We start from the raw sequence: 144,179 nt of genomic DNA on the forward strand, positions 1-144,179 counted from the left end.
ATGTTAAGTGATCTGCAGGTGGTGAGAGATTAATGATGAAAGTTTGTAATAATAATATCGATCGTTTCAGGTAATATGAAATGCTACATCATTAGGATGACAGTCAGTGATGTTTCTTTCAATATAATGATCAAATATTCATGATATATATTGTAATGTGGTTATGTTACTCGGAACTCTCATGATTAAAAACATATATATTATGTTACACTAGTAAAATATTAAAAGCAAACTTTTCCAAGCTTTCGGACGAACGCGTACCCTTCCTCTTATAATAGGTTTTAACTTTAGGCTTAATTATTATTGTATAATTATTAATGTATGCACATTTGTAGACCGTATTTAAGGCTAGAATTTGTTTAATTTGTTAATGTATGCACATTTGTAGACCGTATTTAAGGCTAGAATTTGTTTTACGCCAGTTATTCCCTGATGATGGACGCGTTCGTCCGAAAGCTTGGAAAAGTTTGCTTTTAATATTTTACTAGTGTAACATAATATATATGTTTTTAATCATGATATATATTATTACTTGATTGATATTTTATAATTACACATACTGTATGTTTACTTTTCTTAGTTTAATAAATTGTTGCAATGTATTTAATGAAGTAATAATTATTTGGTGGATAACTGCCTTTCAGCTGACTACTGCAGACGTATACCATGGAGAATCGTCACGCGTGTGCCATGATAGGAAATTATGTGGTTTGATCATCTAATAAATCGCATGCATGGCCATTTATTGATCGAAAAATATACGCTAAAATTGAACAGAACGGGTAAACTAGACTTGGGTTAAAACGTAAGTCATGTGAGTTCAGATTGCCGCCTTTTATAGAAATCTTGAAGAAATATTGAAAAAATATTGCTCAAGACTTTCATGAGTCTTGCTCAGGACTTCCACCTCTGATGCGCCTAGCTAGCTGGGATAACTCGCTCCATGCAAACAGGTCCTGATAAAAAGTAAAGTCTATTAGCAAGGGTATTGTGGTATCTGGCGAATCCTACTTTGAAGTCGTATCGATTAATTTATTAGAATTTATAGGGAATTTATAAGCCTAATCCTTATTAATTTTGCCTAATCCGGTAACCTATTTTTAGATATCAACATTACTATGACGACGCCACTTTGCATGGGAGCATGCGCATATCGATTTGCTTTGAGCGGTAATAAATTCCTCATATTTTCAAGAACAGGATGTACAGCTAGCCGATAAAGAAGCTTCTCAAAACATGGTGAAATAAGAAACGTTTAGGTCAGTAATCGCAAGCCATATATTCATATATACTTATAGGAATAGAAATTTAATATACATGTAGCTATGTTATATATAGGTATATATAAAAATTTACAAATCGGAATGACATGGAATATTGTATATCCAAGTAGCATTAATAACTATTCATATAGCAACCCAAGTTATAGTAATGTGGATTGTTAACGTATCGTAATGATGCTAGTTCTGTTCAGTTTGACAAACGTCTTTATTCGGAAACTTGCGTAAACCTACTGTACGAAAGTATTTTTGTTTTGTTTCGATGTTGTTATAATAGAACCGGCACAGACGTGAACTCGCACAGAAAATTTAATTTGTAAATAGCGACAGAAAATTGTTGCAGGAAAATTCTACGCTTCTAGAAGTCGAGCCATCTGCCATTCATCAAGGACATGACATGAATAGTTTACAGAGAATAAATTGCATTCTTTAACAAGATAGTGGTTTGTGTTTTAATATCTTGACGGGTTGTTTCGGTTTCACTATGAGTCTATGTTTATGCGGACTTTGCATATATTAATATCTTAGCCCTTAATTTCTTTGCGAGCATTCGACATGAGTTTATATCCCCGGTATGACTATACTAGAAGGCAGGTTATATGCATGTATACGAAGTTACCATTTGTCATGAATAGCCCTTATTCGCCGTTTTCTCAAGTGAGTGAAATATGTATGTATTTTTGTAACGCTTGTTGGTTTCAAGGAATTTCAACATGGGGAAAACCCTGATTTGCATCTCAATTGCATATTATGACATCATGGTGCAGTTTTGAAAAGAAGTTGCTATGCACTATCGCTAGGAGACATAAAGATATTCAACAACAATTTAATTTTGGAATTATATCTCAAAGAGAGAATTCTGTGATTCAGTTTTGAAAAGCAGTTGCTAATGCTGTCATAGGAGACATAAACATTTGCAAATTTCAGATTTCAAATTTTTGAAATATCTCAAAATCATTTCATTCGGTTAGGTTTCGGCGAGTGTTTCAAAGTGATCACGTCATCTAAATACGGAAACCATGAATTAAGTATAATTGTTTATTATGTTTGTGTACGTACTGGTTCGTAACTAAGTTAGTGATTCCTAAAACCTACATTGTCACAGAAATTACAAAATAGATGATTAAATATGTTTTCGGAGTCAAGTTCGCCTGCCTGGAGTTCGTTCTTCTATAATGAACAATAGTAATATCATCATTGTTGCTAAGGCCGATCTTCGGTGCGATATTCTTCTCTTGATTGATGTAAACATGCGAATAGTTATGAATGCTTCATGTATATTAAATGTCTAAGGTATTTGTGCCTTTATTTACCTATCAGTTGGGTAATAACTCCGCGTTTAGTAAATCCTTCAATACGCGAGTTTAGGCTTTCAAATTAGGTTAGGATTATAGATTTAGGATCAGCTAGGATTTACCCTAATCAGCAACAAACCTATTTTAAGACTTAATTCTAATCCATATTCTAACTGAATCTCAAGGATTAAATTCGCATACTACATTGGATTAAATAAAAATAGAAATTAAACCTTTTTCACATCCATCAAAAGTAGAACATCTTATTTAAAACTGACGCAGCGAAAATTGCAAGTGTAAATGGGCTTTTACAGATGGAGATATCTTTTACTCGTTTAGGTTTTAGCTGCCATAAGATTATGGCGAGTGGATATAATAGCTATAGGCGCGGATATAGTTCGCGCGGTTGGGGACGAGGAAGAGGCGGCCGAGGCAGAGGCGGTCGGGGACGACCGTTTAACGGAGGAGGCCGATCAGGTGGTAACGTCGTATTTGGATTTAACGCACTTAACAAATTGCGGGAAGAAGATCCGGATAACATTGTTTTAGATTTAGCTTCGGAACGATGTCTCCCAGCGTTTCAAAACCTTTTAAACAACCCTAACATGACGGACGATATGATTGAACTGGTTGTTAATGTGCTCGCCAGAGCTTGCGATAGCAACAGTCCGGAGTATTTTAATAAACTTCTTGTCGAGCTGCATAAATCTTTATTTGTTATGCTCACCTTAAAACGCCACATAACAAAATTGGGTTTCCGAGGAGACCCAAACGCCAATTCTCAGTTGTTCATTGAAAACACAGTCAGGCTATTCACGGAAATTCTCAAACGAATACCAAGCTCGTGTGACTACCTTCCCTTGGCCGACCTAGAGCAAGCCGTTGCTATGCTGACAAGGATGGGTCGAATTAGCGCCGACGTTTTAGAAGGTGTTGAACAGCTCAAAGTTATCAAACAAGAATCTCTTGAGAAAGAAATACGTAAGAGAGAGATTGAAAATCAAAGACAAATGCGAAGTCGTCACCCAGGTTTGTTAATTGATGTGTTTAAGGCCCGTTTTCACTTGCGATGTTTGATAGATGTGAACGAGTAATAAGTCACAAATGGTCTGGTATGTACGAGATCCTATTTTAACTTCCGTAATTAATTCACTCGTTCACATCTATTAAAAGAAGAGAATAGCACACATATAGAATCGCACCAAAATTTGCAAGTTTGAACGGGCCCTTATACAGTAATTTTGCATTCTTGTCACGAATTTTTGTGTGATTGTTATTTCTGTTATTACATTTAAATCACGGGTAATAATAGCATGATACTATAAAAAGTTTTTGTCTTTGAAAAAGTCATTTTGAACAGTTTGTGCAAACTTGTTTGAATTCACCTAAAGGCATCGACGCTGTGGGTCCACCGCCTGAAGATTTCCGAGAAATGACAATAATTCCCCATCATGACGACATCTTCACGGAAAAAGCGCCGTATCTTAGAAAGAATATAATCCAAGGAGCCTATCAGGACCTGAACCATTACCTGGACGTTCAATTTCGGCTGCTGCGAGAAGATTTCCTTCGTCCTTTGCGAGAAGGTATTCTAAATCTTGTCAATCAAGGAATCGACCAGAGACAAGGCTTGTTCAAGGATATACGGATGTACAGAAATGTTAAAATTCTGTATCCCGTATGCTCAAACAAGGGGCTACGTCATCAGATTCAATTTGATAATTCAAGGTTGAAGCGTGTCAAGTGGGAAAACAGCAAGAGGCTGATCTTCGGCTCTCTTCTCTGTCTCTCCAAAGACAATTTCCAAACGCTTATTTTTGCGACAGTCGCCGACAGAGACCTCAGGGAACTTGCATACGTAAGATATTTGAATTATTTCAAAAATGATGAGATAGTAATTGTATTTATCATTAAGAGAACTTTCGAGTGAATTTGGTTGCAAAAAATATAAGAAAGAGTATTGTTTCTGTTGTTCTTCTCAAGCAACAAGCTGTCTTGTATAGGTGAAGCTAACTATATATATCCTAAAGTATGCTTTACGGGTTAACTGGAATTAGTAACTCACATTAAAAATAATTTTAGTGTGTCAGCTTAAAACTGTTAGAATTCAATGCGCAGTGCAATATTATGTTCTCGATGCGTTCAGTAATATAGGCAAAAACAGGACATACGATTAGCCTAAGTAAAGTGTTGTTTAGCTGAAGAAAAAAACATGTCAACATCTAAAGGCCAATTTTATTTTTTTACGAATTTTATCCAAGGTGCATAAGCCATATCCGGCCAAGCGTGCCTCAAATAATGTATATTTCTTGTAATTACAGGGTAAAATTACGGTGCAGTTCATGGACTTGACGATTGATTTACAAGATTTTTCGCGCAAAAATGTGTACCAGATGGTCGAAACAACTGCGTATTTTGAAGCCTATAGCCCCATCTTAGAAGGACTGCAAAAAACAGAGGACAACGATTTGCCATTTCAGGTTAGCAGAAAATGGAATTTGACTTTTTTCAGCGTTAATTGCTTATTACAAAAATTCTATAATCCGTAGAAATGAAAAAATTGAAAAATATTAAAAATGAAAAATTTATAAACTAATTTTATTGGTGACGAGTTTGGGTAGTGAAGGACTATTTTCAAAGACAAATTCACTATGCAAACTTGACCCATCCATTGATCCGACTAAATGTTATGCTCAGACGGATTTAGGAAATGAAGTATAAGATATCAAACGAGGAAAATTGGATGATAATGTATTTCAATCACGATACACAAAACTAACGCAAGCCCTAAACTGCATATAGGATTATGTTGAATGATTGTGATGCATGCAGTACTCAATAATTCGAGCCCTATTTCTTCCTAACAAACTCGGCAAAACGTTTTATATCTTTCACTTAGAGATACCTTGTTGATTGTAACAAAGACATACAAGCTCCACAATACGTCAGACGAAATCGTTTTAGTTTAAATGCGCCAAGCTTTGACTTCTCTTCGATTTTATTGGACAATGCTTCATCGCCTGCAACATCAAGTTTGCACAGGCAACTTGAAGGCCTTCGCTTACATGATTTTTTTGCGTATGGTGAGTTCACTTCTAGCTTTATCGGCAAATTTGTGGTTAAAAATATTTTAATGCTAATAACACGTTTCACCTGTCAGGGTACCGTTCTCACCAGAGAGCTGCGCAGTCTCAAAATGTCCCAGTTCTTGATGTAGACCGCTGGCCAAGTATGGAGCAGTTGGGCCTCGATGAGTCTCAGTACAAAGCACTGAAGATTGCTCTAACAAGAGAAGTTGCCGTCATTCAAGGCCCACCAGGAACGGGGAAGACATTTCTGGGCCTAAAGGTTAGAATTACGTGTAACACATAGAGACAGATCATAGACACACATAGATCCTTCCATGGAAAGATAAATATCTTCTTAAAAATGAGCTGAAGAGAAAGATTTGGTGTGGCAGGCAAATTAATCTATTGCAGCATTCGAATTAAGCTTAAGTCTTCTCGCTTATATAGATAGCGAAACTATTGCTTAACAACACAGAAACATGGATCCACGGGGAGCAGACGATGGTCGGAAGACAGCGGCAAGTTAGTCGGACACCGATACTTGTTATTTGTTTCACGAATCACGCGCTTGATCAGTTCTTGGAAGGTATCTACGACTTCTACGGCAACAACGAAGACAAAATTGTTCGTATCGGTGGACGCAGCAAAAGCGAGAAGCTCAAGGATTGTAATTTGAAAGCTATCAAAGAAAAAAGCAATAAAAGAGGTCCTAGATACGTGGGAAGAGGCATTGCCGAAGTGCATTCAAAACTTGACAATGTCAAAAGTATGTATTACTTCTACTGTATTTAAAGGTGGGGTGAATGACTGTATTTCCTGGCTGTCAGGAACAATCAGGATTTTAAACTCTTTCTTAGTTCGCTAGCTATAGTTGTAAATGAACGTGAACTGGAGTTTTAACTTCAGAACAAAAAGGAAAAATGCTACATTTCAGCAATTTTAAATCGAATAGCCAGCCTAATATTATGAGCAAAACCCGTCTTAAACCTGGCTGTCGATCTTGAGTGTAACTTGTAAATCGGACAGCGCGTGAATATACCTTTCAATAATTGAAAATTACCATGAATATACCTTTCGGTTGAGAACTGTGGATCCTTTTTCATCGCGCAGCAAGTAGCCTTATCTGGGTCCTTTCTACGTAAAGGCTGCGTTTGCACAGGTAAAATCAGGTAAGGTAAGGTAAGGTAAGGTAAGGTAAGGTAAGGTAAGGTAAGGTAAGGTAAGGTAAGGTAAGGTAAGGTAAGGTAAGGTAAGGTAAGGTAAGGTAAGGTAAGGTAAGGTAAGGTAAGGTAAGGTAAGGTAAGGTAACTGTAAGGTCTGGTTTAACGGACCAAAAGCACTGTACATAACAAAGGGGTGTTTCTACAAACTGGTAATTTCTTTCCGATAGCCTGATGTTTTGTATATTAAATTAGAAAAAATGGAGATTTCTTCGAACGTGATAAGAAAATGTTGGCAAAACGTCTTGTACGAGAGGACATTACAAAGAACTGGAGTGGTTAAAGAGCATCATTTCTTATCTCTCATGAGACCATTCATGAGATTTGGCGGTGGACAGCCAGAGCAGGGTTCCGTCGTTTTACAATGGCTTAACCTTGTCGCCGGGGAAGAACTAGTGGAACAAGGTAAGTTCATTAAACAACCTCAACAACAAAGTTTACAGTAGTCAACTTTACAGTAGTATAACTGTGTTTTTACACGCAGTTTTAATATATAGTTTGAATTTTTGTGTCTCGTTAACGCGATTTCTTTTCTATAATATGTTACAGAAGAGTTGGTTGTTGTCAGAAAAGAAGACACATTTAGCTTTAATGGAAGAAAAGTGCTGATATGTGAAAATGTACCACTAGCAAACGTCGATTTTTCATTCTACGTAAATATCAAGACCGCACAAGCTGGGAACATTCTCAGCGTCATGCCAGAAAATCGAAGATGGTTGAACGAAAGTAAAGCTCTCTGTGTTGATGAAACAGGCATTGTGAAGTTTATTTTCGGAGAGAACATCGTATGTGAGAGTTATTCTCGTGTAGATGACGATAAATGGCACGAAATTGGGCTGGTTTACGCGCAGGAGGAAAAAAGGTACTTTCTTCTTCAATTTCAAATTAAAACATGGGCGAATAGTTCATCAAGACATTAAAGACATCCCCAAAATTTTTCTATTGTAAAAAAGCAGAAAGTAAAGATTGGCAGCCTCGGACGTATAGGATAGAAAATTATATAGCTCTATAGAGTTATTTCTGTATTAAAAATGCACTTCAAACATTTTGATTGCCCCAACTCCAAAGGCAAAGCTACAGTCGTTCAGACTGTTCCCAAAAAAATATACGCACGGGCAGATAAAACAGATAATATTATAGGCGGATAAACCAAATATAATATAGAAAGATAATCCAGATAATATTATAGGCAGATAATCCAGATAATATTATAGGCTGATAATCCAGATAATATTACAGGCAGATAATCCAGATAATATTATAGGCAGATAATCCAGATAATATTATAGGCTAATAATCCAGATAATATTATAGGGTAATAATCCAGATAATATTATATAGGCCGATAACCCAGATAATGTTATGGGCAGATAAACCCGATAACATTATAGGCTGATAACCCTGATAATATTATAGGCTGATAATCCAGATAACTTTATTGGCAGATAATCCAGATAATATTATAAGCAGATAATCCCGATAATGTTATAGGCAGATAAAACAAATTAATGCTTTGCACAAATTAACGCACACGATCAAAGAATAATAAAGTTTGTTAAAGTTATATATTGCTCCTCATCTAGCCTTGCTTTGTATGTCGACAAACGAATAGAACGTGTAATAAATCCAATTCAACTCCCAGAAGAGAATCAACAGTACAAGCTGAAGATTGGCTTAGCTCCGTTAATCTCGAACCACGAAATGCAAAATTTTGTCGGTTCGGTGACGAATTTTGTGTATTACTATAGCACGAAATATAACGAAATGGTCAGGGGAGACGGTAAGTGCATATTATTATAGACCGAGCATTAACAATTCACAGCGCGTCGAGAATTTCCCCGAATAGTTTAAAAAATAGCGACCCAGTGGGCTTTACGAAAAATAACCTCCATTTGTTCAGTCAGAAATGATATAAATTAGGATTGAGACTAATTCAATTTTTTTATATCTCCTTCAGCTCTTGATTTTATATCTCCTTCAGCTCTTCAGCCTCTTCTTTTAATAATGAGAGTATCGATTGATTTATCGATTGATTTATCGATTGATTTATTATTTCCGTTGTTCCTATGAACACAAAACTTTAAATCAAAGTCTTTAATCGCCTTTTCTCGGTTGTTTGACAGCCGGTTGACTAAATGAGCTACGACCTTGAGCATGCATGATGCTAAAACATGGTATTTTTGTCATAGAGAATGTGGAATACGAGATTAATTTCATGCAAGACCAAAGAAGAATAGATGACGGAGATGACACACCTAACAAGCAAGATGTTCCCGTACCTGACGATTTCGACGTGGTCGACCCTTCCAAATTGGCCCAGGGATCTGGCGGATGGCAAGTGCAAGATAAAAAGCGAGCAAGAAGTAGAATTGTTTTCCAAATAAAAAAGCAACTTCAGAGCGAGGATGTGATGACAGACGCCGAGGAGATGCGTATTCGCGACGTGTGGGAACTTTCGGTGAATAATCGCTGGCGTCTGTATCGTAAATGGGTGAGAGAAATCAGTCAACAGCACCAAAACACGATAGCAAGCATTCAAGACGAGTATAATCGAGGAATGAAAGAACTACAGGAGTTATATAACGCTCGGGATTACGAGCTTCTCCGAGAGGCACACGTGATAGGAATGACAACAACTGGTAAATACCTCAACTCTATTGATTATTACGCACATGCTCTGCCAAGTGTCATTGTCCAAAAAACCCTTGCCTGATTTATCAGTACGTTATTGACAAATGAACGGCATTTCATGTTGGTAATTTCAATACAGCTTTAAAGCCAAAGCGCCCAAAAGTACCATATGAAATCTAGCCTCAAGTTTCGAAAACAATCTTTTCGCGAATTCTAAGGTTGTTGAGGGCAAAACAAACATCGTTCTTATGGGAAAGAAACTATAAAAGGTTCCGTTTCTTCTTGTTCTGCTTGACTATTACCATTTCAATTTAATCATTACACAATAGGCCTTTAAATCTTTTGCCTTTTGTTATGGACTGATACATGGAAGATATCTTTTTTTGTTTCTCATATTAGGTGCGGCAAAATATCGCAACCTTTTACATCGTATTAAGCCAAAGATAACGATTGTCGAAGAAGCCGCCGAGGTTTTGGAATCTCACATAGTAACGGCGTTAACAGGAGGATGCGAACATCTCATTCTGATTGGAGATCACAAGCAATTGAGACCAAAGCCCACTGTGTTTCAACTGGGATTGGATTATCAACTGGATATCTCTCTTTTCGAAAGAATGGTTGAAAATGGTAAGTGACTTAGCCTCACTAAAGAAGGTCCTGATATGAATTCGATGTTTTATTTTACACGAGCAATCATGCATTGTCCATGCTGTCCGTTCACTCGAAGAATTTCCACCATTCCAGTATTCGCGGATGTCTGATTTCCTCTGATGTCTCATTTCACTAAAAAAAGGTTTCCGAAGAATTAGTGAGCCATAAAATACTCGTTGTTGATAAGAAACTTCTCCCCTCATCTTTTTTACAGCAGGCGTTAAACCTCATCCTTAAAAATATTTGCTATTCACTTATTGAACTCATTCTTCCGCTGAAATGTGCAGAATTACTTGTGCAAATGCGACACAGTGGAACGTGGTTGGTTGGTTGTTTGCTTGGTAACAGTGCTCCAAATGCGTCTGTGTGTCATCATACATACATGAGTTCTGTGAAAAGTTATTCGACTGCTGCGTTTCGTGTAATAACACGTTTAGAATAAAGTATTTAATTTTTTTATATAGGTATGCCTTTTGCATGTTTGCAAGCTCAACACAGAATGCGTCCCGAAATTTCAGTGATGATGGGTCCGATCTACGACAACTTGATCGACCATGAATCCGTTCTGAATTTTGAAACAATTAAAGGGATCAACAAAGATATCTTTTTTGTAGATCATCAATTCAAAGAGGTAGAAGTTTGTTACATTTAGTTGTTACGTTACTGTGTTGTGTCCATGTTTGTAATTGTTTGCTTGCTCCTAGCCAAGAGAATTTTAATTGGCCGAGCGAAAAAGTATGATCTACAACGTCACTTGCAAAAGCTCAAACTCTAAGTAATCTGGAGCTGTAGTGCCCAAGCACTAAACGCGAGATTCGAACATTTCTCACAAATTTTCGCTGTTTGTTTTGAATTGAAATATTACAACAGATCAATAGATACTTCAAGCCAATGTTTGTCCGTAAACCAAACAAGTACAAACGTTAAAAAAAATATCTTTTTTTCCATTTAGGATGCTCTGGACGAAAATCAAAGCCACTCGAACATTCACGAGGCCAAATTTATCGGTGCTTTGTGTCAATACCTACTCCAGCAAGGCTATCCTCCATCCCAAATTACCGTGTTAACGCCCTATAGCGGACAGCTATTTCAATTGAAAAAGTTTGTACCCCAAAAAGAAGGTCTTAGAGTATGCGTTGTTGATAATTTCCAAGGCGAAGAAAATGATATCATCTTGCTTTCACTGGTTCGGAGCCAGGTGATGACGACGAAGGAGAAAAGAGAGATTCGCAGATTGATCGGTTTCCTCGCAATTGACAACCGTATTTGCGTGTCTTTGTCGAGAGCGAAAAAAGGTTTCTTTTGCATTGGGAATCTAACCTTGATGAGAGCAGCAAACGATCTTTGGTCGGAAATTCTTGACGACATGGAAAGAAGAGGTTGCGTAGGAACATCTCTGCCATTGGCGTGTCAGAATCACCCCAAAACCATAACGCATGTCAGTAACGACGTAGATTTCAAGAAAGCTCCAAACGGTGGCTGTAACGTGCTTTGTGGAGCCAGATTGGCTTGTGGGCATAGCTGCGAACAAATGTGTCATCCAACTGATCCTTTCCACGAAGACTACGATTGTAGAAAAGCCTGTGCAAGAAAATGTGCGCTCGGTCATCCATGCAAACGGCGTTGCTATCAAGAATGCAGTAAATGCATGGTTGAAGTCTACAAGAAAGTTCCCCAATGCAATCACATCCTTGTGATGGCGTGTCATCAGGATCCCTCTAGCTTTTTATGTACCAAGCCATGCCCAAAAAAGCTTCCCTGTGCAGGTGCCCATAATTGTCCAAAAAAATGCGGAGAAGCCTGTGCAAGAGAATGCAAAGAATTGGTACCAAAAAAGTGGACTCCATGTGGCCATACGTGCAACACTCCATGTCATACCGACCCCACGAAAATTGGTTGTCCACAACCTTGTGGAGCGTTGTTGAAGTGCGAGCACATCTGCACAGGTATGTACTGAATATATTCTATCAACTTTCTCAAGTGATTTTTTTCACTTGGTTTGGTAAAAGGCGGAAACTCGGATAAATCTATGTTTCTACTTGTTAAGGGCATTGCTTCGGAATTGCAGACGCGAATTTGCAGGGTTCGTCTCAAGCCCGTTGCACACGACAGCTATCTGCTGAGCTAGCGTAAGTAAGTTCCCCCAGCTTTTGTTCACTCGTGCCATGTGCATCGAATATTCAACATGTTCAATAGTTTGGTATACGAGCGCATATAGTTCCCACACGTGTGCGCCGTGCGGGCAAAGACTTTCTGCGGTGAAAAAGCCAACGAACATATGCAAATATGTGTATGCATATTAGCGTGTTATTGCACTATAAAGGTCTGTTCACACTATCCAATTTTGTAGGATCTAAATCACTTCTGATGGATGTTTCAGAGTTATTTTGGAGTTTTAGAGTTCAAATCAAAGTTCTAGAGCAAATTGACTGAAGCAAATGCGCTACTGCTTTATTAATAACCGACTATATTCCATACGTGAGAAGTGAATTGGATCCAACTCAATTGGATCGTGTGAAAAGACCTTAATATTAAAATATCCACCGTGTAAAAATGACTTATTTGAAAGATAAGATTACTACAGTTTTCATGTTGCTTCTAGGCACATGTGGTGAATGCAAACAAGGACGGCTTCACAAACCTTGTTCTTCGAAATGCGACCGCCCGCTTTTTTGCGGTCACAAATGCAAAGTGCCGTGCACAAAGAATTGCCCGCCGTGTCCGGAAAGATGCCAAAACAGATGTTCGCACAGCAAGTGCCAAAACGCATGCGGAGAAGAGTGCAAGGAATGCAATGAACCTTGCCAGTGGATGTGCAAACATTTTGCATGCAAAAAATTATGCGGGGAAATGTGCGACCGGCCTCGCTGTGACAATCGGTGCCACAAAAGATTAAAATGTGGACACAAGTGTGCTGGTCTGTGTGGTGAACCATGCCCAAAGAAATGTCTTGTTTGTGACAAAGACGAGTTGACAGAAATTTTCTATGGCAACGAGGATGAAGAAGGTGCTAGGTTCTTGGAGCTTGCTGATTGTGGTCACGTTTTTGAAGTTGAAGGAATGGACCAATACATCGATACGCAGGAAAAGGAGATGAAGAGCGGTCAATCGACAAGCATACAGATGATCAAGTGTCCGAAATGTCAAACAGCAATACGAACAAGTTTACGATATGGTGTGTGGCCTAAATTATGTCATTAATTAGACGTAATTTGTTATAACGCGCGACTGAAGCTAATTGGGTTTTATAAATTTAAAAATAATTTCTTCATATTTCCTGCTTCGATTGAGGACAATCTTACTGCTCTTTATTTATACAACAATTCAAGAAGATCGCTTTCATCTACACATATTTACACTCATAATCCCACAGAATCAATGTAGGAATAAGTCGGGTTACTTGAAGGTGTTTCCTGTGCGGAATAATAGCAACAAGACAAAAAAATTAAAACTCTTTTGACACAAAGCTATATAGAAGTGCATGCTATCAAATCTTTGCTGTGTTGTCTGTTTGGGGTCCGTTGATAGGAGCCTAGAGTACGTAAGAATAATTACTTTGATGTAGTTCAATTAAAAAGTCGACGTTCAAAGTTATAGTCTGGCCAGGTTAATAATAGCTCGATGATTTTGTTGTCTTTTTAAGGAAACATCGTGAAGAAAATTCTTCGGGACTTTGAAGATGTTAAGATGGCAATATCCCGTCAATCTTCCACTCCCATCTTTTGCGAAAAAATAAAACGAGATATCGCAGCTCACGAATTAGAAACACAGTTTCCAACAGAAGTTTTGAAAATCAAAGAAAAGTTGCGACTTCGAAGATACCCGCCTCAGAACTTAACCAACGAAGAACAAAACATCATTGAAAATCAAGTTCAGTTCCTGAAGTTCATGACCAAGTTGAAGGATGTCATGGTACAAGCGAAATCAATCAAAAGAAAGCCGAGTCCTCTTTCTGCTCGGGGACATTCTCTTTTTCAACTTAACATAGGAACTGAAGCAGATGATCAAGAAATAAAATCGATGAAGTGTGAACTGGCAGAACTTTTGCGATGGGTGATGAAAGATCGTCTTCGATTTAGCGAACAAGAACTGGAAGACTTCAATGAAGAGCTCCAACGCGCTTTGCTGATGTTTTCCTACCTTGCCTTAACATTAGAAATAAGAAAAAGCCAAATCATCTTAACGTCTGACGAGACAAGATATTTAGAATACGTGAAGAAGAACCTAGGAAAATCTGGAAAAAAATTGAGTAAGTTTGAGTAATTTAGTACGGTTACTTCCAATTCCGCCAAACTGAGTTTCAAATCAGTTCGAACCACAGCGTGCTCGAACCCATAGCTGCTGGATACGGGGAAAAAACTAGAGGATTACCTATTTTTGTAACAAAAAAAAATAACAAAAACTTTCCCGCCGTACTAATGCATTATTATTTCAGCGGCCTTTTGGCCGGTCCTATTTACTTCATGTATTTTTACTCTTAATACTCAAAGCTAATTAATGCGTTCAACGGTAAATGTTCTTGTTCCGTAACAAATTGTATATTCTGATTTGAAGTTAATCAACAAATTTAAGTAAAATGACCAAATATACAACAATATTTATTTCTGTATGTACGAAGTTTTGGGACGCACCATGCAGTTACTAACTCATGAAAAAGAGCGGTGTTTTCAGTTTTCATCCAAATATAACACAACTGAAATGTGTTAAAGTCTGTACAATTAATCGTGCGCGTAGATGCCGCGAAAATATAAAAATTATAATCGGGTATGTATATATTTATTAATACAGGTGAAGAGATAAAAGATGGGTGCACAAGGCGTCTTAAGTACCTTACACAGAAGAAAGCACTTGGTGTGAAGTACACCGCCGTTACTGAGGAAGAAAAGTCTATTATTGTCAAAGCTATGGGTCTCGCTCAGGGCCACTGGTTTAAATGTCCAAAAGGTAAATGAACAATATTATATTATCTATTTCATAAACGAGAAGAAAGTAGTACGTTTTGTGTCTACAGACTGAATTTAAAATACACAAATGATTTGAAACTTTGCAAACGGCTAGCCTCGTTCTTGCACTCTTTGAAATAGATTTATCACGTTGTCTTTCATGACAAAAAAAAAACTTTGTTGACTCAATTTAGGGCACATTTACTGTATTGCGGACTGTGGTGGAGCAACCCAAGAATCGCAGTGTCAAGAATGTGGATTACGAATTGGTGGTACAAATCATCGCCTTCGATCTGACAACAGTTTAGCATCAGAAATGGACGGTGCAAGATATGCGGCGTGGTCTGACACAGCCAACAATATGGCCAACTTTGATCTCCGTCTATTGAGATAATGATGATCGCAGCCTACAAACTTTCGCTTTGCGTATACTAGCTAGCATACACTTGCGCACATATTTAACACACTTTTGAACATTAGGCCAGTAATATTTTGAAAACTAATATACCTAAACGTTTATTCCCTTCTGACTCAATGGCTCGATATTGTACTAGGTATTGAAGCACACGTTTCAGGGACGCACTAGCGCAATAATTCGATCGGGACCACATATTCATGCACATAATTATTCAGTTCTGCGCAACGAATATTTTTTGAAAGAGCAATCGCCCGCAAAAGAGGTACAATAAAGCAGAAAGATAGAATACATAAAATCAATCTTAGAAATAAGAGCTTAGAAATAAACAAATAACGTGGTGTAAATCACAAGCAATTAACAACACCATGCAAAACTTCAATGAACAGTTTTTATTCTTACATAGCGAATGTTGATGAAGGGAAGTATCCTGGCGTTGTCACTGGAACACGAGCCTCGACAAGAATTCTTGATTTCTTGGGGTCGATATAACAACATCGCAACTAAGGGTGACAATCTATATAGGTTGATTAAATCCGTTGTATTTTAAAGTCCATGTTACACGGTGTAATTCTTCTTGCAGCTTGCAATGCAATTCTACTTTAAAGAGATGTAAATTAGTGAAGAGCCCTTAAAATGTAAGTGCAAAAAGCGCCATGGAGCGTAATAAAGACAAAAGTTCGGTAGTTTTCAAATTTACATCTCTCAAAAGAAGAATTGCAGCGTGTAACAAGGCCTTCAATTTTTCTCAATCTTGATTTGCGCTTTATGTTAAATGATTTAAAAGGGCCTGGGGATTCCGCATGAGTATTTCAATGTATTTCTAGTTACATAATTGGGACGTAATCCATTAGGAGTAATAGATTAATGAAATAACGGACCATCGGTTTTTGAACATTTGAGACAGACGTAAAAAGTAATTTTCTAGATATGTCAAGAACTGTGTAAAATACAATCATTTGCTGATTTTTATAAAAATTAAACAAGAAACGGAGAAAAAAACTCAGTTTGCAGCTTAAATTTTTGGCTTCAATCAAATATTACGCTGAACTATTGGAGTTAGGTTCCAGGATTTATTACAGATTATTGCGATGACGCCACTTTGTACGTGGGCATGCGCATAATCAGACTCCTGATATTTCGAGAACAGGATGTATTGCTCGCGAACGTTGATGAAGAAACTTCTGATTATGCGGTAGAAAATATCAAACGATTGGTAAGTAATCGTAGTATATTCAAATATTTAAAAATGGAAATGTAATATATACATATGGAATATTATATCTGAGTAACAGTCTAGGTTTAAATATTTAAATCGGTAACTATTCATAGCAACTCAAAATATAAGCAGAGCTTTATTTAACGTGATGATACTGGGTTCTGTACGGCGTAGGCTAGCTTATAATCAAGGGAATAATATAATGGCTTATAATCAAAGGAATATGATCGAAAATCTTTATTCGCACACATCTGGGCAACGTAACGTACCAAGGGATTTTTGTTGATTTCGATATTATTGCTAATATTATATCGATCGGCAGAACTTACGCAGATGTGAACTCGCGTGATGAATTTAGTTATTACGTGTAAACAGAAAATAATTGCCGGAGAAGCAGAGCTATCCCTTAGGTTTTTATTGTTTAACGTTCGTATGGTTTAAAGAGTATAGATCGTATTCTTCGAAGAGATTGAAACTTGCTTTGAAATATGTTGACGCCGGGTGGTTTCGGTTTCAATATGTCATAGACATAGTTTACATATTTTTTTTATATTAATTTTTTACAAGTTCCGTCACGAGAATCCGGTATTAATAGTTATTCCGGGTGTCGGGGTGTGCCCACAAGAGTTGATGTATATGAAGTTATACATAGTCCTTATACATCTTTAATATCGCAGAGTTAGTGCATGTTAGCGATAGGCGATTGTCGTTTGCTGAGCATTGCCATTGTGGCGTGTTTTGCTTCGAGAAATTCAACACGGGGAAAACCCTTATTTGCATATCAATTGAACTATGAGACATCATAGCAGGATTCCGAATAGCAATGAACTATTCATTCATTAAACTAAATGTTCGACTAGGATATTCCCAACTAAATGCATATAAGATCCATTGATTGCAGCTTATGCGCAATTGCCCAAATATATATCTAGGCAACAAGAAGGGATTATATTATCACAGCTACAAAGAGCATACTGAAATGGTATAATTACAAAATCAGTTAGTCCCTAACTTTTTTAAAATGCGGAAAATATAGCCATGCGAAGTTGGCAAATTTTGTATACTTTTGTATTACGTGCGGAGATGTGCAACTAATTAGCTAGACACTCCGATACAAAAGTGTCACAAAATTTGCCAACTTTGCCTTGCACTACAGGGACAAGGAAGGACTTTGTTGTAAACTAATCGGAATATTTCTTTACATTTTTCAGGCAAAACCAATCAAAATCGTTAAATTTTTAATAATGGTAAAATGGTAAATAATGTACCTTTTTATCGGAAGTAGCGAAAATTAACGCATTCTGATTGGGTTACTGAAAATGCAAACAAACTTGCTGATTGGCTAAATCGAATGTTTTTTACTCGTTTAGGATTTAGCTGCCATTACGACCATGGCGAGTGGATACGATAGGCGCGGACATGGTTCGCGCGGACGAAGGAGAGGGGGTAGTGGACGAGGCGGTCGTGGACGAGGCGGTCGGGGACGACCGTTTAACGGAGGAGGCCGATCAGGTGGTAACGTCGTGTTTGGATTTAACGCGTTAAACAAGTTGCGTGAAGCCGATCCGGATGACATCGTTTTAGATTTAGCTTCGGAACGATGTCTCCCGGCGTTTCGAACCCTTGTAAACAACCCGGACATGACAGACGATATGACTGAACTGGTTGTTAATGTGCTCGCCAGAGCTTGCGATAGCAACAGTCCGGAGTATTGTAATAAACTTCTTGTCGAGCTGCATAAATCTTTATTTGTTATGCTCACCTTAAAACGCCACATAACAAAATTAGGTTTACGAGGAGACCCAAACGCCAGTTCTCAGTTGTTCATTGAAAACACAGTCAGACTATTCACGGAAGTTCTCAAACGAATACCAAGCTCGTGTGACTACCTTCCGTTGGCAGACCTGGAGCTAGCCGTTGTTAAGTTGAGCAAGACGGGTCAAATTGGCGCCGATGTCATTCAGAATGTCGAACAATTTAACGCCATCAAACAAGAATCCCTCGAAAAAGAGATACGCAAAAGAGAGCTGGAAGAGCAAAGACAAAAACGAAGTCGGCAGCCAGGTTTGTGACGAATTTGTTATGCGATAATTCTTCGTAAAAATTAATATTCTTTGTGATCTAGCTGTTAGAGTGAGATACCGTGTGCACAGACGTCGTTTGAAAGCCCACAGTAATAGACCTTTCTTTATAATGACGTCAAACGCTGAAAGTCCGTTGTTACACGAAATTTGATTGGCTCCACAAAACTGTCGAGCCAATTAAACTTCGTGTAACATCATACTTTCCTCGTTTGACGTCATTATGGAAAAGGTCTATTGTTTTTCCATGCAATAAAAGTTTTATATAACCGCATTCCTCTGATTGTTAAATCCCCTAAACTATCAACAATGTTTGTATGAAGAGACATGTGCCTGAAGTATGATGATATTATTGCTAGCTAAGTTTAAAGCGCTTATACTATGATTGCGGATTTTGAATAATATCAAACGTTTGTCCGGTCATGCACTTTAAAGAGTAATAAATCTATCAAGACAAGATTTTTCACTAACAAAATGTATTGCAAAGTTTTATAAAAATACCTTAAACTTTTGATACATTCGTGCAAAATCCGCAACCATGGTATAGGCACGTTAAAATGCTGATCTTAAATCTTACGATTTTCCTTTTCATATAACTATGTTCGTTACCAGGACCGACAATTTAACTAACAATTTTCAACCAAAAATCGATATGTAAACGGGATTTCCAACCAATCAGTTTTCATACAGTCCAATAAAAGTTGCTGTTGCTTGCAAGTTGCTGTTGGAAGTTGTTCCCTTAGACCAAGGAGCCTAAAACTTTATGACTTGCCATTTTTTCTCGAGTTCATGCACGAAAAGTGAAATTTGAGATAATCTTGTCATAGTTCACACAACTAGCTTATGACTAATCTATAGCTTGAATTCACTTCAAGGCGTCGAGGCTGTAGGTCCACCGCCTGAGGATTTCCGAGAATTGACAATCATCCCCGAACACGATGACATTTTCACCGAAAGGGCACCGTATCTTAGAAAGAATATAGTCCAAGGAGGCTATCAAGACATGAACCATTATTTGGACGTTCAATTTCGGCTGCTGCGAGAAGATTTCCTTCGTCCTTTGAGGGAAGGCATTCTGAATCTTGTCAATCAAGGAATCGACCAGAGAAAGGGCTTGTTCAAGGATATTCGGATGTACAGAGATATTAAAATTCTATATCCTGTGTGTTCAAACAAAGGGCTACTGCATCAGATTCAATTCGATACTTCAAGGTTGAAACGCGTGAAATGGGAGCACAGCAAAAGATTAATCTTTGGCTCTCTTCTCTGTCTGTCCAAGGACAATTTCCAGACACTCATTTTTGCGACCGTCGCCGATAGGGACCCCAAGGAACTTGTATCCGTAAGATTTTATATATTCTTTCGAAATGCAAAGTTTTGATTAATGTTTTTATCAGCGCTATAAACTACAGAACGTGAAGAGGTTTCAGGAACTGGTAAATTCGTAGTAAATTCATAAACTCTGCTCTATTCTCATGCTAAATTAGAACATAAGGATGTGTGCGGACACAGGTGTAAAGTGATTTTATACTTAGCTACCTACATTCACTGACAGATACTTTTTAGGTCAGTAAAACTACGAGAAAACGTGCAAAAATGTTGTTAGATTAAAATCTTTAAATGAGCTGTCCCATGCATAGCACTGAAATAATTGCTTTCTAAGGAACTTCATCTACGATCCCAAAAAACCAACTGTTTCGGAAATTATCAAATATATAAAAATACCTCTCGTTACAGGGTAGAATTACGGTGCAGTTCATGGACATAACGATTGATTTACAAGATTTTTCGCGCAAAAATGTGTACCAGATGGTCGAAACAACCGCATATTTTGAAGCCTATAGTCCCATCTTAGAAGGATTGAAACAAACAGAGGACAGCGATTTGCCATTTCAGGTATGTCGAAAGAGGAATGCGGATCGAAATTCTTCTACACCGCTGTTGTGTAAAATATAATCGCGCAATTTGTCTAAATATGCTTAAAATATGCACCTTTTTAAGAAACTCAATGAAGTGTTTGTTTAACTTCGTATAGAGATATCTGATTGATTGCAACAAAGAAATAGAAGCTCCACGATACATCAGAAGTAATCGCTTCAGTGGAAATACACCAAGTTATGATTTTTCTTCGATTTTAATGGACGATGCTTCATCTGCTGTTTCAAGATTAGAAAAGCGATTTCAAGCTCTTGGTCTATTCGGTAATTCGACCGCAAAGATAATAGAAACGATAGAAGGATAGACAACTCCATTATTTTTCAGCAAAAAAAGTAATATGTTGAAAGAGAACCTAGCATTATACATATATGGGGGGAAATTCGAAGGAAATGTCCTGATAAAGTGCCGAAAATTTTACGATAAACGCAACTCATTGTTTCAGTCTATAAGTCGCTATTCATGGCTAAATGCTTCCTTAAACAGGAAGTACCATGCCGTAAAAGTGCATAAATGTCCATAAACGTGAACAAAAACCGGAAAGAAAAATGGTTGACTATCCTTTTCCATATATGCAGCTTCTTCGAACCATATTTTTAAGAGTAGCGCTTTTAGCCAATCCGCAGTTCAAAGACACTATTATAATCCTAATATAAATAATTTTTTCTTACAGCAAGCAGTACTCACCAGGGGCAAAGAGATTCCAAATTTCAAGATGTCCCAGTTCTTGATCTACATCGTTGGCCGAGTATGCAGCAGTTGGGCCTCGACGAGTCTCAGTACGAAGCACTGAAAATTGCTTTGACAAAAGAAGTAGCTGTTATTCAAGGACCACCTGGAACAGGGAAAACATATCTCGGTCTAAAGGTTAAAGTAAATCAATTTCTTTAATACACACGTTAAATACAAAGTGTTTATCACACAATGTTTTTTTCTGACATGAGCCATGAAATTCCTATCACTGTATCAGGATTTACTGTACTGTAACTGTAATTCTTAAAGGTAGTGTACAGTGGCTTCTGCGCATCGATTCTATATATAGACTACTTGATTTCAAATTGCTGAAACTTAAAGTGTTTATTACTTTTCTGAGCATAAACTCCAGTTTATACTTATCTAGAACTATAGCGAACCAAAATAGTGACTTAGTCTGACCGTTGTTGATAATGCAACATTACGATTAACTAGAATATTTTCATCTCACATAGATAGCAAAACTGCTGCTTAACAACACTGAAACCTGGATTCACGGCGAACAAACGTTGGTTGGAAGAAAGCGTCAAGTTAGTCGGACACCGATACTTGTCATATGTCTAACGAATCACGCGCTTGATCAGTTCTTGGAAGGTATCTACGACTTCTACGGCAAAAACGAAGACAAAATTGTTCGTATCGGTGGACGCAGCAAAAGCGAGAAGCTCAAAGATTGTATGTTGAAAGCCATCAAAGAAAAAAATCATAAAAAATCTCCGAAATACGTCGGGAGAAGCTTAGCTCAAGTGCATGCCAAACTTGACGTTGTGAAAAGTATGTATTACTCCTACTAAACCTCTGAAACCTCTACTAAAACTCATACTAAATCTGATCTAAATGATCTGATCTAATCTAATGGCCAAATCTGATCTAATCTGATGGCCAAATCTGATCTAATCTGATGGCCAAAGATAATTAGCGGAACTATGGACTGGAATTTTCAGCAAAGATGAAACATGTGAAATGAGAACATAACCAAGGTTCTTTAGTACTCGCAACTGATTGTTTAATCTTTCTATCTACAGTACCATATATGACTAAGTACATTGATATTTTTTTCTTTAGCAGGGTCCGTGACCAAATTCCCCCTTATATGTATTCTAATTGTGCATAGCAGTAAACCTCAACATGTACAATAGTAGATTAGTCAATAGTACAATAGTCAAATTGTATATCGATTTAGGAAAAATGGAAACTTCTGCGAACGTAATAAAAAAATGTTGGCAAAACGTTTTGTACGAGAGTACATTGGAAAAGGCTGGGGTTGTTCAGGAGCATCACCTTGAATCTCTAATGAGTCCATTTACGAGACATGATGGTTGGCAGTCAGAGCAAGGCACCGTCGTTTTACAATGGCTTAATCTTATCGCTGGTGAGGAATTGCTGAACAGAGGTAAGACCAATGAACTACATGCATATATGAATGATCACCTCCATTTTGAAAAGAAATCGACGAAAATTTGATTTTTACGTTCAGAGTACCGAGAGTAGTTTCATTTTGTTTGTAAATAATAAAAAAGTTCTTGATAAAAGTTATAAAGAAGAGATATTTAGCCATAACTGGACACAAAATGAGGAACAAAACCAAATTTAAGAAAAAATAGATTCAGTACATCCAGTGCTGAGGTTAGTAATTCTCTTAATAAATATATATTTATACAGAAGAAGTGGTTCTCCTCAAAAAAGATAATGTGATTGATCTCAATGGAACGAATAATTTCCCTTTTGAAAAGCTACCAATGGCGAACGAAGATTTTTCATTCTACGTCAATATCAAGACCACACAAGCTGGGACCATTTTCAGCAGCATGCCAGGAAATCGAAGATGGTCGAGCGAAAGTAAGGCTCTCTGTGTTGATCGTACTGGCTTTGTGAGGTTTATATCCGGAGAGGACATCGTAGTGGAGAGTTATTCCCGTGTAGATGACGATAGATGGCATGAAATTGGGCTAGTTTATTCAGGCGAGGAAAAAAGGTATTGTGGTTTTTAATTTACCTTCCAAACTGTTTGCAAACAGCGACACTAACGACACTTAATTGTAACGGTTTCCTATTCTAAGATCTAGGATAACATTTTAAACTGATATGTATATAATTATATTTATTTGCTGATTCAGTCAATATTTCTTCTCTCTATTTGTGAGTGGTTAACGAAATAAATTATGTCATAATCTTTTGTGAACTCACTGCAATCAAACGCCAAAACATTACGCCAAATATTGATAAGCAAATATCGAAACACATCCGTATATAAACAAGTCCCACTTTGGGCATCCTTATGCTACCCTGACTATTTAATCCTCAGTGATTTCATTTAATTTTACTCAAACATTTCGCTGTGAGAGATTCTTTTGCATATTACACTGCATGGTCTTTTAAAAAGTTCAAATGCATCAAAATATCCTATTGTTAGAGCTTGAGTGCCCTATCACTTGAGTACCCTATCTTCTGCATGGTGTGCCTGTTACACTAAGCAAAATTGGCAGAAGAGTCGTTTTTAAAAGTCATCGTCTTGATTTTCCACTATAGTTTGGCAATGTACATCGACAAGCGAATAGAACGTGTACTAAATCCCTTTCAACTCCAAGAAGAAAGTGAACCGTACCAGCTAAGAATTGGCTTGGCTCCGACACACTCAAACCATGAGATGGTGAATTTTGTCGGCTCGATAACGAATTTCATATATTACTTCAGCACGAAATATAACGAAATGGTCAGAGGGGACGGTAAGTGTACATAGGAGGATCCTCAGCTATTCGGATTGTCGCATATTCATAGGTTTCCCAAACATAATTTAAGCTGACACGTGAGATATTATAGCTTGAATACCTATACATGACACATGAGATATGCCAAATAACTCATTTTTTTAAAACAGAGCACGTGGAATACGAGATTGACTTCATGCAAGACCAAAGAAAGATTGATGATGGGAATGAAACATATACCAAACGTGACGTTCCAATACCAGACGATTTCGCTGTGGTCGACACCTCCGAGCTAGCTCAGGGATCAGGCGAATGGCAATTAGTGCAGGATAAAAAGCGAGCAAGAGGTAGAATTGCTTTTCAAATAAAAAAAGAGCTTCAGAGCGAGGATGTTATGACAGACGAGGAAGAGATGCTCGTCGTTGACTTGTGGGAGCTTCCGGTGAATAATCGCTGGCGTCTGTATCGTAAATGGGTGAGAGAAATCAGTCAACAGCACCAAAACACGATAGCAAGCATTCAAGACGAGTATGATCGAGGAATGAAAGAACTACAGGAGTTATATAACGCTCGGGATTACGAGCTTCTCCGAGAAGCCCACGTGATAGGAATGACAACAACTGGTGAGTAGATATAAATTGTTTGAATATATAATTTGAATATATAAATTGAATATATAATTTGAATAAATGATTTGAATATATAATTTGAATATGTAATTTGAATTTATAAGAAGTATAATCGCGGGTCTTATCACACAAGAATGTCAATGCTCGCCCGCGCCTTATTAGGGCAGGAACTAACCATCAATATATGGTTTTCAAACGGTATAAATAAAGTTGAAACAAAGGCATGCCAAACGGATGCCTCTTGTATTTACCTTGTTACGTTTGGCTAAATTCAAAGATATTGCAAATATGCTTAAAAAGTAACGCTACCATTTGGCTGAACTTTTATTGTATTTCCTTCGTGATCTAATTTAGAATATTTGTCTTTTTTTCTCCCAATAGGTGCGGCTAAATATCGCAAACTTTTACATCGTATTAAGCCGAAGATAACAATCGTTGAAGAAGCTGCCGAGGTTTTGGAATCTCACATCGTAACAGCGTTAACGGGAGGATGCGAACATCTCATTCTGATAGGAGATCACAAGCAATTGAGACCAAAGCCTACTGTGTTTCAACTGGGATTGGATTATCAACTTGATATTTCGCTTTTCGAAAGAATGGTTGACAATGGTTAGCTATGCCTAAACTTTTTAAATTAAGAGATAGATATCAAAATAAACAAAACGTTTCCTTTGCGCGTAGCAAGTTACTGGGCTGTTTATTTTGGTGAACATCCATCGAGAACCATATCTTTTGACTTTTTATATAGATATGCCCTTTGCTTGTTTGAAAGCTCAACACAGAATGCGTCCAGAAATTTCAGTGATGATGGCTCCGATCTACGACAACTTGATCGACCATGAATCCGTTCTGAATTTTGAAAGAATTAAAGGGATCAACAAGAACATCTTCTTTGTAGATCATCAATTCAAAGAGGTAGAAGTTTGTTTCATATTTTTTTCAGATGAATCTGTCTTTTCACGTGCGGTACAGTGGATAATGTCTAATTACAAAGCTGTTTCCCATTTACGTAAATCAAACGGTTCCAGTTATTCAAAACATCATGCTTTGTTTTTCGACATCTAGGATGCTTTGGATGAAAACCAAAGCCACTCGAACATTCACGAAGCTAAATTTATCGGTGCTTTGTGCCAATACCTACTTCAGCAAGGGTATCCTCCATCCCAAGTCACCGTGTTAACGCCCTATAGCGGACAGTTATTTCAACTGAAGAAGTTTGTACCTCAAAAAGAAGGGCTCAGAGTGTGCGTTGTTGACAACTTCCAAGGCGAAGAAAATGATATCATTTTGCTTTCACTGGTTCGGAGCCAGGTGATGACGACGAAGGAGAAAAGAGAGATTCGCAGATTGATCGGCTTCCTCTCGATTGACAACCGTATTTGCGTGTCTTTGTCGAGAGCGAAAAAAGGTTTCTTTTGCATTGGGAATCTAACCTTGATGAAAGCTGCAAACGATCTTTGGTCGGAAATTCTTGACGACATGGAAAGAAGGGGCTGGATTGGGGCTTCCTTGCCATTAGCGTGTCAGAATCATCCGAAAACCATCACGCTTGTCAAAAGCGATATGGATTTCAAAAAGGCTCCAAACGGTGGCTGCAGCGTTCTTTGCAGGGCAAGACTGGACTGCGGGCATAGCTGTGAGCAAATATGTCATCCAACTGATCCTAACCACGAGGAATACGACTGCAGAAAATCCTGTCCAAAGAAATGTGAGCGCGGTCATCCGTGCGAACGTTATTGTTATCAGGATTGCCAGTGTATGGTTAAGGTCTTCAAGGTAATCCCCAAATGCAATCATTCTCTGGAGATGCCATGTCATCAGGACCCCTCAACTTTTCAGTGTACCAAGCCATGTCCTAGGCAGCTCGACTGTGGCCATGATTGTCCAAAAAAATGTGGACAAGTTTGTCCAAAGAAATGTGTAAAGTTAGTTCCCAAAACGTGGGCTCTCTGCGGCCATACGTGTAATACTGCCTGCTTCACAGACACTACGAAAACTGGTTGTCCCAAGCCTTGTGGAACATTGTTGATGTGTGAACATGTGTGTGGAGGTATGTACGTTTGTGTGTAAAGTTTTCTAAAACCAGCTGGGATCGTATCTTAATTATTTAACAAAATCAGCCGTAAATTTTGATGAAACATCTGAGCCAGAGATATACCCCCCTGTGCTGGTGCAAATCGTCCAATTTGATTTTCTTAAACGCGCAAGAAGAATATTAGAACATATCAAGTATTTTCTATTACACTAAATTAGTCGATTCTTTTAGGGACATGTAGTAAGTGCAAACGAGGCCGACTCCATCAACCCTGTTCTTCAAAATGCGATCGTCTCCTTTTTTGCGGTCACAAATGCAGAGTAACCTGTACGAAGAACTGCCCACCGTGTCGTGAACCGTGCCAAAACACGTGTTCCCACAGCAAGTGCCAAAAAACATGTGGAATGCCATGCGAAAAATGTAACGAGCCTTGCCAGTGGAAATGCGAGCACTTGAAATGTACCAAATTGTGTGGTGAGATGTGTAACAGGTTACGTTGCAATAAGCGTTGCATGAAAAGCTTACAGATGTGTGGTCATCAGTGTGCCGGCCTGTGCGGCGAACCATGTCCAAATAAATGCCTGGTTTGCAACAAAGAAGAGTTGACGGAAATCTTCTTTGGCCACGAAGATGAGAAAGGAGCTCGTTTCTTGCAACTTGTTGATTGTGGTGATATTTTTGAGAGGAAAGGATTGGACCAATATATTGATAAGCAGGACAAAGAGATGAAGAGCGGTCAATCGACAAGCATACAAATGATCAAGTGCCCGAAATGTCAAACCCCAATACGAACAAGTTTGAGATATGGTTTGTACTCTGTATAAGTTCATAAACTAATGTTTCAAAGTATTGGACGATCTTTTTTGTCCGGGGCTTTATCTATCGCTATTTTCCACACTTTTGTCCGATTTAATGACATTCACGGAGCCTGGGGAAATAATTTATTTCTTAGAAATGTTTGCTTTCTTTATCTGTCACTTTGACAAATTTTCAAGGGCAGGTTACTCAAAACGCTTGAATGTGAAAAATACGACACATGGTTCACAATGAATACCTTACCGTCGATTTAGTCGAAGAAAGAAGTTTGCTGTTTGCTTCGTTTCGCCAGTTCAGGCTGCGCATGAGCAGTAAAAGAGTGAGGCTAGTGAATAGAACTCCCGGCATTTGAAAATAAAATTATCAATTCTGTTTGACGGAAGTATTGTGCTTCTGTTTGCTTAGGAAACATCGTGAAGAAAATCCTTCGTGATTTTGAAGGTGTTAAGAGCACCATATCTCGTGAAAGTTATTCTTCAACTCCCATATTTCGTCATAAGATGAAGAAAGATATCGAATGCATCACAGATTTTCCCGATGAAATCTCGAAGATCAGTGAGAAGTTAAAAAGCTCTGTTCTAACTGCCGAAGAACAGAACATCATCGAAAATCAAGTTCATTTCCTGACGTTCATGAGCAAGTTGAAGGATATCATAGAGCAAGCGGAATCAATCAAAAACAGGCTTCCTGCTCGTCGTTACCATCGTAGACGCCTCATCCCCGAGGCTGACACGAATACAGAAGAAGACGATCCAGAAGATCCAGAGGACCCAGAAGTAGAATCAATGAAGTGCGAACTGAAAGAATTGTTGGAATGGGTGATGAAACTCCGATTTCGATTTGGTGAACAAGAACTGGAAGAATTTAACGACGAGCTTGAACGCGCTTTGCTGGTGTTTACGTACCTGACACTGAGCTTAGAAATAAGAAAAAGCGAAATTCGCTTATCTGAGACGGAGACAAGATATTTCGAATATATAAAGGCGACTCTCGAGACTGGCACCAGACTTAGTAAGTTACCAGTTCTGTTGGTTCATTTGATTTAAGTACTATTTAAAATACGAGCGGCCGATCTGTATGGATATTTACAATGGCAAGTACGTAGCACGAGCCATTGTAAATCCCATACAGATTGGCCGTGAGTATTTTAACGTGCTTGTGAAATGAATAAATTAAGCTTAATGCATATTAAAGTTATGAATACTATAATTAAGATTGGTTGCATCAAAGTTGATATATTAATTAACAGTTCATGAGACCTTTATGGAGAATTACAGATGTATACATGTGACCAAAATACTGCGCAATGATTGCAAGTTAGACTCATTAATTATTCTCATGAATAATTTCACAAACACCTTTAAAACTAATCAGAGTCAGGTAACAACTTTGCATTAAATGTGGTTGTCTTGTGGAATAGACAGACGAATTCCTAGAATAGACGAACAAACTTTACGATGTTAGAACTGAGGGCGCCAGGAGAATAGATCAAATGCATAAAGTAACAATTATATTTAAGCAATAATATTCTTGTAAGTTTGCATGGTGATATAAAATAAGTAAATTTGTAGGTACACCTCGTAAGGGTTTAATAATGCAAAGCTTTCGGTCCGTTAACCCGGGCCTTCATCAGTTCAATTGGTGAAGGCCCAGTTTAACGGACAGAAACAGCTTGGCAGTATTAAATACTTACGTGGTGTACCTACAGGCTAATCAACTTATATTTAAGCAATACTATAATCTCATTGATATAGCTGAGAAGACGAAACAGACTTGCACAAGACGTCTCAAGACTATTACAAAAAATAATGCACTTGGCGTAAAGTACACAACCGTTACTGAAGAAGAAAGGAATCTTATTGTGAAAGCTGTAGGTCTAAGTAAAGGTCACTGGTTTAAATGCCCAAAAGGTAAACTTATATAATCATGATTTCTTTGCTATGTTTATAATCTAAAATACGAGAAATAAAGCCCTACAAAACAATTCATGAGACCTTTATGGAGAATTACAGATGAATACATGTGACCAAAATACTGCGCAATGATTGCAAGTTAGACTCATTAATTATTCTCATGAATAATTTCACAAACACATTTAAAACTAATCAGAGTCAGGTAACAACTTTGCATTAAATGTGGCGGTCTTGTGGAACAGACAGGTAGGTCTAAGTAAAGGTCACTGGTTTAAATGCCCAAAAGGTAAACTTATATAATCATGATTTCTTTGCTATGTTTATAATCTAAAATACGCGAAATAAAGCCCTACAAAGTTTTCAAATTACCGGATTTGTTTTTTCAGAATACTACGGTTACACAATACAAAAAAATAAATCACATGCCTCAAATAAGTACTCCGGTTTAATTCAAATAGCTTCTTGTATAATAAGTAAGTTAGCAGAATGAAACCAGTTTCATTAGTTATAGAAACGACTTTATCAGATTTTGAAATGTTTTTGTTGCATTTTTTAAGAAAATTAATAGATATTACATTTCTAAATGGGCATACATTATTTCAGCATGCCTGAAAATATGCAAAATACGTACAAAATCTATTTATCAGTACGTTTTGGGGTTTGCAAAAAGTATTAAATTTCCTTTTTTGATTAATAAAACGGACATGCAGTGAAGGATAGAAAACAGCTCAAGCTTAATTGAGGCACTCTTCTAAGAGAAAAACAATTCCCAAGTGAGAAATTTATGCATTCTGCGTTCAACGTTACAACTTCCATGCCAAATGGTTGGTCACATGATTTTAGAAACAAAATAAAATGCCTCAAAATTACTGGGATTTGCAGCAGAAGGTGACATTTAATAATAAATTTTAGGGCACATTTACTGTATCGGAGAATGTGGTGGGGCAACTGAAGAATCGCAGTGCCCAGAGTGTCGATCACGAATTGGCGGAACTCAGCATCGCCTTCTTCCTGACAACAGTTTAGCCCCAGAGATGGACGGTGCAAGTCATGCGGCATGGTCTGACACAGCCAACAATATGGGCAATTGGAATCTTAATAACTTGTGAAAGCTTTCCTTAAGAAAGTTATTTCTCTTCATAAATGGAACCGACTCTCTTTCACTTCTATATATTAACATAATAAGACAAGTTTAAAACAAAGGCGATAAAATGTCGCTTCCAAACTGATTTTGCCATCTGAATTAAAGCCGGCCGAGGTTTTTTCGATTCCTTCTCGATATAAAATAAATAACTGTCAGCTCCTAGATTTAACTAATCAGTCTAATTTCATTTCTCACAACATATGATTAAAAATATCTTGCTATAATTTTGGCTTAACATATTGTTGACATTATCCTGACTTCAAAATCATATTGCATCGAATATTTACTAATTTAGGCTTGAAATTGTTATTATTTCTGATTTTAAATGTTGAGATCAAAGAATTTGGCGCTTGAACGCGAAGATTGAAATCCTGATGTTAGTTGAATGACTGTTAGTTATGTTCTGAACTTATTAGCTATAAATAAGTAATGATATTTTCTATGATAATTGATAAACGTAAACTTCTAATAACTTACTGTTAGTGCAACCGCATATCGGCATATAATAATAAACACAGTAGTTACCTTATTATATCAGCAAATTACTCTGCTTGCACAACACCGTTGTTTTAAAATGGCACCTATTTGAGCAGGTGTTAAAAATAACACTGGATTGTGGTGTTAAATTCTTAGCTTGGTGTTAAATTCTTAGCTTGGTGTTAAAACAGCACCACAGGTATTGTAGACGCTGCTTGCAATGAAACGGCCTATTTTTAACTGTTAAATTTTTTATCTCTATATCAGCCAAAGAGCAGTAGCAGATAACGCATACTGAGCAACTGCATAAGTATATCACGTGCAAGTTTGGAGTGCCGAAATGTTGGGAGATCGGTAGTAAATATTGCACAAAAAAAAGCAGGCGCGCGCGCCATAAGTCGAAGGAGCATAATTCTAACCGATCACTTTAACAATTATTACGTCATAATAGACAAAAAACACAATCATGAAATTATCACTTGTCAACAAGACAAAAACAGTTATAAAAACTATCAAACCGACGGAAAGGCAGCGAAGTGAAGAGAACATCATCTCATGTAGTGAAAAGGAAGATTTCTTTCGCCATGGTAAAATACCAAAGAGCCGTTCAGAGAAATTGTCCACTGAACCATTCCGAAGAAAAACACACAAAGTCTCCTTGGAATTTTTGACCGAGGCAAAGCGAATACTTGATATTGTAAATGAAAAATACCATAGCGGAGATACTTATTTAGACGAGGTTTTTGGTCCACAAATATCTCAAGATGAAGCAACGAAATATTTGATCCATTATTTACAATCAGAGGGGTTAGTATCATTTGTTTGAAAAACAAAACTAAATGGTTTTTGGTATTGTACATTAGGTAAAAATTGGGATCCCGTACAGTAAAGACTAAAGAAATAAAAATTCCCGGGTGGCTATGGGAATTTATTTTCTTATTCCTTATCTGGACTTAATTTCAGCGGCGTGGATAGAAGCGTAATTCGCGGTGTATTAGCATATATTTATCTTTTGAACAATAAATTAATTTTTTAAACAATAAGTAAAAAAAGTAGCAGACATGAGTATTCGTCCCCCCCCCAAATAGGTGTTGAACTTCACCCCCGAAAAACATATATCAGCTTTAGGAGGAGTGAATAATGTTACATGGCATAGGCTAGCATCTAGTTTATTTAAACTTGAAGCGTTTGGCGCGAATCCCTGCGACGTCCGCGCAGGAACTCTCAGATTCTTTCCAGGTCCCTGCGCAGCAAATCCAATATGGCCACCATATTGTGAATCCTGGAATAACTAGTTAAATTTTTACAACCTTGAACCGTTACATTTTACTAACCATTCGGTGATTTAGTTGAATTTACTAGTGGACTAACCTAACGTATAACTCATTTGTAATTTACCTTGTTTTCTTGAATTCCAAGCAATCTGATTTGGTCTGACTTTAATTTCGATCTGTGCCGAGCCCCAAAATTTTCTAAATTCTTCCTTTATGATCATTTAAAAAGAAAATAAAAGGTCTGAAACGGAAGGCCGCGCAATTTTGCTCAATAAATAGGGCTTTTGAGTTTCTGGCATCGTATATGACCTCTAACTTTCACGATCATTTTTTGAATAAGCATGCTTGAGTATATTTATTTACTTCATCTTGTAGTACTTGATCTAGTAGCAATTTAAAGTTTGGGCTTTCACAACTTATTTGCATTTGACTGTCCTCATATGGGGGCAGATAGCGAAAAAAATAGAGAAATAAAAACTTCAGCAATGAAGCGGAATTTTGCTTTCTCAATTTGTTGACTTTTCACAGTTTTTTAATGCAGCAGCTACTAATTGGCCTCTACGTTTAGACTTGAAGGGGCGTTAAAAATAATTTGGTCAAGCGACATTGACTGCTGTGGACGGATAATTTGGACAGGACCATGTGCGCATCTTAATAAACCCGAAAAACGCAGGTACAGATTATGGTTGAAGAACACTCCTGAGAATGTTTACTTACGACAGCAAGGCATCAAGGGATTGGCTGATCATGAAATTGGCACGCATTACGTATCCTTGAAAGGATTTGACCCGTATGTCAACTTTTGGACTTTGGGTTTTCCATTAGTGCAAGCTATTTACTATATTTATGGGTTAAACAGGAAATGCGTTCTGACAGAATCCTTTCGTCTGCATGTCTAGAGCTAGTTCCAACTAGCTATTTCATTTTCATAGAGTTGTATTTTAATCATTTTATATAAAATTTATGAAGCATGCATGGAAGACTTTTTTTATTACCTAAGACGTTTTCAAACTACAATATCAGTTTATTTTCTAATCATGTTTCTTTTCAATCTTCCTCACTCAAGGATGTATAACACAAGAAGTTTCTAAATATTTATTTTGCTACTTCTCTTTAGGCTCCAAAGAGAAACTAAAATGATTTAAATTAAGATTTAAAAGAGGTTTTAAAAAATTGTAAAGAGCTAGCCTGAAAAAGAGTAATTAAACCAGCCAAAAAGTCTTAAGCGAAATATATATTTTGAAACCTCTCGTGTTATACATCCTCGAATAAATGAGATTAAAAGGAAACATGAACAATTACAGAGGTGAAAGTTTCAGAAAAAGGATTACTTTTTGCTTGTGTGTAAACTTTACTGCAAGTTCCTTGATTTTGAATCAGCTTAGAACGTTAAATGACGGTTTCCAACCATGGTTTTCGAACAGAAGACTGTTTGGTTTACGCAGCCTAAATTCGAAGCATCTCAGAACCACAGAAGAAGGATTGGCTGCAATCAATACATTGTTGCAACTGAAATGCAGACTGCTTTGGTGGCCTGCTTTTCTCTACTGTAAGTAGGTGGGGGAAATTATATTTGGCCAGTGCATTGAAGTTTAATTCTTGAAACCATGCAGAATTAGTCTACTAGATTTCTTTACTAACAGCCTGACCAAATGTGGGAATATTTTTCAATTTTAGTAAAATTTTATCATTCTTGAAAATTATACTCATGATACTTTCTCCCTCCCGAACACCAATCGAAAAATTGCATATCCCCCCTGGATTCTTTCCATACCTTAGACACCGCGTGTATGTCGATCCAAATGTCTTTCAAAGAGTTGTTTGATCATCTGGTACTTTACATTCGTGATCCTGATCAGAGGTGGAAGCATGTGTTGAGGGTGAAACGCGATCTAGAGGACTGTAGTGGATATGGCGGGAGTGGAAAGGATCAGGTGTATTTCACTGGTAAGAAAGAAAACAAAATGAAACATGGTGAAGAATTACTACTTGTAACAAATTAACATAATTTATGCAAATAAAACCACATAAATACATTTGCCGAAATGAGGCAGGAGCCACAGGTATTGGGATAAAACATTTTTCAGTCAAAAAACTGTTGAAAATATTACTTACTTGGGTTCGTCTCTATGGTTTCATCACATTCCGGGCAGATAGAATGTTGAGTTCAACCAATACTTTTCTAACCTATAAAGTTTCTACGTACACACGACATTCATACATTTTTAGGAGCTGTGAAACTACTTCGCGAAGCAAAAGAAACCGACTTTAGGCTTCTCTACTCGGGAAAGCTCTGTATCGACGAACTGAATAGAGTAAAACGGGTCCGGAGACGCTCAATAAAGCTGCCTCATTTCATGCATGAATTTCCCGAATACCGGCATGCATTGCGCGAGATGTGTTTCGTGAATTGTTTGGAGCCACCGACAATTATGCATTATGTTTACGGTGATGTAACACTTCAAGATAGGATGGCAACGGCTCGACGAAATAAACTTAGGACGAGAAAATCACAGCCATCGACAAAGTTAAAACCAAAAGTTTGTGATGACATGAGAAAAGGAAGAAAAGATGGTGCTGAATTTATATGTTGTGAAGTTATTCCCATAAAATCGAGATCTAAAACACTGTGTATTAAATAAGAGGACATGCACACAGAAATAAAGTGAGATTGTGCATGGTAGAAAAATTAAATAATGCAATTGTTTCATAGTTTTCGACGTTTATACCCATATCTGAATGTGGTTAAAATTCAGAACACAAGGAACATGTATTAATCCAACAAACATCTATTGAGCCATTCAAAATCACCAGTTGTGGCGATGTTGAAATAAATTCCACAGCCAGCTCACGATAACTTGTGTTTTTTCCTTTTGGTATTACAGGTTTGATCTGAGGAGTGGAAAGTTGAATTTTCGCAGTCATTCCTACTGAATTGTTAAAAAATATCCCACATAATTTAATAACTCGTTCCTCCTATTTCCATCCCTTCCAATATTTTCATGATTGTTTAATAGATAAGACTTAGATTTATTTAAATTCTTAATATAAAACACCCGTATAAACCATTATATACATGCATATTACCCACCAGTCATTCGCCATTATTATCATGCCGTTCTTAAATTAGTTTGTTGATTAAAAATTTTAATACGACCAGTTTTACCACTCGAAATTGTTACAGAGGTGTCTCATCGGCTGCCAATTGGTCTGCACCCTCGTTTTCCAAACCAGCGATTTCCTCTTTTGTCTCAGGGATCGTTTTGCAAAAATACCAGGACAAGAAGTAGCAAATGGTTGTACACACTACAAGAAAAATAGGAATGGTAAGCCAAAAACTACAATTTGCCTTGTTGAACTATTTAACAATTTAACAATTAATTGAAAGAGCAACGGAAACTTTCAGTTCTCGTTCAGACCTGGTCATACCTGAAATAACCACACCAAATAATGCAATATTTCGACTCAGGGACACGATATCGTAATCAAAGCACCTCCCTTTTCTTCCACATATATTTTGCCATAACCGGCACGATTCATCCACTATGTGACCGAATATAATAGGAGAAGGAAGAAGACCAAATGTTTTGTAAATCACATACGTGACCCCGGAGGCAAATGCACGTTTGTCATCAGGAACACACCTTCGAGAAAATATTGAAAAATATAAATTTAGCAAAGTAAGATGACATTCCAGTTTTCATATTCTAAATTTACGACTTCATATTCTAAATTTACGACTTTGAAGTCGTGATATCCCGTATCCATGATTTCGATTATTTAAGAATATAGTTAACTGACCTTAGGGTAACTGTTCTCGTTGGAACAAGTGCGGTAAAGCGAATTGCCGACGATATGACGGCGAATAACGAGAATATCACGAGATTCTTACAGTCCCGATCACAATAACCAAGGGTTGCTGAACCTCGTTTATTTCTAGCTTTCCCTGGTATGCAGGAGCAATTTGTGAATGTCTAGAACAATTCAGGACCAAAAAAGACAAGACAATCGTTAGCGTGTAATTATTATAATGTGTTCGTTTCATCACAGCATTTATCTCAAGTTTACAGCCCTGAATGCCCGTGAACGATTAAGCCTGACCTCGACACTTTATGCCGAAAAACGCCGACAAGCGTTGTGAAAAAATGTGTTGAAAAAATGCTTCCATGCCAACGATATACGTTAAGGTTTTTTGGCATGCTATATTTACTTCCAAGTTTCAAGTTCCCCCATCTTACTTTTTTATCAAAATGACACCAACCCTTGTTATATTTCTAAATCATTAGTTGTTCATGTAGACATCATTGTTGGTGTAAATTCAATTCTCTGAGAGGGTATACTCCGATACAAGACACTGGAATGATATGTACTAGTTCTAAAAAGTTATTCAGTACCAAAATTTCTTACGATCCTGTCACTGTATAACCAGAATCCTTTATTATTTCAAGAAAGAAAAAAATTTCGTTAACTCTGACCTTGTTACGATGTCGTTGTGTGCAACCAGCATGACACGAATCAAAGTATGTTAAATTATCAGATCCACACACAGGCGAGAACGACTTTAGAGAACAACCACAATTCTTATTACATTGGGATTTCAGTAAGCCGAAATTACTTGACTGATTCATGCTCGGGCTAAAGAAAACAATACATTTGTAAGAATGAATGTTCTTGCATGCGACTTATTACGGTAAAAAGCATGAAATTACTGTGCATAGAAATATTAAAATTCTTCGTGCTAAAGTAAACAATAAATAATCGTTATCTAAAAAATTCTTGTTGAAAAGTAATAGTCTATTTTGGTATTATATTAAAGAAATGATGAATGTTTTCATTCGTGCAATAAAGCATTTCATCTTTTACCTCGTGAAAATATTGTTACCATTGCACTGATAAACATTCATTATTAAGTGCATACTATTTACCTGTGGTATTGCAGAGCAACGCCAGCAATATTGGCGTTTTCACAAGCGGGTATCAAGTATATTAGGGTTCCTCCAATTGCCAGTAAATTACAAATGGCAGTCGCAGCCGCAGCCTTCTTGCACGTCGTCTTCAATGAAAACAGTCGAACAATTATGGAGCCGCTGGCAACCCCAACTAAATAGTAAGATAAGCAAAGAAACTTTTCAAAAACTACTCAAATCAACTTTGTTACATTTGATAATGATAAGTTAATTTTATTGCTTTTAATGATGACAAGTCAATCTTGTTACATTTAATAATGACAAGTCATATAATTTTGTAACATTCAATCATGGTAATAAGGTCAATTTTTTACATTTAATAATAATAAGTCAATTTGGTTACATTTAGTAACAATAGGTAAAGTTTTGTCACATTCAAAACTGATAAGCCAATTTTGTTACATTTAATATTGGTTAGTCAGTTTTGCTAAATTTTCGCAATTTAATTGGGATACGGCTTCAGCTGGCAGCCTGACACAACTCTTTTCGACTTATGTCATATATTGTTTGAACAGTGTTGTCTCGCGATTTGATATACTGATTTCTGCTATACTTACTCACAACTCCCGTGAAACTTATGGTCGCTAAAACGTATCCTACACTCACACCATCCAGGCCAAACTTCACGCGCAAAATTTTAGAAAAGAATGTCCCAATAGTTGCGGCATAGAAGAGCAAACACGTCAAACCCAACGTATTGAAGACATAGGTAGAGTTCTTCAAAAGAGCTTTCAATTCGGATGGAATTTTTCTTAAGCTTGGTTGTTTTGAATCGTTGCTGGGTTTGATATTCCCCTCGCGTATGTGATTTTGTCGTCTCTCTCTCGCCCCAGGCATCTCACGAGGGAATCCAGATAAGATAACAGAAAACAGGATTATCAGCGATCCGAATAAAAGGAATCCTATCCACCACGCTCCAATCCATCGCGGATCCCTAGGAGTTAGACTGAAACCAACCGGCTAAGGAAAACAGAAATAAATGTTTCAACCGCAGAAAGACTGCTCATCGGTCGAATATTTGTATAGGAGGTTATCATAGGATTTTGCCATAAAAATTTGGGATTAATATGAAACATCGCGTGATTATTTGTACAGGGTGTCTCAAAAAAAACCGAATCCATCTTTGGCACGTTATTGTGCATAAATTAATAGGTAAACGAGCGTAATTTTTTTATATTACGAAAGAACAGGCTTTTAGCTGTCAAATGACACATTTTTCGTTCCAAATAAAGGAAAAATGAGGGAATACAAGTTCAACGAAAAATATTGGTCAAAATCGCGTTCTTTCACCTCCGCGCGTGATTAATGCATTGAGAAACAAAAGAAGAACCAATTAGTCACAGATGTGTCAAAACTGATTAATTGATGATTAACTTACAATTCAAACTTAAGAACATTAATTAGGCTCCTACACCTTCGACATGACCACCGTCTCTTTCGATGCACAGTTGACATCGTTTTAACATTGCCTGGACAGCTCTTCTGATAATCGGTGGGTTATTTTGCAAAGCGTTAACTTCGTCACGAATGCGGTTCCGCAAATCGTTGAGATCAAGCGGCGGTGTTGTGTAGACCTTGTTCTTCAGGTATCCCCAAAGGAAAAAGTCGCAAGGAGTAAGGTCAGGGGATCGCGGTGGCCATTCCACGTCATGGTAGAGGGCAATGATACGGTGACCAAACAATTCTCTCAAACGATCACGGACGGCAATTAAACGGTGTGCCGGAGCTCCATCTTGCACCCACCAGAGATTTCGGAATGCTCCTCTCCTTTGCATCTGGAAATTTTGCTGAAGTTGTGGTACCACGTCGTTGTTCAACATTTGCAGATAGTTTAATCCATTTACATTTCCATCAAAGAAGAATGGCCCAATTATCTGGCCGTTGCCACAAAGTCCGATCCAAACTGTCAGTTTTTGTTGACTAGAATTGATTTCAAAGTTAAATGCGGGCGGTTGTCCTGCAGCAGCATACTCCCTAACGTTGTGGGTGTTAACTTGGCCGTTCATGGCAAAACCGGCTTCGTCTCCAACAACGAATGATCGCAGGAATTCTTCGTTTCGTCTGCAACGGTCAACCAGCCATCGCGCAAACTGCAAACGCCGAGCATAGTCTCGAGGAAGGAGTTGATGTCGGATGTGCATGCGGTAAGGGTACATGTTCAGATCTAACCTCGTTATGCGGTTGAACGTGGCATGTGGTAGGCCAACACCATTCCGTCTTGCGCTTGTGTCTGTAGGATGATCAGCTAGCCGCTGTCTGACCACCTCAATGTTAGCTTCTGATCTCCCCGTGCGCCTTCTGCCAGAATTCCCCTTGTTTCGATTTAATGTTGTGCCATGTTCAGAAAACTTTCTTACATTTGACCAAATTGTTGAGAGTGCAGGCGGTTGCCGCTCAGGAAAACGTTGCCTGAAACTCTCCCGAGTTCTTTGCAAACTTCCTGTTTCATGAAACGTTTTCACAATAAATATTCGTTGTTCTGTTGTAAGTTGAACCATGTTTGCAATAACAAAATTATGCGTATGCAACTGCATATGCAAAGTTAATTCACTAACCTAATTCCCAAGAGACTTACGTTTACAGTCAATTCTCTGAGGTGAAAGAATGCGATTTTGACCAATATTTTTCGTTGAACTCGTATTCGCTCATTTTTTCTTCATTTGGTACGAAAAGTCTGTCATTCGACAGCTAAAAGCCTGGTCTTTCTTAATATAAAAAAATTACGCTCGTTTACCTATTAATTTATGCACAATAACGTGCCAAAGATGGATTCGGTTTTTTTTGAGACACCCTGTATAAAAAAAAGCATGAAGCATGAGAGTTTTCTTTCAGAAAGACAGATTTCACTGCCATCTTTTTATCTAATATTTTGTTTACCTTTTGACTTTCTTTACAGTGGCGTAGCCAGCATCTATATAATTGGGGGGCCATATTCATATATTCATGTTAACAGACTGTAAAAACACTGATTGATTTGAAAAGAAATTATGCCCCCCGCCCCGATTATCTCGCTGGCTACGCCACTGGTTTTTTAGTTCCTCTGGGATGTTAGTTTGCATGCAAATATCTTTCCGCCATTTTGCTTAATTATCAAAATCGTTGAACGATCGGCGTTGTTAATTTTAACATCAGATCACCCCTAATGAAGGCACTAAACCAGAGTGTCGTCGAATCGTTGGGTCGTGAATGCAATCTTTGTACGATGGTTACCTTCATCAATTAAACCAGGTAGCAATAATTGCGATGAATCATGTCGTTCTTATTATAGTCTTCCTTTCGAGTGTAATTTCTCTATGACCCAGCTTTATCTAGGTTTGCAAGCTTGGTCTAGTTTTAGTTTTACACTATAATAGCTGTACTGGAGAAGGAGTTTGTACGCAATAATACCTGTTCTATATCCACGTAGATGCTCAAAAACTTCCCACCAATTATAAATCCTAGGCCTGGGGATAAGAATTGTATAATGTTACAAATTCCTAAAAATAATGGGAAGGATTTCGGCTCGACATTTTCATCCAGGTATGCATTGAACAGCGAAAAATAAGGTGCGCTACCAGCACCCATGGTTAACATCGCTATAATAAACACTGCCAGGTAGTACCAATCCCCTCCACTGTTTTCACTGACGCATGGCGCCATCGTTCCGTTTCCATGACTACATAAACCTTGCAGATGTGAACTCCCCGGATGATACCGACCAATCATAAAGTGAGGTAAAGCGAAGATAATTACGCCAAGACCTATAAAATCAACAAGCAAAGCAATTAAGTCATTTGTTTGATATGCGAAGTTCTCATCTGTGCTGCTTGATGAGTCATAAAAAACATCTTTTTTGTATTTATATCCTATTTAATATTTATATTTATATTTGGCTTCCGCCCATAGCAAAGAAGTCAAAACCACGCCAATCGTGATTATGCCGCCTCAATGTTACTAAATTAATTTGATTTAAATTAGACCGCCGCTTCATTTCTTTCAAGAAAGCTAGACTAGGGACAAGTACATTTTTTGGATAATACAACCTAATACTGGTAGAGGTAAAAAAAAACATGAATTGGCTCGGCACGTACGTGATGCATTTTTAAAGCCTCTTGAAGTTCACTCGTCATGTATCATCGTCCACTTATCATGCTACCCACTACAGGCTGATTACTAACATCTATCCTACGTATTATGGAAAATTTGAAACCATGATGCAGCTTTTAGATAGTTGAAAGCGTCAACCCCCAAGGTTAAGACAATAAAAAACCAGATATGAGCTCATGAAGAGCGTTTATTGCCTGGTTTCCATTTAGTCGTGAGTGTCGTGAACGTGTCAAGCTGGCTGATGTGACCAAAATACGACGTTTAACCTAGGCCTTTAAGCCTGGTTTCCATTTAGTGGTAATTGTCGTGAGCATGTCATTTTCGCCGATGAGAAATTGTCGGGATGTAAATTCGCTTTCATTCCTGTATTCAAATCTGTCATTGTTGACTGCACACGTATAGAAATATTCTATCGGGTCGAATGCAATTCAAACAATAGATAATTAGATGATAATTGAATTACATTCGACGTGACCAAAAAGCGACGTATAACCTAGGCCTAAGAATATTTCAGAGGGTAACGCCATAGTGTAGTGTCGACCAGCTGTGCATGTGTATAAAAAACGCAAGGTCAACCTTAATAAGTCCCCGGAAGCCTGCATTCTTTTGCCAGTTGAATAAAAGCGAACATATATGAATATTACGTTTAATTTTGATACACCCTGTATACCAGCTAGGCCTAAATTTTAACCACAGACGCACTGGTAACACCTCATAACATCTGCAACCATCCCCATCCTTAAATTCTGTAGATGTTATCCTCATCGAGTGAAGTGTCGGAAAATCACAACTGATTGACCCTTACATACTCAACACTAACATTTTTTAAATGAACAAACCAAGTGTACTTTAACTCTGCGAGGAATTCATCGACGGACTTAAAAAGACGATATACCATACTGTATGTACCTGTCACTAAAGCCCCTCCACTCATCCATTTTATTTTATTACCATAATCCCCATAGTAACTGATAAACACCACAATCAACAATGCCGAGATGTCGTTTGCTGCCGCGATCACCCCCAACTCTTTGGCAGAGAAGGCAAATCTGCGTTCAATACTTGGCAAAACCAGATTTGGAAATCCCCACGAAGCTATGCCTATAAAGATAATGGCGCATATATTATAGAGCCCGGTTCACTGTACAGATGACAAAATATATAGACATGCTTGGAATAGTTAACGTTGTAAAATTGATTTTTTGAATATGGAAAAGATGAACTATATCTCCTTTTAAGTTTGAGCGATGTGGGTTTTGCTGGATTTAAAAAAAAAAATTTGATTCAATCAATTTCAAGGTTTGCCAACACAAATTGACTGCGCACGTCGAATTTGACCTTAATCTCCTTAAAAAGGGCATAAAGTCATGCACTTGTTTAAGTGCTAATGAAAAATGTATTAATTGATGTAGCATGCATTGCACATTTGATCGTATATTTCATGAGCTGATATCACAGCTTCGCTGCTGTTTGAAAGACTTAACTTAATTGGTATAAAACTACAAATCTTATGGAATTTTTGCCGTTGATGAAGCGAATCACTATAAATTTCCGAAAACGTCTGATTTGACTGAGTGTATAATTTTGGTGCGCTAGTCGATATCAGAGGCTTCCAATATAAAATGGGTAGCAGCTCCAAACTCATCTGTGCTCGGCCTTTGTTTTGGTAGTAATAAAATTGTGTATGGGTTCCGATTTTGAGCGTGCCGTATAGGCGTATACCAATGAATTGAATATAGTGTAAACGGCGCTAAAGCCCGTCCGCGCACTTGAACGAAGCTACCGCAAGCGCTCTTTAGGCAATGATTTGATCTTTAATTCTTGTCTTTCAATCGAATGTTTCTAGAATTTTGTTCGTCTTACCAAATACAATGTGGAAGAGATATCACTGAATTTATCAGTCTTTAACCTAATACTTAGGAAGGTCAAGGGAAGATGAATGTGCGTGTGCCGCATTTTATTCATTATTGATAAATCATAAATCATAATCACAAGTTGTTTACAACACTCGCGGCTGTGTTGTATCACAGACAATTTAGAAGACGGAAGATGTTTTCTGGATTGTCTATGGTTGTGTTAAATATACAGTCATGAGCGCGCATTCAATACAACGCGGCCGCGAGTGTTGTAAACATTATACGGCGTTCATGCATTCTTTTATTTTGCTTATTTTTATAGTAATGCTGACGATTTTGTCCCAGTTTTCCTCAAGAAGTAGGCCAATATTTTGAGCTACATATATTATACATCTTCTTTTCCTGGCGTTTATACTTCGAACAAATTTTGGGAGGCTCTGTTCCATCTTTCGCAATAGTAAGAAAAAAGCTGGCCCACATACCGTGCTTTACGCAGAGCGATCTTACCGGACAATAACTAACCCTAGCGACCTAATCTTTGTTGTCTGAAAACACGCTGCGTGAAATTAAACACTTTGCAACAGCTTGTATTAATATGTCTTCAGATGACAGTAAACACTTCCGCTCTAATATTTGTGTTAAGCACTCTTAGAACACTTAACTTTCAACTACCACTGAAGGCATAACCGGTATCGTTACAGCTTCCTGCTCAGGTTAGTTTTTTTTGGAAAGATGCATTGTAAGCGTTAGTTTTTTTGGAAAGATGCATTGTAGGCGATGTTTGTTTACAAAAATATGTCGACAAGTCTCGTCACCTGAAAAATGTACTTCAGCGGTGTCATATTGTGTTATAGCGGGTGAGAATACAAGCCTAAACGACCAAAATTATTGTATACATAACATTGAATCTTATGTAGTAAATTCAAAAATCTTCACTAATATAAAAAAAAACTTTTGTTAAACAGCGAAAAAACAGAATAAAAAGCAAAATGCTGGAGTTATCCGCCTTGCCTGTTGTGGCTAGAATAATAGAATAATGATCTTGCTATTTTTCGCACTTGCTATATTTCTTAATTTTAATATTTTATTCGCCAACTGAATCATTCAAAACACGCATATATTGTCATGGGTTGCCTAAGCGATGTCACCATTACCGATTTATCGTTAAATTTATATATTACATATTATATGATATATATCAATTTATATAAGTTTATATATTCATTGCGTTCATATATAGTCCATATATTCGTCTCGTAATGTAGCTACTACACTGAATAATCGCTTGTCACGAAAAATTCAAGTGGTCTTAATTCTTAAAGAGGCAATGATTAGTGTCTACCAAATGCTTATGCTTCATTCATTTGGGATACCTTTACAGGCTTCAGTACGGGCTATACCGACGCCGTCACCGGGGGAATTGGTAAGACGCAATTCCTAATACTTAGCTTCAAACTTGGTGAGAAATAAGATTTATAAATACTCAACAAAATATGTCTTGCGCAAAAGATTTGAAGCTTGCACACGGCAAAAACGAATTGTCTGAATTAATAACCTTGGTGTACTTCAGGCCTGAAGTGGCCATTTCACAGCCTTCAGATGCATGTGTATGATGAGCTGTCAAAAGATTGCAGAATGCTTATTCAGAAGAAAAATAGAACTCTCTAAAGTTATTCAATAGTTTTCTCTTTGATAGCGATATACAGAAATGCGTTGTGAATCAGTGATGAGATTTTAGCAAGCCGGTATTGCATAAACGGGTCCCGACAGGTTCTGTGTTACAGGGCAAATTAAAAACAGCTTATAATCCAATCATTCAGTGATATAAACACACTCAATTGCTATGTAGTGCCGCCTGGCCCAGCTGAATCCAATTAGAACAACAATTCATCGAACAAGCACAAGTAAGGGCATTGCATATTTTCCTAATTTCAAAGCACGGATTTTACACCTCTGCTCAGGAACGCAATCTATGCAAAAACACTAACCTTGAAATAGGCTAAAGACACTGAAAACTGCGACGAACCAAACGGGTGAACTTAAAAACTTGAGATATTTTGGTCGAATCTTCCCCCATCCATAGCTGGTGCATTCGTCCTTGTTGTTTGAAATATCCTCTGTTTTCTCCAATGGTGGCGCTGTTTTATTCGTAATCACATTACTGTTTTTGTCCTCCATGATAAGATCTAGGACTCCTAAAGTTAAGAAGTAGCATTACCCTGTAAAAAGTTCAGTTGAAGGAGCTGTAATACACTGTCTCACCCACGAAGGACTGACATATAATGAGAGCGGAATTTTGTTCACCCCCTGTAAATTGCCCCTTGTAACAAACACGGTTGGGGCAAAATTGAGAAACAAATACTTGAATGCATCATTCCAAGTGATTGAATTACAATTATTGCGATATTTTCATTATATTGCTGACGTAAAAAGCGCGATTATTAGTGTGTATTATAAGGCGTCGAATTGGTCAGAATTGGTCAACAGAGTTACAGAGGTAGGCTTACTTTGGCTTATAAACAAATAATATTGTTTACACGGGGAAAATTGCGTGACCCGCTGCTTTGTCAGGTTTTCACACAAAAAACTTCATCCGTACCTGTCATCCTTAATAATTACTCAGTAATCACTGTTAACTAGAGTTACTAGAAATACATTTATCTAGAATTTCCAACGACATTTCAAAGTAAGGAAATAATTTTGTAATGAAGCCAAACCTAAAATGAGTCAAGGTACCATACAGCTAGTACTGCCATTACTCGACATAAAATTAGTCAAAATAGTCAGTGAAATAAGCATTGCTTGCACGTCACCATTTTGTTTAATTTTAAAATACTTGTCTTTGATTGTATAGAAGAGTTGCGCAATTCTTTATCGAATTCTACCGAAATTGGGCTGTTTTTGCTAAAATCATGTGATAATTTGGGCAATTTAATTGTACGTATACTCTTAAGTCGGGCAACTTTTATTGAAATGATCCCCGAAATTGTTAAGGACTGCTATTCTGTAGATTTAGATATATTTTTTATCTTTCATGCTTGCTTTGTTGCGTGTAAAGTCGCTCTAAATAGATTCCTGATCGCCTTTTTCTTTATCTGATTGGCTTTACTCGTTTGAATTTCGCGCATGTCAGGATAACGATGATCATCGAACGTCCATGACATAGAATTTGAACTTCGCTTTGAACGACTTTGGTTTCCGCATTGTTCTTTCAGAATGCCCAGTAATAAAAGACACAAGTTATTCGTTTCAAGTTATTCAAACTATTCGTTTTATTTTGATTTTGGTCCAAGAACATGCAGGATTTGTCCGGACACGAATCCTAGCTTGTTCATTCTTATTCATTGTAAAACTATAGCACTAATATATTTATTGTGTCAAATCTGTTCACAGGATCTAATTTTGCCGGATCCAACTCAGTCCCTATGTTATTGATAAGGCAGCACTGCATCCGCTTTTGTAGATTTCCTGCCCATATACATATACATTACTTGCAAGGCCACTGACTGTAAAACATCCGTCAGAAGTAAACTGGGTCGTGTGAAGATACTGAAGCAGATCGTTTTATGCAAGTTAAGGAATATTGTAGTTTAAAATGTAACCAAATCGTTTGTTTACATCATTGACAGACCATCACCTTTAAAATTCTTATAGAAAACTAAAATCAATAAAAAATGCATAGTTCAATAGAAAATTTCGAGCCAGTGGGATTATAGTCATTTATACAGCCTTCCGTCGTTGTTTACATAACAATCGAAAACCTCAGCTATAACTTTGGAGTAACTATTCAGGTGATCTGAGATAATGACGTCATAAAGCGTCTCGACAAAACTGAGTTATCATGCACTTGGTGATATTTGCCCCTATTCTTCTAACTAACTAATAATACAAAGGGTGAAAAATTTACATTATAATTTGCAGTTGAGAAAAAATAAGCGTGTTTTCACATAAATATGATAAAATTACTTGATATTTTCGAGTGTCGAAGTCAAATGCAATGAAGGAAATGATAATTCAGTTTTGTCGAAGATCTGGCTTCTGATTGGTTGATTTTTATACCCAAATCAGCTGGATAAACCCAAATTTTCCCACTGTTTACCAATAAAATGTACATCCTCTTAACCTTCGCCGTGGGCATGACCAAAGCCGAGTTTGAGAATCTCGTGAAGGTACGAATTTTGAGTACCGTACAAGATGGCGACTATAATCAAGTATTACACACTTAACTGAATTATTCACAATCACTGGCTAAAGCTATAAGAATATCAAGATGGCGACAATCGTCTCTAAATTTTACATTCGGATGACTGCGGGGCAAAAACCAGGTTTATTCATATTGATAACTTGTACTCATTTCCCTGGCAATCTCACTGTATTGCTCGGCCGTAGTTTCGATTTTTGTCTGAGGAATGCGAGTTCTATATATAATTATTTAGCGGCCGTTCCTTTAATTCAAGTACTAAAATTATTGTACTTTCTCTAGTATTTGCTTTAAAATGCAATCTTCATTTAAATCTCTCTATTCAATTTTATATAGCGTGCAAACTATTATTTACATGTACAGTAGGAGGCAAAAGTTTGAGTCCAGTCTTTGTAGAATTCCAGTATTAAATCCTAGCAGCGTATTCGAGTTAGGACATGCGTGCTAATGTTTCAGTACTGTAAGCAATATTAATTGCTCACTATTTTGGTCTTAATGATCTACATTATAACAAAATAAAGTTCTTATTCCTTTAAACTGCCAAAGATGGGTGGGAAAAAGGGCAAAGTGATGGTGCACAAAGGAGAACTAGTTGCATTAAGTATTGAAGGATTCTTTCCCCGTATGATCGCAGAAAAAGTGAGAATTTTAAAAGGTGGTATGCAACTAACCTTGGAGAGGTTCGAAGAAACTAAATCCTACTCAAGCAAACATTATTTAGCTGCTTCAGTCATGCTGGGTTTGGCAATATTGAAAGATATAATAGGATCCTAATTAAAGAAAAGTATCATCCAATTCTTCAAGGACATGGAATTTCATCTGGTACAAAGATGATTGCGCGTTTAACTATACATGATAATCACCCTAAGCACATGCACATCTTCTATGTGCAAGATATCTTTTAGAAGCAAACTCGTTCCGGTGATCTCGTTCTCATGGCTTTCCACCTCAAATTCCAGATCTAAAACTTATGGAGCACTTGTAGGACCGTTTTAACCGGGAAAGGACGAGGCACAGACCCACCAGCCAGGATGACTTGAGGCAAGTGGTCAACGAATGCTGGCAAGGTATTGAACGTGCGACATTAAAAAACTTATGGAATCTATGCCAGCAAGAATAAAGGCTACTTCAAGAGCAAAAAAGAGGGATACTCAGCAATGACATGTAATGCATGTTTGCACATTAACATACGTTAAATGAATATCATAACATCTCATAGTTGTTGTACAGCATGTATTTTTCAGTTTACTTATTTACTTTTTTCTAGTTCACTTGTCGGTAAGGTTTTCGGTAGAAAATTAATATATGCTGCTAAAACAATGAAATACAGTCGCTGGACTCAAACTTTTGCCTCCTACTGTACATTACCTTTAAAGATGATGTAAATCCGTTCTTCACAAATTTTCTGCTCATAACAATTGAAATAAACAAAACTCCAAAAGTTTTAACTCTAACATTGGATGTTGAAGTCCCAGAATATTAATGCCTTGTTTCCATTAAATCGTTAGTGTCGTGAACATGTCAAGGTGGGTGATGTGAAAGAATATTGCAATATGTGTGCAGTCAACAGTGACTGATTTGAATACGGAAATAAAGACAAATTTATACAACAGAACTATTTCTAATCGGTGAAAATTACTTTCACGACAATTACGATTAAATGGAAACCAGGTTTAATATTCCAACAGTCATGTCGCGACACATAGAGTAGAAAGCTTTAGCAGTGACTACGAGTATGACTACGAGTCATTTTCGCACCAAGTTGGTGCTTTTGCTTACGCCATCTGACGAAACTCGTGGTCGTTGGGCTGTGGAGTACGAAATTTGCCAACAAACTCGTACTCAATAACTCGGCGACTAAAGCTCTTTACTGCTAAAGCTACCTAATGTTGCTTTCAGATTGATGTAAGCAGAAGATATGCGGAGAGCGGGCTTCATATCATCTTTATATCATCCGCCATTTTCATCATTCTTCCTATCTGTGCTCAATTTCTTGATTAGATTAACACGACGAGTGAAAACACATATTTACAAAACTTTTCAAAGCATTACAGAGGTGTCTCATCGGGTGGCACTGGATCAGCACCTTCGTTTTCGAAACCAGCGATTTCCGCTTTCGTTTGGTTCGGTTTGCAGAAATACCAGGACAAGAAGTAGAAAATGGTTGTTAACACTGAAAGAAAAAATAGCAAATATAAGCACAAAGCAACAATGTTTGATTTGTTGAACTTATCTGCTGTCTTAACTGATTTCCACCACGCTTACGGAAAATTGGAAAGAAAGTAAAGAATTCTGCAACAAAATGCGCAGCCTGATTTACACACATTAGCCGGTATCATGCAAATGTGGGTTTAAAAAGCCAAGTTATATCCTAGCATGCACTTTTTAGAGAGAGTTGATACAAAAAATAGCAAATGATACAAAAATAAAAAAATATTATTCACCAAAAACAGAACAAGTTTGTGAACAGAACAAGTTTACGGAACAGGCTCACTAGTGTCGAATATTACCTCAAAGTTATTTTTACCGCAAAAGAGACTGCTTTAAATTGAATGTCTTCTGTAAGGGCTCAAATGTTGGGTTCACGAGATGTTACCAGATATAATTCGACTGCGTTTCTTAGCTTTCGCAAAATGGAAAAATTGAAAGCGCGCATCGGCCACTCCTTTTTCAAACAAAATTGGTCATACCTGCAACAACCACACCAAACAATGTAATATTTCGACTCAGTGACACGATATCGTAATCAAAGCATCTTCCTTTTCTTCCACATATATTTTGCCATAACCGGCAGGATTCATCCACTATGTGACCGAATACAATGGGAGAAGGAAGAAGACCGATTGTTTTGTAAATCACATACGTGACCCCGGAAGCAAATGCACGTTTGTCATCAGGAACACACCTTCGGGAAAATATTGAATGATAAAACTTGGCAAAGTTGAGCATTCCAGCTTTTACTACAGTACAGCAACACGCCTACGCCTTGTGGCCTCGTGAAATATTTGGCACTCTTTCATCGAGTTTAAAAGCAGCATTTCCTCATTAAAATTCATTAGAATATTATTTTTCTATGACACTTGTGGCTTGAGCTATTATGTGGCTATAAAATGCCTATACTTTAATTTAAACCACTACAAGCAGTTTATGTTTTCTGACGGTTGTCAGAGAGTTCCTCTTGTTCAAATTATCGCAATACACGCGTTCGCTTCATTCATTTTAAATCTAAATATTTCAGCTCAATAAATAGATCATTTTGTTAATATCCACAGTTTAAGCTATCATAAGTTTCAGTTTTAACAAAAGCATATAAACGTGAAAGAGTGGGGGAAAGTTAAAAACAAAGTACGCATACATAAGGTTAAAAACAAAGTAAGTACAGAAAAATAGTCATCTAACCTTAGGGTAACTGTTCTTGTTGGGACAAGCGCTGTAAAGCGAATTACCGACGATATGACGACGACCACCGAAAATATCACGATGTTCTTACAATTCCGATCACAGTAACCAAGTCTAGCTGAACCTCCCTCTTTTCTAGTCTTGCCTGGTATGCAGGAGCAATTTGAGAATGTCTAGAACAGAAAGTTAATTGGAACTTTTCAAAATAGGGCTTTGGAATAGTGTGTTCGTTTCATCACCGCACTGTTATGAAGTTTATATTCTTGAATGCTCAGCTTGTCAGTGATGAAGCCTAATCTCTCCACTTTGTATAAATAAACATGCGAAACACGTTGGGAATGTGTTGAAAGACCTTGCATGCCTCTCAGGCCAGGTATTTAAATAAACACCTTTTCATTTACCAGGCTTATGTAATCTCGCGCGCTTATATGTGTTTTAGCCAATCAGCGCTCAGAAAGTTTGTCAAAATAGAAATCCATTCTGGAATCCGTCACCAAAAAAGAAAGAAAAGAAAATTCCTGGAATTGAACTAGTCCCGTTTAAGTTTTCTTTGCATAAGAACAAAATTTCGTTAATTCTGACCTTGTTACGATGTCGTTGTGTGCAACCAGCATGACACGAATCAAAGTATGTCAAATTATCAGATCCACACACAGGCGAGAACGACTTTAGAGAACAACCACAATTCTTATTACATCGGGATTTCAGTAAGCCGAAATTGCTTGACTGATTACGGTTCGGGCTAAAGAAAACAATACAATAGTAAGAATGAATGGTCTTGCATTCAACTTTTTAAGGTAAAGCAACATGAAATTGCTGTGCATAGAAAAATTAAAATCCAGCAACAATTCCAACTGTTTGGATCACGCTGTTGAAACACGGAAACCTGTTGGCATAAAATCATGAAACCTCATAAATTCCATACTGGATTCATTTAAAAATTTTGAGCGAAATGCGCTTGCTTTTTGCGAAAACTTGCTGTATTCGGATAATAATGTTATCCATGAAACAGCGCAATCATTAAACAGCGCATGTGTACAATAAATGTCGTTTTTCTCTATAGTTATATAAGTCTAACTCAGAACGATCTTGGAACTCAAATCTTGACATTAAACTTTAATTGTTTTACGTTAAAGCATCAGTGGCCATAAAGATTTGTAATTAGCTTAGCCTGCTTAGGTACTTTAGAAATCTTCAGACCGTATAAGGTTTCAAATTATTCAGAACGGAATGCCATCCAGCACAAAGAGCTGTCTTCTGGCAGAAAATAACAGGCATTACTTTTACCTGCGGTATTGTACAGCAACGCCAGCAATATTTGCATTTTCGCAAGCTGGTATCAAGTATATTAGGGTTCCTCCAATTACCAGTAAATTACAAATGGCGGTCGCGGCTGCAGCCTTCTTGCATGTCGTCTTCAATGAAAACAATCGAACAATTATAGACCCGCTGATAATTCCAACTAAATGACAAGAAGAGCAAAGAATGTCCTTAAAATCAACTAAACTTTAGTAGGTACATTTTAAATTAGAGCTGTATAGTAGTTTATTCAGCTTTACCCTGGATCTCCCGGCACTCCAATTAACTCGTGCATGGTGAAAGCACTGTTATATTTAAACAGTGTACAGCACTGTTCAGAAATTTAATAACCTAACTGAACATATATATAGTTGCGTGTTTCGTTAAATAGACTTCTATAAAAGTCTACTCTTGGCCATATTAAGTTACAATCTCATTGGGAAACGGCTTCAGCTTTATTTATGTTAAAATGATGTAAAAAATTCATATTTATATATTTTGACAGGAATTAATTGTTACGTGATTTGATAAAATGATATATATTATACTCACTCACTGCTCCCGTAAAATTTATGATCGCTAAAACGTATCCAGCCCGGACAGCATCCAGGCCAAACTTCATGCGTAATATTTTGGAGAAGAATATGGCTATCGCTGTAGAATAGAAGAGCAAACACGTCAAACCCAACGTATTGAAGACATAGGTGAGGTTCTTCAAAAGGTCTTTCAATTCCGATGGAACTCTTCTCAGACTTGGCTGTTTTGAATCGTTGCTCGGTTTAATATTCCCCTCGCGAATGTGATTTAGCCGTCTCTCCCTCGCCCCAGGCATCATGCGAGGAAATCCAGATATGACGAAAGAACAGAGAATGATAAGCACTCCGAATATAAGAAATCCCATCCACCACGCTCCGATCCACCGCGGATCCTTCGGCGTTAACCTGAAACCATTAGGCTGAAAAGTAGAAGATCACGAAACTATAATTTATTTCAATAGCTGAATATAATACCATCAGGTAGAAATGAAAATAAATATGGAGCTGTTTTGATTGGCCGAAATATTCCTCATCGGCTAGTTTTTTTTAACACTGTAGATTTCAGTTAATATATATCTTAGTATGCCAATAAATCAATATTTCCCTGTAATTCCAAGTCTGTATCTTTGGTGACCAGCTTGACTTATAGGGCTGCTTTTCACTGTCGCGTTTTTGTGCACGTAAACCCACCTGAAAGCTTAAAACCTTGTTCTGCAACCAATATCTTTAGCCAGAAAAACACACCAAATCGTCCACAGAATCGAGCCTTATGCATCTATTCAATCGTTGATTTCGTTGAAGTATCATTTAAAACACTTTGACCTTTTACGTGCGTGTACGTACAAAAAACGCGACGGTTGAAAACAACTCTTACTATGATTTTTTGCACATGTTTCATTCAAACTAGAAGGCGACTGAAGATTAACATTATTTTCATTTGAATTTATTTTACACGAAAACAAATTGAGCTTAAATGACGACAGCAGTTTTTTTTTGGAAATAGTGAAACGTGAGACCGTGTCGTCCGTGTTGTTATATAGACGCATCACGTCATTTATTCGCCATTTTCACATTGTCTTTGACGTTCACGTCCTCATGCTAAATCTCTTTATAATATAAGTATGATATAACGAGCAATTTGATTGGCTACCGCGCGTGCATTGTGAGGCCATAATGCACGCTTCTGGCTTTTGAAGTTTTTGTTGCTAAGCAACATCTTAAATAACATGTAAGGAGAATTTCATTATTGATCAAATAAATAAATGTTGTTGTTGCCCTATGATTTCTTCTTATATTATAAAAGAATTAAAAAAGCTCGTCGCGTGCCTTTAATGCATGGGAAATGTTGGAAGAATACTCGAGAAGCTTGTAAAACACTCGGCTACGCCTCGTGTTTTACAAGCTTCTCTCGTATTCTCCCAACATTTCCCCATCGTGCATTATTACACCATAAAGGCACGCGACTCGTTTTTTAATTCTTAATTAATGTTCGTCAACCAAGTCAACAAGATTTTGATTGTATAAAAAAAGTATTTGTACGCAATAATACCTGCTCTATATCAACGTAGATGCTTAAAAACTTCCCACCAATTATGAAGCCGATGCCGGGGGATATAAATTGGATAACGTTACAAATTCCCAAATACAATGGGAAGGATTTGGGTTTGACATTTTCATCCAGGTATGCATTGAACAGGGAAAAATAAGGTGCGCTACCAGCACCCATGGTTAACATAGCTATGATAAACACTGCCAGGTAGTACCAATCCCCTCCGCTGTTTTCACTGACGCATTGCGCCATCGTTCCGTTCCCATGACTACATAAACCTTGGTGACGTGAACTCCCCGGATAATACCGACCAATCATAAAGTGAGGTATAGCGAAGATAATTACGCCAAGACCTGTAACCCCAGCCAAATATGAGTAATACTTTAATATACTAGAGGTGGATGCGAAGGAGACTAAAGATGGTCATCGGTCTGACTACGGGTTGAATAGACTGAAAAGCTTTTGAAGCTTTCGAATCATCTCACAACATTTTCGACATATTTTTCAACACTTTTTGTAAACGTTTTAATAAGATTTTGCAATTTTTCTAGATTTAAATATTCTTAGGGGGACAATGTAGTCCACCTGGAATGCCTATTGGAACCGACCGCCTAGTTTGCCTACGTGAAAAAGGTATTGTTAGAAAGCATAGATAAAAGTTGTTAGATATATGCACATCATATTATGCCCCTCGGGATTGAATCGAGCCTACGATTAAAGGTTGAAAACCTCGCTGGCTCGCCTCGATGGCAGAAATTGTTGACACGAACCTTGTCATTCTAAAAAAGCTGGTCTAAAGACTCGTCAAATGAATTTTCCAGAAAAGACGTTGTGTTACCTAATAGAGCCAGTTAGAGGCGATGAAAAGACGCGAAGTGTTTTTCACAAGATGCCTATTTTTTTTTTTAAATCGCCTAAAGTAGATCATGCGTCATCGCTTCAGAACTGAAAACAGGCCACTTAGTAGAATGATTATGGACACCTAACCTACAGTTATTTTGGAAATATGTTGAAGAACCTAGTTGAAATTTATAATAGTTCCAACTAGTTCGTCTCTGGTTCGACAGAATGCCCTATAAATTAAGACCACGCCCTAATCCTTAAGGCTTTATCCACCCAAGGGGTACGCTCTTGTGAGAAACTTATTTACGGATTTTACTAAACAGCAGACGTGTCATGTATATATACCTGTCACTAAAGCGCCTCCACTCATTAATCTTATTTTATTGCCATAATCTCCATAGTAACTGATAAACACAACAATCAACAATCCCGAGATGTCGTTCGACGCCGCAATCACCCCCAACTCTTTGGCAGAGAAAGAAAATCTTCGCTCAATACTTGGCAAAACCAAATTCGGCAAACCCCACGAAGCTATGCCTGAATAAAAGAAAGTGATGTATAAAATATTATATAAAGCCTGGAGCAGTGGGACAATAGCGCACAAGGACTGACGGAGCCCTCACGTACACATTTTTAATATTTATTTTTAATCAGTCCTTAACCTGGCCGGATTTGAAGGTATTAAAGTCCATACGGCTTAAGCATAATGAGGAACAAATACCATGAAGTTTTAGGGTAGGCCAAGGGTAGACTATTTCGTACTTCTCTTATTTCTGGCATGGATTATATTCTTTGGGTTAGGTTTTATTATGCTGCATGGGGACTTATTTGCGTTGCTTTTAATGATTAGGCCCCTACATTTAATCTAACTGCAGATATTTTGTATTCTATCGTTCATAGTGCATGTGGCCTTTCAGTCTGAAAGAGCCACCATTACACACACACATTGAGAAAATCAACCAATTTTTAGCACTCAAATCAACCAATTGATCTAACTACACTTTATACAACCTGCCCAGATAAAAAGAAATAAAGTTTAGCCCCCCCCCCCCCACCTTCTTTGTATTCAACAAAACAAACATATGTAAATTAAGACTGGTTTCCATAATTCCATTTAGTCATAATCGAACATGCCAAGGTGCATGGTTGATGTATTAGAATATTGCTATGTATACGTGCAGTGGACCCAATTTACATAAAGAGAATAAAGATAAATTGACAATTGCACTATTTCACATCGTTGAAGAAGACGTGTTTACGACAATCACGACTTGATTAATTGTAACCAGCACTTAATGCCAATATCTCATTTTCGGCTATAAATCATCAACCTATAAATCATCAACCTATAAATCATCAACCTATAAATCATCAACCTATACATATACAATTGTGAATTGTCACTACCACTATAATGACAAGCTTCTGTTTCTAGATCATAAATTTGTTGATGTACATCTTCAAGGACATTTTGCTGCCGCAAAGCAAAATAACTATTAATAACATCCCAAATCTATAATAATTTTTTTTTATATTTCGTCAATCATTGAACCAATATATTGTCATGGGAAGCCATTCGTTATACGATTAGAATCCTCACACGTAAATATGGTAAGAGTTCATTCGCATTATAAAACACCGAAGGTAAAAGTCAAAACCTTCCCATTTTATTAAAAAAATTAGTAGACATCTCAAACAAATTCTTCACATTCATCAAGTTAGGTATAACCCTATCTTTTCCGAATATTCACTCACAACCTTCCTGACTAACAAAAAAGACTTTCGCTGAAGACTTCTGTAAACTCTCGTGCACGATAAATTCGCTTCGTTTCGTGCGCAAAAATGAGAATATCACTGAGAGAATTTTGAAATAGAAGAATAAAAAAACTTGCGAATTTTGGCCGAAGAATGCTGTTAGCCAGTAGTATATAAAATAACCGCATTATGCACGAAACTACCTGCTGTTTCTAAAAAGCGAACAAAAACACTGATCTATACGAGCCTTAATTTAACAGCAGGTTCGTGTTCACCAAGAGACAACGGTTATTTGCAAAGGGTAATGCATTTAGTATATTTATCATTTTGGGTCCATATGATACTATATCTCCACTGTCTTTCAAAGTCACAAAACCGATAGCAATCCGGTATGGATAGGACCAGAAACGAAATGCTGAAATGTATGGATAGGACCAGAGACGAAATGCTGAAATGTATGGATCAGGACCAGAGATGAAATGCTGGAATGTATGGATAGGACCAGAGACGAAATGCTGAAATGTGTGGATAGGACCAGAGACGAAATGCTGAAATGTATGGATAGGACCAGAGATGAAATGCTGAAATGTATGGATAGGACCAGAGACGAAATGCTGGAATGTATGGGTAGGACCAGAGACGAAATGCTGGAATGTATGGATAGGACCGGAGATGAAATGCTGAAATGTATGGATAGGACCAGAGACGAAATGCTGGAATGTATGGATAGGACCAGAGACGAAATGCTGAAATGTATGGATAGGACCAGAGACGAAATGCTGAAATGTATGGATAGGACCAGAGACGAAATGCTGAAATGTATGGATAGGACCAGAGACGAAATGCTGAAATGTATGGATAGGACCAGAGACGAAATGCTGGAATGTATGGATAGGACCAGAGACGAAATACGAATCTCGTTAACACTAATTTTGGAGCATGTATTTAGCGCAACAATAAATCAGTTAATCCTCTCAGTCGATGATTGTATGAGCTAACTCGATCAATCACTGCATCGATTTGTTAGTCCCAACTAGATTTAATGAATCAGTAGTATAAGCCAATTATACTATAGTTTCTTAATCTACAAAAGAGGGATTTCAACGTCCCTTATTTAGAAACGCCGTCATTGCATAAATACCAACCTTGAAAGACGTTATAAACGCTGAAAACTGCGACGAACCATATTGGTGAACTTAGGAACTTGAGGGATTTCGGTCGAATCTTTCCCCATCCGAAGACGGTACATTCTTCCTTGTTTTCCGAATTACCCTCCGATTTTCCCAATGGCGCTCTTTTATTCGCAATCCCATTACTGTTTTGATCCTCCATGATAACAACTTGGACTCCTGAAGTGAAGAAGTGGCATTACCCTGTTATATAAGAGCTGACCGAGCTGTAAGCCCCCGTCTTGACACACGAAGGGCAGACATATCATTATAGCGGAACCTGTTTACCCCCTGTAAACATCTCCTTAGCAACAAGTTGCCAGGTCAAAATCGGGAAAGAACATTCTTGCTCATGTATCAAGCGATTAAATTACAACATGATTTGCCAAAGACTAAACCAAATGACAGATAATATCTTTGCCTTATTGCAAACAAAAAAAGCAAAATTCTTGCGGCGCATTAGATGACTACTTTGTTGGACTCAAAAATAAATCGCTTTTACTAAGCGTTAACAAAGATAACAATGAGAAACTAAACATAGACGGTGTGATAATTATACTTCACAAAGACAAAACCCTTATCAAAACTCGTCACGAATTAATCAGATTATCAATAGCATGCGGCTGGACATGAACAATGAAGGATCGCGTGTGTTGTTGTCGGTAACCATGGCAACTTTATCAAATTGAACCATTGCCATTTTGGTAGGATTAATAATCATCGATTTGCGCGATGTTTTACGTTTGTCAGTGCAGCTTTGTAACATGCAGAAAGCTATTAAAATTTTTTTAAAAAAAATGAAATATAGATGAATCTCAAATTCAAAATATTAATGATGTGATTAGCCCTCCTGCAATTTTATCTTTCATATTTTTGCTCAAATGAAGGCAATTTTTCAACTAGTAGTGGCCCTAGTCTAATACCAAGCCTGGTAGTCATTGATACTGATACTACTCTTGGTTTATCAATCCGCTTTGCAGCTTATTAAATTCAGATTGCAGCTTTATTAAATGCATCAGGATATGAATGAATTTCCTCAGTATAAATATTACTGTAAATAAAATTTAAAAAGTGGCCACCCTGTACAGGTGATAAGTCTTTTGAATGATAAGTCTTTTCTCTCAATGATAAAATTATTGATAATAATAGCGATTTTTAAAAAATGTAAATGTAATAATGGCGATATAGTTTCTGTTCCACCTTTTCACTTGATACATCGCCAACAAATACATTTGTAACAAAGCGAAAAGGTCACCGATGTTATTGAGGTGCCAGATCCAATTAGTTGTATTCAGTGTTAATAAGATCTGCACGTAATTTACCAGCGAAGAGCCATCGCCAACGAAGTATTAACATTGAACTGATCAAAGACCCGAATGGGAAGAGTTAGAATTTAAACACAACGTTGAAACAGCCATTTGAAATCAACGGATTTAAGAACATACATATAAACGCATTACACAAATTCATGCCTGGCGTACATTTACTCGTAATTGTCGCGAACAAGTTATTTTTACCGAAGAGAAATTGTCAGGATCTAAATATGTCTTTATTTCTGTATCAAATCGGTCATTATTGACTGCGCACAAATAGAAATATTCTATCACTTCAGCCACTTTGACACGTTCAGTCGTTCACAACAATTACGATTAAATGGAAAGCAGAGACCCATACGTCACATCTAACATCCTCATTTGTTGAAGAATTTGTTGTCGAAATCACCTTGTTTTTATTCCGTTATCAGTGCTATTCAGTGTTGCTTCAACTGAATCTTAGTAAAATGGTTTTCCGTGTGTCAACCATGTTTGTGAATGTTTGTGAATAATTGTGTAATTTGTGTTGTTATTGAACGTCAACACATACGTACGTGTAACTGATCACAAGTTAGCGCTGGTCAAGGGTCGGGAATGGCAAGTCGAGAATAATGCCGACGGTCGATATTTACTGGTCGCGTTTTTACAGGACGATGTTAAGTGTCTTATCACATTACATTTTTTGAATTTCACAAATTAGCCGAAAATGTCCCCAACATATTTTTTCAAACGAGCCTACAAAATTAACTATTGCATGTATTACATTAAGTTTGACCTTGTGCATTCATAAGTGCAAGACTCACAGCAAGACAGTTGATATTTCGAAAGGCATGTGAATGTGATATTAAATTAAGATAACTTAAAGCCACCTCCAGTCGACATATGGAGCGCAGCTGTATGCGTGTTTCGACCTTCTTTAACACTAGGGTATATATTGCTGCAATAGGAAAACTACAAACTCATGCACGAAACATAAACGCAGCATCATTTACAATGCGTATAATAATGCGTATATAATGTTAAAACGCATTAAGCTTCATTATCATCTCATTATCCGTTATTCGAATTCCATTCGACGCAAATGTTTGGTGACAATAAGCCACTGTAGTTTAGCGGACTATGAAATGAGCTTGTTACAGAATTCAGTTTTTATAAAGTTTGCAGTATCTATGTATATATTTACATGTGATCGAGTTTTGTAAATTGCCATTTTGTAACAATAACCACCAGTTTTTTTATGATTCGTTCTTTTTTCTGAAATCAATTTCATAGTTGATTGTGTTATATTGTTATCATCCATAACACTATACTTTGTATTATATTGTTATCAACTATAACAAAACTAGTTCGAATAGGTAAGACCCGGCCAAAGTTTTTGTCAGCGCACAGGCTCACATTTTTTCTGCTTTTTTACTTACTCGTGATTTCCGTGACCGTTCTTACATTGACAGAATCAAATTTATTGGGAGAGCCGATCATAATTATGTGCCTAAAAATATGGTTTATTCTGTTTTCAGGGCTCTCGAAGACACAGTATAAATTGACAAAAATTCTAAAAATGCATTTGCACAAACAAAAGTCTTAAAATTCATTTTCTCCCAAAACTTCAACACGCAATGATTGGTATGACACGAGAGCTTGGATGACGCGGGCAACGGCCAGGTGAGGACACATTGTGGCCCCGAGCGCAAGGATTAAGCAAACCTTCCGGACGAAGAGAAGGGTGTTAATCGCAGAAAGATTTATTGTTGGTTTAATTGAACGTCATTGTTGAAATAAGCCTGAAGTGTGATAATGTTTACCCAGGGTGGTCCCTTGATGAAAAATAATTTTCCGGGAAACAATCCTAAGATTCCGAGATAAAGTGTTTTTCACTATGGCATCACTAGACACCGCAGAAATTGGTGTTTAAGACGTTTCAACCCGAAAATCTAATCGCTGGTTCACAATTGTGCATTTCTGTATCGCCCTATCAAAGAGAAACCTTTTGAATATCTTAAAAAAGTTCAATTTTTCTTCTGAATACGCATTCTGCAATCTTTTGACAGCTCATCATACACATCTGACCGCTGTGGAATGGCCATTTTGAGGCTTAAAGTATACACAAGGTTATTAATTCAGACGATTCGTTTTTACCATGAGCAAGCTTCAAATCTTTTGTGCAAGACATATTTTCTTGAATATTTATAAATCTTTTTCCTCACCAAGTTTGAAGTCTAAGTATCGAGAATTGCGGCTAAGCCTATACCAATTTCCGCGGTGTCGCATCACTATGGCCTAATGATGAACATAACTTCTATATAGTATTTTTTCGACTTGAAGTGATTAATCTTACAACGAAATGAGATTAAAGTATTAGAATTCTGGTTCAGTTTTATGAGAATTGAGAATATGCATTCTAAAGGTTTTTGAGAAAGCAAAACTGATTCAGTTTGCTTTCGCTTCTATACCTTTGGCTTACCGCGGCTTTGTTCTACAACATTAATTTAAAAACCAGGCCATAGCTTTATGTGAACATGAATATATAAATATTACACCCCAAAATGAAGCCTTTCTGCAATTTCACTGCGTGTTTCTGCATGACGATTTTCTCAATTTCAACACTATATATATATATAATACTATATATATATATATATATAATATTATATATATATATATAATATATATTATAATATTATATATATATATATATAAATATATATATATATATATATAAAAGGATGACTTATTTTTGCTACCGTGCCCTCAGTATGGCAGTAGCACTGAAACAAATACAGATTATTTACATCAGCAGTTAAAAGTTGCAATATACTTCTTAGCCACAAAATGGTCTAAAAAACACCTAAATATACTTAAAATCATCATCAATCATTACGCTGCGAAACTATGGTGAACCAAATAAATCACTTGACCGCTGCCAAAATAATGTAAAACTTAAAGTACTGCTTACGTATGTAATTCAGTAAAGAAAACAATAATACTATAGCTACACGCGCCTGCATACATGCATGCGTTTCCTCAAATAAAAACAAATGTTTGTTATTTTGAATGATTATAATCCTTAATAAGCTGATTGTTTTGTGTACTTAGACAATTTAATCGGATTTTTAGACTGGTCCTGTGCTTCCTGATAAAAACACAATTTTTGGATACACGCAAGAAACTATAGAACGTCAAAGAAAAAAAAGATCTAGAACTGCTATCGTTTGTTGCAAAACTGCTATCCTCAGTGCGAAGCCTTGAATATTTTGTACGATTTATGTTTTCGTAATAGTTGAACGATACCGCAAAAGTATCTTTTCAGTAGGGTGTTAAGAGCAACGCAAATCAATTTAAGAGAGTTGATAATCAAAACATTAGCGTATTTGCGGTTGACTAATCGTGTACCGGAATTTACAAATTCATATAATTATAATACTATAACAGATTTCTACGCACATGTGAGTGGAATGTTTACGGTTGGTAAGAGATTAAACTAAGTATATATATATAAATCAAGTTTTATCTAAATAGTTTTTGTTCAATTCGTAGAAGTGAATATATGATGGATTTAACATATTTCGTATATCAGGCTCATTACCTTACGAAATTCGTGTCGCTCAACAACTGCAACTGATCAGCTTTGATTCCTAAAAACTACGTTGACCTTGAAAACTATGTACACATGCAATAGTATATTCAAGTTAGATTCACCGTTTTTTAACAATCACACTGTACGCTGTGTTAACTTTCGGATTTGTATTTTGAGCCTTCTCGCGAAACGTGACCCTTCCTAGCTCACAGGCATGTGAAAGACCTGAATTATTTTGGCAGGTTTTCATATCACATATTTCGTCGTAATTCACATGACGCAATTTGTGGGGGAGCAATTATAGAATACCAACCAATGACCAACCCAAATCCTAACAAGTGAATGCCATACTGCATGGACAACCATCTTTTATGCTACGTAATGTAAGAATTGGTAAAGAACGGAGGGGGGTTCTATCCACTAAAATTGATCCCTTTAACAGATCTTTAGAATAAAGCACTATTAACCAAGGTATTCTATTATTGTACGGCAATGAAATGCCTATTAATTTTATAGATATAGTATAACTATTCAAGTCTCGGACATTAAAATTCTTCACTGTAAAATTTGACCTGTTTCGATAGCGATCCGGAACCGTGTAAACTGGGCTATGATGAAACGTTCGGCACAAGCATCGATATAATCGCTGCCGTTTCACGCAAGAATTCAAGTATAAGACAAGAGAATAGAAATTTCTCCATTTTGTCATTTTTGCATACTTTTTAATCGCAATGTTTGATCTGTCCTGCTTATGACTTTATGCTAAACATTATAATGAAATTAAATCAGGCTTTGTTACAGGTCTAAATTCCCTTGTGTCCGACAGTTAATTTCATCAAAGGCAATACATTATTTTATGCTGTAAATTAGTTAATAATTTAGGCCCATTTTACGCGATACTGGGCCAGATTTATTGAGATTTTATACGTTTGAAAGCTAGACGTCGCGAGAATGGAATTCGGCAACATGTAAACAAAGCCTTACTTTGAGCGACTTCTTTCAAAGTACAGCGGCTACACGAGCCGTCTGCACATGAAGGACCTTATAGTTCTTTTGGCAATATATATATAGCATTTTTACGCTTAATTAACACACCCAGCTTGGCGCAGACCCTAATTCTCTATTACTTAAAGAATTTAGCTACTTCATCTCACGTGCACTTACCCGATAAATGCAAAACGTGTTTCTAGATGGTCGATTATGCTTCGATATACCTCATATGTTTCAATTCTCAGGAGGTGACAATGATACGTTCACGCGCGCCTCGTGCCAAACAACTGATTTACAGTGGAACGATACACAGCCTTTATTACCCATTTCCCTAGACCCTTGTTGGGCTCTGAGTGTATCTTGTTTGTTTAGTCAGATTACAATTCTTGCGTCTTAACATTTTTTGTTTTGTTTAAGTTGTTTGATCTCATTATCGATGTCAAGACAGAGCAAATCATTACTCATGCTTGATGAGTTCAAACTTATTAAAATTTTGATAGGCTCTGTGAAGAGTAAACTCATTTTAGATTGTAACTATTACTGTGGCTAGTTTGGCCGCCATCTTTGAAGCCAAAGTCCAGTGCCAGTCTCTCTTTATTGTTTCCACCGGCGCGATCGACACCGTGCTGACGTGAACAACAGAAATGGACAAGCCAGTGCACTTGAAATTCGGTTCAAATTGTCTTAAAACTTAGCGGCGAGGTTATCTTTTTTGCCGGATTCTTGTCAGTTTTTCAATTTAGTTCACGTGTTGTATAATTGTCTGCCATAACCAGTACGTCATGTATTAGTGAAGGCAATAGCAGCCATGTTTTTTAATCTCAGTCGAAGAGAACTAGACTCTAGAGGAGTATGATTTGCTATTATTGGCGGGAAGAAACCATTCCTAAATATTTATCGATATTTTTCATCAATATAGTACCATTCTTCATACATTTGCCGGTGAATAACTCGTTTATAGGTCTATCATATACCCATCCATCCAATTTTAAAATGAGGTGAAATCTATAACATCACTAAATACTGACAAAATGACATTTCACAAAGTATGCATGCCAGGGAAGTACAATTGCTTCATTATTCATAGCCTATGTATATTTTAAAACTAAGAGATATATTTTTTAATCCAAGCACACTAGAGATATTTTTAGTAGGATTAGTTAAAAGAATTGACATTTTGTGTTATATATCAATAGCTATTGACTACTTAACGTATTGTCTAATTGGCAAATGACGTACGAACTCTTGAAGGTCATAAACACTTGAATTCTAGGGTTGAAGAATATTACGACATAAGCTATCACTGTATAAATTTGTTTTATTCTATTACGCCAAACCTAAAACGCGTTCGAATGAGACAAACACTGTGTGTCAACTCAGCTTTAGATCTTTTAGAACTCAGCGAGTCAGGGTTGAATGCCTTGGACCGCGGGTAACGTAAACATTAGTAGAGCATGTAAAGCTGAGAAACGTAGTCTCGTATTTAAAGGAAATAGCAGTTTAAAATGTCAAGGACCAAAAAAGCGAACGATTTACCGTCTATCTTGAACTGGATTATCTCTATAATTAGATTTTATGACATTCTCCACCTTGCGATTCGAGATAGGTCAGAGTGCCGAAGTGCGAGTTAATTTAGGAAAATAATGAGAGAAAAGTGTAGCTATCATGTCGACATGAGTGTAGGAATCGGTGGAAACACCTTCCCAACTTTCTAAGTGATGAGAAAAAAGTTCCTTTTCAAAGAAAAGTACCTTTTCCGCACCAACAGCATTGGTATGCCCTTCTGAAATATATGGGCTTTATCTGAATTGATATTGTTGGATAATTGTGGGATTCGTGCATTTTGCAGTAGAGTGGCATTAAAACGATTTTTTAAGAAAACCTGGCTTGCCGCCAGCGATATTTGGGTAATAAGACCGGCGCATATACTGATAATATCGCATTATTTTGTAATAGTTTACATAATAATTACAAGGTAAGGTAGCTATTGTAGTGTTGCATGTAAATGCTTCAAATGTTTCACTGAGGATTACCTATAAGGGGATACCTTCAATTTTAAATTCTCAAAGACTCTTTAGCCATTGGAAAATAAACTTTCTTGTGGGTGCTCTTTTTGTACGAAAGAGTTCCTTTGAAACAGTGAGCCCCCTCCCCAGTCCCCAAAATTCTAATTTCGCACACGATGCAGAGAGCTGAAGGAGATGGAGAAACCTCGTCAGGGATAGGGGGTGGGGTTGGGGTATAAAAAGCATAGAATATTCGAATTAATATCATTGTTCCCAGCAGTGTTGTTTATAGAGTGTCTTATATTAGATTGTTTGTTTTACTAATTGTCTTCATAATATATGTCCTCACTCCTCATTATCTCATCATGCTGTAAATGGTCGACAGAAAGCATTATTCACAACAACTGCTGTAGAATGACATCTTATTTCTGATAGCGAGGGCAAACTTGTCCAAGAATTCGGTAAAAAGTTGAAACAATCTGTTTTGCCTTTAACTTCATCCTGGACCGCACCATCTACTACCACAAGCGTGTCTTCCACTAAAACAGCCAAGCAGGAAGCTCGCTCGTCTTCCATGACCAATAGAATCTCACTCCAGCCGGTTTTAGATTCATACCCGATAATCTCATTGCTCACTTCTCCGTTCTTGTCAATTCCCCCGATTAACAACATTGATTCATCACGACGAACAGTTGCCATTTGGTAAACAGGCGAAGGTAATGGTGGCATTTCAAAACACTGATTTGATGTTATGTCGTAGATTTCCACGTCCGTTTCCGCTCCCATTCCACCAGCAATTAAAAGTTTGTCATCGAATAGTTCCACTCCATGCAACGCGCGCTTTTTCTTCATGCGACAAAGTAACCTGGATGAATAAGGTGGAACAAGACGTAACTCGTAGATTGTATCGAAAAACTCTTTTCCGTCAGCACCACCGACAATCAATAAACGATCTTCATACACTACGCACTTGTGAGCTGCAACTTTTATAGGAAGATTGACAGCAAACCTCTTCCATTCCTGAGGGTCGTTATCTAAATCAAATACTTCAATGCTATCTGTGGGATCGTCGTACGAGGACGTGGTGAGGCCGCCACAGACGAGTATTTTGTTGTTAAATATAACACTTGCATGGCAATATCTTGCTGTTTTCAGCGCAGGTAGGTGGTTCCAGATTTGGCTGAATAAATCGAATCCCTCAACGGAAGAAACGGGTTCCCGTGACGTGGGATCTTGACCGGCGATAACCAAAATAACACATCTCGGGGTGTGCAGATTTTGACGAGACTGGTCAATAGCCGTCGTTCGTTCATTGCTTTCCCTAATCTCATTCCTCATTTCGCTTTGTCCGGCCTTCATTTCTTCCTTTATCTTGCCGTCCACATCGACGTGTGCCTCCTCTCTCGATAACGTCGAAAAAGCGGTTAAAAGCCTCTCTCTTCCTGGTAACAACCGATCGTATAATTATACGCGACAAACAATTTTCGATAATTCTTGGTGCTTTTCTCAGCGTCTCTACGGTCAGTTCTTTTTTACAGACTGGCCGACAAGCGTGCGAGATCTTCTCTAGATGTTCCTTGATGCACCCAGAACAAACTGAAATCGATTGTTTTCTTCTCGTATCGGGTCTTTTAAAACAGGAAGAGGAATCGAGCAAACAAAGGCCTCGTCAAAGAACGACTTCAAACAAACTGTCTCGTAACCCGAAGACTAATTCGCTTTGCCGTAAGTGACATCTTCTTGTTCAGGTTACGATTTCATTTCTTTCATTCTGTTCAAGAGTTTAAAGCATAATAAAGCGGTAGTTGTGATGAATGTAAGAATGTTCGTCCTGTTATATCGAGAATATGTCTTCTAGAAATGCTCATTCGAAAAACTGTCTTGTCATCAAGATTAAATTTGAAAACTATACGTATATAATTAGTTTCTGATAAGAAATCGTGATCATAGCAGAGCAGGTTAAAACAATCGAAGGGACTCGTCATGGTGCCGTTATCACGCTGTGCTAATAAGCACCCTCGCAACATATTTCTAAGGGTCTTGAAAATTTCCACGCAAGGTAGAAACAGTTGCTATGGCGGCGCTGGAGATTATTCAAAACAGCTGAAATAAGCATATTTTATGATGACTGCGCGTGATTTAAGTCAGGAAGTTGTATGTTTTCTGTTGCGAGTCTTTGGAATTTGTGCCGGGAAAAGCTAAATATTACGTTGAAGTGCAAAATTATGAAAAATCTATCATCTCCTGCGCGCTCAGAGCCTTGCAGCTACGGGTATAGCCGTATTATATTCAATGAGACATTTAAATGCAAATTATGTTTACATCGAGAGGCTGAAGTCTGCTAGGAAAGGATTTTCGAAATAACGTCAGAAATTTTCTGAAATATGGTTGAATAAGAGTTATTATAAAACTCAGCCTTAAATAATTACGGTTAGCGGTGCAACAAATGAAATCAGTTATAAGAATGTGACTGAATTTGTCACTATTCAAAACACTTACATAGTTAATACACCGTAAGCATTTAGGTAACGGAAATTATAAAATGAATGTAACGTGTGTACAGATTGATCAGCCCGTGTTTGGATCAGGCATCCTGACAAAATCTTCTCACAACTGGTTCATCCGTGCATGTTACGTAGGTTCTGATCGTAACAATTGAATTGGGGTTTCCAAACAATATATGATTGTCTACATTTTACATGTTTCTAATTTTTCTGAGCGACAAAAATCTCGATCTCATAATTTGAAAGCTTATATACCAAATATTTTTAGAAATATAGCACGGTTAACTAGATGAAGCCATATAACCTGATTTAATGCCATGAATATCAATGGTCCACTTTTACAATACGGAAACGTTTGATTCAGGCGACGAAAAGGGGATTTCCGAAAAGGTCATACTAAACTTAGTAAAATTGCCTGGTTTGGCTGCGAGGTATTGTAAAGTGCCAAAGATATAGCCATGTCATATTACAAATAGCCATGGCAAATTTTGTATACTTTTGCGTCATGGCCGGAAGAGTATAACCGCTATATATAAATTAGTTACACACTTTCGCCCGTAATACTAAAGTATACAAAAATTGCCTACTTCGCATGCCTATATAACTACCGTACTAACCTACATTTTGCAGCCAAACTTGGCAATTATACCATTTCAGTATGCTGTGGTGATTTATTTCCTTCTTGTTACCTAGATCACAAAAGTTGGTCTATTATTCAAATGGTCCATTGTCCTGCATTAAGGACACTTGTAACCAAAGTTGCAATGAAAAATCTTGTCGAAAAGAGTCGCTGCATCCCTATATAGACTTATCTTGGCAACTCTCTTTGCCTAAGCCCATCCTCTTATGGGGTATAAGGTGGTGGTGGATCTTGAAATACATCGGTAATATTAGTTCTTGTTGTGTGGGTTGTCTTGGGGGATATTGCCACTGTTCTGTTTGATGTTGTCGTAATAAATGCTGCTCCCGAAGTTTCAATAGGCTGTGGCTGTGCCCCTAAATTACTTCCGTAAAGTGGCTGTCCTAAAATACACCGACAGCAAACGACCAAAACGGGTGGAAGGATAAAACAGATGCCAACTATATAAAAATAAATACAATTATAGGAGTCCAAGCGGAACAAAATATCCCACATTTGTTATTAGAACCACAACATTCGTCCGGCGCACAGTCGCTATCAACGTTACAAGACCTGCCAACGCATTTTGGACGACAAATTGTCGAATTTACTCCACAGCAGTACCCGCCGCTTGAACAGTTGGCATTGTAGCAAACGTCTGCTTTCAAGAAACCGCTAACGGAAAGTGCGAACGAAGTAAGAAAATGATCGTTCTCTTCTTCATAAACGACATTATAGGTTGAATAGCTTCGGGTGTTTTGTTTTGCTACGCCATGGTTCGTCACTTCATTGTCATTGATATTTTCTTTAGGGTTGTCTGACTGTTTTGGCTCGTTTGAGGATTGGTTAGCAGAAGATCGAGCATTCATATGGTTGTTTAAAAACAGCTAAACCCGCCAGCTGGATACCGCTGCATGTGTGTTTCTAAAATTATTGTAATGACACAAATTTCCATTGCTTCGTTTATATAATATCATTATTATTTTATTATTATTACATATATTAGGACATATATTATGACATACATAATATTATTATATTGTTACTGTTATTATAGAATTATTAATTATTAGCATTATTATTATTTTTATTATTATTATTAATAGTAGTAATTGTTTGTAGTCGGATTGACATCATATTTTCATGGCTTCCATTTGATCACATGCATGGTTAATTATATATATAGAAAATCAAAATGTCAATGGAGCAGCATTTTGCTGTATTATTAGTCACCCTAGGTTACTTCAGTCATAAGATTAAATATTATGTCTAATGATGTACATCTGTACACAATTAAGCAGCGGTGTTTACACGACAAATCTCCTGGGGCCGGTTGTATGAAAGCCGGATAGCGCTATCCACCGGATAGTGTTTTTTCAATCGCTTCAAAATCGCCCGTTATTTGCTAAAACTTTGATTAAATCTTAGTATTCCTAAATCGAAGATCCTCTTAAATAATTGTTGCTTCCAAGCTGAAATTTTATCGCTTTTCAAGCATTTTTAAAACGGTTAAAAAAATCACTATCCGGTGGATAGCGCTATCCGGCTTTGATACAACCGGCCCCTGTTCGGTAAACATGTCTTACAGCAGCGTAGCCAGCCTGACAATTTGTCCGCTATGCCAATATTTTGATGTTCATTGACTGTGAAAACAACAAATTTCTATGATTATCCCCGAGCCGGTATGGAGCACCGTGCGAGGATACTAAAGCCCGTTTTCCACCAGGTGAAGTTTATTCGCGCGAACAGATAAAAAGTAGGAAGCGATTCTACTTTTTCGCGGCGAATTTTTTCGCCAACCAATCACATCACTGGATTTCAGATATCGCGTCACGCGGATAAATTCGCCTTCTGGAAAAAGGGTTTAATTCCGCTCGGATATTTACACCCACGATGTGCAAATGCGAAATCAAAGTCGTCCGCCATTATGCAATGGACCTCGCACCATGGATGGTCTTCTACGTTGTGCGCATGCGCCAGTGTGAAGTATTGATTGGTCGATACAAAAATTTGTACTTTTAAACGTGAATGCATAACTGTCATTTCGCAAAATTTTGATGAAATTGACAAATTTATATGGAATATATATATTTTTTAATTACATAAGAGGGAAACTGAAATGTGGTCAGGACGTTTTACGGTTTAAGGAATAACAAGACCAAATTTTCGACCGAATTCACCGTTAATAATAATTCGCCCGGCACAGCTTTAAAAGTCATTCTTTTGTGGTAAACACAACTCTAATATTCTCAAATGTATTTCACTTTTAATCTGAATGTATCAAAATATTTGCGTTAAAAACCAGTCAGGCGTAACATAAAACTTCGGAAGTTGTATGAGACGTCTGATGTGATATTTCATGGAAAAGGCCATGTTACACGGTGTAATTTTTTTTGCATCTTGCAATGCAATCCTACTTACTTTTAAATAAATTAGTAGAGAGTATTCAAAAGTTTTGTAGTGGCAAAATTTACATCTCTCAAAAGTAGAATTACATTGCAAGTTGCAAGAAAAATTGCAATGTTAATTAATAATTGCCTTAATTAATAATTAAGATAATTTACCCAGAAAAATATAAGAATCTTTTCGTATTTTTGCCACTTTTTCACAAAAATATGAGGATAAACTTTGATTCTTTGAAAATATACGGTAGTTGGGAGTTGCTATGACAACAGTGCTTCCACGCCCAGAAAAATATTTCCATACTTCTTTTCTCACATACCACGTTCCCTCCAAACCCATCAACCAACATATATTTTCTAACTTCATGTTACCATCGCTATCCTTAACTAATTTCGTTTAAGCGAAGCGAGGGGTTCCTGCATGCATGTATTTCTAATAATAACTCGAAGTTTACATAGTGGCACAAAATCGTCTGGCTAGGCCGCTGATGTCGTACAAGATTCATGTATATGTTGACAATTTACTTGACGCTCGTTGACATTTGCGTCAGGGTTTGCAGCCATCTCTCTCCGTTTTTGCAAATGACGTGCTATTAGAGAAATAAAACCAGAGAGAGTGCCAACTCCAAACAGTGACCACGCGATTTGCATCAAAATATCCATAAGAGGGAAAGGTTCACTTTTGGCTATGACTAACAACAATACATTCTGCGATGACTTTGCGACAAACAGGAACATCTTTATCCAAAGCGCACTAAAACCGAGTGCCTCAAGACCGGTTTCAGATACGTAAAATGTGATCGGAAAGGTGAGCAAAAACCTTTTGCAATTTTTTTTTGTAAAATCGTCGCAACATTTTCTCTCACGGCAGCACGAGAAAATCATGTAGCCACAGAAAATGAATGACAATATTGTACTCAGAGTAAGCCAGAGCAATATAAGCACGTAAAACATGAACCAATCTACCACGTACGCACAGATTACTATTGGAATGAGTCGAGCCAACAGAACGGCCAGTTGTGAAGTGAAATATAAAATTGTTGATTTCAGGTTGAAATCGTGGCCATACTTACTTGCTCTTGCTTTCTCAAGAGCTGTACTACTCCACGCTAGAGATAACAGAGCAATTACCGTCGATAGCACGGAGTACCACGGGAAAGACCACTGTCTCAACATGACGTAAACTTGAAGACACCATTGCGGAATCGACTCGAAAAGTGTCTCTATATAACGTATCCAAGCAAGTCTGTACGCTGACACATTAGATTCGCTTACAACTTCGCAATATTTTTTGCATTTCTCGCAGCTGCATCTTTCATAGTTTTCGCAACAGGGGGGGCAATCGATATATTTTCGTTTCCAAAGTACCAGTTCGTAAATATAACGATCAAGCATGGAGATCACTGAGTATTGTGCCATTAACATTATTAAGTTTAGCCACAACGGGTGATCCGGACCAGGAAAACAACTTTGCATGATTCGAGTTCTTCTGCCGTATCTGTGCGTTTGATGTTCGGCCATTAAATTTACGATGTACAAAGGAATAACGATGAATGTTATTGTCATACCAAACCATGCGTTTTCCCCTTGAAGCCTAAACTGGTGAGCGACGTAGCAATCTGTGCCCACGTCGAACAGGAACAATAACAATCCGGCTATCAAAAGGACTAACTCTTTTTTTCCTTCCATTTTACCTGTGAAATAAACAAGTGTTTGTACTTCATAATTCTCGAAAGTCTCGTTAAACTATTAAATGTGTTAGCAGCCGGATCAGCTAGCGAGACAGATTCCAAACTTGATTAATGATTGTCAAACTAATGATTAGCATATCCCCCAACTCATAAATTAATCAGTAGCGCACCAGGATTTCACATTTTTGATTTGTTACAATTATCAACAAAACATTAGCTTAACGTCCCTACTAAACTAACTATCCTGCGCAGCGGCTTATACGAATGGTCTCTAATAGAATATTAATGCTACAATGATATGCCGAGGAAACTTTTTGAAGTAAGACCGCTAATTTAACCCCTAAAGGCTAGTTTCCACTCAGGAAAATTCTCCTTTGGATCAGACAGGACAGGAAAGTTTCTTTTGTATAAACGCCGCCTGAGAACTCCCCGACAAAGGAAATTTTCCTGTCCGTTCCGATCCAAAGGAGATTTTTCCTGAGTGGAAACTAATTATAACACAACATGGCCCCTGAATATACGTTGCAAGAGAAGTTGCTTGAGAGGCTGAAGTGTGTAACAGCGGCGTTTGACTACAGAACAGTATTGAAATACGTGTGAACTAAAATATACGAAAGACAAAGAGTATATACCAACCTTTTTTAAAGATCAAACAAACAAAGACTTCGTCAAAGAATGACTCAGATTCTTTTTACGATAAGAGAAAGTCACAGCTGCTGTTCAACCAACGATGTGCTTTGTAATGAGTTTATATTTCACTCTTTTAGTTCGGGAAGAGTTTAAAGTGTAATACTGCAGCAACAGTTGTGAAAGTGCGCTCTGTTAAACCAAGAACTGGACTTCTAGGAATGCCAAACGAAAGCGTCTTGTTATAAAAAATTAATCAGTTCGAAACTAGGAATAATTTGATATTAATGACGAATCGCGATCATCGTAGAGGCCAACAATCATAAGCAATCAGTAGCGAAACATGATTTTACATTTTTTGATTTGTCAGTATAACTCAGCCAAACATTAGCTTAACGTCTCTATTAAAAGAACTATCCTGCGTAGCGGCTTATACGAACGGACCCCTGAATAAGGCCCTGTCCACGCCATGCTGGAAGAAAACGCAAGAATATTTTTGCGGTTACGCGTACCGTTAACACGTATCCGGCGTTTTCGCCCACTGAAACCGGAAGAACCTGAAAACGCTCTCCAGAGTGGAAGAATTTGAAAACGACGGCTGAGCGGATACTTGTGGACGACTTCGTCACGGATCAAATCGTTTTTATACACTGGCGGTCAAAAAGAACTGCTCAAATGCTGCTATTAAGGCGGATTTCCACTTACAGCGAAATCGTTCGCTGGCGAAATATTTGCATATTTTCTTTTGAATTGAGAACACTCAAGTCGCACTAATTTATTTATGCTGTTTAAATTCAAAAGAAAATATGCTAATATTTCGCTAGCGAACGATTTCGCTGTAAGTGGAAATCCGCCTTTATCGTGTGTATCAGGAATCGTGACAATCTATCTTTTATTGTACACTAGCGGTCAAAAAGAACTGTTTAGATACAAATTAATAAAAAAGAAGCGAATATAGGAGAGAGCTTCATAGGCATTTTGTATAATTCTCTTATTCCAAACGATATTTCAATAATGTAATGCAACCTGCCACACTTCTAAGATATAGTCAAACAATGGTTTCAGGAAGAGGGAGTGACAGAAATGGATTGGCCTGCACAGTCAAAAGACCTTAACCCTATTGAAAATCTGTGGGACAATGTCAAGGGGATAGTGCAAGAAAGGAATTCATTCATAAAGCGTCCATGATTTATGCGTTGCTGTAAAGACTGTCTATATGATGAATTTCTTTTGACCTTGAAGATTACCACCTTAACAGAAAGTATGCCACGCCGGTGTAAGGGCATCATCAATTATAAGGCCAAAGGAGGGTCAACAAAATATTAATATTTCATATAGCTTAGCATGTAATCTAGTCTATATTTACTCGTATATATTGTTAGAGGGACAGTTACGTTTATTTGAGAGCATTTTATCTTATCTATATTCTTTTTGACCGCCAGTGTATTGAATGAGGCTTGTTTCAAGCCTTGTGGCTTGGCTTAACTTTATATTGCTATATCAGCGTCAAATGAGTCTTATTTAGGTTTACTTATTTTCCGGCATGTTGAGTGAAATCTTCACCAATCCTTTTAGTATTTGCGGAAGTATTTTACGCGAGAAACGTATCCAAAATGCGGATGACTACATTTTTTTATACACAACATGCATTTAATAGATACTCAACAACATCATTTAGGATTTCGCCCTTGTCGTCTGTCGAAACAAAGTCCTCATTCTTGTTTTTGTTTGGATTTAGTAGATTTTTCGTTTTGAAATCGACATCACAAGTGTGTCACGCGAAAACATGAAAGTGTATTGCGGGATCAAATAACTTCGGATCGTTTTTGTGTTTACCTGTGGACGCGCATAAATATTTGAACGGAGAAATGTTTTTGCGTTTTCAAATTCTTCCGGCATCGTGTGAACGGAGCCGAAAATATTTAATGTTGCAATAATATTCCGTGCATGCTAACTTTTTGAAGAAAGACCGCTAATTTTACCCCTAACATATATAACATGCTCCTGAATATACTTTGCCAAAGAAGTTACTTGTAAACTCAAGTAAAAAAACTAAAGGCAAAGCATATATTTACCAACCTTTTCTAAAGATCAAACAAACAAAGACTTCGTCAAAGAATGATTTCGAATCTTTTTACGATAAGAGAAACTCACAGCAGTGTTCAACTAACAATCTGCTTTTTAATAAGTTTATATTCCACTCTTTCAGTTCGGAAAAGGTTTAAAGTATAATGCTGCAGCAACAGATGTGAAAGTGCGCTGTGTTATACCGAGAACTGGTTCGGACTTCTAGGAATGCTCAACGAAAGCCTCGTGTTATCAAAAATTAATCAGTTTACAACTATGTATAATTTGATATTAATGACGAATCGTGATCATGGCAGAGGAACTTGCAACAATGGCAAAAACTCGCCATATCGTAATTATCACGCCATGATAATTATGCCCTTGCAACAAATTTGTAAATATCTAAATGCCTTGAAACTTCAGCTCACGTACAAGAAAAAAAATGGTGTCAAATCACATCATTCAAAAAAGCGTTTGAATTATGATTGAGTTATATTTATCTTTACACAATTAAGAAGAGTTGCTTTACACGACAAATGCCCCGTTTGTTACAGATGTCGTACCAGATTCATTTACGTGTCGTCGAATCACCTGAAGCTCGTTGCCATTTGCATCAGGGTTTGTAGGCACGTCTCTCCGTTTTTGCAAATGACGTGCTATTAGAGAAATAAAACCAGAGACAGTGCCCACTCCAAACAGTGACCACGCGATTGGCATCCAAATATCCAAATGAGGCAAAGAATACAAATTGGCTAGGACTAACATGAATAGGTTCTCCAATGACTTTGCGACAAACAGGAACATCTTTATCCAAAGCGCAGTAAAGCCGAGAGACTCAAGAGCGGTTTCAGATACGAAAAATGTGAGAAGAAAGCTGAGCAAATACCTTTTGCAAGTCATTTTCACCGGACATTTGCAACTTTCTATGCTACCACAACAACACGAAAAAATCTGGTAGCAGCAGAAAATGAATGTCAATAAAATATTCACCGTAAGCCAGAGAAATAAAAGTACGTAAAATATGCAGGTTTTTATCGCGTACGCACAGGTTACTATGGAAATGAGTCGAGCCACCAGAACAGCCAGTTGTGAAATTAAATATAAAATTGTTGACTTCAGGTTGAAATCTTGGCCATGCTTATTTGCTCTTGCTTTCTCAAGAGCTGTATAACTCCACCCTAGAGATAACAGAGCAATTACCGTCGAGAACACAGTGTACCACGGGAAAGACCACTGGCTCAACATGACGTAGACTTGAAGGCACCATTGCGGAATCGATTCCAAGAGTGTCTCTATATAACGTATCCAAGCAAGTTTGTACGCTGAATCATTAGATTCGCTTACAGCTTCGCAATATTTTCTGCATTTCTCGCAGTTGCATTCCTTATAGTTTTCACAACAGGGAGAGTTATTGAAATATTGTCGTTTCCAAAGTATCAGTTCGTGTAAGTAACGATCGAGCATGAGAATTATTGGGAATTGTACACACCAAATAAACGTCAGGCAGCCGAATTGTGGGTCTCGCGGGTAAGTGCAAATGCCCATCATCGTAAAATTCCCTCTCTTATAGATTTGATAGAAGGCCATTAAATTTACGACGAATAAAGGAATAATGATGAATGTTATTGTCATATGAAACCATCCGTCTTCTCCTTGCATCAGGTACTGGTGAGCGACGTAGCAATCCGTGAACAAGTCGAGCAAGAACAATAACAATCCTACTATCAAAAGGACCAACTCTTTTATTCCTCTCATTTTAGCTGTGAGATAAAAACAAAAAATGTTTGAACTTTATAATCCTTGAGAGTTTCTTTAAAATATTCCGGAAAGTTAAAACGTCCCCCCGCAGTTTAACTATATTATTGTGTAACTTATAATTTGGCGCCAACATGCGCCAAAGACGTGTAAGATGTTATCAATAACAAATATTTTTACAAACTTTCCATACAAACCTTCCGAAACTACGTCAGAGAACAGTCGTTAGGATTAAAGGTTAGAATTGCGGTTCCAGTATTAGGTTTAGGACTATAATCTAATCAATTCAGATTTATAATATGGAAACATATAGTTGCTAGTATATTCAGTGTATTAGCTGATCAGCGGGGGAGACAGATTCCATGAGTCGAACCAATGATTAGCATATTCCCAACTAGTCGAGTATTGCAGAATGATTTGACATTTTTTACTTTTTGCAATTTAACAGCGAAACATATTTAGTGTAAAGTCCCTACTAAACTGACTACCCTGCATAGCGGCTTATATACGAAAGGACCCTAATAAAATATTCTCACTTGACCCAAAACATGTTACTATATGCCGTAAAAATTAATGTTTCAAACAAGACCGCTAATTACTCTCCGAACATACCATGCTTTTAATTATCTTTGCGAGGAAAGTTGCTTGAGAAACTCAAGTGTGTATCAGCGGAAGTTGACTACAGAACAGTGTAAAAATACGTTTAAACACAAGTGTAAAATATACCACAGAATATTTACCCACCTTTTCTAAAGATCAAACAAACAAACAAAGACTTCGTCAAGGAATGTCTCCGATTCTTTTAACCGCAAGAGAAAGTCACACACGCTGTTCAACCAACAATGTGCTTTTTAATGAGTTTATATTCCACTCTTTCAGTTCAGGAAAAGTTTAAAGTATAATACTGCAGCAACAGATTTGAAAGTGCGCTATGTTACACCGAGAACTGGTCTTCTAGGAATGCTAAACGAAAGCGTCTTGTTATCATAAGCATCACAGAGACTCGCCATGGAGCAATTATCATGCTGTGGTAATAATGCCCTAACAAATTCCTAAAGATCTGAACATCTTGAAACTTCAGCTCACGAAAGGGCATGAACAGTTGCTGTCATAACGCTGCAAGTTGGTCTAAAAGGCTGAGTTGAAAAAAATTTAAGGTGCATAAAAAGTATTCCTTATTTTGCAGGAAATTGAACGTATGGTTAATGCAAGTTAAGGTTTCGGTTTCAATTTTACGCGTCGGTGAGGTTGACATGATAAGCAGGCATTTAAATTTGACAAAAGATTGATTTCAACAGGAGGTACGTTTTTGAAACGTACGCCTTGTAAAATATTTGCATTTGGTTGAAGTTAGAAAATTGCACGTTTTCTGTTATTCTTGTAATCATGCTATTCTCGCTAAACGACTGACCAACGCAAACTTAACTACAAGCTTTGCCCTTTACAGCAATACAAGCTCCAATTTGGGCTAAAACGCTGTAAAATGCGACTGTGATGAAAATAACGGTACTCAAATTTACAGACGACATTGATGTGATGCATGTATTCTTGTTGTTTTGTAATGTCTGCTAGTGGTTCGTTGCTGCATTGCCGTTAAATATTTTACTAGAGTTTGTGTTCGGAGTAATTCAAAATTTGGGTAATTTTCATACGAGCTAGTAGTCCGCGCAGAACCGATGCAAACATAACGGACTCGACTTCCACTTTAAGGATTAAGGAATGTTTAACTGTTTTTGCTGGTTTGGTGATTGGTTAGTGTGTAGAAGATGTGATTTGCAATCATTCGCAACAAAACTCGCCAGATGGATGACGATATGTGTAAGCAAAATGATTGTAACGACACAAAGAAATCTAAACTATGTATTACCATAATAATAACCGCCCGTAATACAAAAGTCATACAAGATTAGACAGCTTAGTATGATTATGTATACTATGTACTTTGCATATTTTGAAGCCAAACTAGGCAAGCTAGGTGAGCACAAACCTTTCGCAAGTTTTTTTTGTCGAACCGTCGCAACATTTTCTATCACGGTAACATGCAGGAAAAGATCATGTAGCCACAAAAATTGAATGTCATTATTGAACTCACAATAAGCCAGAATAATAAAAGAATATAAAATACGAGCCATTTTACTTGTGGAAGGCTTTGCCAGATAAATTTGAAAACGATGCCGTCACGGATCAAATCGTTTCAATATTAATGAGCCTTGATTCAAGCCTTGTGGCTTGGCTCAACTTTATATTGCTATATTAGCCTCAAATGAGTGAAATTTTCACCCGCAATCTTTTTAGTATTTGCCGAAGTATTTTACGCCAGAAACGTATCAAAAATGCGGATGACAACAAATTTTTCATACACAACATCATTTAGGATTTCGGCCTTATCGTTCGTCCGAAAACATGAAAATGTATTGCGGGATCAAATAACTTCGGGTCGTTTTAGTGTTTACGTGTGGACGGGGATAAATATTTTAACGCGAAGAAATGTTTTTGCGTTTTCAAAATTTTCCGCCATCGTGTGAACGGGCCTAAAATATTTAATGTTGCAATAATATTCCGTGCATGCTAACTTTTTGAAGAAAGACCGCTAATTTAACCCCTAACATAACATGCTGCTGAATACACTTTGCCACAGAAGTTACTTGTAAACTAAAGTAAAAAAAAACAAAGGCAGAGGTCAAGTAAAAAAAACCAAAGGCAGAGGGTATTTTCCTACCTTTTTTAAAGATCAAACAAACAAAGACTTTGTCAAAGAATGATTTCGATTCTTTTTACCGCAAGAGAAAGTCACAGCTGCTGTTCAACCAACAATCTGCTTTTTAATGAGTTTATATTCAACTCTTTCAGTTCGGAAAAGGTTTAAAGTATAATGCTGCAGCAACAGATGTGAAAGTGCGCTGTATTATACCGAGAACTAGATCGTACTTCTAGGAATGCTCAACGAAAGCCTCGTGTTATAAAAAATTAATCACTTTGCAACTATGTATAATTTGATATTAATGACGAATCGTGATCATGGCAGAGCAACTTGCAACAATGGCAAAGACTCGCCATATCGCAATTATCATGCCATAATAATTATGCCCTTGCAACAGATTTCTAAAGATCTAAATGCTTTGAAACTTCCGCTCACGCAAGCCATGAACAATTGCGATTATAACGCTGCAAGTTGGTCTAAAAGCATAGTGCTTGTTAAAATTAACCACACTGGGTTACTTAAGTCATAAGAATACAAATAACGTCCAATTACATCATTCAATAAAGCGTTAGAACTATGATTGACACAAAATTACGAATATGTTATTTACACGACAAATGCCCTGTTTGTTACGGATGTCGTACCAGACTCATGTACGTAGCGACGATTCACTTGTGGGTCGTTGCCACTTGCACCAGGGTTTGCAGGCACCTCTCTGCGTTTTGGGGAATGGCGTAATATCAGAGAAGCGAAACCAGAGACGGTGCCAACTCCAAACAGTGCCCAAGCGATTGGCATCAAAATATCCATATGAGGCAAAGAATGGTTATTGGCTATGCCTAACATCAATAGGTTCTCCAGTGACTTTGCAACAAACAGGAACAACTTTATCCATAGCCCAGTAAAACCGAGTGACTCAAGAGCGGTTTCAGATACGTAAAATGTAAGCGGTAAGGTGAGCAAAAACCTTTTGCATGTTTTTTTTGCCGAACCGTCGCCACAATTTCTATCACGGCAACACGAGAAAATCATGTAGCCACAGAAAGTAAATGTCAGTATTAAACTCACAGTAAGCCAGAGGAATAGAAGCATAAAAAATATTAAAGTTTTTATCGCGTACGCACACGTTACTATTGAAAAGAGTCGAGCAACGAGAACAGCCAGTTGTGAAGTGAAATATAAAATTGTTGATTTCACGTTGAAATCGTGGCCATCCTTATTTGCTCTTGCTTTCTCAAGAGCTGTATTACTCCACGCTAGAGATAACAGAGCAATTACGGTCGAGAGCACGGAGTACCACGGGAAAGACCACTGACTCACCATGATGTAAACTTGAAGGCACCATTGCGGAATTGACTCGAAAAGTGTCTCTACATAAGGTATCCATGCAAGTCGGTACGCTGACCGATTAGATTCGCTTACAACTTCGGAAAAAATTCTGCATTTCTCGCAGTTGCATCTTTTATAGTCTTTGCAACAAGGGGGGCAATCGATATATTTTCGTTTCCAAAGTACCAGTTCTTGGATATAACGATCAAACATGGAGAACACTGAGAATTGTACAAAAAACATCAATAGGAAGCAATAGGGTGATTCATCCGGATCAGGAAGACAAGTTCCCAAGATTATAAGATTACTTGTGCGATACTTATGCGTTTGATAGCACGCCACCAAATTTACGATGAATAAGGGAATAATGATGAATGTTATTGTCACATCAAACCATCCTTCCTCCCCTTGAAGCTTATACTGGTGAGCGACGTAGCAATCTGTGCCCACGTCCGACATGAACAATAACCATCCTACTATCAAAAAGACTAACTCTATTCTTCTATCCATTTTACCTGTGAGATAAAAAATGTTTGTGCTTCATAATTCTCAAGAGTTTTGTTAAACTGCATGAATGATTGACGAACTAATGATTAGCATATTCCCCACTTATAAACAATCAGTAGCGCATCGTGATTTTATATTTTTAACTTGTTACAATTTAACAGCAAAACATTAGCTTAACGTCCCTACTAAACTAACTATCCGTGGTACGAATGGTCTCTGATTAAATATTGATGTTAAAATGATACGTGCAAAATTTGTGTAAACTCAAGTGTAAAATATACCAAAGAATATTTACCCACCTTTTTTAAAGATCGAGCAAACAAACAGAGACTTCGTCAAATGATTTCGATTCTTTTTACTGTAAGTTGAGGTCACACCCGCGGTTCAACCAACAATGTACTTTGTAATGAGTTTATATTTCACTCTTTCAATTTTATAGGAAGAGTTTAAAGTATAATACTGCAGGAACAGATGTGAAAGTGCGCTCTGTGATACCGAGAACTGGTCTTCCTGGAATGCTAAACGAAAGCGTCTTGCTATCTTGAATTGATCAGTTTTCAATTAAGTTTAATTTGATATTAATAACAAATCGTGATCATGGCAGAGCAACTTGCAACAATGGAGCATATCGCAATTATCATGCCGTGATAATTATGCGCTTGCAACAAATTTCTAAAGATCTAAATGTCTTAAAACTTCCGCTCACGCAAGCCATGAAAAGTTGCTATTATAACGCTGCAAGTTGGTCTAAAAGGCTGAAATAAAGAAAAGTTATACCGCGTGTATCAAAAAGTACCCCTTATTTTGCAGGAATTTGAACGTATGGTTAATGCAAGTTAAGGTTTCGCTTTCGATTTTAGGCATCCGTGGGTTTGACATGAAAATAGCATTTAAATTTAACAAAAGCTTGACCTCAACAGGGGGTAAGTTTTTGATACGTAAATTATTTGCATTTGGTTGAAGTAACATAACTATGTTTTGCTATATCTCGAAGCCAAAATTTTACTAAATGTAATACGCTCTTTTCACAAATGCTCTTGTTGTAGCCGAAATCAAAAGTTAGTCTCTACTGCAAAAAGTCCATTGGGCGAAGCCAGAACTAATGAAATCACAGCTCTGGCAGCAGCAGACGTGAATTTCCCTGCTGTAGTTGTTGTACCCGACTCAGCCACGTGAAGCACTTTGCACTAGAGTTTAAAGGCACTTCTATCTACTCTTTTCTTGCAAATGATGTGCTATTATAGAGCAATAAACCAGGGGAAGTGCTTACTCCAAAGAGTGACCACGCGATAATTAGCGATTATGACCACCATAGATACGTTGTCGAACGACTTTGCGACAAACAGCCCAATGCCAAATTGATTTCTTTAGAACACTTTTTTTCTACGGCGTATGACTCCCAAAAACCGCCGCCCTCCCAAGCCTTCCCAATCAAGATGTCAAGCCTCAGTTGAATGGAATACCTTACCAGGGGGGGACATAAGACATGCCATTGTCATTTTATTAATTAACTATAGATTTGACATATTTTTGTAACAAGGCCCCATTGAAAATCGCTTTGGCGAGTGGGTTCCCTGAATGAATATTGTTACTGATAATAATAATAATAATAATAATAAATTAATAATAATAATAATAATAATAATAATAATAATAATAATAATAATAATAATAATAATATAATAGTATATAATAATAATAATAATATAATAATAATAATAATATAATAATAATAATAATAATAATAATAATAATAATAATAATAATAATAATAATAATAATAATAATATATATAATAATAATAATATATAATAATATAATAAAATATAATAATAATAATAATAATAATAATAATAATAATGGAAACTTTATTAAAGGTTTTCTTATTTACATATACTCATGCAATTATAAATCTCGCTTAATTAGGTAATTTATAATTGGCTACTTGAATCACAACTAAATAATATGTTTATATATATAATAACGACTATTAAATGACTATAACCTAAGTAAAGCATGCGAATTTTTGTACAAATGTTTCAAAAAGCTAACATTTCTGGGCTTCCCCATTCCTTATTTCGACAACAAAATATATAATAAGTACTTCTGATAGCTATTGTTGCCATTTTATTTATGCAATATGTTTGATATTTCTTGTCGAGCCCAATCTTATCTAACATATCCAAGAAACTAGAGCACTCACTTGCAAAAACACCTAATGAGCTTATTGAAAGATTAATAAATTTAACGTCACAGAAATGCTGTCTTTGTTCTTGTATCAGTTCTCTATATTTGTGTTCTTTCCGCTTAACGTTGTTGTGAAGGTTTGTTTCATGGCCAACGGTCAGTTCAACCACATAGAGGGTGCCATCCGGATGTGATATTAATAGATCAGGACGATACGATTCACCAGTTAGGATGGATGGATTTTTGAAGCCCTGTAGATCAACAAATAGATTAGAGTGATGGACTGTAGTTTGTACAGTATTGGCAAGAAAATTGAGGATCGAGTCGTGCCTCCACGTAAAACGTTCCAGGTAGGATTGACAACCAGCGACCACATGTAATAATGATTCTGGGTTGAGACAAAAAGAACATTCTGGACTTGAAGATATTCCCCATCTATGAAGATTTTTTCGCGTGGGAAGAGAGTTGTTTATATAGCGTATGGTAAAGTTGTAAATGTTTTTAGGAAGTTTTGATTGAGCTGATGACCAGACCTTGTTGAGATGTGGTAAGGCGAACTTGGTAATACTCGAGAAAAAGGATCCTTGATTAGTCAGGCGGTTTTGAAGTCTATCTTCATGACCAGAGCGAAACTCTTTTAAAACGTCTTTGGTAGAGTGGTATATGTCATATTGGATATTTGTATGGTTGTTGGTGGATTTCCACAATTCTTTAATTGCTTCGTTAGGAGAGTGCTTTAGGGCATTTCGAAGGACGGCTTGGCACTGGGTAAATTTGACAGAAGGAGGATAGATGTTTTGACCAAATTTATTGCAGGTTAAGTAAACAGTACTTAGCGTTCCTGATATTGGGATTTCAAGCCATTTACGAATGTATTGGTTAGCTACAGAGTCAATATTTTCAGAGACCCAAGTTCTTGACAGTGTCGCAACGGTGAAATGCCAAGATAGTTTGGATAGAACGTAGCGGCTATAGAGGAGGAGCTTATTTTTAGGGTGAAGTGGTTTTGAGTCAATGTCAGATATCAGTTCATCCATAAGCGTAGTTAACTCAGTCTTGTGATTTTCATTAGACATGTCAAAATTGAAATAGCGTCCTAAATATTTGAAAGAGTCTTCAAGGTTGATGGCAGGTATAAGGTTTTGGTTGATAAGGAGTTTCGGGAGGTATTGTATGGATTTTGTAATAGATTTTTTATGCCAAATGTACTACATTTTTCAACTCGGATTAACATACTCGACCATTGGCACCAGATAGCAAAACGATTTAGCAGATGCTGGTTTTCTGATTCTTGTCCAGTAATCACAGCAGCATCATCAGCGAACTGAAACCAGTGAATGGGATTTAAAAGTTTAAACGAAAAACCAAATTGGCGATACTTTTCAGCTTTAATATGTTGTATGAACGTATTAAAACACATATTGAAGAGCAGTGGACTGAGGCAATCACCTTGTAATACACCACGACCGACGGTAATAAAAGGAGTTTGGAATCTAGATGTAATTATTGAGGTCTTGAAATCAGTGTAGAGGCTTTTAATGACGAATTTAATGTGATCAGGAATATGGTGGTATTCTAGTACTGATTGGATTAGGTTATGATGTACTTCACCAAAAGCATTTTTAAGGTCAAGCAATGTGATGACAAGGGATCGTTGATTGATGCGGGCTTTATTGATGATGTGGGCCATTTGCGCAGTGTGTTCTAGCGTGCCAGACAGATTTGGTGTGAAACCTTTCTGTATGTTATGTTCGATAAAATTATTTGACGCGAGGAAGGAGTAAATTGCGTTGCGAAGACAAGATGTGAACACCTTTAAAGGAATAGTCTCAAGTGTTATTGGGCGGAAATTCGACGGCAGATTTGTGTTGTCTTTTTTATGAATTAGGATGGTACATGCTCGTTTCCATTCAGATGGGATCGTTCCAGAAGACCAGATGTTGTGTATCAGTTCGGTGAGGTATGTTCTCAAGAATGGGCATCGTTTAAAACATATTACAGAGAGTTGGTCGAGGGGGCAGGGGGAACCAGAGGCTTTCATTTTGCGTATAACATTAGTGATTTGTTGATACGTGGGGGGGTCAAGGTCAAACTGAACAAGAGGATCTGGTAGCTTTGGAATCCAGCTGGGAATTTGAAACAGTTTATTGGGGTTGATTTTAGCCAGAGACTGGGAGAAATAATTTAAACAGTCTGTCACGTTAAAGGATGGCAGGACAGATTCTTTTCTATTTATAACGTTTTTAACATAGCCCCAAAAGTTTCGACCGATGTATTTGTCGTGATTGAGTGGCTCACTTGTGTTGTTTGACATAGTCCCGTCGTTTTTGTTATGATTGCGCAACTTGTCACGCAACGTACGCGAAACATATCTGTTTTCACTAAGGTCACCTTTGTTGTACTTTAAATTCTGTAAGGCTCTCTTTAACTCTTTAACTGTATGTAATTTGTATTTATTTATCATATTTTCGTCAGGAATTGTTTCGTTATGTCCAAATTTCTCTGCAAAGTAATCATAAATAACAGCGTTTAGGTGTTTGATTTTTGAATTCGCGTCTTGAGATCTGATTGGCTCGTCTAGCTGGAGCGCAGATTTAAAATATTCATTAGCCGTTAGCCATTCCGAATCATTTTTGGGAAGAATTACCCCCTTTTTTAGTTCAGGAGGAGCTTCGTTGTTATCTACGTTTTCGCTGTTTGTGTCGATGTCTGCCGTGGCGTCGTCTGTGTTATTGCACATTTGCTCTTCAAGATCCGCACTCAGTTCGTTATTTAGCCCATGTATTATCCGACAGCTACGCTGATGCATCTTAAGGCCACGCGCCCCTTTACATATCTTGCCACAACAACATTTGACAACGGTTCGAATTGGAGACTGCATAACAGGCTCTTGGCTTCTTGAGTTGCCAGACTGATCATGTTCCGCGTGATTTGAACGTTGTTTACAACGCCAAGTGTGGCGACCAAGCGAGACGAAATCTTGACCACAGAAAGAACAAACGATACAGACCAGTAACATAGCGATAAAACTTGAGCGAATCATTATGTGAGTCTTTTTGCTTTTATTAAATTTAAGAATTTATAGAATATATTGTGATTCAAGCACAAAACTTACTATAAAACTATGGACATGTACAGAGCACGTCTAAGCGGCTTTGCTCGATGTCATAATGACAATAATAATAATAATAATAATAATAATAATAATATAAATAATAATAATAATAATAATAATAATAATATAATAATAATAATAATATATATAATAATAATAATAATAATAATATATATAATAATATAATAATAATAATAATAATAATAATAATAATAATAATAATAATAATAATAATAATATATAAATAATAATATAATAATATATAATAATAATAATAATATAATAATAATAATAATAATATATAATAATAATATATAATAATAATAATATATAAATAATAATAATAATAATAATAATAATAATAATAATAATAATAATAAATAATAATAATATAATAATAATAATATAATAATAATAATATATAATAATAATATAATAATATAATAATAATAATAATATAATAATAATAATAATAAATAATAATATAATAATAATAATAATAATAATAATAATAATAATAATATATAATAATAATAATAATATAATAATAATATAATAATAATATATATAATAATAATAATAATAATAATAATAATAATAATAATAATAATATAATAAATAAAAATAATAATAATAATAATAATAATAATAGTAAAGCGATTGGCGTGACAACACACGTGTTTTATGCGACAAAACCCCTGTTCGTTGTATATGTCGTGGGCAATTCATGTACGTGTCGACAATTCACTCGAGGCTCGTCGCCATTTGCATCAGAGCTTCCATGGACCTCTCTCGGTGTAAAACAACAACGTATAATTTGAGAAAAAAACCCACCAGAGTGCCCACACCATTCAGTGGCCAGGCAATTCGCATCCAAATATCCAAATAAGGCAAAGAATAATTGCGTGTTACGGCTAACATAATTAAGTTCTCCGATGACTTTGCGATAAAAAGAGACATCTTTATCCAAAAGGCAGTAAAACCGAGTGATTCAAGAGCTGCTTCAGATACGTAAAATGTAAGAGGAAAGGTGAGCAAAAAGTTTTCGCAAGTTCTTTTTGTTGAATTTTCGCAACCATTTCTATCACCACGGCAATATGACACAATCATGTAGCCAAAGAAAATTAATGTCAAAAAAAGATTTACAACGAACCAAGAAAAAAACAGTGCAAAAATAATCATGCCTTTAATTGCGTACGCACAGGTTACTATAGAAATCAGTCGAGCCACCAGAACAGCCAGTTGGGAAGTGAAATATAAAATTGTTGATTTCAGATTGAAATTTTCACCATACGTATTAGCTCTTGCTTTCTCAAGAGTTGTATTACTCCATGCTATAGATAATAGAGCAATTACAGCTGATAGCACGGTGTACCATGGGAAAGACCACTGACTCAACATGACGTAGACTTGAAAACACCATTGCGGAATGGACTCCAGGAGTGTTTCTGTATAACGTATCCAGGCAAGTCTGTGCGCTGATCTATTAGATTCCCTTACTGCTTCGCAATGATTTTTGCATTCCTCGCAGGTGCATTCCTTATAGTCTTCACAACAGGGAGAGTTATCGCGATATTTTCGTTTCCAAAGTACCAGTTCTTGCGTGTAGCGATCAATCATGGGCAGCAGTAGGAACTGTATTAAAAGAACCATTTGAGGCCAGATGTTTAGGCAACATTTCATAACGGTTAGATCTTTCCTTCCATGGATATCCGTTTGATGGTAGGCTATTAAATGTACGACGACGAGAGGAATAATAATAAACGCTAATGTCATACCAAACCACGTTTTTTCCCCTTGAAGATTATATTGGTAAGCAACATAGCAATCTGTGACCACATCAAGCAAGAACAATACCAATCCTATTATCAAAAGGACTAGATCTTTCATTCCTCTCATAGCCATCTGTTGAATGGATTAAAAGCTTAATATCAGAAAATTAGTTTATAGGTACACCTGCTTAGTGATATTGTGACATCACCATGCAAAATTACAAGAATATATAGAACATATATTAAAAATTCAAACATTTGGACACTAGGAATCATCAGCTTGTGGAAAAACCCGATTATCTTAGCTATATATTTTTTATTGGTATAATAAAATTACTAGATGCTGTTTGGCTGAAGGGCATTTTATTTTTTAACTTGTTAAGCTGAAGTTGAAAAATATTTACATACAAATTAGACAGTCGATGAGGATCTTAAGGTATACAGGTTACCAAGGGGGTGACTTTCCACATTAATTTACTGAGATAACGTCGGAGGACTGTCTTACGTTAGTTTTTAAGAGCTACAGTTGGGGTTATGATTAATATTAGAGTAGGGAATTAGGTTGATGTCTGGATCAGTGGTGTTTTAGATTAAGATAAACTAAGAAATCCTGATTGATATTAATATGGAAGTTGAACTGAAAATTGGAAGCCATTATCAAGCATCAAGGAAGATTATATTCTAATAGAACACATTTTGTTAATAGTTACTAATACTATACCAGACTGAACAATTGATCTTAAAGTTCCACTTCAACCGTATCGTAGCGAAACGTAGCGTATCTCATTGTTTTAAAGTCATTAGTTCTAATCGAATACTTCGGAAACAAAGAAATACGCTACGTTACGTTACGATACGGTTGAAGTGGAAAACAGGCCTTATACCGTGTATACTCGAATTTACCCTCGAAACAACAACATTAAATTTAAAAGGCCTATTAAAACTCTTTGTCATCTGATCAGATGACCTTTAAAAGTGGTTGGCTCACTTTAACTTGCATCTTCTGTGCGAATACTTAGCCAATTTCAATAAAAATTAAACCATTTAAAACAGGACATTGTCGTCAGTAGATAGATGTTTTTTTAGCCGTACATGTTTCAAATGTGCTATGATATTTACGTTAAAATGCATGCGATTTAGCTATTATTCTCTATTATACCTCTATTAGCTCTATAAGCGGCCTAATCGTTAGAATGTTGCCCAAAACGCAAACAAAAACTGGTTACAGTGATTTAGTTCACATTTCTAGGATCATTTTGATATGTTTAGCTTCAAAATCGCACCTTTAGACGATTTTTGCCGATTTTTTACATAAAAATTCATAATCTGCATCATGGTATGTATTATCGCATCGCTCACGGCAAGCATTTCACAATAATAAAAAGATTCAACAAAAAGTTCGCGCAAAAAAAACCGAAAAACTGACCCCTTGGTCCAATTTTACGTCAGAAATCGATTTTTGAGGTCAAAATGACCATAGGCGGTGGGCATCACAGACTTTTGTCACATTTTTAAACCGCGTGACAACCGATTCTGAGCAAGCACTAAGCACGCGCTTAGCAACGCTCATCAAGGCTCATCGCTTAGACCTTAAAATGGCTATTTCTGCGATGGCTATTTCTTCGATTCGGATAGTTGATGAATTGAGTCAAGAACATATTAAAAATATTGCCTTTTGTATTCCTCATATAAATTTTTCCGTACGGTCCGGATTTTCTCCAATCTCTTTAAAAAAATTCACACTCATCATGTCGCAAATTTCTGGTAATGTGCATTTATTTAGCATTGGCAGTGAGATTATTCCAAATTTCTATGCCTCTACTAGCAAGAATATGTTTTGCGTAATTGGTTCTACTGAACTTTTTGTGTAGTAATCTCGAGTTTCGTGTGCGGTCATTATGAATTTCCTTATTAGTAAAGAAATAATTTCTGTTAATATACTTGTTAAGTAATCATTTATTTTGAATAAATTGCGTATTTGTAATTCTTTAAAAATTGGTTCGGAATGATCAAAACTAGATTTGAAAGTCATTAATCTCACAATTTTTTTTTTCAATATTCACTAACTTTTTAATACGGGATTTGTAAATGTTACCCCATATTAGGTTGCCATACGTTAGATATGGATAGATCATAGACCAAGACATAACATATTAGTTTCAAAGTGTTTAAGGGGCTGTTTACATGAGCCCGGTTACCAGAGATTCAACGAAGCGTGAGAGGACTTTGAGGTATTGAAATAAGTCTTTATGACAATAAACAAGCACATGCTATTGTTCTGGTGATTATACGACTGCCAAGATCATGTTATCTGCTCATTTCAATAACTCAAAATCATCTCACGCTTCGTTGAATCTCGGGTAACCGGGCTCATGTAAACAGCCCTTAAGTTTGTGAAATGCCTTTTTCCTTGAAATAACTGCTGCACATTTAATTTTCCTTTTGCAATCAAATTGTATTTTTTTGTTCTAAAAAGAATAAATTTGGTTTTTTCTGTATTTATAAACAATTTATTTGCATTAGGCAAATCTGAAATTTTGTTAATTTCGACTTGAATGATTTCATTCAATTTTTTAAGACATTCATGACTATATAGAATGTTTCTGTCATCTGAAAATAATACAACAGAAATCAGTTCACTGCAGTATTAATTGTAAATTATTTATATATGAAAGAAACAATAAAGGACCCAAGACTGATCCCTGTGGTACACCGCTTTTAATAATCATTTGCTCGCATTGTTATCCGTTATGTTTCAATATTTGTTTTATATTATTTAAATGATTTTCAAACCATTTTTTGGCCACTCCCCTAATACCATAATGTTCCAATTTCTTTATTAGAATCTTGTGATCAATTGTATCAAATGCCATAGATAAATCAAAGAAAATACCAACAGAATATTTACCTTCATCAATTGCATTAGTAATTTTATCAATAGAGTCAATTAAAGCGTGTTCAGTTGATCTCTGTTTCCTAAATCCATATTGATGTTTTGATAAAATTCTATTAGTATCAATAAATTTTGATAGTCTATTTTTTAATGCTTTTCTAACAATTTTGCAAAACAAACAAAAACTGATTTTGGTCGGTAATTTTCAAACTTCGTTTCGTCATTAGCCTTGAAAATTGATGTAATAAATGCGATTTTTAGATTTTCTGGAATGATTCCAGTCGTAAATGTTAGATTGAAAATGTGTGTTAATGGTTTAGAGATTTCTCTAGCTACTACTTTTGTAATGCTTGTGCTAATACCATCACATCCACATCTTTTTTTTCTTCATGTTTTTCAGTTCAACTTCTAATTCATTTTCTGTGATGGGATTAGGAAAAAAAATAGACCTAAAGTTACCTTTGAGATATTTATTAAAATTATTATTGTCATTTTGTTTTATTTTATTTGCCAAATTGGGTCAAACATTAGTAAAGTAGTCGTTGAAGTGATTAGCTATTTCTTGGGGGTCATCTAAAATATTTGATGAGCTTGTTTCAACAAAGCTTTCTGATATTTTCGTGCTCTTCTTGGGGTTATTGAGTAACTCATTAAGTGTTTTCCACACCATTCTTGAAATCTGTTTGTATTTGATCAATTGATTTTCATAATATGTTTTTTTGGCTATTTTTAGGTAAAAAAGGTAATCGAACTTTGGTGCGCTATTCTACGTCAACTACTAATTCTATTAACGAATTTTTTTCACATTCGGAATGACATGTTTTTGATACCAAATGGTTAAAAAATGAGGAAATAAGTGGCTGATCAAAAGTGTTAGTCAAAATCGCATATTTTCACTTCCGAGAGTTGGGACTTAATTGAAGAATTTTGCTTCTGAATAAACTACCCGCATATGCATATTAGTAGGAAAAAATCACATCAGGAGAGCATTTCAAGCAATGCGGCGTCAAAGAGCAGTGCAAGCTCTGACATGTTCGTGATTAATTTTTTTATTTTGTTATGCACTGCTTTAATTAGGCTCAAAGGTGAAAATATGCGATTGCGACTAACATTTTTTATCAGCCGCGTATGTGCTCAATTTTTCACCATTTGGTTCTGAAAACATGTTATCCGATAGTTAAAAGCCTGATCTTTCCAAATGTGAAAAAAAAATGTTCATAGACGGAGTAGTTCACGTACAATAGCGTGTTGAAGTTGGATTACCTTTTTTTATACATCCTGTATGATTTAATATTTTTTTATACTTTTTGTACCGTTGTTCATTTTTGCTATTACGATTCATAAGGAAGGATTTGTAAAGTTTGTTTTTTTTCCTGATCGACTTTAATATATGCAGTTTGTCATCCATGAACTTTTGATTTTGTCTATCTTTTTATAGTTAATTCCTCCAAGAGGAACAGATAAATCGCTCTTTTGATGCTGTTCGATTAAGTTTAGATTAAACTGGGATAAGAATATATTTAATACATGTAGATTCTGGTCCTATTTTAATAATATCGCTGCTATAATATTGCTGCTTCACCGTTCAACAAGATGTGGCCGTGTATGGGCGCGTTGACATGTCGCAGTTTGCACATGCAGGATTGAAAATTTAATATAAATATATAAGCACGAATTCCAAAGGCAAAGTGTAAGACAAAGCGAATGTATCATGCGGTTTATTTACATTTTTGAACAATTGAACTTCTATACTTTTTAAAGTACGATGTGCTTCTGAATTTCGCGATCGAACAACATTTAGGTTCGCAAGAGATCTAAATGAATATGAACTGTATTGTTTATGTTCAGAAGCTTTATATTGAAGACTGGCACGTGCGCCGGAGTTAACGCCAGAACAGGCGTCTTGTTTGAATCTAAAACATGTATCTAATCTTCTGTGCCAAATTTTCGATACAAGCCACCAAATTCTTCCCTAACATAACATGCTTTCAAATACAAATATAATCTGCAAGGCAAGCTGTTTGAAGCGTGTAACAGTAAAATTTGACTACAATGAGTACAATGCGTACTCGTGCAAGTGCGAAAAATATAGCAAAAAAACATTTACCAACCTTTGTGAAAACCTGTGCAGTTGCTTTGTGCATGGTTAGCTTATATTTTCCTCTTTTAGTTCAGAAAGAGTTTAAAGGTCACAGTCGGTAATGTAAACTGATAAAGGCTTTGTTTAATTGTTTACACAGACATGTCGCAGTGCTCGGAAGATTTCGTCTAATTATGCTTTTCTATGCTTTCTAAATGCTCTTTCTTTTGATGGATGTTTTATAGTCTGTTGCCTTGTAATGTATATGGTTAGCAAAACCACTGAAGCCAATGCACTATTGGTTCATCAATAACAGACTATATTTCATACGTCAGAAGTGAATTTGACCCAACAAAATTGGATCTGGTCTTCTAGAATGCTAAATCGAAAACGACTCTTAATCATGGCAGAGGAACTTAAAAGAATGCCGCGTCGTGGCGACGTTATCATGCTGTGCTGATAAATCAAAAATCGAATAATTTGCAGCTGCTATCAGCAGCAAACTGGTTATAAGAATGGTTGAAATGAACATATTTTATTTATACAGGATGTGTCAAAAAAGTATCCCGTATTTGGCTGGAAATTGAATGCATGATTATTGTAAGTCATGGTTTCGATCCCAATTTTTCTCATCTTTGGGTTTGACATAATAATGTATTATTACATTTAATGAAATTCTATCAAAATGAGACAGTTGAAACACGAAGTACCTTTTTATACGTACAACTTGTATAATGATTGCATTTGCCTTAATCGGTTTGGTTCAAGTTACAAAATTTCATATTTTTGTTGCGTCTTTCGCATATTCATTCATACGAAGCCACCGATTTAGCCACGTTTTCGCTGAACGAGTCTAACCCCTTGTGTACGCTCATAATTTAAAGTTTCATTGCATATTTTAAAAGGATAGTCTCAATTAGATTATAGTTGTATAAATAACAAATGAAATCAGAATGATGTTAAAATGATATTTTGCAAAATGAAATTGATTTTGTCAATATGTAAATTTAGTTATATACCAGGTGATCTCGCACACATATTTCAGCCAATCAGCGCTCAGAAAGTTTGTGAAAATAGAAATCCATTCTGCAGTGTTTAATCGATTATTTCTTTAGTTATTCTTCATGGAACCATTCGAAATTTTGTGATTATGTTTAGTTATAAGAACTATAGCTCTGATATAAATTTGAAACCGAAATAAAGTATACTCACGAGATATTAAGTTGTTTCAACCGAGAAATGGATTTTTATATGACAACTAGCCTAGTCCTTTCCCGCCATTTCAGATCACCTGGATATACATATACATATATTGTTTATATATTATAACGTGCATAATTATATGTACAAGGGTTTTCTATTGTCGAATATGTGTTTACAATCACATAGGTGTCTTTAAAACAAAATTGAAGACGTCTTTAATCCAAAATTTTTATACTTGATAACTGTTACTAGTTTTTAGGAGTCTTAATTATCGTGTCGTAAAGTTTAGTAACTACTTTTAAGTAGTCTTAATTACCTAGCCTTATTATTAATTAGTATTTCTTTTAATTTAATTTACATAGTTGTGATAATATATTATACTAAATTTTAAAAAAAGATTGTTGTAAATATATGAAATTATTAATATGCTAAAACTAATAATTGTAAAGCGCGGTTGAGCTATGGGAGATGGCGCTATAGAAATATTATTGAGTGCTCGATATACCGAAGTATAGTGCTAATAAGACAAAGATTATATATTAAAAGTTAAATTTATGACGCATAATTATCGGTGGTGCTTTACGCGACAAATACCCTGTCAATTGTCACAGAGGTCGTGCCTGATTCATGTACGTCAGTCAGTTGAGGCCAGACCCTATTTGCATTAGGGCTTGCATGGCCCTCTGCCCGCTTATGCAAATGACGTGCGTATAAAGAAATGAAACCAGAGACGGTGCCCACTCCAAACACTGACCACGCGATTATCATCCAAATACACATATGAGGCAAAGAAAAAAGAGTGTCAGTGGCTATGACTAACATCAATAGGTTCTCCAATGACTTTTCGACAAACAGGAACATCTTTATCCAAAGCGCTGTAAAACCGAGTGACTCGAGAGCAGTCTCAGATACAAAAAATGTAAGCGGTAAGGTGAGCAAGAACCTTTTGCAAGTTCCTTTTGCCGAAGTGTCGCAACATTTTCTTTCACCCCAACACGAGAAAATCATGTAGCAACAGAAAATGAATGACAATATTAAACTCACAGTAAGCCAGAGGAATATAAGCATAAAAAATATTAAGGTTTTTATCGCGTACGCACACGTTACTATTGAAATGAGTCGAGCCACAATAACAGCGAGTTGTGAAATGAAATATAAAATTTGTGATTTCACGTTGAGATCGTGGCCATACTTACTTGCTCTTGCTTTCTCAAGAGCTGTATTACACCACGCTAGAGATAACATAGCAGCTACCGTCGAGAGCACGGTGTTCCTCGGGAAAGACCACTGACTTAACATGACGTAAACTTGTAGGCACCATTGCGGAATCGATTCCAAGAGGGTCTCTGTATAACTTATCCATGCAAGTCGGTACGCTGACCGATTAGATTCGCTTACAACTTCGGAAAAAATTCTGCATTTCTCGCAGTTGCATCTTTTATAGTCTTTGCAACAAGGGGGGCAATCGATATATTTTCGTTTCCAAAGTACCAGTTCTTGGATATAACGATCAAACATGGAGAACACTGTGAATTGTACAAAAAACATCATTAGGAAGCAATAGGGTGATTCATCCGGATCAGGAAGACAAGTTCCCAAGATTATAAGATTACTTGTGCGATACTTATGCGTTTGATAGCACGCCACCAAATTTACGATGAATAAGGGAATAATGATGAATGTTATTGTCACATCAAACCATCCTTCCTCCCCTTGAAGCCTATACTGGTGAGCGACGTAGCAATCTGTGCCAACGTCGAGCATGAACAATAACCATCCTATTATCAAAAGGACTAACTCCTTTATTCCTTTCATGATCATTTTACCTGCAAAATGAAAACAAAACATGTTTGTACTTAATTTTCATAAGAGATTCGTTAAACTCCTCTGGAAATTTACAACGTCATCCCGACGTTTTACTATGATATTTTACCAAACGCAAACTGCGAATTTAAATCATATTTTGAGGCCAACTGTTGGCTGTTGGAAGTTTGGGCAATTGGTCTATGAAAATGAATTAGCTACTTGGCAGGCAAAAACTGGTGAAGTTTGCCCAAAAATGATTTGAAATTTGCCCTTTGCTGTTAGCTATGTGCCGTAAACGTCAATCTTAAGGTCCATATTGTGTGAAAATCTGAGTCACTGGTAATTCGCAACGATACGCATGAATATGAATAAAAATATTTTCAAAAACTTTCTTTGGCGTTACACACGAGATGTCTAGCTATTTCTAGTTCATGTCATGCCATTAGGAACCTTAATACTTTTTCTACACGCCGGAAGCATGCTCTAAACACGTGTTTGGCATCAACAATAACAAACAAAGAAATATATGAGGTAAAGAAAAATCACTGGTTATGGCTAGAATACCTAGGTATAGGTATGATAAATTTACATCTATTTAAAATATCGTCCCGGATATAAATTTTCGTGTAAAGTTCGGCTTTTTTCTTCATGCAATCACTTTAAAGTACTATCAGTCTCATCGGCAGTTCAACCATAAGAAGCCTACACACTCCTTTGAACACAACAAATTGGGCCGGTGAACGTAGAAACACCAAATTAAGGTAAGTAATTCGATCGATAATCAAAACGTTGCAAAACGGTGTTCTATTGCTCCAGAGTCCGGCAAACAGTGGGCAAGGTCCAGGGTAACGGCAATTTTGAGTTTTTTATTTTACTGTATGGTGAAAGTAGAAAACCACTGTGTTGAAAGTTAAATGCAAATTGCTATTCATGCTGTTGGAAATTGTGCAGATATATGATAATTAACATAATGCATGCAAATGTCATAGGTATAATTAACACTGCATGAGAAACAATAATAAGTAAGGAATTCGGATGATTAAAGACAAATTGGAAGTGACACTCAACTTGAGAGTATCAATTAGGGATTGCGATAGTGAATGTGAATTAGCGTTTTTACTTTACTCTTTATTATTAAAAGTTAAACTATAATTGTGATTGTGTTGGTTCAACATAGCCTCTAACGGCATTCCTAACAATGCGACATTCATCGTATTTCATACCGCAAATTTCTGGTAACAACGCGGCTTATAGGAACGGACCCTATAATGAAATATTCTTTCTTATTTTTTGCTTTGGATTTGGCGGATTTTTGATTTGAAGGTGTATTGCGGGATCAAATAACGTTAGCATTTTCAGCTCGTTTTGTGTTTACGTGTGGACGCGGATTAATATTTTAATGGAGAAATATTTTTGCGTTTTCAAATTCTTCCGGCGTCGTCAGAAATAGTCGTCGCCAACCAACGATGAGGAAACTCGCTAGTTGTCGACAACTAAATATCGACTGTTTAATTGTCGACAACTAAAAGCTTACAGACGTCAATTTTTAGACGTCAATAGTCTTCCACAACAAAACCGCTCGTCTGCGGAGGCTCTAAAACATATAACAAAATAATCCCGCTGCATCAAATTTTAAATAGAAGACTGCTAATTTTCCCGCTAACATAGAATGCTTCTAAAATAATATACTTTGTGGCGAAAGCGTGTAACAGCAGTGTCTCACAAACATGTGAAAGACACTACTAAGGTAAAAAATATAGCAAAAAGCATTCACCAACCTTTGTGAACACCTGTGTGGTTTCAACGATTTTGAACACTAAAAAGTGTGCAAGATCTTCTTCAGTTGTTCCCAGATTTGCTTTGTGGTGAGCTTATGTTTCCCTCTTTCAGTTCAGAAAGAGCGAAAGAGAGGTGGGTCACAGAAGTAATGTAAACTAAGAAACGCTTCGTTTACATCTATATATATGTATAATGGGATTTTAATGACGAACGTCAATCATGGCAGAGAAACTTACAAGAATGGCGCGTCATGGCGACGTTATCATGCTGTGCTGATAAAACAAAATTTTAAGGATTTGCATATCTTGAAATTTCTGCTCACGCAAGGCGGGAACAGTTGCTATCAGCAGCAAATTGGTCAAGAATGGTTGAAATGAGCATATTTTATTTTATACACGAGGGTGAATTAAAAATCTATCCCTTATTCTGCTGGAATTTGAATGCATGATTAGTGTAAGTCAAGTCGTTGCTTTCAATTTTACACATCCGTGCGTTTGACATTAAAATTTATTAAGACATTTAATTCATTGCATGTTTTGACATGAAAATCTCAATTAGATAATTATATCTCTATATAACAAATAAAATCAGCGGCTAAAATTATGTTAAGGAACAGTGACGTATCCAGCCTGCAATAATTGATGTCTTTAAAAATTTATTGTCTTCGCGGGTGAATGAACACAAAAATATTAACATATATAACAGCACAAATTATCAGGCTGGGACCGGTTGTATAAAACTCTTTAGCTACACGTTGCATAAATTCTAGAGGTTCAAAGGGTCTTAATTTCGAGTGGAACTGTGCACTCTTCAAATTGAAGCCAGGAATTAATAGAATTTTTGCCTCTATCGAGAGAAGTGCCAGAAATCACGTTGCATATAGTTAAACGTTGCATACACGTTGCATATAGTTAAATCCTAGTTAACTCAGAAATACGCGACTCTGATCGGCCACTTATGCCTTAACTACAGTTAAAAGTTAACTAGTCTTTTTATACAACTAGGGCCGGTTGTTCGAAAGGTGGATAAAGTTATCCACTAAATAGTGGGTTTTTCAACCGTCGTAAAATAGCTTTGAAAAACGATAAAGCTACTTATATTATCGTTAGAAACTAGTTTAAACTTCGAAGTTTAATCTCGGCCATGCCAAGGGGTGAGGATAATTTTAACTTTTAAAAGATTCACTATCCGATGGATAACCTAAACCACATTTCGAACAACCGGCTTCTGGCTCCTGGTCTCGCTGCTGTTAAGGAAAATGAGATTGATTTCGTCAATATGTACAAACATAACCATGTATCTTGATTTAACGTTTAACGTCCATTTTATTTTCTTAATTATGTCACCAATCGTAATTATTTTGTCATTTTTCATTTAACTGGTTAACCAAATCTCAAAATCCAAAACTCTTATTCACAACAACTGCCGAAGCTTCAAAACGCGCCCCAGCGAGCGAGGGCAACTTCCTCCAAGAATTTGATAAAAAGTTGAAACAGTCCACTGCCTTTGTATCTCTCTTTACACCACCAATCACAACGAGCGTATTTTCAAGTAAGACAACCGAAGAAAACACTCGCTCTTTTTCCATGATCAATAAAACCTTGCTCCGGCCAGAATCGGGATCATACTGGATAATCTCATTGCTGCATTGCCAATCCTTGCCGATTCCTCCAATCAACAGCATTGTCTCATCACGACGAACTGTCTCCATGCAATAGACAGGAGATGGTAATGGCGGCATTTCAGTACATTGACTTCTTGCTATGTCGAATATTTCCACGCCAGTTCCCGCTCTCTGTCCACCAGCAATGAGAACTTTATCGTCAAATAGCTCCACCCCATGGTTAGCCCGAAACTTCTTCATGTGACAAAGCAGCTTGGATGAATAAGGTGGAACAAGAAGCAACTCGTAGATCGTATCCAAAATCACCTCTCGATTACCACCGCCAATAATCAACAAACGATTCCCTTGAGCCACGCACTTGTGACCAGCAACTTTAATAGGAAGATTGACAGCAAACTTTTTCCATTCTGGAGGATTACCATTCAATTCTAATACTTCTATGCTATCTGTGGGATCTTTAAGATTTCCAGCGGTAAAACCGCCACAAACAAGCAGTTGGCTCCCAAACATAACAGCTGCATGGAGATATCGTGCTATTCTCAACTCGGGTAGTGGGGTCCAGGTTTCGTTGAACAGATTGAATCGCTCGACGGAAGAAAGGGGCTTGTTTGTTTTGGGTTCTCGACCAGCGATGACAACAATATCACAAGCCATGGAATGAACTGCACTGTTCAGCTTTTTAATCACGGTCGTCATTCGTTTCATGCTTTCTCTCATCTCATTCATCATTTCATTTTGCGTAGCTTTAACTTCCGCCAGATCTTTCTTCATTTCATCGACATCTCGTCGTAATACACAGCCGTGTCCGCCATACTTGTGATGAGCCATTCTTTCTCCACAGTCAACACAGTTTGTCGTCCTGTAACGACATAACTTGGTCTGGTGTTGTTCCACATCTTGATTGTTGACGACATCCTCACAACCATCGTTTGAACAAGAGACAGGCGTGAAGCCGCAGTCCCGGATGTGTGCTTGTAGAGCTCCGATCTCGAGAACTGCAGCACAGCCTCTTCCTTCGTGGTCGCAAGTAATCTTATAACGAGACACACAATCTTCGACAATTCTCGGCGCTTTTCTCAGCGTCTCTACGGTCAGTTTATCTTGACACACCGGACAAGTGTGCGAGGTCTTCTCTAGATGTTCCTTGATGCATCCCGAACAAAAATAATGTTCGTTGCTTTCACATTGCATCGGATCTTTTAAAACACCAAGACATATCGCGCAGACAAAACCTTCGTCGAAGACTGATTTTAAACGAGCTGTGTCGTAACCTGAAGCCATACGTTTCCTCGCCAATTCTAAGTCACATTTTGTGAATCAACCTGAACAAACTTTTTCGCAGTTGGCTTTCTTTAAGAACACAGATAAGAATATATACCAACACAAAGTTGTTCTAGTCCAGTTTACGCTTTGGCAATCAATGTTTACTTGGAATCGAAACTGTATATCCAGGAAAATGTAAATTGCGAAACAAGTCTTGTGATTTGAGGTCGTGACCTTTTGCTAATAATTATAGTCTTAAACACCTCATTATACCACAGGCAGCCCGGTCACTGCTGTTACGTCATGCTATTATATATGTATACAATTACAATAAGGCTGGCAACTCTCTCGCTAAAAATATAATACATACATTAATACCATCGCTTAAAACAAAAATACTACGATAGTTTCTTAAAAAAAAACTACATACAAAACACCTTGGATATATTGACTATATTTATCTGTCGTTTTTAGACTTGAAAAAAACTCTAAAATGCTCAAATTTTGCGAATTAAAAGTGTATTTTCGTTGAGATTTTGCGAAACAGAGGCGGGATATAGTTTACTCGACAAACGTCATCATCGGAGAATTCGTCGGCAAATTTCTGATTGGCTGTGGCAAGTTCGGAAAATTACGAAGGTCAACTCAATCAAGAAAAAAGATCTTCGTAATTTTCCGAACTTGCCACAGCCAATCAGAAATTTGCCGACGAATTCTCCGATGATGACGTTTGTCGAGTAAACTATATCCCGCCTCTGTTTCGCAAAATCTCAACGAAAATACACTTTTAATTCGCAAAATTTGAGCATTTTAGAGTTTTTTTCAAGTCTAAAAACGACAGATAAATATAGTCAATATATCCAAGGTGTTTTGTATGTAGTTTTTTTTTAAGAAACTAGCGTAGTATTTTTGTTTTAAGCGATGGTATTAATGTATGTATTATATTTTTTGCGAGAGAGTTGCCAGCCTTATTATTATACACGAGGAAGTTATTATAAACGATAGGATGGGCTTACATCCCGTGGCTATTTTCAGCGTTTCTAAGGGTGGTTTATCTTGACAGACGGGAAAATGTGCGAGGTCTAGACCCCCTTGTTTAAGGTCCGTGGCTGCAAGTCCTACTTAGAGTGGTGCATATTCATGTACTCGTCCAACTGATTTCTTTTGTACCAATTGTACGCTATAGTCCCATTTACAATACAGTGAATCCACTCAATTTCGGTTTGCACGGGCTGCACGGCATCGGCCCTGTCGATGAAGCATCCCAAACAAAATGTTTGTTGTTTTCACATCAACATTTGTTGCATCGCATTTCTTGAAACACCATTCAGACAGATTGAGCAAACAAAACCCTCAAAGAAGAGCTGTGTAATAGCGCGAAGCCATTCGTCCGCTTTATACACATGGAAACGTTCCTGTCTTTTAAAGAAAATTTACAGTGAAATATACAGCAGTAGATTAGAAATTACACCATGTTGTTTGAGAACTGCTTCGTTCTAAAATCATTGTTATATTACGACTAAACTGATTATGTGGATTTTATTAATTTATCATTTTCAACAAAGAGAATTTTAATCAAAAGCTATAGGTAGTATAAAAAGTTAAACATTTATCGATAATTTCACTAAATCTTCAACACAATAATTCACACTAAAGGTACTGTTATACTTGCAATGCGTGCAATTATAATTTGAGGGATGTTAATTTGTAAAGAGTGTTTAAAATGCTAAGAAAACGTTAGCAGATCGTACGAAATGTTCGTGTTTGCAAACTTTAGATGCCTCCGAAGTTTACACATTTCCACGAACATAGAAAAAAATAATAATACATACCTAATATAATACAATACATTAATATAATACATTAAAAAGTATTATATGATTTAAGAGATTTCCGTGACGATGTCTCAACAACTTCTACTCAGCAGTCTGGAAGCTCAACGACGACTGACTAGAATCTGGAGAACAAATGGATCCCTGGATACCACTAATAGAAGAAGCAAAACAAACAAGTAACACAGCAGATGGAAGGCGAAGAAATGAAAGAGCGCCTCATAAACAGAAGTTTCGATGAGCAATCTGCTAAAGAGAAAGCTTACTTGAATATTATGCCTAGACTCCAGAAAGAATTAGAAAATATCTATTTAGAGCGCCTTTTGTGGATAAGACAACTAAAGAAAGATCCAGTACATATGAAAATACTGCACACAAAAGATGCGTTTATTCAAAATGATGATTTTGACCCAGACGAAGCAATAGAAGCTGCAGTTGATAAGAGAAAGTTTCTTATTAAAAGGCTTATAAGCGACCACGAGATTGAAGATGACGAGGAAAAAAAAAACAGTGAAGATTATGACGATGACGATCATTAGACTGTAAATTTAATCCAAATGCAAAGGTTTACCGAACCTTTCTTAAGGAAACCATGGCAAACGAGCATAAAAAAATAAAACGTTTTAGGGGAAATTATTATTTATTGCTGTAACTAATTGCAAGACAAATGAATGTTAAAATCGTTAACCCATGCCTTAAATTTTCTTTTTTCCGGCCGCTAGTTCATAGCTATATTTTCATTTTATCAACAAAATTTTCAAGTGGGTATGAAATATCTCATTGAGCAAATGAGCATCTGCCCATGCATGAGCAGTTACGAGCATCTGCTCATCCCACAAAATTTATAGCCGATATTCCACCTCATATTCCATGCAAGTTAGTACACTTTGACTCTTTGAGTAACTCGATAATATGAAAATTGATGTATGAAAATGATTCGTGTGTCAATGACATGTTGACATGATATGAGGACGATACAATCATGCAAGGTAACGTATGACCTGAACTGTATCACAAAAGAAAGCATACACAGAAAACGAATCTTTATATAGAATGAACAAGATTCTAATGATACTTAAAATCTACGTACAAATATGTAACCCTATAGTAAAATAAAATACATTCTTCGCAAATTCTTAAGGCGGATTTCCAATTACAGCGAAATCGTTCGCTAGCGAAATATTTGCATATTTTCTTTTGAATTCGGAACAGTCAATTCGAACGAATTTATTTATGCTGTTAAAATTCAAAAGAAAATATGCGAATATTTCGCTAGCGAACGATTGCGCTGTAAGTGGAAATCCGCCTTTACTGTGTGATAAATAAACCGGCATTTGTGTAATTTGAGTAAACTGCTGTCAAACAAACATATCGTGCGTATTTACGCTATTATACGTATTTTACGCTTCATTGTTTACCCCATTCCTCGCGCCCGCGCATTATTCTACTCGCGCGTGGAGACCACGCAAATCTTTAGAAAAATCCGACAGTTTCCGACGTCCCGCGTGGGGTCCACGCGTTGCGTGTTTTCCTCGCTATATGGGGGGGCGGGTAATCTACTGTGCTATTCTTATTCAAAATGTTACACTGCCGTACGCCCATCAAAGTTATGATGTAATTAGAAGTAATAAACAATAATGCTCCTAGGTCGATTATTCATCCCCCTCTTATCATGGTTGAAGAATAACAAGGCAAAATGAACCTGACGAACGAACGCGAGGTTTTTGAAACACAATGCAACATACCTGGAACTACGTTTTCCGAAATAACATATCTTGCGTCCGATCGAGTGACAGTCAATTACATTCTCGTCATAGTGGTTGACATTATTTTGATTATTCTTGCGATAATTCTCAACGTTGTTCCAATCATAACGATTTGGAGATCGTCTCAACTGAGAAGCAAGCCTTGCTATTTCATCGTTTTGATGCAATCAGTGATTGACTTGGCAGTTGGTGTGTTGGGAATACCTCTTTTTGTCACCTTTATGATAGTAAATGTGCTGAATGGGGGGTCGACATGCTTACTCGCAACAGCGGCATTGAAAGCAACAATGGTTTTAGTTGGATTGTCAATATTAACGAGTTTTGCGATGACGACGGAGAGATACATTGCTATCTTGCATCCCTACGCTTACCCTACTCTCGTGACGAAGAAGAGGCTGCTGATATTTATGTGTTCCACTTCTGCAATGCATTTCACTATCACTTCTTTGCCTCCTAAGTTTAGCAACGGTTTTGTGAGAATATACCCAGCAGTGATAGCATCATCTGTTCTCACATTCATCGCATTTGCTTACACGAGAATATATCTGGTCGTCAGAAGGTTGGCTCATTCGGTACACAGACCACATGATGCTACCTCAGGAAGAAACATGAAAAATATTCCTTCAGGAAATCAAGCAAGCTAAATCGTGCTTCATTGTAGTCATTTCTTTTTTTACTTTGGGGTTTTTGCCATCGCTTGCTTCTCAGGTCTTTCAAAGCTTGAATCAATTTAACAGCCTGACAACCTTCACTTGGCTTATCACACTTGCCTTTAGTATGTCTAGTGTCGACTCTGTGATATTCTTTTGGATGAAAAAAATGTTACGAAAGGAAGCTGCAAAGATGCTAAGCGCAATGTGTTCAACGCAAAACACTTAACAGCCAAATTGTTCACTAGAGCAGTTTATCACTGTTGCATAGGAAAATAACATCAAACGATTTTCAAATATATGAATGATTATTCTAATAAATTAAAAGTTGCACGGTGCATGGGATTGTCGCGCTAGCAGCGGCCCTGATAGTTGCTAAATTTTCTTCGGTTAGGTGGTCGTCCTTCTTAAAGTATATGCATAGTAGATTACAACTAACGGTAGAAACGTTCTGCCCTCGATTTCTATCAAAGTCGAAAGTGAATTCCCTTCAGTCCGCACTCACCGCACAAAACGAAAGACGGAAAGCGACGGGACAGCAAAACGTACGCACAAAGCCTGCAATGTGTTTGAACATTAAACAACGTTGTGAAACTCGTAGGTTGAGACAGAATCTACAAGTTATAATGTGTAGTTAGTGCATGTATATGTCATGTGTATAATTCATGTCTTTTAGAGTTCGAACCTTATAAACAAATTTTTGGTTTAAAAATATTACGGAAAACTTTAGGTAAAGTTTTTATTCACATAAGTTATAACAGATGATGTTAATAAATCAGTCATCTCACCCGAACAAAATCTCATAATGTTGTTATCAGCTATAAATTATATTTATCATATTAAATAGAATTATTCATTTCCAGATGTTTTTTGTCGAGAAAATAATTTTTGATTCGGAATTTTCATTTGATCTATTCTGCCTGACTTGATTTATCTGTTTAATTATGATGAAAAATACAATGAAGACATACGAATAACTCAATGTACATGTTTAGCTGCAATTTGTGGGTCACAAACAATAAGTCAGAACCGTAAAAACCCGTGCCGGTGGGCTTGGCAATAAAATTGTTCAATCAATCCCTCGACGTTGCTCTTGATCTTAAAATTCAAAGTATATAGTTTTTTTAGTATTTATAGCTAAAATTAACTATTGTGAGTTTGTAATGCAACACTATCATTCATAGAATCCATGCAAAAGCTTTATTTGATATTTTTATTTCCTACTTTAAACATTCGCTGATATTCGTAAATCTACTGTTAAAAGGGCAAAAACACCTGCCATCAGTGTAACGAATCATTGTAGCTCACGCGCGCCCTAGATTTTTTATTTTCAATATAGAAATCTCTTTAATATATATATTTGTAAACTATTTCATGAATGAATCAAAATTGATGTTCAAAAACGCAAAAGCATTCTCCCAGAAGAAATTACGGTAAATTTTGAAATGTTCTAAAGCGATAAAAAAATCGATAAAAAGCGTCAAAAACAACATGAAAAACAATAACTAATTGCCCACTAGCAAATTTTCACATGCACAATATGGACGAGATTTTCGGATACATTAAAATTGATTTTAACATCAATTAAAATGTGCATGGAAGATATATATTTTTTTTTTCACTGCTCATGCATATCATAAATTAATTTTTACATTAAAGAGATATTAATCCTACCACTGTTAAAAATTTTTGTTAAAATAACCAATTTTTTTCTTAGCTACCAATTAAAATTGGTTAATCGAACCTAAAATTTATTGGTCAAGTGCAATTGGTTGATTCAACCATTTGTTTTTTGATTACTACAAAGGATTATTTATTGGTTAACAATTTATAACTATTTAATAAATAGTTATAAATTTGACGGCACAAATGTGACCAATTAACAATTGGTTAGTTGAAAATTCAAAATGGCGGATTCGCGTAGGAGTGCAGTTATCAGTTAACTCATGATTAAATGAATTTAACTTTCCAAACTTCTGTGATATTTTTAATATCACAAGACACACCTCCAGCAACCTCTGCCGATCCAAATTATTAATCAATGTTCACAAAAATCCGCAATGGTTTATTTTTGTCGACGAAAAGTTATATAAAGGTGAAATATGAAATACACAAGACATACGGAGAAAAGTCATTGACTCATATCGTCATGTTTTGACATTGTCATCGGGTAAAAACTAAAACGTAAGTGGTTTTGAATTTGTTATTCTTTTATAGTAAGCTGTTTAATACTTTATTGTATACTCGCTTAAACTATAAATATGGTTGAAGGACATATGTTAAATGTGTGTCAATGACATTTCAAAACGTGTGCGTGTAGATTCAATAATTACTAAATTAGCAAATGTTTATTCCATGAAGTGTTCTATACAGAACCAAATATTTGTCATGAGTCTAATTGAGTACTGTAGAAACATTGTTGCCGCAGACACGCATTTCCCTATTTGACTGAGTGTATTCGAACGAGGATATTATATAATCAAGACATGCACCATAATGCATTCCTGGTAAATAATGGTTTTGATGGTATCAAATTTATAACTATGTCCTAAAAGTATATAATGAGAAACAGCATTGGATCAGAAATTTGGAATGTGTACCTGTCTGAACACTGAACAGACCTTCATGACTGTATGTTTTGACATAACTTTAAGACATATAACTTCATGCACAACTATTATAACTAGTATATATATATATATATATATATATATATATATATATATATATATATATATATATATATATATATATATAATACCATTACTATATAGCAGGAGAATATTTTGTAACAGTCCAGCTTGCAACACAGAAATCCTTTTGGCATGTTCTTGCTAACACCATTTAATAACCATTTAATCTACATGGTTATATATACATAGATATATACATATATATAATATGTATCAGTTATGTGTGAATGGACATGCTGTAAGGTATCACAACATAAAAAGCAGCATTTCTTCCCTCTGCACTGATAGGATGAACTAGATGCATTGGGGTGTGAATAAAAAGATCTTCACTGGTGACTAAGGTTGGAGGCTCCTCACCAGCAATTACTTCAAAGGCATGGAAATGATAACTGAACTGTACAGCAACATACTTCTTCAACTGAAAATAGGATTTGTTTGGCAGAGATATAATCTTGGTAATAAGACCAAATTCTGGTGCCTCCTGCTCACGTAAGTAACCAGTGACTACAATTGCTCCAACCATGTAATCAGTACCATTGATAGTAACTTTTTGAGACCTATAAAACATGTGGTAAATGAAATATTATTCAATCATTATCGCGGTATTGTATGTATATAAAAGCTGGGTGTTAAAAAGTAATATTCATTATGTATTTTTCTCCCAGTACTGTGAAAAAATTAATACTATGTATGTGTGCAAAATATTATGCCAAGGGTTAGATCTTTCATTATTTAGTATAATAATACAGTTTACTTACTCATAAAAAGTATCAACAGTCAATATGTTTCCCTCTTTAGCTTGCAAATCAGCATAGTAATCAGTTCTCTGAGCTACAACTGTTTGTCCACTTCCTATAAAAGTGCAAAAATTTATGTAAGTGAATTAACCATTTTCTATACACCTATATGAATTGGATTGTATAATTACCTATTGAAGTTGGTCGCTGGAGGAATGATGAACTTCCTTCTTTATTAACATTTGAATAGTAGCACTGCTGCCCTTGATGACGGGTTGCCATTGTGTACGCCACATTCTTATAATTTCCAATAAAGGAAGCCAACCGTTTAAAATACCGATGTTTAGCTTCGAATCGCATGCACCATGTTCTTTTCATTGGTCCAAATCTACAGCAATGTGACATGTATTTTGATGATGTATTTTTGAATATATATATACATATATATATATATATATATATATATATATATATATATATATATATATATATATATATATGTATATTTTTTTTTTTTGAATTTATTAGTTACAGTGTATAGAAGTGCTGAATTATAATAATTAGAATTTTTGTAATAAAGGCCAATTTCATTTTCTAACATGTGAAAGATAACAGACTATATAAATTGTTAGTATTACAACTATAAACTTATGTGTAAATTTGCTGGACTTGATTATTAAATTCCTATCGAGGGTGGCAGAAGAGCATAATTGATTGGGGATGATTATAATGCTAAATCCATTTTCTGTCTTTTTAATTGCCTTAGAAATAGATTGTTTTTACACTCCTGCCTATCATTGAATGTATGAATATGAGACCCTCCCTCTAGTTTGTGTCTTCTGCTGCCATGTGTAGTTTGATTGAGTATTCATGAAATTAATTATTAATCTTTGTTTTCAGGTTTAAACTGCAGCATATAACAAAAGTACATATACCTCATCATATGGGATGGATAGTGAACCATGTAGTGCATCTTAGGGATGATTGATCTTCCTGGATAAATTCGAAGAAATGTAGAATGATGCTCTTCAATTAGCCCCTCCAATACACCAATGGCGTTCACAGAAGTGATATTTGCAAAAACAATATCAACGATATCTAGGAGCAGGCAGAAAAGCTTCCAGTGCTCATTATCATCAGGGACAAGTGCACCAACCATCAATGGTAAGAATTTGGACAAGCAATACATTTGGCTCGCTAAACATAAATATGGACAAAAATTAGCACTCAAATTAAATCTCGATCAAAGCAATCAGAAAATTAATAGGCAAATTATTTGGTTTAATCAATACAAACTTAGCAGAAATAACAGTTCTCTGCACTCATTTATTAATTATTTCAAGTAGTTAAAAGTTACAGTAGATGTCTGCCTCAATCAATTACTGTACACATTAATGAATCTTTTTATTGATTGGCAATGTTTTGCCTTAAGCACTTAATACTATTGATATCATTTATTTTGTCATGTTGTATAGAATATAAACTGTTTTTAAAGATTGAGCAATACCTTTTTGTTTGAGGCTATTGTTGTCACTGGCAAGGGTGCGTGGCTGTATCGGTGAGGGCTTGTCACGGTCATACATGTAACCATAGTCGAACAGCTGTATTCGACTATTCAACTGCTCTAATGTGAAACATTTTTCACCATTTATCAGGTGCTTTAACATCTCCTTGCACTATACTGCAATACCCCTTCCAATATGTCGTGCATAGCATCACCAGGCAGGCCACAAATGACATGGTAGTATTTCGAGTCACACAACTTGGACTTTCGCTTGACGCCATATGTGACAGAGAGGTCGGGATTAAGCTCTATTTGATCGCACTGATGGTTGTGACCTTCCTTAGAACGTAACTCAAAGTACTTCTCTAGGAACTGAATAATCAGAAAATATTAACCCTAAGACGTTATTACAAACAGAACCATGGCGTACAATTGGTATACAGCGAGTAATTTTTTAGGATGATCCAGATGGCATAGACACTTTTTAGTTAATTTTACAAGTACAAGCATCCAAAATTAATGTAATGAAATAATTCTTATTATAAATATAAGAGCCAAACATATAACATTGATAATTTGGCATTCACCATCGGGCTCTCATATTTATAATAAGAATTCGTTTTCCGCGTGGCTAATCTCTGGCTACAGTAATTAAAGAAATGGTTTGTTTTTTCGTACCTGTGAAGTTATTAACTCGAGGGTTCCCATGCACTCTCTGCACTTTCGATATGAGCCAGGCCCTTCTTTAAACCCACCTAGAAGTTGTGAGCCAAGATTATCGCCACAGCAGTAAACGATTGTCCCTTGTAGTCGTTGTATTCTGCCATCAATTTTAAATCCATGCCCCTCATCCTACGGGAGATTTTTCAGCTTGAGGTCTAATTGTATTTTGTATTCAATTTATCTGCTGGAACGCATGTTACCTTCTCAAGTTCCTTCAGATCATTCATAAACGGCTCCAATATGGCATCTATTCCATACTTTTTAACAAGGGGCACAGTAACAAGTGCAACCAGTTGGATTGCCTGAAGCTGGGACCTGTGTTCAGGGTGTATGTTGGCCAATGTGTAGTAGAAAGCACCTACAAGTAACGCAAATTGAGCAGTCGGCACTAAGTGCGGGGAAAGATACAGCTAATGCTCGCAAAATATTCTTATACAGTATGCTAATGTGTAGAATGTTTACTGGAAATTGAAAATATTGTATGAGTGTAATTACCAAGTTTGTGCTTTCCAGTCTTACTTCCGAGTGGATTAACAATTTCTAATTCATCATAATATAAAATTATTTGAATTGCTTGTGGATTTCTTAATAGTAAGGGGTGGCATCTATATAACTGGCCATCGCAGAAATCTCTCATGTAGCCATCGGTGCTTGCATGTCCGTTTAAAACCTAGTAGTGAAAATTCATGGAAAAATAGATTATTTAATTAGTATTAGGAACAGAGGCTCCTGAAGCAGTTTAGGGCGGCGGAGGCGGAGTTTTAGAAAAGGGCACATTCATGTCACTATAGCAACCGCACGAAGATGAATAATATCATCGGTTAGTTTCAATGCGAAAGTAGGCATCATGATTAAATGGTGATTAAGCAAAAGGCTCAAGGCTTGCCCCTCTCTCCCTGGTAGGCAAATTGAAGGGCAGTGGGGGTGACTGCCCCCGTTGTTCCGGCGCCCCGGATTAGGGGTAATTTTTATGAACTATAGACTATGAAAATATAGTATTACATATACAGTATGGACTGTGGTTAAGGACTTACCTGTATAAGAACAGATGGTTGGTTTAGCAACTGTTCTAAAGATTCCAATAAGGGGACATAAGCAAATTCCTCATTAGCCAAAACTTCATTGTACCCCGTTCCAACTCTCCTTCTCTTTGAAACATGACCAAGTAATATTCGAGTTGGTTCCTTAGGTGAGAAAATGAATACGTACAAAAGCATGTTTTATCTACTTTGCCTCTGGGGCCGACACTCAGGGGAGGACAGCTCCGTTTTCTATCAAAGGGAGGGAATGCACCCGCCTTTCCCACAAAACCTTTCACTCACCACTAATGAAAAATTAGTTTTGTGAAATGCTGTTTGCTGATGTTTCGTTTCGACGTGGGCCATAGGGTTCGAAAAAGGATGATCTTCGTCAAATAGGTCACTTAATCCTTCGATTTCAGCAACATCTACTCCGCCTGCTTCAAGTTTCTTTTCCACTTCCTTTTTTAACATTTGGACTGTCCTTTTTACGATCCCAGTTGTTCCTTGCACAACGGTATCTAGCGATGTTTGTGTGAGAAAGTTGGTTTCCTTGAGTTTTAATAGGTAGAGGGCGTTAATACGTTTCGTTTCCGCTGATTCATCTGCAACTCCATTTTGAGGGTTTACCCCAACATTTCCCTCAAAATTGTCAAATCCTTCTGCATCGTCATGAGCATCTACCAGTTGTGTTATCGGCTTCTTGAGATCAATGGTGTTATGACTACGACGAAGATGACTTTTATAGGAAAAAACACGGCCAAATGTAGATTGACATCCAGGTACTTCACAGGTAATGTGAATACCTGGGTCATTCTGGTGGACCAAAACTAAATGACTAACCATATCAGATATAGCTGCAGTGAAAAAATCTCCACACACTTGGCATTGAATACGATTCATTGCTTTCCCGAATATTCTGTTTGATAAAACTATGCGGTTATTAGTGATTTTTCCGCTACATTTTTTTCGAAAAATATTCAAAAAAACTATAACTTGCTTCTCTTTCAAATTGTCCAGCCAATACTCCTTGTAAAATTGCGCGGACTCCTTATATGGTTTTACGCGGGTCATCATGGGATATTCGCGCTAAAAGTGAAGTCTTGCTTTCTCTGTTTCTCGGCGCTTCGCGACAGCTGTTTCATGCTTGATTCTTCGTAGCTTTTTACTTGAAAAAAACATGTCTTTGTCGTTAGAAAAGACTTCTAGTGCGGAAGACGTTGTTTTGTTTTTAGAACGGAATGGTTTTTCAGATTTGGTGGACGAATTTGTTGGTAAATATATTGCATTTTGCATTTTTTTGAATTGAATTTTGTTTGCTGTTTTACAATTTATATACTCGTCTCCATTGAGAGTTGCAGTGTCTACTGCCTATGGTTTGCTATGCGCCGTTGCAAATTGATGTATATGTACAGTATATACGTCTTTCACTAATTTTATCATTTTATTCAGATAACAAAATTGACGGCGAAGACTTTTTTGCTCTCGAACTGAGAGACATAAAACAGTTCATTCCAACTTTTAAAACGCGAAAAAAGTTCATAGCCTTGTGGACGTCGATTACCGGCATGGTAAGTGATACTGATTATAAAAAACCTAAAAACATTTTTAACCTAAAAACAATTTTTATATTCTTGCTCGATCGGGTCTGTTTGAATGGCTTGAAATGAGATGAATTATTTTTTACATTGTGATTGACAGTTGTCACATGACCACCCCAAGCTCGTCTGTTTTTAAAAATGTATTTGTTGTTGTACATATACATATAATATTTAATTTTTTGTGCAACTGATATTACAAGAGTAAAGACTAGTACAAACTGGGAGCTGGACCTCAATGATGCTGGAATATTTCTATATTATTTTTTTACTATATATCTGTCTTTAATACTATCTATTGTTTATTATTATGTTTGCTATATAGTAAATAATTACTGAAAGAGGTTGAGCGTGATATTGAGAATTATTATGGCGTTATCTCCCGAAGCCGTATGCAGTGAATGATAATATATTATGTACAACACACACATGTCTCTTTTAACAAATAATTCTTTTTTAATTCTAGGAATTTGACTCCAATGGTGCAAAAGTTGATAGGAGCACAGCTTTTCCAGGGTATTCCAGTGAGTCTAATGTACGTACGCTATAGATACATTCTTTTAATGTCGTATTATTTTATTTGTGTTAAAATGAACATGAATCGGGCAAAACAACAACATCACCTAGCTAAGACGATAAATTGCCACAACATCACCTAAAACGCTAAATTCTAAAACCTAGTGAGTAGTGAGGACTATACTTTTATATATGTTTATTTCTGGAGCTAAGGTTGCTGAGCAACAAGTGTGGTACCTTTTTACCACAATGGTATGAGTTGGTTTTAACATTTAAAATTATAGAAATCTATGTGATTCTGGGTGGTATTTTTGTGCCTGCTTTTTAACTGAGACTCTGACTCATTTTCATGCTACACATACATGAATATGCTGCATTTTGTAACTAATGATCAGTGATATGCTGCATGATTTTATTGCCATAACTGCATAAATTTTGAACATTTACATTATAAGGCTACACCTGCGAAAGAAACTGGGTCTATCTTCGACTCAGTTCATTGTGACAAGCCAGTTGAGGTTAGTAATTTGATAAAACTAAAGTATAATTAATATACATGCACCACCATCACAGAAACTATGGGTCTATTGCTGGGGACCTGATAATGTTTCTGAAGTATTATGATGTTTTCCAGCCTGCAACGCTAATACAAGCGAGTAAAGAGGTCACTGAAACCAGTCCATGCAATAAGGTGATTTTCCAATGTGTGTTTCTAATATACAATTAAGAGATAATCTGTGTTAATAAATGCTTTTGAATGCACCTTTAGTGCATTTTACAGATCAATGATCATCAATTAATTCAGTGGCTGCATTGAAATTTGTGTAAATGCTTAATTGTAATTAATAGGTTATTTGTGTTTTATTTTTGACTGCATGCATGATGCAATACTGATAACTGATAAGCATTAATTCAACTCTGATTGTAGACCACTTCAAATTCCTCAAAAAGTTTGCTTTCCCCTCATTCATGGATCAAGAATTTCAAAATTCCTTCCAGGGTAATTGTGCATGTGGCTAAATTATATGTTTTTAATATGACATCAGGATAATATTTTTTTCCATATAAAGCACACTAAAATGTTGATCAGTCAGTTAGATTAATTGTGAGCACTAAAATTTGTTATTAGCTAGGCCAATTAATTATTGATCATTTAGTGACTGATCATATTTTGCATGTATATTTGCTCAAAATATGTTGTAGTAAACTTGAAATGTGTGCATGGCATGAAATATGTTATCATATAATTAGTTTTTTCAAGGCCTATAATAGTTATACCTGCTAATTAATGCAATCAAGGCCTATAATAGTTATACCTGCTAATTAATGCAATCATTGTATGCAGTATTGTATGTGTACACACGGGTCTTATATGGATGAGGTGCATGCATGTATATTGTATATAGACAGATGAGCCATATTTTAAATTAGTTATTAGGCTAATCATCCAACTAAATTGTAGGCTAATGAAATGAATTTTTTTGAAATACTGCAGTGGGAACCAAATGTGGAAAATGCACTGAAAGCTGGCCAGCTTACACCTGAACAGAAAAGTGCACTGAATCGACAATTGTGTATGTCTATTATGGCACAGCATTCAGGTCAATTAACTGCAGCTGAGAGGAACCAAGTTGCTATAATGCTTATTCAAAAATACCCTTGTTTGAGTGGATCCTTTGGAACTGGTCATGTAAGTATAACATAATACATGGTTTTGATAATATGAATATGGATGAATTTTGCCCGGGCAATATGACTGGTATATCAATTTGTGGAAAATGTGCAATGATGGTAAACAACCTTGCTTTTTGATTCTATGTTATTGCCATGAATTGCTATATTTTGCTAGGTATAGTTGGTTCACATTATAGCCCCATCTGTTAATATGTACTGCACATATCTAGATAAACCTGAACAAATGCAATGTGGTTTAGAAATGTTCTTGCATGCATTCAAAGTGCAGTCAGTTGAATGTTTATAGTTTGCAGGCTTGGTACGTAGCATATTAATTAGAACCATACCATCCATAATAACTCATTATTGAAAAAGTGGAGTTTATTATGTTGCACTTGCTTTTTAAAAAAATGAATTATGGGACTTGTGCAATTAATATCTATAGTATACAAATCTAGAATACTATAATTCAAAAATGCATGCAATGAATCCTAGATTCCATACATACTAAGGTTGGATACAGACAAAAAAGTTCAATTTTGAACCCTTTTAGGCATAAATTTATTATTAAGTGTCATATCTATATATATATAGTGCTACAATACTTGTTCTATTACTGTGTCTAATTTATGTTTGTAGCAATTCTGGGCAAAGAAAATAAGGGATAGACTTTTAAATGTGGGGCGAAGGGATGCTCGAGAGGTAAAAAACTACTGTATAAGGTCTGATAATTTCCCATGGTTCCATTTCTCTACTCCTGCTATAATATACTGGACATATAAAAATAATCTGCATGCAAAGAAATACAAGTATATTCATAGAACGGAAGAACATGCCCACTAACTCCATCAAAGGAAATCCCTTGCACGATCCTTCTGGTCACCAGATAATGTACACGTATTAACTTTTGGTACAGCATAAAAGAAACGTTGAAGCTTCTGGGAAAGTTTATGAGAAGAGAAAGCCAGGTCGAAAACGAAAGCTTTTGGAATCGTCCGAGATTCCACTGATCCCAGCAGGTGAAACAGAGGAAACTGTCAATGAGCAGCATTCGCAGCTCAAAGCCTTTTGCAAGACTAACAAACAGGATGTGATGCTTGTTCGACAACTGATGGATGGCACGTTTCCTAAAAGGAGAAAAACTATTCTGGAGGACAACGAGAGGGTCTGGAAAACTCTGAAGAATTATCCACCCTTGACCAGGGGAAATGGCAGTGAGGTAGGAAAACAGCAATATAACAACAAATCACGTACGCATAGGTATACTCGAAATATAAGTGGCAAAATGACAGGAAGTGTAGTGTCGTAGTTGCTTTAATTGTTATTAGCTATATTTTTTTTTAACTTTCTTTAGATAAAAGCAGAATTGGGAAGAATTTTAAAGCGTGAACGCGTGGCCCAGGAAATGAAGGAGGCTTTTTCAATGATTCGCCCTCGGTTGTTGGCTGCTTTAAAGCATAATAAGAAGAAAGACATGCAGTCTCTTTTCATGGAATTAGACGAATGTGATTCAACTAACGTAGAAGGTACATATAAAATAATTAACAATTATTTTTCGTTGTACTTCTTGTTGTAGGAACACTTGCTCCGACCGTAATCGCCTGAGCCTGTACAATCATTGCAGCGGACATAAAATGAGTGAATAATTTCATAGCGACACTTTTAAACATTAATAATTATAATCACCTTCTCGGCAACATTCGACGTCAAACTTGTGACTACAAAGTCACACTTTGCGGTCGTTTTATAATCATGCAGGTGTATAATTTCAGACCATTTAGCGATTCTCACGATGACGAATATCCGCCATTTTTGGGGAAATTTCGATTTTCAGCATATTCGTAATCATGAGGAAGGCTAATTTACCATCCCCTTGGTCAGTTCAATCACAAAATTGGAAAGAGGTTTTCAGTCGCATTCATATTAACAGTTCCTAAATCATATTTTAGAGATGGAAAACCGTTGTATATTCGCGTCCCTACCGCATGTATTGGGCGAGAAAAAGTCGAAGTCCATAGCTATAGGTGAATTGTTTTGGAAAATTGTTGACGTAAGTTTGTGTCTTATTTGGTTGTTTAACAACACACCCCAGTAACATGTAAAGGAATTCATTAAAGACTGAGGCATACTCTCTAGGCAAGGTTTTGCTTTCAAGTAATTATATTCAATACACTCTTTATACATATATGACATTTATTATTAAATACATTTTATAGATAACAGAAGGCGCAACAAATATTACGAAAGTTATCGAGCAAAGCTCTACACCCAGGTTGGTGTCCGCTGGAACAGTTTTAAATGTGGAGTCGCTGTGTTTAGCTGCTGAAGGCATGGTCGTGTGCAAATTTGGTCCGGTGAATGCAATTCTGAACGCGGTTGTTACGTTACTTGCAAGTTTCTATGTTTTTAATGCCAGCTATCCAGGTGGATTACCCAAGAATATTTTCACATTCCTGGAGCATGTGCTAGAACTAAATACAACACATAGCTCATTGCCTATTGCGGTTGACAATTTTATGTCAGAAATTAATTAAGACATTTTGTGACATTTGTTATGGCCTACTGCTGCATGTGTTTAAAATTCTTTTTAAAAGTCTGTTTTGCGTTTAAAATTCTTTTTAAAAGTCTGTTTTGAGAATAAAGTTGATGCGAATTAAATAAATTGCATATATCTTATAGGAATCTTTCCCTGATTCCTTCGTTTCCCTGATATCCTCCGGGGTCTGTCTTGGAAAAAACAATGTCCAATCCTGGAATGCGCTTTCTACAAATGCAAAGCCATCAGCTACTCTAAGTTCTTTTAAAGGGCATCTTGAATGCCTTTTATTCAAAGTAAATATCGCTTTGCCCAAATTCTGGGCAAAAAATCGCTATCCGTATAATATATTGGTCATTTTGACCAATACGTTATTTTAAACAATTTAGAAAAGGTTAAAATTGGCCATTTTAACAAAAAGAAATACGTTACCTCAGATCCATCCAAGGTACAATTTATAATTGGTTGAATTAGCATTGTAATTTATTGGTAGAAACAACCAATTAACACATAAACTATTTTCATTTGGTTAAAATGACATATTAAATTCGTTAAAATAACGTATTATTAATAGGTGAAAATTGCAATATATTATTGGTTGGAATGAACATTAGCAAAATTGGTAGTTTCTACCAATAAATTTTAACCAAATACAATTGGTACTCTTAACCAAAAAAAAATTATTTACCTCAGATCCACTTTTAACCAATTTTTTTTTGTTACTTTAACAACAAATTTTTAACAGTGACCGCATGCGATCGTAATTGTTGACTTCATTAGGGCAATTTAAACGATATTGCTTCGTTTTTCTTCAAAACGTATCGGCAACCTTTCCATTAAGCAAGGGCAAAAGCAATAGGAATGTGTTGGCGGAAAAGGAAATTTATAAAATCGTCGAATCTCGGATAACTGGGCTCACGCGTGAACATGTAGCCAGTAAATCGTGATGAAAAATGCAAAAAATTGTTTAAAACCTGCGATATTTTTCACATTCTTCAATATTTAACAGCCAAACTTTTTAATTTTACTAACTTTTGGATTCCCTAATTCCTATTTTCAACCCATCCATGCAGTCCGACAAATTGTTCTGCCTCAACGTTTAGTTTGAAACGCAAAACAACGGATAATCACACGATTACATTAGACATGCTTTCATTGATGATTTTTAACGTTTTAAATATATCACAAGCAACACAAACACCCGTCTCAAACATGGGAAAACTAATGATTAATGATCGTTCTTGAAGGTCCATGCTAGATCTGTCATTTAAAAACCTAGAAGTGAAAATGAGCAAATTGAAAAAGGTGTTAATATATATAGAAATCTATTATCCAGCGACATATCACAACCGCGATGTGGCTTCTCTTTCTTTATAAAAACTATAGCTCTATAAGTGCATTATTTAAAATTGTGACCTTCAAAGAATCTTCAACGTACAAATAATATTTGTTTTTATAATTGACAATATTCGACTAGAATTTATATGCGTTCAAAGTTCGTATATACTTCGGGGCATGTGAGAAGACCGTACTGTATTTCCGATGTTTTTGAAAATAATATTGATATATAGGCCAGGTGCATGTATAACTGCATGCCTATTTGCATGTCAGATTTGCCCTACAATTTAATTCCCGCCAGCTCCTATCTTTCTTGCCGGCAAAAGCGATCTAATTGCAGTGAACAATTACCGAAGAGTTATTCAGTCAAAAACAAGGCGCTTAATTTTTTTGCATTGATACAAGTTAACTTCGAAGCGGCAGACATTCGGCATTAACTTTATTCATTGGTGTAACACCTATATTTGTGCCTTTGTGGCAGCTTTAAAACTTTAGCAGAAATTGACATAGTGAAATTCAGCGCAAAAGGCATAGTTTATACGTCGCATCTCATTGGGCATTGTTTTTATGTCATTATCTATTGTTTGAATCGCGACCAAAAAGTGTACGAAGATTTTTATATGAAATAGAATTTTCACGAACTTACACATCTTTCTCACAGACCAGTGTATGCACATGAAAGTCGTTCTGAATAAAGAATTTAGAAACGGGTAAATTAACAATTAACGCTGTCACCTTTTAATTAAGCTTGATTATAAGATTATACCGGTATGCAGGGTCTAAAAATTTATCTTTCTAAAGATTAAAAGAACGTTAACATTCAGCTACAATTAACGAATGTTGCCTGACCACATTCAAAATACGACATTAATATCACTATTGAACGATTCATGTCGGCTAAAATTTCACGGTAGTCAGAATCCAATCTGAAATTCACGTCAACATGCAATTAATAATATACAACAACAAGCAAAATACAACAACGTGCAAAACAACCTCAACATGCAATTATAGGTATCATTGACTTAATAAGCGCAGATGCCTTTAGCTTCATTGCTCACTTTCATCTTCGTCTTCGCCAAGCCAGTTCAAAAGAAAAAACCATGAACCTGTCGGGAAAACCAGATAGTTTTGAAACCAAATGCTTTCTTCTTGGGACCACGTCATCCGAATTTCAAAATCTTCCGTCTGATGAAATCCCAGAAAATTATAATGCCGTCATAGTTATTAACATCATTTTCATTATTCCTGCGATAATATTCAACGCTGTTCCAATCATCACGATTTGGAAGTCGTCTCAACTGAGAAGCAAGCCTTGCTATTTCATCGTTTTGATCCTGTCCGTGATTGACTTGGCAGTTGGTGTGTTGGGAATTCCTCTTTTCGTCGCCGTTTTGATAGTAAGTGTACTAAATGGTGGATCGAACTGCTTTCTTTCATCCTTAGCGTTTAAAATAGCATCATCACTATTTGGATTATCAAGATTCACGTTTATTGCAATGACGGCGGAAAGATACATTGCCATCTTACATCCCTACAAATACACTACTCTAGTGACGAAGAAGAGGCTGCTGATATTCGTGTGTTCCACTTCTGCAATTCATATTATCTTCACTGCTTTTTCTGCCACTTTCGACGACATTCTTGTGATAATATACTCGGCCTTAGAAAGGTTACTCACCATCGGCTCCATCACGTTTGCATACACGAGAATATGCTTGGTTGTCAGAAAGCTGGCTCGGTCGGTGAACCGACCACAAGATCTTGCTTCAGTAGAAAACAGGACAAGAAGAAAAGCGTTTCTGCAAGAAATCAAGCGAGCAAAATCGTGTTTCAAAGTTGTTATGTGCTCTTTCACCATAGTGTTATTTCCGTCAATTGCTTTTCGGCTTTATTATCAGAGCAAATTGAAGGATGTAACAATCTTTATTTGGATTGTAACGCTTGGATACAGCGTCTCCATTGTCGACTCTGTGATATTTTTTTGGACCAAGACCATGTTGAGAAAGGAGGCAGTGAAGAAGCTGAAAACAATGCGATAAAGTTTAACATTGTGCGTGTAATATTTATGCATGATCTACGGTTTAGATTTTACTGTAACAATAGTAATTGTTTAGCGTGCATAATATGCTTATATATGAACATTATATATATCAACTGTGCTAAAGTATTCACCGTTAAGGACAAAATTCCCAAAGCTTTAAGACGTTGTGTTGCACATTCCTTCAAATTTTGTTGCTGTTCTGCATCGTATTAGGGCAAAGAGTCATAAACGAGCATCTGAACACCAGGGACCGATTGTTCAAAAACCGGTTAGCTAAACCCAGGGTTAATTAAACAAAGCAAATCTTTACATCAATTTTTAATATTTTGTTTACAGAGTTGAATATATTTTTCCATAAAAACTTTCTTGACAGACAAAAAGCCATATTTTGTTAAGGTATTAAAATAAACAACGGTCCAGAAGCATTTACACCGAAACAGTGGATGAAAATTTAACCCAGGGTTAGCGCTAACCTAGCTTTGAGCAACTGGCTGCAGGACGTTTTTCCCCTTTAGCCAAAAAAGCAGTATTCCTGCTTTGAGATTGACAATAATCTTTACTCCATTGACTTCGTCCACACTCCTATATGTATATATATAGAGAGAGTTAGAATATGTGGTAGTAAGTATAGTTGTAATTATTCATATATAGCTACCATTGTTTATCGATTGCTGTAAAGTTATACAAAAGAGACGTTAGCTTATATTATATTAAATGTTTTAAATGTAATTTTGCAATGTCTCATTTGCTCACCTGGCTTGGATATTTATTTTAAGTTAACGATTCCTGCCTGATTCCTGCGTGAAATTTGATCCATCCGATGCGATCTGAGTCACACCTTTCTAAATTGCCAGGAGTTTACTTATATGCATGACAAGTATCGATTTAAAGGTTTTACATATTTCATAATTTGGTTGAACTCGAGTGAGGCAAAATATTAGCAAGCAAAATATTATAGCAGTATTACTGACTATTACTACCATATCAATTGTCTACATATCATTCACAATAACATCTCATACAAACACTAATTATTCTTCTTGCATAAATTTTGGATTTTTTGCCTGCATTCAGGATATTATACCAGTGTTATAATCCAAATAGGCTGTATTCTAGACGTGCAGTGAAGAATCGGTAATTGTTGGGATCCATATATATATTTTCCATTTGAGATGCTCGATATAATTTGCGATGTACAAACTACAAACTACAAACTACAAACTACAAACTCATTTTAACACCTATCTGGGGCCAGTTGTACGCAGGCGGGATAGGGCTATCCACCGAATAGTGGTTTTTCAACCGTTCTAAAAATGCTTGATCTCAGCTTTGGAAAGTTATCAGCTTCAGAAGTTATTGCAGAGCACCTTTAGTGATACTAAGATTTAATCAAAGTTATACCCAACAAAGATTGAAAAAAACACTATCCGGTAGATAGCACTATCCGATTTTCATATAACCTCCCCCCGGGGCCGGTTGTTCGAAAGGCGTTTTATTTACGGTGGATAAGTTCAAAATGGAAAACAAAATTATATATTTATTGAAAAACTGAGGTGAAATATTTTGGTGTAAATAGTTTAATTTTCAAAGAAAGTGCATATTAAATGAATAAGGTGTAGGTTCAGTCATTCACAAGATGTATTAGAGTATTTTTAAACTCTGGCTTATCCACCGTTTAAGCTAAACGCCTTTCGAACAACCGGCCCCAGAAGTTTAATAAATACAGCTATAGTGTGTGTGAAAAATATCATTGACATGCATCATTATAATAATTATGCAAACATGCCGCACAGCTGTTGCAACTGTTTCGGCAAAAGCTGCCTAAAATGAATAACCAGTTATTCCAATTTGAATCGTTCTATATAGAGATATTAAAACTGAAATCAACTGCTTCCTTCTTGGACAGAAGGAAATCGCAAGGAAAAGTTTAGTTCAATGTCTAATTTGTATGTGAATATATTCAATTTCATCATGTAGCTCGTTTGTATTCGGCATGTACTCTATTATCTCATCTGCATGAGCAACATCGATTTTATTGTTTGAAAGTGAATCGATTAATAATTTTCATTCATTTTCATGCAAATGCCTTTTCAATTTGATCGATCGACTATTTTTTTCCTCGATGAATTTGAGCTAATGACCAGCCGTCATTTGAGCAAGAGTGATTGATATATACTGATATCTGCACGAAGTATTTTTGTCAAGACTGAATAAGCTTGTCACACAGACGACACATGCAGTCGCTGATAATTTATCCATCCATTCAGTTATATATTATATTAGACTAATTTTTGATCGAAGTAACTAGAAGGAAATAAATCATCACAGCTAGAACGATCTTCCTTAAATTAGTGCAAATGCAAAGTTTGGCTGCGAAATTTTGTAAAATACGAAAAATATAGCTATGCGAAGTTGGCAAATTTTGTATACTTTTACATGCGGAAATGTCTGTTTCTGGCTTGAATTTGAGGTGTATATAATTCCATTCGAAATTAAGACCCTTTGAACCTCTATAATTTAGTTACACGCTTCTGGCCGTAATACAAAAGCACCTGCACAGAATTCGTGAACTTCGCATGAGTATATTTTCCGTATCTTCCGACAATTCACAGCACACTTGGCAGTTTTACTAATTTTAGTAAGCTCTTTTAGAAAATGTCCTTTTTATCGCCGAGGTAAGAAATTAGTCTAAAGCGCAAATCTTAATTATTGTAATGTCAGTCGTGGCTTATTCGTTGATTAATATATATATTCGTTGAGGTATAACGTTTGAGTGCATCTGCAACTCCTAAAAGCCATTCAATTTGGCAATTTCGTTGAACTATTTCAATATTGAATTCAAGTCCATTCAAAAAAAAAATATATCGGACTGATATTCGGGAACATAAGAAGTAATTGAAGTGGCATGCATACATATATAAACCGTGTTGCTTTCATGAGAATATGAAAGCAAGAGCGAACAGCGCGCAACAGTATGAATTTGTCAGTAGAACAGGATGTCTTTGGAACATCGTGTAAGATTTTTGGAACCACGCATTTTGTGGTAACAAAACTTCCGTCTGATGAGATACGAGTTAATCATGCTGCCGTAATTGTTCTTAACGTCGTTTTGATAATCCCTACGATAATGCTCAACGCAGTTGCAATAATTACCATTTGGAATTCATCCCAAATGAACAGCAAGCCTTGTTACTTTGTCGTCGTGGTTCAGTCCGCGATTGACCTGGCAGTTGGTGTGTTTGGAATTCCTCTATTTGTGGTCTTTTTGCTGAGCGCAATGGGGAACATGTCGAACTGTTTCGTTGCGACTTTGGCGTACAGATTGACAATCGTGCCAATTGGACTGTCCACAATCGCGTTGATTGCAATGACCGTCGAACGATACATTGCAATCCTACATCCCTATTCCTACATCAGCCTAATGACAAAAAGAAAGGTTATGATCATTGTTCTTTGCGGTGGCGCGTTAGAGTTCCCAGTTCATGTTCTATCCTTGTCTGTTCACGGACTCCTTCATAGCTATTCGTCAATTAAAGTAGTACTTTCCTTTTTCTTCATTGCGATTGTCTACACCAGAATATACCTGGTCGTTAGAAAGCTGTCTCGTTCGAAAAACAGAATGCATGATTCCTTCTCACAGGAAAACCTAACAAAACGGAAGTCGTTTCTCCAAGAAATAAAGCAAGCAAAATCTTGTTTCATTGTGGTCATTTGTTTTTTTGTTCTTGGCGTTATACCGACCCCGATTACACGTGCAGTCCTTCAAACCCCTGATCAATTCGAGGAACTGGAAATTTCAGTATGGGCTGTCACCCTTTCGCTGTGTATTTCCAGTGTGGATTCGGTGATCTTCTTTTGGATGAAGGCTATGCTGAGAAAGGAAGCCGTCAAAATGATGAACAAAATATGCTTAATATAAGTTGAACATCATATACACACATGCATATAGTATATATAGCATCGTATTGTACAACACAAGGAAACTGTTGAAACTTAAAGGTGGGGTACAGTCCGTAATGTAAACAAATGTTTTGCTTACATTTTGAATCTATGTACTTCCCAAAATAATAAACTCATAAACTTTATTACATATCAGGAGTTTTTCAGTGATACAATACAACATGCAAGTTATTTAAATAAAACATATATGTTTTATAGATATTCTTGAAATATATTTACAATCTATAAAATCAAGAAAATGTAATTTAAGAAGTCAAGAGGTGTTTGTAAAGTTTATGTTTAAAAGACTTTAATGACCGTTCGGATTTGATCTCCGGCGGCAACGAATCCCATAATTTAGCCCCTCTATAAAGCTGAACGATCGCTGTCTCTTTACAAGGGACAAGTTAAAGTCACAAATCATTAATGTTCCTCGTAACTGTAGAATGAACCTCGGAGTTTCTTTTGAATTTTTCTGAAATATAGTGTGGAGTCAGTTTTTGTAATGATTTAAAAACACACACTGCATCTCGAAAATAGAATTGGTCTGTAATATATTCAGCCAATTAAGTCCTTTTAGGACAGGGGAAACTTGATCATATTTCCGTAAACCAACAACTATACCGTCATTACGAGCAGCAAAGTTTTGTACAATTTGTAACTTATTTACATTCTCTTTAGAAGTATTGCTCCATATAGAGGAACAGTAAAATAATCTACTAAAAACTAAAGCGTGTATGACAATTAAATAAAAGGGTCTTTCGATCTAAAAGGAGTTTGACACGATTTATTTGAAATAATGAATACATGCTTGAAAATATCAAGAACTTTCAGAATATTTGACGCGCATATAGTTTTAAATAAATATGAGAGAGAGAGAGAGTTTGTGTTCAGAGATATACGAAACATGCAAAATTTGAGCAATTTTGAAAAAGTGGACTGCCCATCATTATGAGCAGAACTGATGCGCAGAAGCGACTGTTACCCCCTTTTAAATAATTGGCTAGTAGGAGAATTCTTAGCCTGTAAAATCTAACTGATTGGCCGAATGTTCTGTATGTTTTTGGAAAGCCATGAGGTTGTGTGTATATTGTAATTTATGACAGAAATAAATGTTCTTGATATCTCAAAACTGCACATGCGATGTGAAATGAATAGACCTTTTCAGCTTGCATGCAAATTAACCATTTCAGATGTTCAGAGGTTCTTATAATTAAGCAAATGTACCTTTGCGCAGGAATGGCCTGAAGACAAACCTTTTAGAAAAATTCATTCAAGGCTGCTACTTCCTTAAAACTGCAGAGCATTATAAAGCATTTACCTACCCAGTGAAGAGAACTGTTTTCTTTTTAACATCGTGCACGGGAATGAAGATGTAGAAAATTTCAACACTAGAGTAAACTTCATGTAAAGTTCTTCTTAATAAAGTTGACTTGGAAGTAATGTACAAGTTTCCTGGCAAGTCGTACTTGAAGTGAATGCATGGTCATAAATGCAAGAATGACCTTGTTTTCAACGTCAGTGATATTTACGTATTTATATAAATACGTAAATATCCTGCTCTAATTAATAAGCAATGTTTTATCTTAATGGCAAAAGAGTGTCTAGTTTATTTGATACATGCACAAAAAGTTTAAATGTCGATGCGTGATTACGTTTGCAAATGCATTGCAGCCCGGTATAATCTCAACTGCAAATAGATATAAATCCTTGTACGCTTTGTGTAACATTTATTCTCTCACCATTTCGGCTGTTTTCGCGCTGCGCGAGTCATTAAAACTTCCATTTCCATTGCATTATTTGCACGAAATGTCGATGTCTTTACGCAATCTATAGTTGAGTACAAGTTTACTCAAATTGATTGCACAAAACGTATACATTCTAAGCTCGCGTAAAAGGCACCTTTTACGCGTACTTTTGAAATCACTGTTAAAGCATCGCGTTTTACTTTTAAACGCCATTCAACCACATCGGTTGCGTTAGGCGGTTTTCCACTAGCCGGAGTTTTTCGTCTAATATTTTTTTCAATTATGAGAATTCGACCGTAGCGGATTCCCTTCATCTGTCACAATTGAAAAGAAAATCGCGAGAATTTTTGTTGTAAACACTCGTGGAAAATCGTCCTTCTGGCGTCGTGTTTCCACGCACATCATTTTTTTGTATTTTGAAGTCTTTCAACTTTCACTTGTGTTGATATAACTTTATATCAACGCGTAAAATGTTTAAATGTTCACAAATAACAGACTCTGCTGTAAAATATATGTATACCTGCTCCTTCGGTTTTGTAAACTTTAGAAAGTTTGCTGCTTTCTGTCCTGAACCATCATCTGTCTCAATCTCCACAGTATAGGTTGTGAACGGAAAATTCTCTGCAGAACCTATAGCATGCAGCCGTCCTTTCGCTTAGAAAACGAACTACACTGGCAATTCATTTGAAGAATTCGCATGGCATGTAAACTTACCTTGTCCACACGGTTCTATCCCCAGGCGAAAATATTTTTTTCCAGACCATTGTGTTTTAGAATGATGTTTCCAGTTATCTGAGAATGAATAGAAAATCGTTATAGAAAAATACATAAAAATTTCAAAAGTATGAAAGATTTGAGATTCACTACAAATTCTGTATTACGACTACAAATACCTGTCTTTTATGATTATAACTGTCATCGTGAGACGTGACTGAATGCATGTCATTCTACATCGTTCAATCCACTTTGCCTGATTTTTGTCACCCATTGTCATTACTTGTGTGATGCGATGCTCTCTTTGAAGATCAATCAAAATATATTTGCTTTTTGATGCCTTGGTACACCAACCAGCTTTGGTAAATCACATATTGTTGTAACCAGAAGAACCATTTCCAGAAAAGACGGAGTCTGGGAAAGCAGTTTCGTTTTGTAGTAATAAAGGCTTTTCGCAAATTTTACCTAGAGTGAAGGTAACACGGAACAAAATGTAAACAAAAGCTGCAGTCAAAACGGGTTCAAGAGTTCGATTGATCAAGAGGACACTATACTATCAAAATCAAGGTATTTTATCCAAACTTTGTCACATTTTATCGAACTTTTTAACGAAATCAATCCTTGAATGTACCGGAAGTTCGAGGTATATACTTACACTTAGCATATGGTATGTTAACGTTTGAAGTAGAAGGTAGATACAGCAGAATATTTCATTTGAACCTGTGTTATAACACACCAGATCACCAGTTGCAAGTTACTCCTATTTCTATAGATCTGGTACCATAGGTGCTCGTTTCGTTAAATCCCAAGTGTTTACACAGCTTTCTTTGACTTTGACGGTCTTCATCCCAATATTCCTCGTGAGCCTTTCTTCATGCCATTCTGTACTTCAATGAAACCTTCTCCAGGTGACTTTGATAGTCTTATTTGTAGACTGAAACAGAAAGATTGATGAAATCTCAAATGCACTGATAATTTAAAGTACCAGAGTTTGAAGCGAGCATCAGTGATTTCAACCATATTTACAGGGGAAATCCTGAGAATGGGGTTATGTTTTTAAAATGTTATACAATAATATCACAATAGTTGACAGCGATAACTAGTATCTACAGAGTTCGCAAAACGAACGAGAGATCGAGAGTAGCGAACGAGTGAGTTTGCCGTGACTCTCCACAGGCACAACGAGTGCATAATGAAAATCGTACAAACGAGCCAACAAAGAGCAGCAAAAATCGAAATTTTATGCCTAAAACATATTTATTACCGTTCAGTTTCTTTGTAATTTTGTTCAATACCAGTTAGATATTCTTTCCGAAAGATTTTATAACGTGCTGAATGTGAAAATGTCTTGAATTTGAGAATTAGCTATGAATGTCACTCCCGTATTTCGACGCCATCTTGAAAAAAATGTAAACAAATTGCCGCCAAAATAACATACGTCATACGACAATTTTCACGCGTGAAGAATATCGTACGTCCAATCAAAAGCCCTGTCAAGCCCTGTAAGGCATTTTTTCACACGTGAAAAACATCGTTCGTCCAATCAAATTGCATGAAATTAATTTACCCAGTGAAATACGATTTTCATTTCATCACTCTACAGGGTGAGTAAAAAAAACTGATACCTTTGAAATTCAAATTAGCTGCAATGCGTCTGTAATCGGCTGTAATGTGACAGAAGTTGCCTAAAATACAGGGTGTCTCAAAAAAAACGCAACCACTTAAAAAAAAACGCAACCACTTAAATATGCAAGCATATTAATATTGTTCGGGTTTGCACCATAGTTCAGCTAAAATGCTTTTAGCATTTTAAATAAAGCATTAAAATCCATTTTCAATTCCCAGAGGTGCTTATCTATTGCGCTTCAGAGCTGTATTAATGTTCTTGCATATTTAAGTGGTTGCTTTTTTTTGGGACACCCTGTATCTCACGGGTATACGAAGCATATCAAATAATTAATTAACCTTGAACATAAAGTCTGTACCCTTTGGGAGTTAAAATGCATTCTAAGCTCTGTAATAAAAAAGAACGTTGAATTAGTTCAATTGGTTTAAACACTTTCGCATTAAATAACCAGGTCCTGTTGATTGTACATAACACATGGGTCAGTCATGGGAATTGTCAAATCCCAGCCATAAGTTTGCGGCTAATTTGAATTTCAACGGTATCAGGGTTTTTTTACTCACCCTGTACTGTGGCATAAATCTATAAAGAGGGTGTATAAAAAAAGACAACCACTTATATTTTTTTAACACAAAAGACAAGGCTGACAAAGGCATTGTTATCCGGGTCCCAGAGGCTTAAAATATATTGTACTTAAGAACAATATGAATTTTAGAATATTAATTGGTTGCCATTTTTTATACACCCTGCACATGCACATATGATATGATACGGTATACTATGCAAGCAATTTAAGTTCGGTTCATCCAACTTCATCGTGGTATTCCGCATACCCATGGTGAGCTGATCACAAAATAATTGTAAATTGACATTCAGTACAAAATAAGTACGGCACAAACGACCCTAATAATAATCTGCATTTATCTCACGATTAAACATTTTGCACAACAACATTTGCACCAAGGCCTAGGGGTGACCTGAAACTGTACTTCTAGCGAATAAGCCGTGCATCAACGAAACAAATTTTCTCAGCCTGGCGAGATATTGATATAACAGCCTTTGCAATTTTGATAAATACTGTGGGCATAATTTGACCGTCAATCACCTCATGCTTCATTGAATCCTAGCCTCATGTAAACATCCCTTTAAATATAGACAGTATATATCAACCGTTTGCATCGCTGATAAAGCTCCTCTTAGTATACTTACCATACAAGGAATACTAACAAGGCAGCGTGCGTGGCTACTGGCTAAAATCTGGCTTTATAACAAACTGGATCGAAGTTGATGTTTTAATACCTAAAATTAGCGGGCATTACTTGGGTGAGTGTAGTTATCCGCACAAGTGTACTCGATGTAAAGTTCTTTTATTGTATGAGGACAATATTGTGATGGCTTATATTTTAACTGCAAGCAGGATTAATTTTGATTCTTTAATAACCCGTACTTTAATAATTAATATCATATTTCAAACTAAAGCAATGTTAAATCTTACGATTAGTCGCTTATTTTATTAGTTTGCCAAATTTACCAAAACTACGTGTTAAACCTCACCTTTAATCACCAGTAACGATATACCGGATAAAATCAACCATCGATAAAATAACCAAGACATCTTACCCTAAAGGAAGCGAATAAAGGTAAGAGAGACGCTTGTTGCTTCACATCCGCATTTCAAAGAGCAAGAAATTACAGAGTCATACTGACACACAAACCAAGGAGCAATTTCTGCGCATGCGCGGATTGTTGAAAACAAGATGGCGTCATTGGAAAAGTTAAAATTTTTAGGATGGCTCTTTTATATTACCGAATCAAAAAATTGGGAAAAATTTACAAAAATTAATAATATTTGTCATGACTTATTTTAATCCCTCTCTCGCTCATTTTAATCTGTTAATCAATCTCGATAGTCGCTATACATGCATTTGGTATCGTAATCACGGATAAATCTCACTTTCACGTGGCCAAGTTTGACGTCGTGAGCCAAGCAAATCCGGTTTGTGTAAACTGGGCCTAATTCCTATCACACATGTTAGGCATACCATAGGAACAATCGCATGGTCGATATTTTGTGCATCTTTGAGTTTTTCAGTTTTGAGTCATTACTCATTGGACTGTTTGAAGTGAAGTCAAGTCCGTTCTGCGCACCCGTTCTGCTCAAAACAATATGACGTCCTTAAATAAAAAATTTGCCCAAATTCTGCATGTCTACAAGTTGCATACTGTAACACTGCCTTCAAGGAAGATTAGAGAAATATTTACGCAGATATTGCTATAACATTATCTAAATGAATTACCAAAAATAGTACTGTCAAGCATATTGTAATCAATAATTGATTGCAATAATCGATTCATAATTGTTAGTTCGAAACGGCTAATAAGTAATCAGAAATTTGATAAAGTTCCACTGTAGCCTGAGGCATGCATCTCGAGCAAGGAAGGTTAGTGGTTAAATCTTGTTAAAGACAGACTGAACCTACTAAGAAAGAAAGGTACAACTCATATTTCCGACCTTATATTGTATTTTGGCTACAAGCAACGCAAAGAGAAAATGGGGAAACCAAAGAAAAATAATAAACAATTTGTTTTTTCCATGAACGTGATTATTTCATACATAAATATTGAACAGACGACAGTATCACCATGTATGTTAATTAATTTTATTGTTAAGTTTCACCACGTTTCACCGTAGGTTTAGTGTAGTTTATTAAATTTTGTTCTTCTTTAGTTCAAACTCGCACGATTGGCGATTATTGCTACGTGATTTAGAGACTTGTCTATTTGAAATCCGCGAAGTTCGAAACTTCTCAGACCTCGCGCAACCCGAATTAACCCATCGACCCCCTGTAGGCCTAAACGAAATCAAAATTCAAGCCCACAGTGATCATTTAAAAGAAACTATATTAGCAAAAATATTTACGATATCTGATAAAATCTCTGATACCATGCATTAATCATTCACCACTGAAATCTTAATTGAAGACAGCATTTACATATTCCACCGATTCATTGTCCATCTCTGTATAGTATTGACCATCGTCGGCTTCGGGATCGTCCAGTGCTTGATAAACGCTTGCCAGATCTTGGTTGTCCCTCAAAGTCGTGTATTCCTGCTCTGTGGCTGTCTCGTGTACCGTCACATCTTCCTCTATTACGTACGAACCTTCGTCGTCAAAGCTGCCTTCGTCATTTGCAAATTCGTTGCATTTGGCAGACTTATCAACATAATCTAAAAGTTTTATCAGATGCAACCTTTTTGATTGTGAATGATTTTGAAAAGAAAACAAAATTTTGGTTATAACTTTGTATAGATCAATCATACAATGGTGATTTGGGATCATCAGTACGAGTTATGTTGAAAAAATTTTCCAAAATTGGGTGAGCTTTTTTGTTAGAAAATTATAACATTTTTAAAGCACTTTGTCGAAATCTTTTAGGACATGATTTTTATACATGCATGAAGGTCTCTTGTAATAATCCAGTTCTGCGAGAATTAATTTTCATCCACTATTTTGTTTACCTTTTACCTTTTTAGTTCCAGGGCTGTTTAGTTTTTATGCAAATATCTTTCCGCCATTTTGTTTATTTTGGTAAAATCATTAATTGTACTTCAGTACAATTAATCAAATTACTGTACTCCTCTCGACCAATCAGCATCCAGTAGTTTATTCATGCTAATAATAGTTTAAGTAATTTTGGTTTTCTGATCACATCAATCAAATTATGCCGGACGCATTGATTTATAACAAAAAAGTTAAAAGTAGGCGTATATGCGAACGAAATCTGCTTAGAGAAGAAGATATCCATCTTTCTTATTAGTATGTGTTAATTCTAGTTTAATTTTTGTTACTATAAACAAAAAACCATATAGTTTACGTAAAATAAATATCCTTACCAAGCTCTATTTCTTGACCAGCACCTTCGGAACGAGGACGATCACGGTCTGCCAATTTTTTCTGCTTTTGAAGAAGACGACGTTGATATACGATTACTCCAAGTGCGACCAGAAGACAAAATGCCAATGCAAAGAGTGGTATGAGAAGATCCATACGGAACTTGTCTTCTCTAGACGTTTCTGACTGTCTTCTATTAATCACATTTTCATCTGGGAAAAAATGCGGCTGTTACATAATCGTACATTCTCGTGAAGATATCAAGGAATACCAGTGAACGATTTAAACAAGAAGTAAAAATATTTCAATTTCAGATCATTTATACCTGAAGGTTTTGCCATAGTGGAAATACTATCACTCCATTCAGTCGAATAGTATGAATTCTGGGAAAAACATATAACCATTTCCACATATTAATTAAAATTGTACTAAAAGTGAGCAGTTTCAATCCTTCAATATTTATAAGTGATTTACCTGACTTTTGAAAAACCTCAAGAACACGAAATAATTTGAATTTGCCGTTAAAGGTTTGTTCGGATAGTTTTCATTTTCAGAACCATAAATCTTTCCATCTCCGATTACGAACGTCAAAGGTAAAACGTCAGCTTTCAAATAACCAGTGATGTAAGGGTCTTGTGTGTTGGACCGATATTTTGTTAGATCACTTGTTTTAATGATTTTGCTTGAGACTGGACCGCTCTTGGAGTTTTGGACGATGATCATGACTTCTCTGAAAGGTTAATTAATGACAAGGCAAGTTGCTAAAAGCTTTGTACCTTCTTCAAACAACAGCAGACCAATTGGTTCAACTACTGTCTTTTTCTAGAGTTGGTCATAGAATCACATCAAAATGAGCTAAAATTTGATATAAGGACAGCTTCACCGGCCGTATACAAATTCACCGGCTTATCCAGTGATATCTCATCAGCATAATTTTATATGCTCACGTAATTCAAACATGCAGGCAATGTATTGTTCCCAGGGGAACAAGTTCACATAAACATGCATGAAAAAACAAAAGAAGATAGGCTGTTTCAGCCCATACCTATTTTAACTAAAAGCTTGGTGATTGATAAAAGTTGCCTTGCATCAATTTTTAGAATCAGGGATTATATAGAATCTGAGGTTAGATTATGAATTATATCTCAGCGTTCATATGATGAAAAGACACGTACAAGGTCCACGCGCCAAATTGAGTATACCATGGGCAAAATTACTTACTTAATACTCTCGTCTGGTTTTGGAATGTGCAAAGTCATAGTATAATGAGAGGACGCGATTGGATTAGCTGGTTCTAAATAAAACGGGAAAATTACCAAAATATCCGTCAGATACAAGAATGGAAACATCAAATTGATTCAACAACTGATGGAATTAAGGAGAATTGAACTGCAACACTTGTTACTCCATACATAAGGACATGTGATCAGACATACCTGGCTCTTTGGTCGTGAAATTTTTATAAACCTTTTCACTTTTCTGTCCAGAACTATCTTCTGTATTAATCTGAACACTATAGGTAGTGCTCGGTTGAAGAAAAGAGATGGTAAATTTAGTACCATATGTCTCCCGCGATATTCTTTGTGAATGTTTTTGGTCGATGGAAATATTGTAGTGTGTAATATAACTGGAGTCCTTTGGTTCAGTGCGTATCTTCCAAGTCAACTCAGCCGAGTTGTATGTTGACACAACTTGAAAATCGTAAACAGGAGCAGGCGATTGGACTAAAAGAAAAATAATCAAAATATCTGTTAAGTGATATACATACCGGGTGGCGCAAAAAAAGTTAACCTGTTTGATTGAGTATAACTTTTACACTAAAATCTTGTTTTTTATATTCTCTGATGTCTATATTAAATTTTCATATATAGTATATGGTTTTTCATGCAGTTTTTTACCTTAATTTAACGGTTTATAACATGTTGATCCGTTATAATTTGCATTACATGAAGTAATGAGCGCAATCATAAATAAAAACATTTTTAAATAATTCCGTGCGCTATTTCATGTAATGCAAATTATAACGAATCAATAAACACATCTTCGGGTAACCTATGTTTATAATTGCGTGACTTTGTAGCGTGATGTGCTTGCGCACATAGTTTGTTTGCAAATTAAAACTATCCGGATGATGGCCCGAGCTCACGGGCCGAAAGCTTATAGAAATTTGATAAATTACATGGTGTATATCACAAATATTTACTACAACTATTTAACAACACCATGCAAAACTACAAAGAGCATAATCAAAATATCGACGAGAGATCGATTACTGATGACCCTAAGCGACACAAAAAACCTTACCTTCTCCACAAAGTTCTATCCTCAGACAGAAATCATTTTTCCCTGTTGATTGTATCTTGATATGTTTCACGTTGTAAATATCAAGACGCGTTCTCGATGCTTGGTAGCCATTCTTGTTTCCTGTCATCTAAAAGTTAGAAATACATTTAAAATTTGTATTGCTATTGCATTGATGGAAGCCAGTAAAAGAACCTTAATAAACATGACTAAAGTTGACATAAGCATGTCTCCTAAGCCGTTAAATTTTGCATAGTTGCAAACTTAGAGGTTTAAAGGGTCTTAATTTCGAGTGGAATTATACACACTTGATTATTTGTTTTAGTTGTATTATAATTGGCGCAACAAATACCTGTATTTCATTAGTATAACTTTCATCGTGACTGTATGCCATTGTATATCGCTCAATCCATTTTGTCTGATCTTTGTTACCCATTGTCACAACTTGTGTAATGTGATACTCTCTTTGAAGATCAATCAAAAGACACTTGGTTTGTGATGCCTGAGTACACCAACCATCTTTGGTAAATCTTGCATTACTGTAACGAGTAGAGCCGTTGCCAGAAAAGACGGAGTCTGGGAAAGCAGTTTGGTCTTGGAATAACGCAGTTTTATTACAAAACTTACCTAAAGTGAAAGTAATATAGAAGAAAATGTTTACTGAAAATAAAGTGAGGGCAAAGAAAGACTTTTCATCTGTAATATCTTGCAAACTGCTAATGCTGCAATCAAGCAGGGTTGAAGGTGGTGGTAATGTTGGTGGTGGTAGTAGTGGCCGGTTATTGTAATGTCGTCGTCGGTGTCATGGTTGTTGGTCAAGGTCATAAACGGTGAAGGTACTCCATGGAAACATCATAAGCTATCTTGAAACAATATATTTTTTTCCTTATTTCCCAACATACCGAGCCAACTGAAGGTATTTTGACCAAAATACATGGAAGAAACTTTCTGCAAGTAAGTACCCACAATCCCTGGAAGCCCGAAGTTTGGGTGCTATACTTACACTCAACATACGATATATTCATATTAGAAGTAGTTGTAGAGGGAACAAGGTGAGCACAGCAGGATGTTTCACTTGATCTTGTGTTACTATAACACACCAAGTCGCCAGTTCCAATCTTCTCATTTGCACCTATTTCCACTTTTTTTACAGCATTGACGCCTGTTTCGCCAAAACCCAAGTGTTTACATAGCATTCTTTGATGATTTTTATCCCAATTCTCCTCATTAACCTTTCTCCAGGTTCTGCCATTTTGCACTTCAAGGAAACCTTCGTTAGCTGACTTTGACAGTCTTAGATTGGACGCTAAATTTTTTAAAGTTAATTAAATATTTAGATTTGATACATTTTCACGTCGGCAAAAATAGTCTTAGCTAGGTTAAACGACGCACTTGGGTCGCCTCAAATGCAATTTAAACAATAGATTTTTAGATAATGAGGTGATGATGAAGCTTAATGAGGTTTATCATCTCATAACCAAGGCCTAAGACTATTTAAATTGATAACAGTTGAAGTAGCGTGCATTATGCTCGGGTTTCCACTTGCAATGAAATGGTTCGCTAGCGAAATACAGTTTGCAATATTCTCTTTGAATTGAGATCAGTCGAATTGAACTAATTCATTATGCTGTAAAAATTAAAGAGAAAATTCCTCTAGCGAACCATTCTCCAGAAGTGAAAATCCACTATTACCTGTCCTTATGCGGTTGATGTAGTTATCCACACAAGTATACTCGATGTAAAGTTCTTTTGTAGTATCAGGACAATATTGTGATAACAGTAAATTATTGTCAATGGTCAGTTCACAAGATCTGTTTCCACCACAAAGAGATTTCACCCTACAACTTGTCAGTAGACTAGAATACTTATCAATAGTCGCATTGACATAAAATGTCCCGCCATTATTGAAATCACCATAATGAGCTTTGTGGATCATCATACGTTGTATTGGAGAACAATGAACATCTTTCATTCTGCCCCCGTACTGTGTCACCGAACCTAAAATCACGAAACCAAAAAAGTTATATTGTGGCAGTTTGATAGCCATGCATTATACATCAGCATATCGTTATCTCCATACGCTACCATCACAGACATCCATGTTTATCATGTTTATCATGTTTATCATGTTTATCATGTTTATCATATTTATCATATTTATCATGTTTATCATGTTTATCATGTTTATCATGTTTATCATGTTTATCATGTTTATCATGTTTATCATGTTTATCATGTTTATCATGTTTATCATGTTTATCATGTTTATCATGTTTATCATGTTTATCATGTTTATCATGTTTATCATGTTTATCATGTTTATCATGTTTATCATGTTTATCATGTTTATCATGGTTATCATGTTTATCATGTTTATTATGTTTATCATGTTTATCATGTTTATCATGGTTATTCAGGGCCTGTTTACATGGAGCGAGTTATCCAGGCTAGGCCAGGTAAAAAGCGCATCACATCAAAGGCTTAACCGGGATTACTTGCTCCATAAAAAAAAGGCCGTCGACGAGTGGCGTAACCAGCGCGGCAATTTAGTTCTACTATACTAATATTTTGGTGTTCATTGACAGTAAAACCAATGAATTTCTACAGCAAGATTATTAAGCTGCCCAGTCTGGCCACAGCAGTGGTTGAACGTCAGCTGGCAGGCCCTGTTTTAAGTATATTGTATTCGCATAGTCACAACGCAAAAAAACAGCAATGTCAAAGCACGTTTTAACCCCTAAAGTATGATAGCATTATTGTTTTAAAATGATCTGCCAAATAAAAAAGGAGTTGTCGAAAACTCTGAATACATGCACGATATACCTCACTAAAGAAATGCACATGGAGTTAACTTTTAGGCAAGCGAGCAAGTTTTCTATGACAAGTTTTTATGTGACAAGTTTTAATTGTTCGTCTGTACGCCCAACTTTGACAACTATATTTTTTCTTGGGCGTAAAGACGAACAATTAAAACTTGTCACATAAAAACTTGTCACAGAAAACTTGCTTGTCTGTAAGAAGCTTTACCAAAAAATGTAAAATATCTTACCATATGTAAACCTTTCCATATCTGTGCCTCTACACGAGGCATTTTTCACGTCAACATACTTCACACTAGGCTGAACACAAAGACGCTCTTTGTATAAAAATAAAGATCTACCAACTGTTTGTTTTATACTATGTTTCGTACTGTTCGCCCAATCTCTTCCAGCCTTATTATTGCCGTCATATATAAACAAACGATTATTGTAAGAACCATAATCAGACACGACGTTCCCCTCCGTCTCAATATTATGCAACAGTTTGTTATCGTCATAACGGAACAGCGCGGTATCACTCAAGCAGTTGGTGACCATTTCGATCCAATAACGGCTCCCGTAATTATCACTTCGGAAGGTGGGTGTTTTTGCTGCAATACACTTCCTTGATTGAGGATGCCTAAGGAAAAAACCTTAAAAACGGAAGAGACAATTAACTTTCGTTCCTCAGCCTCAGAGAAAAAGGAACCGGGAAGCACAACTATATATAATTGATAATTGATGAACTTATTGGTTGTTTTCAGTGACGTTGATTTGCTTGAAAGGCAGATGTAATGGGAAGGACAACTCAAACAACCTCGTACCCAGGGAATTTTGCCAAGCAAATCGAGCAAATTTTAGAGCTAAATTATAACTGATTATGTTAAGTGCATATGACATTATTACCATTTCTTCACTAAAAATTCGCAAATCAGGCGATTCGAATGATATGTATCATTCCCCGGTCGGATAAATATTTCTGAAGATATTTTGGATGAAACATGCCAAAATATAGGTTTTTTCAATAGTTGGCCGGGAGAAATTAGTCTGAGAACTAATTAGGGTTATGACGTCATACCGGGCACGGAAAAAATCGACTAGTTTCACATTACAATAAATATATGTCGTATGCATCAATATTTGTATATTTTGCGTTGCAAAATGCCGGCGGCTAGATGTGTCGTATACAGTTGTTCCAACACACCAGATGCTTAAAATCAAATGTATAATGGAGATTTGCGCCCAGAGGCAGTAAGGAGACGACAGATATGGATAAGACTTCGTTAAATTCAAGCGCGCAGGATGGAAGCCATCACGTGAAAGTCATGTTTGCTCCAAACATTTTAAGTCAGATGAGTTTTTGGGAATTTGCCTGGTTTAGAACAACACACGTTCCCTCGACTGAAGAGCGATGAAATTGGGGTTACCCCGTATCCAACGATACAAATTGCGGTCACGGGAAAAACAGATGGACTTATCTGCGAGATCTGCAAGGGTGATTCGATGCAAGGTGAGAATGTTACAGTTACTCATGTTTTAGACTTATTTGTCGAGAAATTATGTCGGTAATTCATTAGAGTTGAACATTCTAAATGCCATTTTAGGTTATGAGAGAAAGCGCATCCTATAGTCAGGAATCACAACCATCTGTTGTAACAGATTAAGACACTGGCGCAAAGAGCAAAACTACGTTACAAGGAATGTTAAGAACCCATGAAACCCCCAATTTCGTCTCTCTTCAGTCGAGGGAATGTGTGTCGTTCTAAACCAGGCGAATTTCCAAAAAGTCATCAGACTTAAAATGTTTGGAGCAAACATGACTTTCACGTGATGGCTTCCATCCAGCGCGCTTGAATTTAACGACGTCTATATCCATTTCTTTCGTCTCCTTACTTCCTCTGGGCGCAAATCTCCATTGTACGTTTGATTTTAAGCATCTGGTGTGTTGGAACAACCGCATACGATACATCTAGCCGGCATTTTGAGACGATGACAGGATACTCAGCTCCGTGTTTGTAGCTCCGGGTTAGCGAAAACGGAACTGGCTCCGGATGTAGCCGCTTCGCTTTTAATGGAAATCGAAAAAATTAAAAAGGCCATTTTTCTTTGTTATATTGTTAAGAACATGGCCGTAAATGAGAGTTTTATTTTATTTAGTTGCTCGCAATAGCTCCGTAAAGTTGGCTATTTTTTGCGAAAAGTTGACTGGTCAGCGGCACGGGCGACCGCCAGGCTTTATACTGAAAGTTCGATTTACTAGTTTTACGACGGGTTTTTGTAAAAACTGAAAGATAGCCATTCGAGAGAAAGCTTATGAGAATATTCTTATACATTTAACCTTCTTCCAGCTTGCGAAACCGACAGAAAACTTCTGTAAAGTCTAGCCGTCAGATTTCCTGCACGTACCCGTGGCATAAATTTAATCCCTTTGCGAAGGCAACTAACCCGGTTTCTGCAAATTTTCGTTTTAGGTTTATTGAACTGTAAATTTCATATCATCAATGTTAACAATTATTCGAATTCTCTAAGCAAAAAATATCTCTTCTATCCGTAATATGCCACGGAAACAACACCGGCAAACAAGTGTACACAAAGTGGCTCAAATTGACGAACGGCCATTTAAGATTTTTTCGCTAATTTTTTTGCTGATTTGACTTTAAATAAAATTCTAAAAGTTGGCCATTTGAGATTTACATTCATACTCTTAAACCACAAAGATTTGAGGTTTTAGGATTCGTATCCAGTGAGCACAACTCCTGAGAGTACAAGCCGTCAGAATTCTGTCACTACCCAACATCAATAACCTTACAACCCGGTGGACACAACCACCGTGTTTAAAGCAAGTTCACGCTTTAGCGGACAAGGCTGTTAAACCATAGCCCCCATATTATATAGGAGTTTCCCAGAGATCAAAACAACGTGATTATATAACATCGCTTAGGATATTTTTGTCAACAGTTTGGGTTCTCATGAGGTGTCGTCGCTGCACGTTAATCCAAAGGCTTTTATTCTTTTATAATATAGGAGTATGAATATGAATCTTAAATGGCCATCTCTTTGAATTTTATATGAAGTCAAAACAGCGACGAAATCTGCGAAACAATCCGAGTGATGTTCAGCTTACTTGACATATTTGTAGCCGTTTGAGAACTTGAGCCGTTTTTAGTGCCATCGTTTAGCGATGCGGTTTGCGCCGTGTAGTACAAGAAGAAAATATATTTTTAGCGTAAAGCATTCGAATGATGGCTAACAATAATAATATTGTATTAAGTGATTAGTTAACGCGCGTTACAGTACGCTCTCGCTAACTCCAACTTCCAAGAAAGGAAAAGAAATATTGTTCGAGTTTCCGAAGGGTTCGAGTTAACCGGAGTTGGTGTCAGATTACGTTTATTACAAGTAATACAATAGGGTATAAAAACTTTTATAAACTTTTATAAAGCCTGGCGGTCGCCCGTGCCGCTGACTAGTCAACTTTTCGCAAAAAATAGCAAACCCCACGGAGCTAAGTTGATATAAACAGGATGGAGCAATGTTGTGCTGCCCAAATTGTTCTGATTTGTTATCAATATTGAACAATATTGTTGAAACTGAATCGGGTGTAACAATATTGTTCAATATTGATAACAACTCTGAACAATGTCGGCAGCACAACATTGCTCCATCCTGTTTATATCAACTTGCATCAACCTAAGCGTTTTTACGCGTGTATTGCGATCAAACTAAATGAAAAAAACTCTCATTTACGGCCATGTTCTTAAAAATATAACAAAGAAAAATGGTCTTTTTAAATTTTTCGATTTCCATTTCGATTTCCGCGAACCCGCACCTGAATATCCTGTCATCAATCTCGAAACCAGAGCCCACACTAGTCGATTTCGACCGGGGAATGATACATATCATAATTATCATTCGAATCGCCTGATTTTTACGAATTTTTGGTGAAAAAATGGAAATAATGTCATATCACTTCGCTGCCCGGTGCAAATTAATACTATGATGGAATAGCTCTCCTAGCTCCTTGTTCTCAAGACTGACAAACTATCTAGATGAACTAGTCTATGTGGACAAATACTCGGAATCACACGTGAGACGAAACAGAATCAGACGGTATTTAGAAAGTGTACAGGAAGTGGGAAATTATTTATGTGGTAAAAAGAGTACACAAGAGCCGTTTGAATGACGAATTCTTCGTAGTTTGCTCCTATGCCGTATTTATTTTATAGGAGATTGGATTTTATTGCATGCATGAAGTTTGTCCCTATATCCCGTATTTGTTTTATGGTAGATTGGATTTCATTGCAAGCATGAATTGTATCGAGACCTTAAGCTCATCCAAAACGAAACAGCGAACGGCATACGGTCACATTAATTTTAAAGGTAGATTTTGACACTTTCTCATGAACATAATGCGCCAATTTTCTAGACTTCACGTCTTCGGACACCTAGTATTTGTTTTAAAAATTGCAAATGAATTCGCGGTAAGGGATGCGTCGTAATATAAACGCCAAACTGAGGGTTCCAATATCCTAAAAACAGCCTAGCACGAGCTCTTGCTGAGTATAACGCATAATACTT

The 144,179-nt window shown here is 36.5% G+C and overlaps 13 protein-coding genes across 14 annotated transcripts in view; 6 read left to right on the forward strand and 7 right to left on the reverse strand.

Annotated features, from left to right (window-relative positions):
* Positions 1-1,197: 1,197 nt before the first annotated feature.
* LOC114536211 (NFX1-type zinc finger-containing protein 1-like) lies at positions 1,198-15,735 on the forward strand. 2 transcript variants are annotated; one of them, XM_028557539.1, is made up of 18 exons: positions 1,198-1,259; positions 2,915-3,604; positions 3,967-4,433; positions 4,897-5,055; positions 5,475-5,658; positions 5,736-5,923; positions 6,091-6,409; positions 7,059-7,268; positions 7,413-7,725; positions 8,447-8,643; positions 9,053-9,502; positions 9,894-10,121; positions 10,610-10,776; positions 11,098-12,091; positions 12,748-13,320; positions 13,789-14,394; positions 14,934-15,089; positions 15,283-15,735. In XM_028557539.1, exons 2-18 carry the CDS (start codon positions 2,935-2,937, stop codon positions 15,480-15,482), a joined length of 6,081 nt encoding a protein of 2,026 aa, XP_028413340.1. In that variant the 5' UTR covers positions 1,198-1,259; positions 2,915-2,934; the 3' UTR covers positions 15,483-15,735. The 2 variants fall into 2 exon arrangements, with proteins under 2 accessions (XP_028413340.1, XP_028413341.1); XM_028557540.1 differs by lacking the exons at positions 1,198-1,259; positions 2,915-3,604 and having other exon boundaries at positions 4,083-4,161; positions 4,304-4,433.
* A 933-nt stretch (positions 15,736-16,668) lies between these two features.
* On the forward strand, positions 16,669-31,248 carry LOC114536212 (NFX1-type zinc finger-containing protein 1-like). The gene is made up of 18 exons (XM_028557541.1): positions 16,669-16,719; positions 18,093-18,786; positions 19,679-20,145; positions 20,541-20,699; positions 20,839-21,004; positions 21,412-21,605; positions 21,947-22,265; positions 22,675-22,884; positions 23,154-23,466; positions 24,021-24,217; positions 24,370-24,822; positions 25,210-25,437; positions 25,577-25,743; positions 25,894-26,878; positions 27,095-27,670; positions 28,085-28,690; positions 29,434-29,589; positions 30,505-31,248. The coding sequence occupies exons 2-18, from the start codon at positions 18,114-18,116 to the stop codon at positions 30,699-30,701; spliced, it is 6,066 nt and encodes a 2,021-aa protein (XP_028413342.1). The 5' UTR covers positions 16,669-16,719; positions 18,093-18,113; the 3' UTR covers positions 30,702-31,248.
* Positions 31,249-31,679: 431 nt separating this feature from the next.
* LOC114536218 (uncharacterized protein KIAA0895-like) lies at positions 31,680-35,129 on the forward strand. The gene is made up of 5 exons (XM_028557546.1): positions 31,680-32,020; positions 33,056-33,254; positions 33,868-34,036; positions 34,267-34,434; positions 34,717-35,129. Exons 1-5 carry the CDS (start codon positions 31,680-31,682, stop codon positions 35,127-35,129), a joined length of 1,290 nt encoding a protein of 429 aa, XP_028413347.1.
* Positions 35,130-35,648: 519 nt separating this feature from the next.
* Positions 35,649-45,689, reverse strand: LOC114536250 (solute carrier organic anion transporter family member 4C1-like). Its single transcript, XM_028557576.1, has 9 exons — positions 45,385-45,689; positions 42,450-42,641; positions 40,842-41,194; positions 38,012-38,414; positions 37,413-37,587; positions 36,963-37,122; positions 36,289-36,461; positions 35,917-36,131; positions 35,649-35,793 (listed from the first exon to the last, which is right to left on the reverse strand). The coding sequence occupies exons 1-9, from the start codon at positions 45,572-45,574 to the stop codon at positions 35,666-35,668; spliced, it is 1,989 nt and encodes a 662-aa protein (XP_028413377.1). The 5' UTR covers positions 45,575-45,689; the 3' UTR covers positions 35,649-35,665.
* Positions 45,690-49,020: 3,331 nt separating this feature from the next.
* LOC114536251 (solute carrier organic anion transporter family member 4C1-like) lies at positions 49,021-64,280 on the reverse strand. Its single transcript, XM_028557577.1, has 10 exons — positions 64,199-64,280; positions 58,124-58,327; positions 55,569-55,760; positions 54,381-54,733; positions 52,848-53,250; positions 52,284-52,458; positions 51,579-51,738; positions 50,997-51,169; positions 50,288-50,502; positions 49,021-49,770 (listed from the first exon to the last, which is right to left on the reverse strand). The coding sequence occupies exons 2-10, from the start codon at positions 58,308-58,310 to the stop codon at positions 49,646-49,648; spliced, it is 1,983 nt and encodes a 660-aa protein (XP_028413378.1). The 5' UTR covers positions 58,311-58,327; positions 64,199-64,280; the 3' UTR covers positions 49,021-49,645.
* A 2,113-nt stretch (positions 64,281-66,393) lies between these two features.
* On the reverse strand, positions 66,394-67,368 carry LOC114536219 (kelch domain-containing protein 8A-like). The gene has a single exon (XM_028557547.1). It carries the CDS (start codon positions 67,366-67,368, stop codon positions 66,394-66,396), a length of 975 nt encoding a protein of 324 aa, XP_028413348.1.
* Positions 67,369-99,690: 32,322 nt separating this feature from the next.
* Positions 99,691-102,174, reverse strand: LOC114536213 (kelch-like protein 34). Its single transcript, XM_028557542.1, has one exon. The coding sequence runs from the start codon at positions 101,970-101,972 to the stop codon at positions 100,461-100,463; it is 1,512 nt and encodes a 503-aa protein (XP_028413343.1). The 5' UTR covers positions 101,973-102,174; the 3' UTR covers positions 99,691-100,460.
* A 6,938-nt stretch (positions 102,175-109,112) lies between these two features.
* On the reverse strand, positions 109,113-111,281 carry LOC114536220. The gene is made up of 5 exons (XM_028557548.1): positions 111,140-111,281; positions 110,568-110,829; positions 109,824-110,020; positions 109,654-109,732; positions 109,113-109,452 (listed from the first exon to the last, which is right to left on the reverse strand). The coding sequence occupies exons 1-5, from the start codon at positions 111,213-111,215 to the stop codon at positions 109,113-109,115; spliced, it is 954 nt and encodes a 317-aa protein (XP_028413349.1). The 5' UTR covers positions 111,216-111,281.
* An 11-nt stretch (positions 111,282-111,292) lies between these two features.
* LOC114536221 lies at positions 111,293-113,093 on the reverse strand. Its single transcript, XM_028557549.1, has 5 exons — positions 112,894-113,093; positions 112,355-112,529; positions 112,060-112,217; positions 111,815-111,988; positions 111,293-111,508 (listed from the first exon to the last, which is right to left on the reverse strand). The coding sequence occupies exons 1-5, from the start codon at positions 113,074-113,076 to the stop codon at positions 111,293-111,295; spliced, it is 906 nt and encodes a 301-aa protein (XP_028413350.1). The 5' UTR covers positions 113,077-113,093.
* A 1,158-nt stretch (positions 113,094-114,251) lies between these two features.
* On the forward strand, positions 114,252-119,200 carry LOC114536222. Its single transcript, XM_028557550.1, has 11 exons — positions 114,252-114,449; positions 114,943-115,011; positions 115,448-115,510; positions 115,627-115,683; positions 115,921-115,992; positions 116,488-116,682; positions 117,306-117,368; positions 117,583-117,885; positions 118,021-118,192; positions 118,616-118,716; positions 118,883-119,200. Exons 1-11 carry the CDS (start codon positions 114,252-114,254, stop codon positions 119,198-119,200), a joined length of 1,611 nt encoding a protein of 536 aa, XP_028413351.1.
* A 2,443-nt stretch (positions 119,201-121,643) lies between these two features.
* On the forward strand, positions 121,644-122,582 carry LOC114536223 (beta-2 adrenergic receptor-like). The gene has a single exon (XM_028557551.1). The coding sequence runs from the start codon at positions 121,644-121,646 to the stop codon at positions 122,580-122,582; it is 939 nt and encodes a 312-aa protein (XP_028413352.1).
* A 2,885-nt stretch (positions 122,583-125,467) lies between these two features.
* On the forward strand, positions 125,468-126,705 carry LOC114536249 (beta-2 adrenergic receptor-like). Its single transcript, XM_028557575.1, has one exon. It carries the CDS (start codon positions 125,559-125,561, stop codon positions 126,501-126,503), a length of 945 nt encoding a protein of 314 aa, XP_028413376.1. The 5' UTR covers positions 125,468-125,558; the 3' UTR covers positions 126,504-126,705.
* A 6,876-nt stretch (positions 126,706-133,581) lies between these two features.
* Positions 133,582-144,179, reverse strand: part of LOC114536224 — an 11,095-nt gene continuing 497 nt past the window's right edge. Inside the window, exons 2-12 of the mRNA XM_028557552.1 lie at positions 139,853-140,254; positions 138,496-138,801; positions 137,807-138,109; positions 137,156-137,430; positions 136,807-136,933; positions 135,939-136,226; positions 135,724-135,796; positions 134,977-135,232; positions 134,828-134,885; positions 134,505-134,714; positions 133,582-133,838 (exon numbers count right to left, since the gene is read on the reverse strand). Of these exons, the coding sequence (XP_028413353.1) occupies positions 133,582-133,838; positions 134,505-134,714; positions 134,828-134,885; positions 134,977-135,232; positions 135,724-135,796; positions 135,939-136,226; positions 136,807-136,933; positions 137,156-137,430; positions 137,807-138,109; positions 138,496-138,801; positions 139,853-140,254 (2,555 nt within the window). The remainder of the gene's footprint in view (positions 133,839-134,504; positions 134,715-134,827; positions 134,886-134,976; positions 135,233-135,723; positions 135,797-135,938; positions 136,227-136,806; positions 136,934-137,155; positions 137,431-137,806; positions 138,110-138,495; positions 138,802-139,852; positions 140,255-144,179) is intronic.

This window comes from Dendronephthya gigantea, unplaced genomic scaffold (genome assembly GCF_004324835.1).
Source record: "Dendronephthya gigantea isolate DGI-Jeju-01 unplaced genomic scaffold, DenGig_1.0 000132F, whole genome shotgun sequence".
NCBI classification, from domain to species: Eukaryota; Metazoa; Cnidaria; class Anthozoa; order Malacalcyonacea; family Nephtheidae; genus Dendronephthya; species Dendronephthya gigantea.

What these genes read in the sequence shown, in the direction of transcription:
- LOC114536211 (XM_028557539.1), top strand. Translation starts at nt 2,935, where the DNA reads ATGGCGAGTGGATATAATAGCTATAGGCGCGGATATAGTTCGCGCGGT. An exon ending in ACCTCAGGGAACTTGCATAC is followed by an intron (nt 4,434 to 4,896) that starts GTAAGATATTTG and finishes TTGTAATTACAG; the next exon opens with GGTAAAATTACGGTGCAGTT. An exon ending in ACATGATTTTTTTGCGTATG is followed by an intron (nt 5,659 to 5,735) that starts GTGAGTTCACTT and finishes TTCACCTGTCAG; the next exon opens with GGTACCGTTCTCACCAGAGA.
- LOC114536219 (XM_028557547.1), bottom strand. Translation starts at nt 67,368, where the DNA reads ATGAGGAATGAGATTAGGGAAAGCAATGAACGAACGACGGCTATTGAC.
- LOC114536251 (XM_028557577.1), bottom strand. Translation starts at nt 58,310, where the DNA reads ATGGAGGATCAAAACAGTAATGGGATTGCGAATAAAAGAGCGCCATTG. An exon ending in TCTACGTTGATATAGAGCAG is followed by an intron (nt 53,251 to 54,380) that starts GTATTATTGCGT and finishes TCTACTTTTCAG; the next exon opens with CCTAATGGTTTCAGGTTAAC. An exon ending in GTTGCTGTACAATACCGCAG is followed by an intron (nt 51,739 to 52,283) that starts GTAAAAGTAATG and finishes TGTTTTCTTTAG; the next exon opens with CCCGAACCGTAATCAGTCAA.
- LOC114536250 (XM_028557576.1), bottom strand. Translation starts at nt 45,574, where the DNA reads ATGGAGGACAAAAACAGTAATGTGATTACGAATAAAACAGCGCCACCA. An exon ending in CACAACGACATCGTAACAAG is followed by an intron (nt 36,462 to 36,962) that starts GTCAGAGTTAAC and finishes GAATTGTTCTAG; the next exon opens with ACATTCACAAATTGCTCCTG. An exon ending in ACGAGAACAGTTACCCTAAG is followed by an intron (nt 36,132 to 36,288) that starts GTCAGTTAACTA and finishes ATTTTCTCGAAG; the next exon opens with GTGTGTTCCTGATGACAAAC.
- LOC114536218 (XM_028557546.1), top strand. Translation starts at nt 31,680, where the DNA reads ATGAAATTATCACTTGTCAACAAGACAAAAACAGTTATAAAAACTATC. An exon ending in ATGAAATTGGCACGCATTAC is followed by an intron (nt 33,255 to 33,867) that starts GTATCCTTGAAA and finishes ATTTTGAATCAG; the next exon opens with CTTAGAACGTTAAATGACGG. An exon ending in GGATCAGGTGTATTTCACTG is followed by an intron (nt 34,435 to 34,716) that starts GTAAGAAAGAAA and finishes ATACATTTTTAG; the next exon opens with GAGCTGTGAAACTACTTCGC.
- LOC114536222 (XM_028557550.1), top strand. Translation starts at nt 114,252, where the DNA reads ATGGTTTGCTATGCGCCGTTGCAAATTGATGTATATGTACAGTATATA. An exon ending in ATTTCAAAATTCCTTCCAGG is followed by an intron (nt 115,993 to 116,487) that starts GTAATTGTGCAT and finishes GAAATACTGCAG; the next exon opens with TGGGAACCAAATGTGGAAAA. An exon ending in GATCCTTTGGAACTGGTCAT is followed by an intron (nt 116,683 to 117,305) that starts GTAAGTATAACA and finishes TTATGTTTGTAG; the next exon opens with CAATTCTGGGCAAAGAAAAT.
- LOC114536221 (XM_028557549.1), bottom strand. Translation starts at nt 113,076, where the DNA reads ATGCTTTTGTACGTATTCATTTTCTCACCTAAGGAACCAACTCGAATA. An exon ending in ATCTGAAGGAACTTGAGAAG is followed by an intron (nt 111,989 to 112,059) that starts GTAACATGCGTT and finishes AATCTCCCGTAG; the next exon opens with GATGAGGGGCATGGATTTAA. An exon ending in TCGAGTTAATAACTTCACAG is followed by an intron (nt 111,509 to 111,814) that starts GTACGAAAAAAC and finishes CTGATTATTCAG; the next exon opens with TTCCTAGAGAAGTACTTTGA.
- LOC114536213 (XM_028557542.1), bottom strand. Translation starts at nt 101,972, where the DNA reads ATGGCTTCAGGTTACGACACAGCTCGTTTAAAATCAGTCTTCGACGAA.
- LOC114536223 (XM_028557551.1), top strand. Translation starts at nt 121,644, where the DNA reads ATGAACCTGTCGGGAAAACCAGATAGTTTTGAAACCAAATGCTTTCTT.
- LOC114536212 (XM_028557541.1), top strand. Translation starts at nt 18,114, where the DNA reads ATGGCGAGTGGATACGATAGGCGCGGACATGGTTCGCGCGGACGAAGG. An exon ending in AAAACGAAGTCGGCAGCCAG is followed by an intron (nt 18,787 to 19,678) that starts GTTTGTGACGAA and finishes ATTCACTTCAAG; the next exon opens with GCGTCGAGGCTGTAGGTCCA. An exon ending in CAAACTTGACGTTGTGAAAA is followed by an intron (nt 22,266 to 22,674) that starts GTATGTATTACT and finishes ATATCGATTTAG; the next exon opens with GAAAAATGGAAACTTCTGCG.
- LOC114536220 (XM_028557548.1), bottom strand. Translation starts at nt 111,215, where the DNA reads ATGTATGACCGTGACAAGCCCTCACCGATACAGCCACGCACCCTTGCC. An exon ending in CAATAGCCTCAAACAAAAAG is followed by an intron (nt 110,830 to 111,139) that starts GTATTGCTCAAT and finishes ATTTATGTTTAG; the next exon opens with CGAGCCAAATGTATTGCTTG. An exon ending in ACTGTTGATACTTTTTATGA is followed by an intron (nt 109,453 to 109,653) that starts GTAAGTAAACTG and finishes CATGTTTTATAG; the next exon opens with GTCTCAAAAAGTTACTATCA.
- LOC114536249 (XM_028557575.1), top strand. Translation starts at nt 125,559, where the DNA reads ATGAATTTGTCAGTAGAACAGGATGTCTTTGGAACATCGTGTAAGATT.